This window comes from Lynx canadensis, chromosome F1, assembly GCF_007474595.2.
Source record: "Lynx canadensis isolate LIC74 chromosome F1, mLynCan4.pri.v2, whole genome shotgun sequence".
NCBI lineage: Eukaryota > Metazoa > Chordata > Mammalia > Carnivora > Felidae > Lynx > Lynx canadensis.
In genome coordinates this window covers 41,525,133-41,667,061 of record NC_044319.2, presented here as the reverse complement: position 1 = coordinate 41,667,061, position 141,929 = coordinate 41,525,133, and the positions used below count along the sequence as shown (strand labels likewise).

The following is a 141,929-nucleotide window of genomic DNA, read 5'->3' as shown; positions in this document are numbered from 1 at the left end:
GCTCTTTCCTACCTCTGGGCTCACTTGGCTCTTTGTACGTTTCCCAGGGTAGCTAGCTTACGCTGCTGAACATAGTCATTGCATATTTGTCTTAGCAACTTCAGTGTTTGACGGGCAAGGAGGGGGTCTTCCTCTCCCCGGGAACCCCCAGCAGCAGCACTGGCCTTCAGAGACGCCTGGTAAAGATTGTCCAACAGAATCAGTTGGTGCGGGACTCTCTTCCAGGCCTAGAGCACCACTGAGGGTTATTTTATGAGGACGCCACCGTGGGCCTCTTCACCAACTGCCCATACCCCCTGAGTATGTCCCTCAGCCTTTCCCCAGGCCAGGACTCCTCCAGGGCAGGAAGGCACAGGGGCCAGGGGGGTTCCCCCACTTTTAAGGGGCAGAAGTAGGAGAGCAGATGGCCTCCCAAGGGTCTCCACCGGGTGTACCTCCGCAAGACTGCTGTGTGTGAGGGGAGGACAGGTTCAGAGGCTTCCTTAGAGCTCCTGTCCCCACCGCAGACTCGCGGAGCACAAGAGGTCATCTGGTCCAGGCTCTGGCCTGGACAAAATTCTACAGCTTTCAGAGCAGAGAAGACTCAAGGTGTCTCTTCTGCCAAGACAGGAAGACACCAGCCTAGAGGAGGGGCCTGTGATTAAGACTGGTCGAGGTGGGCATGCTGCCCAATGTCATCGGGGGTCAAGTCAGATTCTGGCCTGGGGTCTAGAGGATGTCTCCCCGGAGGTACTTCGCCTCCTGCCGGACAAGTTCTACACGCTTGCCTCCCTACTAATCTGCAAGCTCCTTCAAGGCAGGGCATGTCTTCATCATTATTTGTTTCTGCCACCTAACAGCATGGTGCTTGGCCCCCAAAAAGACGCTCAATAAATACTGGTGGGAGGAAGGAAGGGCGGGAGGGAGGGATGCCTTGGGTGAAGTTGTCAGGCAAATGCAAGCCCCGCCCTTCTCCATCTCAGCCCGACCTTCCTCGGTGGCACTTCAGACGTTGCCCTGGTTCTTCCTTCGTTCTTACCTCCTCTCCCTGAGCTGCCCCTCATCGAAGCGGAACTGACCATCGGCACATTGGATACTCCCTTACAGCATCTAACCAACGGGACTGGCAGTCTCCACCCTTCTCTCTCCAGCAGTAGATGGAGTTGCCGGAGGGTGAGGATCAGGGGCTGTTCCTCAGAATGGCTGAGAGGGTCTCCAGGTCCCTCGGGTCAGAAGGTGACACGGCAGGGTAGCTGAGTTGAAGGTGGGGGTGAGACAGCTCCCTCCCGGGATGAGGAGGGAGTTTTGTGATGGTGGCCGCAGAAGACGGCCTTTGAGGCGGGCTGGCAGCAGCGGGGCAGAGGAAGTGCCCTCGGGCCAGCCGGACTGTGTCACTTGGATAGGCTTGTGTTAAGTAAAGGAAATGAAGTAGTTCCTGGCACTGGAAATTAGAACCCAGCCTGGGAGCAGGATGGAAAACGCAGCTCCTCTGGCCATGAAGGGGCATCATGGAGGACAGGATTGGACCTCAGTGATCTCCTAGCCCGTGGCTCTTACAGGGAATCCCTGCATCACTATGTCCTCAGAGATAATGTAAATGTCTTCATTTCTCCAAATCCTCCCAAGTGGGCCACCCCACAGAAGCCTCTGGGTGTTTCTGCCACGTCCTCCGCCTGTAGGGAGGTGGCGGGGAGTAGGGATAGTCATGACGGGATGGCCAGAGGATCCTGGACTGGACGATTCACCAAAACGCAGGAGCACCCTCTGGAAGTTTGTAGAAAACCTGAGATGGGCACTAGGCTTTGCCAAATCCAAGGGATTATGATGGTTCAGGTGACACTTGCCTTGATCTTCAGGGTCAGTGTGACTCTGGTTTCCATGACCCAGCCCGTGTGCGTTTCAGTTGCAGGAGGTGCGTAAGAAGTGTACGCTTTCGTCGTACAGTTGACGGCTGTGTTTGCGACCCTACTGACGGTGGGCAGGCTTATGCTGTTCTTTTGGATTTACGTACGGATACGATTGCATGTTGTATCTTTGTTGGAGACGCTGCTAAATCTCACGTGATCCTAGTTTTTTGCTTTTTGGTTTTTTTAATTTGAGTGTAATGGACACACAATGTTACGTTGATTTCAGGTGAGCAGCAGCATAGCGATTCGACAAGTTTATATGTGGCGCTATGCTCACTGCAGGTGTAACTACCGCGTCATGAGATCATTCTTTTCTTCCTCATTGACTCTTCACTCAGGGGAACCGAGGCCCCGCCCCCCCCCCCCCCCCAGGAGCAGAGGCCTTCCTAGGATCAATCCAGCTGTCTCTCTCTGAACCCAGCCAAGTAACGTGCACTCCCTGCCCCCATCTTCCCTTCTCCTGCCTCTGCCCCGTTTCCCTGACTTCTTTCTCCAGCCCGGAGCACATCCAAGGTCCTTAACCAAGAATAGGAAAACAAAAAACCAGGTCACCAGATGTGTCCCAGTCCATCCTCTCCCTCCCCATCCCTTCTCACTCCAGGGCAATGAATTCTGACTATATATACAACCAGCACCTGGCGTCTCCCAAACCAGTTGTGCCCTGCCTGGTGACAGACCCAACCGAGGCGGGGCCTGGGGGTGACCACACGAGCCTACCACACGGCCCACCCATGTCTCTGGCACCATGGTGCGGCTCATCTACTTTATTTAGACAGCCCAAACAGACCCCAGAACGATTTTTCCCGTCTGACCGAAGGGCGATACATTCGAGCCATCTGTGGCGCCAGATCTCCTCCTCCCTGTGTCGACGCTGCCCATCTGGGTGCAGGAGACTGAGGTCTCCCGGGCAAGATCCCTGTCTGGTTACTGGAGAGACGGGTCGCGCAGGAGAGCTTGTGCGCAGGGCTCCCTGGAGCTGGTCCCCACCTGGAGGCCAGCATGAGCGTCTGGGTCTCTGGAATGAAGCAGGCATCTGGGATTCTCATTGGAGACTGTTTACTTGTCTATTTGCATGGCCGGTTAACAGCCCGCAGCCGCGCACTTCCTGCCAGGGACTTTCAGGAACAATGTCTCCAAGCCAGCGTGGCCCAGCCTGGGCATGAACCCTCCCCATCTCTCCCTCCCTCCCCCCGCCTCCCTTCTCACATCAGCCACGTGGACGTGACTCACGCAGGCTCTCTGAGCCTCTGCCAAGAGCAGGCGGAGGACTGCCCTGGATAAAGTTGGACGGGTGGCTTCAGGAGCAGGGAACAGTGCCTTTGGACTCCCGTGGGCCTCCATACCCTCCTCCCAGTGCGGTTCCTCGGGTAGCCCACCACCCAGACAGATCCCCTTCCCCACCTGGTTCTCTCTTTCCTCCAACAGAATACAAGACAATCGGGGACTGCCATGGGGAAGGCTCCTGGCTTTTCAGCGCATATTACATAAAGGAAAAGCACTCATGGGCTGCCTCGTTTTGGCCTCACGATCTCCCCATGAGACAGTTCTCTCTCCCATCTCAAAGAAGAGGAAATTGAGGATAAGGAGATTCAGTGAAGGCAGAGCACAGAGGATTTAAACAATTCTGTATGTTACTATGATAGTGGATACAGGCCATCGTATATTTGACAAAACCTGTGAAGGTACAATGCCAGCAATGAGTCTGAAGGTTAACTATGGACTTGGGGCAGCAGTGACCTGTCGGTGTAGATTCACAGCGGACAGCACATGTCCCACACAGGTGCAGGGCGTTGATAGTGGGGGAGGCTGTGCATATGGAGGGGCGGGAGCGATGGGGGAGCTCTGTACTACCTGTTCAATTTGGCCGTGAACCTAAAACTGCTCTTTAAAAAGCCTACTTTGGTGCCTCTGGGTGGCCCCGCCGGTTAAGCGTCTGACTTTTGCTTTCGGCTCAGGTCCTGATCTCAGCATCATGGGATTCTCTCTCTCTCCCTCTCTCTCTGCCCCACCCCCTGCTAGCGCACAAGCCCTCTCTCGCTCAAAATAAATACAAAAGCATTTTAAAAGTCTATTTTAGAAATAACTGATAATAATAAGATTAAGTGACTCGTTAGGATCACACAAAAAGGGATAGACCTGGGATCGGAACAGGGGCGGCCTGCTCACGTGGTCCATGTTCTTTCCCACTGGGATGCTCCCCTCGATCAGGCAGGAGGGGGTAATGAGTCAGGCTGCACTGGAGGTTGTCTAAGGCTTGTCTCTTGGGTCCCAGGTTTCCTGTGTTCTAGACACACTGCCGGAGCCTCCGAAGGTACTTGGAGACTTACCAGTTAACTCTGCCAATTGTCACTCTCCACCCTGGCCTGTCATCTGTGTGCCACACCCACCATGAACCCTAGACTCTAAGAGCCTTGAGCCATGGGGCGCCTGGGTGGCTCAGTCACTTAAGCATCTGACTTCAGCTCAGGTCATGATCTCGGGGTTCACGAGCTGGAGGCCCACATCGGGCTCTGGGCTGACAGCTTGGAGCCTGGAGCCTGCTTTGGATTCTGGGTCTCCCTCTCTCTCTGGTCCTCTCCCGCTCGTGCTCTGTCTCTCTCTCTCTCTCAGAAATAAATAAACATTTACAAAAAGAAAATGAAAAAAAAAAAGAGCCTCGAGCCTTGGCTTTCTCTCTGTGCTCTCAGCTTGCAACACAGGGTCTGACAAATGGTACCTGTTAAAGCAGTGCCTGCTGAGAGAATGTGTGAATGAATGAATGCATGAAGGAAGGAGAAGAAGAGGGAAAGAAGATAAAAGGCAGGAAAGAGATGGAAGGGGTGGGGTGCAGGCAGGGGTCGGGAGGAGAAAAGCCTTGCTTCCCCGGTGTGATCTCATCCCCTCTGTCCTCCTGGGGGCTCGAGAGCCCTCTATGGAGTTTCCTCCTCGCTTCCCTCCCCACAGGAGAGGGGCTGCGGCCGAGCCCTGTTCATCCCCCACCCCCTCCAGATATTCCTCGTAAAATCTTTAACCCTTAGAAGGAGGACTGCCCCCTCCCCTCTCCACAGAATGAACATGTTATTTGGGCAGAAGGGGAAAGCAGGAAAATTGACGTGGAAAAATCGTTGATCTGGAAACTCAGCTGACTGCCCTCATTCGGAATAAAAGCTCCTTCAGTCTCTGGCCGCGTGGCAGGCAGGCAGAGCCAACAGTAACACCGGGCGCAGGGATCCTGGGAGGAGGCCTGGGGACGTTTCACAGGGGCCTCCAGAGTGGTATGAGCCCGGGGCCCAGGAAGACCGTGAAGGGGCTCCTCCCTGGAGGCTGCATCTCGACCCCCTGCCTCATAGCGACAGTGATCGGTCAGCCCGATGGGTCAGGGAGGATCGGAGCAGGGGCAGATCCTGCGCGAGGCCAGGGACTGGGTCTGTCTTACATCCTCAGTGCCTACCTCAGCTCCTGACGTATGGGAGTTGCCCAAAACACATCAGCTGGGGGTAAAAAAAAAGCGTAACCTTCGTCCAGGGGTTGACGGGAGACCCAGCCCATACCCTCAGGCTGCTCCCAGCCTAATGGTGGAGAAAGACCGGATATAAAGAAAACAGACGTGTGATCCAAAAGTGGAACACAAATACAAACCTAGGGGCGTATTTTCAGAGCAGCGCTGTGGGCTGGCTGGCTTGGTGCCAGGCAAGGTTAACTGAGAGAGCGTCGTCAGGGTCAGTCTTAAGTGGCCTTCGAAGGAGCAAATGGGAATTATTTGGCTGAAAGGAGTAGGAGAGGTATCAAAGTGGGAGGGACTCCGAAGAGGAAAACCGGGAGCAGGGGGAGCAGGGAGAGCGGGAGGCTGAGGGGGAGGAGTGGGGGGCAGGCATCTGACAGGAGTCTGCAGGGCTGCGTGCAGCCGGGCTGGAGTTTGCACCGGCTCGCTGGTAACCCGGGTAGCAGGGGACCCAGAGAAGGGAATTTACAAACCTTAACATAATCTTCCAGATTCTTCCATAATCTTCCAGCCTTGGTGGTGCTTAGAGGGGAGATGGATGGAGGCCTGGATGTGTAAAAGCCCAAACCGATTTCCACGGGAAGGGCACACAGAGGAATGAGGGAAAACTTGGAAACACGCAAGAGGAGGTTGGAGGGGTGAGGCCAGGCTGAGCTTGGTCTTTTTTTTTTTTTTTTTTTTGTCTTGTCCGTTTTGTTTTGCGAGGGAGAGGGAGTTTGTGGCAGCTGTTGAAAGGAGGCAGAGGGAAGTTTAAAGAGACTCGTAAAAAAGGTTGGCTGGGCAATGCGTGCTGTGATCCACCACACGTGTGCACACGCACTTCAGTAAAGACCCAAACTGACGGTCAGGCTTCTGGAGCTGGGCCAGTGGTTCCTTCCCGTGGGAGCCTGCCGAACTAGGCTTTAGAGGGGGAAGGAAGAAAAAAGGCTCAATTCTATTCGGGTTGCACCTTCCTGGCCGACGATGGTTTTCCACTCACCATCCGTTCCCTTCTTCCTTATCAATGAAACCACAATCTGTCGCCCAGACACAGGACGACATTTCCCGGCCTCTCTTGCGGCTAAGAGCAGTCATGTGACACAGCTCCTGACCCACAAGGCGTCTGTCGAAGCTGCTGGAGGATTGGTGGGAAAGTTTGGATTTCCTCCTATAGATCCAGCCTCCTCGTTTAGGTCGTTTTCTTTTTTCTTCTTCCTGCCTGGAGCACGTGATTCGCAGGCAATTGTGAGGCTGAAAGGCACGCGTGAAGGGTGACGGGGCAGACGGGCAGATGGGGGTGAAGGGGCCTGAGCTCTGCGAAATCAGAAACCATTCACAGCAACGTGGGTCCTTTAGCAGCCCTGGAGTGCAATCCTACCCGATCCAGGGGCTTCGCCACGGCGGCGTCTGCTTAGGAAATGAAGAGTAGTCCCTAGGACACAGCAGTAAAAAAAAATCAAGTTAGAAGGTTGGGGCGTTCATTATTCCACCTCTGGCCCCCGTGCTGGGGCAGGACCTCCGCCCAACAGACTCCGCCCAGAGGTGGCCCCACCCCTAAGCAGAGTGGAGGCAGGACAGGGACTCAGAGGGGGTCCTGAGTCTGGACCCAAGGCAGGAGGAAGGGTGCAAGGTGCATGGCTACTCCCCTAGTTCCTTCGCACTTGGGCACTCCTGTGCCCGTGCCCCCACCCCCAGGCTGTAACCTGCTCATTTTCGTCTTCTCCAGGGTTGAAGGACAGAGAAAGGAGAGCAGCGGTGGCTAGGCTTCCTGATTGCTCGTGCCCTGCCGAAGCGCGGGCTCCTGCCCCCGCTGGACTTGGACACTTGCCCCTGGGTTCCTGCCCCACCCCCCAGCCATTATACCACATTCGCTGTTTCTGCGCCACCTCCCTGGCTAGAAGGCTTGAGTTCTACTCCCGTCCCGCTCAGTCACTGACCACAGATCTTAGCTGGACAAGTCATGCCTGCTCCAGACTTCAGTTTTCCTCATCTGGGAGAGAAAAGGATTTGCTGTGTCGGTGGTTCCCAAGAACCAATTGACTAGGCTTCACTCGTCCGTGGCAGTATGGTCACAATGGCTGCCATTTACTGGCTGTTTCCCGCGCCCTGAGTGCTTTTCACATGCGAGCCCATTTCACCCCCATGACTACTTTGGGAGAGTATGTTCTGTGAGCGTTACCTTCACTTAATAATAAAGCCAAGGCTCAGAGAAGTGGAGTGACTTAGGTGACGTGCTTCAGATCGTAAGCGGTAGAGCCTGGATTTGAACTCAGGTATTGTGGTCCCGAGTCCACATACCGAGTCACTACACCACAGCTGCCTGGGTCATGGGGAAAAGCTGAGGAGGAGGAGGATAAACGCGTGTGCACGTTGACACGCATGTACGCACACGCGTACTTTAATATATTTATGTAATGTCGGTGTAAGTTTGACACTGACGTTCTGGGAAAGGACTGGGGTGTATTCTTTATGTTTCGGGTGATGGAATAAATCTTTCCTATTTTGTATGTAAAAGCGTCCTTTCCCCAAACGACAAAAGATGAGTATTTTGTTTGCTCAACTGGCAAAATGAAAAGCGACGGCCTGCTATTTTTTATGTTGTTTGCCCCCCGGCTGTGATGGACCATGAAATTAAAGTCTGGGAGTCCCTGGATGATAGGAACTCAAAGTCCTTTCTGGGTTAAATAGTTTAAGGTCTTCAACCTCCAGATGCGGTGACAGAGGCCCCATGCTCCCCCTAGATATTGGGCCATGCCACCCTGACGCCCTGGTCAGCCCAGCAGGAGGCCAGTCACCCAGAGGGGCCTGTTGGAGATTCAGCAAATACTTTGATCCATAAAGAAAGTTTCTTTTCCTGCGCCGGCTTCAGCTTTAGCTTGAGCCCCTCTGCACTTGTCCACCTCTCGGGATAGACTCCACAGAAAGAGTCTGAAATTCCTCTTTAAGTGGGTGGAAATATTTTTATTTGAGGTCGGACCCCAAATAGAACCTCCCCCCAACTAGATCCTCAACACCATGCACCACAGAAGACCTTGCTCTAACCGGAGTACTAAGGGAGGGGAAGCAAAAGGCAAAAAAATGGATTATCCTGAGACGGTCTGTTCAAACTAACTGTCTTCCACGTCCATGGATCCTGTCAAAGCCGGGAGTCGATCGGAAACAGAACAAGCAGTACTTGGGGGGCAGTCCACTGGTGCTTTCTTCCTTTTTTGTTTTATTATTTTTTTAATGCTCATTTTTATTTTTATTTTCTCGAGAGACAGCGCAAGCTGGGGAGGGGCAGAGAGAGAGGGAAACACAGAATCCGAAGCAGGCTCCAGGCTCCGAGCCGTCAGCATAGAGCCCGACGCGGGGCTTGAACCCACGAACTGTGAGATCATGACCTGAGCCGAAGTCGGACGCTTAACCGACTGAGCCACCCAGGCGCCCCTATTAGTGCTTTCTTGGAAACAAAGCTGGCATACTCTTATTTTGTAGCTAAAATAGAACAGCCGTTCAGGAAAAAGGGCGTTTGTGCGCCCTAGGGTGTCATTTTTTTTTTCTTACTAGAAGGCTTGCAGTCCCTTACGAAGGAGGGGAGACGTCTGCTGAGGTCCACACAGCGGCCAGGGACATGCTTCGGAAGAGCAGTGGAAGCCACAGGGCTGCCTCTGCTGTGGGGTCTAATGCCCCTAACTCAGCAAAGAATGAGACGTGGTGGGGTGGCCTCTGCCACAAAGAAACTAAAACAAAACAGATTTGGGGTATTTGTGGAAAGTGGCGGGGGCGGGGCAGACCTTTTTCTTTCTTTCTGCCACACACATGCACACACACACACACACACACACACACAGAATCGAAAGACTGACAAAGCCTACGAATCTGGCAGAAATCTAAGGAAATAGAGCAATGGGGCGTCCGTGTTCGAGTTTTCACGGCAGATGTGACCCGGCATTGGGGATGACGAGGAGGAGAAACAGTTGCTGACTCATCATCGGAACGGGCCTTGACAACGGCACCGCTCGCGGTGAGATTAAACATAGAGAAAGAGGGGCTTGATCACGAGGTGCCTCTGACTCGTTGGCTCTGCAAGACCCAGGCTTAGGGCCCCGAACTGGAATCCGGCTATTAAAGCTGGTTCTCTCTGGCGATGGGATTTGAGGAAATGTGGAAGTTGGCAAAGTGGGTTGCTCCATTTGGAAAAGTGTTTGCAGCTCTGGTGGTCCAGTAGAACACCAAGAGAAAGAACAAAAGGAAAGAAATGGCTGGCGGGAGCTCTTCCTGAATCCACGATCCCACAGAGCCAAAGTAGCAGCAATCGACTTGCGAATTAAAATTGGCAATTTGTGTTTTCTGAGCTTTTTGTGGGATGGAGGGTTGGGGAGGGACTGTCTGCTTTTTAAGGGTGGGTCCGAAGGAATGATTTCTGGGCTGGCGAGAGGCCCACAGTTTAAACAATCAATTCCTCCCCCCCGCCCTGTGCTCAGCCTCTGCCCCTGTGGGCTTTTCATCTGCAACCTACAAACTCGTCTGCTCTACTTGCTAGGGTGACCCCATCCTAGACACAACTTTCCATTGACCTTGGTCCCCTTCCAGCTATGGCTCTAGCACTCACCTTTTCTTCCCAGCCACGCGGCGTGAGAGACAAGTTCACACGCCGTTCTGTTAGGAGTGCCACATAAAATACAGGACCTCAAATTAAATTCGAATTGCAGACAAATCAATGAATAGATGGGACATACTGATTTAAAAATTATTTATCTGAAGCTCAAGTCTCTAATGAAGTCACATTTAACAAAGCATTTTTTAACCTTTTTTTATTTAAAAAAATAAATAATAAAAATAAAATCTAATTTTTAACTGACATCCACGTTAGTTGGCATATGGTGAAACAATGATTTCAGGAGTAGATTCCTTAATGCCCCTGACCCATTGGGCCCATCCCCCCCTCCCGCACCCCCTCCAGTAACCCTCTGTTTGTTCTCCATTTGTAAGAGTCTCTTATGTTTCGTCCCCCTCCCTGTTTTTATATGATTTTTGCTTCCCTTCCCTTATGTTCATCTGTTTTGTCTCTTAAAGTCCTCCTATGAGTGAAGTCATATATTTGTCTTTCTCTGACTGACTAATTTCGCTTCGCATGATACCCTCCAGTTCCATCCACAGAGTCGCAAATGGCAAGATTTCATTCTTTTTGATCACCGAGTAATACCCCATGGTATATATACACCGCATCTTCTTTATCCATTCATCCATCGGTGGACATTTGGGCTCTTTCCATACTTTGGCAATTGTTGATAGTAAAGCATCCTGTATTTTTCTTTGCTAAATCTGGCAATCCCACTGACCTCATACCTCCTTGCTCACTTTCCATTCGCAGCCCCGTTCATTGAAACCTGGTTTCTGCTTCCTACTCCCCACTGGTACTGATGCTTTCTCCCCAACTTCCCCAGGGATCCCCTAATGACCAAACCAAAGGAGATGTTTCGAGGCCTTACAGCGGGGACCTCCCCGGAGCAGTCAGCCCTCACTGTTGGTGCACCCTCTCTTACGGTGAAGGTATCCTCTCTCTTGGCTTCTTGGCTTCTATGTCCTTTGCTGACAGCCCTTCTCAGCGTTCTTCATGCATCCCTTGTTAAACCATCTCCTATGCGTTTGGTGCTCCCCAGGGCTCTGTCCTTGGCCTTCAGCACCCTCTACGCACAGGGCTGTGTTTGCTGCCATATTTCTCTCTCTGCTCAGGCTGCCTGGAACAGCCCCTGCCTGCTCATCCATCATCCCGGCTGCAGGGCCCCGAGTACATCTCGCAGAGAAACCTTCCTGCCCTAGGCCTCCAAGGAGATGGAATTAGCTGTCAGAGAAGAGAGGGGTTTCCGAGGGGTCAGCGCGCCGGGCCCTGCAGGATTGATCCATTATGAATTATGGATGGCACATCCCACTCAGTCCCAGGGCTCCACAGCCAGAGAGGGGGTCCCTGCCTTCCTTCCCCGAGTCGGCCCCTTCTCTCTGGCGTCCCTTTAGCGTGAACTAATTTGACAGTAGGTACATTCTTTCTTTGCTTTTTTATTTTGTTGTTGTTGTTGTTTTTAATGTTTATTTGTTTTTGAGAGAGACAGAGGTGGAACACAAGCGGGGAAGGGCAGAAGGAGAGAGGAGAAGACACAGAATCTGAAGCAGGACCCAGGCTCTGAGCTGTTAGCACAGAGCCCAACATGGGGCTCGAACTCAGTGCGAGATCGTGACCTGAGCCGAAGTCGGACGCTCAACAAACTGAGCCACCCAGGTGCCCCCATTTTGTTGTTTTTTAATAATTATTTTTACCGCCCCCCCCCACCTGACTGGGAGCTCCTTGAGTTGAGCCCTCCTCCATCAGACCGTGTCTTGCTGGAGAGCAGAGACTGATCATGCCCCATGGGGAATGGGTAGCATGTGGGTATGACTGTGTGATTATAAGGATTAAAAACTTAATCCCGGGAAGGGTGGGGCACCTGGGTGGTTCAGTCGGTTAAGCATCAGACTTTGGCTCGGGTCATGCATGATCTTACGGTTTGTGAGTTTGAGCCCCACGTCTGGTGCTGTGCTGACAGTTCAGAGCCTGGAGCCTACTTTAGATTCCGTGTTTCCCTCTCTCTCTGCCCCTCCCCAACTCATGCCCTCTCTCTCTCTCTCTCTCTCTCTCTCCCTCTCTCAAAACTAAACATTAAATATGGGAGGGGGGATGGGCTAAGTGGGTAAGGAGCATTAAGGAAACTACTCCTGAAATCATTGTTGCACTATATGCTAACTAACTTGGATGTGAATTTAAAAAAAAATTATAAAAAATACATAGAAAAAAGATAGGGAGAGATATGCCAAATATTAACAGTGGCTATCGCAATGGTAGATATTGGGTAATTTTCATTTTTTTCTTGATACAATTGTATAGTGTTCAAATTTTCTACAATGAGCATGCTTTACTTTGATTGTGATAATAAAGTTTATTATATAAAAATTTAAAAAAACATTAAAAAGAAAATTTAAAAAAGCTGGGAAGGGGGACAAAGAGTTTTTTGAGGGAAGAACCAGGCGATTATGAGGGAGAGGATGTACTCAACCGACTGCAGTCGGGCATCTCTGCCCAACAGCCTACTTGCTGGTCCCTTCAAGTGCCCGGTCCAATAGACCTTTTTTTAGTACTTACCATTTTGGATAGCTCTAATGCATTGCATCCTGTTGGTCACTTTCTTCCGCTACTATTTTTCCTTCTCCTTTTAAAAATAATTTTATTATATAACCAGGGTAAGTCATGCTGTCCTGGTGCCTTCTGGGGGAGGCGGTGAGACATGTGGATGAAATAATGAATGAATAACATGGTAAGTGGTTATAAGTGTTTAAGGATGAATAGAACAAGAAATGTGATAGAATCTCTTTCATAAGGTGACATTTATAAGGTGACTCGAATGAAGAGAGGGAGGAAATCATGGGGCGAGCTGGGGGAAGAGTGTTCCAGAAAGGAGAGACAGCAGGTGCAAGTGAAGGAGGAGGGAGTGGGCCAGGGGGCCAGGGCGGTAGAATCAGAGAGGGGGAGGGCGATGAGGAGATGAAACCGAAGAACCGGCAGGAGTGACTGATCATGAATGGCCCCGTGAGCCGTGGCAAAGACTTTTGAGTCCATCCGTGTGAGCTAAGAAGCTGCTGGGGAGTTCAGTGGTGGCTCAGACCGGAATATACCAGTAGAGATGGTGATAAATGGTTGGACTTGAAGGTACAGGTGATAGGATTTGCGGATGGGTCGCCTGTGAAATGTAACAGAAGGAAAGACTAACTCCAGAATTGTTTTACCTGAATGATTGGCAGGCAGGGAGGAGAGGCCATTGTGGAGAAGGAGAAGACTACAGCTACCCAGATTTGGGAGGAGAGACCAAGTGTAGTTTGAGACTTAAGTTTACAATACCCATTGAATTGCAGTGGAGATGTAGATTCGGAAGTCATCAACATATAAATGGAATTGAGAGCCACGGACTTGGTATATCATCTAAGGGAATAAGCGTAGATAGAAAAGAGATCAGGGAGAGGAGGAAGAACTAGGAAAAGAGGTGGAGAAGGAATTTCCAGAGAGGTAGGAGGAAAGGGGTGAGAGTGATTTCCCAGGGGCCAAGGGAAAAGAAGGTTTCCAGAAAGCGGGCATGATCAGTTATGTCATTCTGAGGAGCTATATGAGATAAGGAATGGCTGTTGGGTCCAATAGCATACAGGACACCGGGGCCTCTGACAAGAGCCATTTCAGTGGAACGGTGAGGTCAAAGCCCAACCAGACAGGAGTCATGAAGGAGATGACGAGAGAGCGAGGAGAAAGAAGGCAGCGATTTCTCCCTCACCATAGCTTATCCCTTGTGCTACAAACCTTATCTGGTCCTCCCCGCAGGACAGGCCATCCCCAGGAACGTAATCAGTTGAGTGGGTCATGGAAGTAGTAATATTCGTTTTTGTATTAATGTATTAGAATTTTGTCACATTTATTTCTGCAAATACGTATTGTGTTATTTTTTTATGTTTATTTTTGAGCGAGAGAGAGCCTGTGCGCGTGTGTGCACACGCGTATGCGAAAGAGTGGGAGGGGCAGAGAGAGAGGGAGAGAGAATCTCAGCAGGCTCCATGCTGTCAGTGCAGAACCCGTGGAGGGAACTCAAACCCACGAACTCTGAGATCATGACCTGAGCTGAAATCAAGAACCAGGTGTCTAACCGACTGAGCCACCCAGGCGCCCCTTGTGTTGTGTTTTCTTAAAATATTTTCTAAGTACTTGGAGTTGTAGACAAGCGGGCAAGAAAAGATAGTAAAGACTTCACTTCTGCTCATAATGGAGTAACAAAGACTAAATTTATCCTCCTGCCTTAAACAACTTAAAAAAAAAAAAAGAATATTTGAAATAACGGTTTCCAGACTCTGGACAACAGCAACATAGGATAATGATTTGTAAGAGAAGGAAACAAAGTGATCTCTGAATGAAGGACCAGAATTCAGAGTTTTGGAAGTCCAAGTTGGCCAGGCTTTGCAGGGCAGAGTGCTGGAGAGGAGAGAGCTACACCCACAGACAGCTTCAGAGACCTCACCTCAGGTCTCCACCTGAGACTGAGCGGTGTAGGCATGTGAGGAAACAACCACACAGAGGAGCAGGTGGAACCGAACCCACTGCTCACACAGCTTCAGGAAGTAGTTCTTGAACCCGCCAGGCAAAGGCAAAAGATCTCCTAACTCCTGGGGTACGGAGTTGTCCTCAGGGTGGGATCACCTCAGTAGTGGGGCCGTATCAGCCTTAGACTAAACGATGTTCTGGATTGGCTTGTGGCTTGAAAGCAAGTCAAAGAATCAAACTATTTCTGTGCAACCTAACGGTATCCTAGAACAAAGCTCAAAATTATGTAAATGCAATTAAAAAAAATCCAGCAACCAGCAGTATAAAATTAACAATGTCTGGCATCCAAACAAACCTTCCCAGGCATGCAAAGAGACAGGAAAATATGACCCTTAGTGCAAAGAAAAGAAACAGACTCAGAAATGACACAGATAATAGAATTAAGTGGACAAGAACCAGCCTGCCACAGGGCTACTCCAAATAAAGCTGCTATAAATGTTCTTGTTCAAGTCTTTGCGGGAGGGAGCTCTTTGGAGCCTCTTTTATCAGGGCACCAATGTCATTCATGAGGGTTCCACCCTCCTCACCTGATCACATCTCAAAGGTCCCACCTTCCAACACCATCACTTTGGGCATTAGGATTTCAACACGTGAATTTTGGGGGGACACAAACATTCAGACCATAGCAGGGGTACATGAGGGCATGGACAACAGGAGGCAGGGGCAATCAAGGGTCATCTTAGAGTTTGCCTGCTACAGGAAAATTACTTGGTTATGCTGTGGACTTTATGGGTATATACATAAGTTGAATCTCACCAAATCGCACGTGTTGAAAATGTGCAGTTCTTCTCCTTTTAATTTTTTTTTTTTACCTTTTATTTATTTTTGAGAGAGAGAGAAACAGAACATGAGTGGGGTGGGGCAGAGAGAGCGGGAGACACAGAATTCGAAGCAGGCTCCAGGCTCCGAGCTGTCAGCACAGAGCCCGACGCGGGGCTCGAACTCTCGGACCACGAGATCACGACCTGAGCTGAAGGCGGACGCCTAACTGATGGAGCCACCCAGGCGCCCCAAAATGTGCAGTTCTTGTACATTGACTATACCTTGATAAAGTTGCAACACGCTAACAACCAAGAAACTTGAGAAGCCAATTATAAAATTAATATGGAAAGGCAAAGGGCCAGGTTCAGCCACAACAGAAGGAGAGTCTTGTGCTAACGGATATGAGGATTTGTCGAAAGAAAAAATTACCATAATTAAGACAGTGTGGAAATCATATCAGGAGAGACGAACAGTCCAGCGGAACAGATTAGAGAACCCAGAAATAGACCCACACGTGTGGAAGCTTGATGAACAACAGAGATAGCATTCTAAATCAACGGGGACAAGGTGGACTTCTAAATAAATGATGCAGACAACTGGATATCCATATGGAAAAAAATAAAATTAGATATTTACTTCATAAACGTTCACAAAAATAAATTTCAGGTGGAGCAGATACCTAGATGTTTCAAGAGCAAAACTTTAGAACTTTGAAAAGAAAATATAGATATATCTTTATGCCTTTTGTGTGGGGAAGACATTTGTAAACAATGGAAAATGTAAACCATAAAGGAGCCGTCAATTTGATGGCCTGAAAATTATAATCTTCTGTACAACAAAAATACCATCTATTAAATGAAAAACAAGCCACATGATAGGAGAAGTGATTTACAGCACATAACTGAACAAAGCATTTGTACCCATCGTATATTTTTTAAAAAGCCTTAGAATCAGAGAGAAAATTATAAACCCAATAGACAAATGATCTGAACAGATAATTCACCAAAAAAAAAAAAAAAACCCACATTCTGTACATTCGTGAACATATTCTCAACCTCACTGGCAATCAGGGAATATAAATTAGAAGATTAATGGGAATATTTACACCCATCAGACTGGAAAAATTTTCAAGTATGACAACACCGGACACTGGCAAGGAGGTAAAAAAATATGAGTTTGTATTCTCCGAGATGGAATGCAAACTGGTAAAAGCATTTTGGAAAAATATTCTGGCAGAGTTGAAGGTGCACACAGCTTATTCCACTGCTATGTACATATTCTAAAGAAACTTACGCAATTGCATAAAAAAGAAATGTTTGTGTTAGCAATGTTTTTCCTCCCTGTGAAGCTTAGCTGTATGTGGTGAGTTGGTTTGCAGTACGCATGTGCTGTAACAGCACGGACTCTGGAAACTGGTTTGCCTGAGTCCCGGTTCCATTACTTATGAGCTGTGTGACCTTGGACAAATTACTAAGCCTTTCTGTGCCTCAATTTCCCCTGCTGTGAGCTAGAGATTATAATTCTACAACCTCCTATAGAAACTGTGAGGCTTACCTGGGTTCCGTGTACAGTGTTTAGAACAATGTCCAGCACTTAGTAAGCACCATGCACATTAGCTATTACTGTATCTTAAAAAAAAAAAAATCTGAGTAACTTTGTAAAGAGTTTTAAAAGCAACCTTACTCCTTCCCCTTTCTGCACAATTCAGTCCTGAAGCCGTTAGGTAAAGCAGAGCAAGGTGGGTCCATGAAGAGGGGTAGACTTAGCACGGGGCATTGGAGCCCAAACAGAGTGAGGAAGGGACACATCTGTGTTCAGTGAAGGCCCAGCACTGGGTGGCTGAGCTCAGACAGGGTAAGGAGGGCATCCACGTGGTGGAAGAGGACTGGCATGGGGTGTTGGAGCCCGAGCAGAGCAGGAAGGTGCCCCCATGGGCAGGAGGAACACTGGTATGGGGAGTCAGCACCCAAGCAGGGTAAGAAGGGTATGCATGTGAGAAGAGCCCAAAAAAGGTGTTGGGAGTCCAAGGGGAGGGGGCACGAAGAAGGCATTCATGAGTAGCAGGGCGGTGTCTATCATGGGCTGTCAGTCCAAACAGGGCAAGTAGAGGTTGCACGTAAAATGGCAGCTTGCCGTGGCAAGTCAGAGCCCATGCATGGTGACCAGATGTCCACAGACCAGGGTGGCCTAGAGAAGGACAACAGAGCCTGAGCAGGATGAAGAGGGAGTCAGTAAAGGGCAGGGTTGACCACAGGGATGGGAAATTGGCTACAGGGGTAATTGACCAAATGGGATAGTATTTTAACTAGAGTGAGAGCCAGATTTCTCTCTGTTGGAAAAAAGAGTTGCAAATATGGGAAGAGAGAAAGATGGAAACTATCCTGCAGTATTAGATTAGAATCAAGGGCATCGTAAACACACGCACGTGTTCTAGCTCTGTCCGCTGAGGGGGCTTGGGAAGAGCGACACATGGCACCCAGATCCCAGCTTCTGAAGATCACTGTCCACTGAGAGACCCCAGGGCTCTTGGAAGAGATGCCTGCTTTCAAGGCGGGAGCAGAGAAAGTACGAAGTGACGAAGTGAGCCCGGAACTTCTCGTGCCAAAGGGAAGGAAAGGGCTCAAAGAACGGTGGAGACGATACAAAATGGCACGGAGGCAAGCTTGAAGGGGCTTGTACAGTCAAACCAGAGACAATCTGAACACCCAAATACATGTTAGTAACAAATTACAACCCGCTGAGTAAAAGGCAAATCCAAGAGTCAGCAAACTACGGCCTGTGAACGAACTCCAACTCGCTGTCTGGTTCTGTATGGCCCACAAGAATGGCTTTGACAGGGGAATGTTTGCAATCAATTTGATTATAGGGAATATTAACTTCGAGCCCCAGTTAATTCTTTTTTTTTTTTTTTACATGAACAAGATAACTTTATTTTTTTATTTTTTTTTTATATATATGAAATTTATTGAGCCCCAGTTAATTCTAATCCTCCCCACCACTAGAAATCGAATTCCATCCTCAGTAGGAGACCTGCATCTCACACACATACACACACACACACACACACACACACACAAATGGAACTCAATAATTATATTTTTAATTTCATCAGTGAAAATCTGTGGGAATTGTTTCCCCTCTTGTTATAAAAGTACTTACATAATATCCTCAATTTTGCCTCTTGTCCTTGCAAAGCCTAAACTATTTACTATCTGGCCCTTTACAAAACAATCAATAAACTCCCGGTCGAAACTAATACAAAGACACGAACAAGTGGAATGTCCGATGAGAAATGGTGCATCTAAATAGTTTCAAAGTACTCTTAGTTACATACATATTTTTAGTACATAAAACACTTCCTAGTGACAAAGCGAAGTAACTTTTTTTGAGCTTGGACAAACAAAAACACACAAGCTAGACACGAGCAAGCAGTTTACATACAACAGAATACTCTCCCACCAAGAAGGAGAATTTAAGAAAACAAAACATTGGGGTGCCTGGGTGGCTCAGTTAAGCGTCAGACTCTTGATTTCAGCTCGGGGCATGATCTCACAGTCCCAAGATCGAGCCCTTTGTCAGGCTCTATGCTCCATGCTATTTTATAGAGGACTCTCATTGTGGGTTTATTTGATTCTCTCTCTCTCTCTCTCTCTCTTTCCCTCTCTCTCAAAAAGTTTTTTGTTGTTTTTTTTTTTTTTTTTTTTTTTTTTTTTAATGACAGAAATAGCTAAAGAACATGGAGTAGAGTCAGGGGCCCAAAGAGACGGAGAAAAAGAAGAAAATATAAAAAGTAGAAAAGGACCCACGGAATGAATGGCATTTTTCTGGCCTGCAAGGAGAAACTAAAGAAAGAACCTAATATCTCCTTTAACTCAGGAAGTGAAAATGCATCTGAAGCATGCCTCCTGGGAGGAGAGCCTGGGGAGACCATGTTCTTCTGGCATCACCATCCCCTGGAAGGTTCCTACCCTGCTCCTGGGTGTCATTTGAGAATTGGTTTCCCATCAAGTAATCAGGAAATATTAGGCAAAGAGGTTCCAGCTGTTCTTGCTTTCCATAATGCTACACCAAGTAGATTTATAGGTGGATGTGGATATGGGTAGCAAGATGCTGAAATGCAACTCTTTCTCTCAGTTTTGAATAGGAGCCCACAACAATAGATGCCAAGCAAGTCCACATTCCAGAGTGCGGTGCTAGGCCACCACGCAGGACTTGCAAAGGACATATATAAAAACCCATTTTGCAATCCTGAGCACATCAGTCACCTTGAGGGTATTGAAGGGTTGAGACTGAAGCTGGGAGAGGGGGAGTCAGAGACAGAGAGAAAAAAAGGGGATCTACGTTTTTGGAGAAAGTTGTAGGGGTGTTGGGGAGGAGGGGAAGAGAAGCTTGCCCCTCGAACCAAGTGATGAGGGCAGTAAGGGACCCTATGAAGAATATGACAGAATAATAGACTGGTGCAGGACCCCAGCCTAAAGGCAAGAGACCGTGGCTGGCTAGTGTCTTGGCATATAGTGGAGCAGAGAGAGCTGTGTTGGGAAGTCACCAATATCCTGATAGGAGGCTGGAATAGAGATGGTGGCCTGGGGCTGTCTACAAAGGGACCCTGCCCAAGAAGACTGCTTGAAGGACTTTTGGGGCCCCAGTGTGGACCCAAGGATACCCATGAACAGCTAAGGAAGGAAGGGTGAGTGGGCAGTGGCAGCAAAGGCATGGTCTGTATCAAGGAAACTGCCATCGGAGGGGCCCAGGAGGACCATCACCAAGAAACATACACATAAGATCCAAGAGAAGAATTCCAGCTTTAAATATCCACCAAGGCCAGAAAACACGAACACTATGCTACAACAGTCAAGTGAGACTTTTCCCATCTCTTACATCTTTCCCCTCTCTGGGCAATAGCCCTGGGGGACAAGGGGCAAGGGACAGCCTAGTGAGGGAGGGGAAGATGAGGAGATGAACAGAGCTGATCACCATCCCTCCTGCCCCTGCAGCTTCTGGCCTGAGACAGACAAGGACTAAGAGAGAGACGTTTTCATATTATATGAAATTTAGAGTTTTGACTCACTAGACAGGAAAGAACTGATGTGTCAGGAGAAAGAGAGGATCACTGCAGTAGCAAAGGTCTTGAGAAGGGATCGACCCAACGTCTCCCTCCTCAGCAGAACAGAGGCTGTTCATCCGGTAGCTGAGGATTTAGGGATGAATTGACTAGGGAAGTGTGGTTGGATTTCCTGGCAGGACAGAGCCTCATTAGAGATTAGTTGTCTGCATTTAGGAGAGGACCAGGCCATGGAGTGTTGGCTTTCTTCTGACCATGTCAGCTCGCTCAGAAACGGTACAGAACAGAGCGCTGGGTCTACCTAAGGTTTGGGTTTTACTGGGTAAATATGCTGGAGGAAGACAAGAACATGTGCAAAAGGATGAGTACACTGAAGGGCCATAATATCTACCCTGGGGGCAGGAAGGAAGTGAAAACAAGAGCGGGATGAGGAGCACTAAATCGCAGGGCCAACATCGCAAAGGTCCCAATGAGCAGGAAGAACTGTGGGGCTGATTGTATCTAAAGGCGGCCATCACAGACAACCCTAAGATAGAAGACACAAATCTGGGGGCGCCTGGGTGGCGCAGTCGGTTAAGCGTCCGACTTCAGCCAGGTCACGATCTCGCGGTCCGTGAGTTCGAGCCCCGCGTCGGGCTCTGGGCTGATGGCTCAGAGCCTGGAGCCTGTTTCCGATTCTGTGTCTCCCTCTCTCTCTGCCCCTCGCCCGTTCATGCTCTGTCTCTCTCTGTCCCAAAAATAAATAAACATTGAAAAAAAAAATTTTTTTTTTTTTTTTTAAAAAAAAGAAGACACAAATCTGTTAACACCGCTCACTCCCACCTCTCTACCCTTTAAACCCTCCCGAGGCTTCCCATTATCTATTGTCTGACCCTCTATCCCTGGCATGTTCTGTGTATCCTTCAGCAAAATGCAGGAGCTGTGAATCTAGCCCAGTGCTTGGCCCTTCAATGCCACTAAAATTATTTCCCCCCAGATTTCAGTCCCTGTCCTCAGTTTTTCTGCACACTGCCATTTCTGGATCTGTGTGCCTTGGGCAAAGCTCAGTCATTTTTCAGAAAATCAGAGCTGGGGTAGATGCATAGCTACCCCCCCCACCCGCCCCCGATCCCAGCTGTGTGAAATGTTTCCCATGGAAGAGCTTTGGTAGACAAATAGTATCCCAACTCCTTTAGGTGGCTTTCAGAAAATAATAGGGAGAGACCATAGGCATAGACCCTCTGGGACCCTCCAGCTAAAATGGCAAAGGCTTGAGACCCAGATAATGCCAGGGAACTCCAGTGAGAGAACTATCCTTAGAGCTCAAGGGTCTCAAGGGAATAAAACCAGAAGCTCTCATAATCTTGACTATGTAAGCTGAGGCACATACGGTTAGGAGCTGGCTAGGGAATGTAGAGCCTCCTGACCTGCACATTGAGCTGTTCTGGTCAAGTACACATGGTAGGTAGAACCCCCCCCCCAAAAAAAAAAAACCTGTTTTCCAATCTCTTTTCTCTCCCAGGCTGGTGACTGTCCGACCTTCTGGAGACAATCGCCTGAAGGAAATTGAGCCCACTTTAAGCCTCCCTTGGCCATGTGGCCGTGGCTTCTAATGGGAGCGGTTCTAACACCAATGCATTAATCCCCAGACTCGAAATAAAAGAGGAACTTCCACGCTGGCTCCCAAGAACGAAGTGTCCAATTTTCTAGAACCTTGTGAGCTGGTTGTTAAAGGCATACCTCATTTGAAATTAAGTTACATAAACTGACAATGTCACATTAAAAACCAAAGGTAACACATACTGAAAGCTCGTCACGTGCTACTTATTTCACCGCATTTTATTATCATCTGTGCTCGCGAGGTTACCTAAGTCTATTGTATCTGTACGGCAGACATGTTGTAAGATGGGGCCATACTGAGCATCTCTTCCTAAGTCTGCGTTCGCTGACTTTAGTTCTGGTAGTTCCAAATGGGCCGTGGAGATCACCACGCACACCCCTACTCCCCAGAGGGCTGGAGCACACCGCTGCGCCCCAGGGACCCGTCGGAGGGCAGTCAGGACTACAGCATCGCCCTGCCATTTTCTCTGCCCTGTCCCCACACCCTCCTCTCTGCGGGGAGGGGACAATGCGGCATTTACTTGAAGGGAGTCTTGGCCAGATGGTCTCCCTCAGACAGTGGTGCTGAGGAGCTGGCTAGGGAAATATTTTCCCAGCTCTGCCTGGTTTCCTTCTGAACGGGAACAAAACCAGTTCTAAGGAATGCAGCCGGTAGGTGAGTAAATAGGGCGGCTGTGATGTGAGTTCCAGCTGAAATAAAGCAAACTTAGGAGTCTGGTTTGTATAAAAAGTAAGCTTATAGATTCAGATTTTCCTCCCTTCCTGCCCTCCTATAACAGGACACAGTCTGTGCCCGCACTGCCCTCCCCCTTCCCTGGGGACGCAATCAGCACCTGGCCGTTCCTTGGCTCCAGGACAGGATAAACTTGCTGTTTTCTGGACACTTGTTTCCAGTGGCAGAGCTCTTGATTTCTCCTTTCACAGTGGGCATTGCTTAGACTCCATGGGGCTCTTTCAAGGCCCACAGTCAAGGATCCGCTGTTCTGAATTAGAATAACCCTCCATCCCCCATTCCGTTCAAAGCTCCGTCCTTTCACATGAGGGTCCAGTACGGGACAGGGAGGAGATGGGAAACCTAGCAGGTTTGGGAATTCAGCTAGACTTCTGATCCTCCCTGAACACATACAATTTTCTTTCCTACCCCGAAACCTGATGGTGAGTTAGCCACACTAAAGACGTACCGTGCACATGTACTCCGTGCTAATATATGCCATTGCCGCCGCAGAAAGGGCTGTATTTCTTAGCTTCTGCTTGTTCATAGGCATGTGTTAGGGTATAGTGGAATCATCTGTCATGAACCCGAATATCTACAGGCAGACATGGATATGTGTGTAGACAAGCATACATGAGCGCCATATTGTAGATGTCTGGTGTTTGAACGTGTGCTGAGTGACGTGTGCAGCAGTTTGTGTTTACCTGCGCCTTTGCTTGATAGCGTGTGTGCAGGAGGAAGCCCAGTGACTTCTACAAACCTGGTTCAAATGCTTGGAGAATGTCATCACCTTCTAAAAATAGAGCTACAAACATTTTGAAGAAAGGATTTCTTTAAAACACACACACACTCTCTCTCTCTCTCTCTCTCTCTCTCTCTCTGAAACATATTTCTTTTTAAAGACTCCTCGTGTATAATGGGAAAAGGTCAAATATTTGCATTTTTCTGTCGTAAGGATTGTTGATTTTATCCAGGGACAGGATTTCATCATTCAATTTCAGCTAAAAATTCTTTAGAGGGAAGGTCCTAAGGGGAAGGAGGAGAAGCCATGGACCCTGAAGGAACAGGTTTGGATGTATCCAGCTTCCTTGCTTCTTTCCAGCTGCTAATATCTGCCTCTTAGACTTCTCGTCCCTCCTCCCACTGTTTAAATGGAAGGAGCTTGTCTCTAGCTGTGGATCCATTTGGCACATGGGCAAGGGACCAGGGGGCCAAGCCCTTCTTCCTTTTTAGGACAAGGAGACACAAAGATGACATAACACTGTGTTGTGGTAGAATGAGGTTAGAACTCTGGGGAAATGTCCACTTCTTTATGGGCCATGAGATACTACAAGGACTTTCTGCAGTGTCTGTGGAGATTCCTCCAGAAGATTCTAAGAGGGGACTCCTGACGCTCTGAGGTGAATTAAAACTAGGATCATAGAGAGGCAGACAACCAGCAGGATGGCCTCTGGAAGTTTTAACAGTACAATAACTCATGTCTTTTGGGCCTTTGTTATGGTGGCATGGATTGAAGGCTTTGTGTGTATCAGCTCATTTACTCACCACAACGGTACATGGATGATCATCACCCCTATTTCATATCTGAGGAAAATGAGACACAAAGTTGTAAAGACACTTGGCCAAGGTCATAGAGCTAACAACGGATTACATGATGCATCCAAGGTCCGTACCCTGGTGGTCTGGCTCCAGAGTCCATGCTGTTAGCCCTTAGGCCACCCTAGTCCTGCCAACTCAGCTCCAGGGCTCTGTGTCACTTCAGAGAAGTCAATGCCTCTTCTTAATACTCGCATACAGAAGTTTAGGCTAAAACAGACAGACATCAAAGGTTCCCCACTACCAGGAGTACTTTTAGATGTGTGTGTTCATGCCATGAAAGCCCTAAGCTAGAAGGGAACCTCAGGAAGTCACCTGTCCTCCTAGGTTGAGGTTGGGAAGTTTCTGCAGGAAGGAAACTAACATTTATTGAGCCTGGTATCTGACAGGTCCTGAGCTCCTTGCCTGTCTCAGTCACCAGCGTTTCTCAATCACGAGGTCTTGACACAAACCCTGTGTAGCAAACCCTTTGCTCTCTCATTTCCCCTGCAGTTGTAAAGTATAGCTTAAGTAAAATCCTGCCACGCACACCGACTTCTTCTAAGGAAAACTGCCCTGCCTACAGGCCCCATAACCTTGTGACCCTGTCTCCCTGCATACAGTTGCCTGGGAAGCAAAAGCGACTCAATGGCAGCCAATTCACAGGCTGGCCAGCCCAGGCTATAACAAGATGACACAAGTGACACTCATGTATGGTTGCTTTCAGGAGCCCAAGCTGGGGACTAATGGAAAACAGAGGTAGGTAGCATGGAAGTTAAGGTGGAAACATGAGGGGAGATATAGAGATACGGCAATACAGGGAAGGGAAAGGCCTTGATGGCCATGTGCAACGTGAGCTTACAAGGGAGCAGAAACTAGGAGTGAACAGAGGTTACATGGAGAGAGAGAGAGAGATGGGGAGAGAGAGATAAAGAGACAGAGACAGAGACAGGGACAGACACAGACAGTGAGAACGTGGCTGAACCCCAATGGCCTTCTGGTTTCAGAACAACCACTAGCCCCTCTAGGCCCTAAAGCAGCTTGAGTGAGCTCCTTGCAACCAAAAGACCTACTTAGAATTCCAAAGTTTTCAAATTATTTATGTTTTTTTCTATTGTTAGAATTCAGAGTCACTGTTACCCCATAACAAGTCTTCTGTTCATTTGCGTTTTAAAATGCCATGTTGAGTGGGGGGAAATATTAGTAAAGGTAGGAAAATTTCATGTAACATGAGACACCTCTTATCTGTGCCTGCAGCAACCACATCTCACGTACATCAGTAGTTGCCACAAATTCAGATTATCGCAGCGCTCTACTTACCTGCAAAATTGATTTAGGTCTTATAAAAGTGCCATTCATGTGAATGCCATCCATCGCAGAGTGAAGCATAAGGCGGTGGGAAAACGGATGAGGACCACAGGCTATGCCATTTCAGGGTCCAACAGAGACTCAAAATGCTAAGCTCCCTCCCCGCTCTGCCCCCCAGCCAAAGATCTGCAGCTAGAACCTGTCAGAGACAGGATAAAAATCCAGGTCTTGACTTTATATTCCAGGAGTTTGATGGGCTAGAAGTTCTGAAGGCGCTTGCTACAAAACAGCTAATCCTGCATGAAACTTAATTGTCATTTCAATTCCAGGCTCATAGTAAATAATTCTATAAGGACCGAAAAAGGCCTTCAAAACCGTGAACTAAAACCAGCACTAGGAATGGTAAGTGTAAGGAAAAGGTGAAGGCTGCCCACAGGACATATGTTCATATCAGGGTGGCCCTTAGGAGACTAAGCCTTGGGCCATCAGCAAAGTTGGGGAGCCGGGCCCAAGACTGAAGTTAAGCCAGGGACCCAGGGGGATAAAGCAGTCCCTGGTCAGGAATGCCCCTTACCTCCTGCAGAAACAAATGCAAATTCTCACTGAGGAAAGTATCTTCATGTTAGTTTTCCAAGTTTTTCAGAAATTAGGCCAACCAAATCGATCACCATCAAAGATCACCAAACACACAAGAAATAAACCACTATAGGGGCGCCTGGGTGGCGCAGTCGGTTAAGTGTCCGACTTCAGCCAGGTCACGATCTCGCGGTCCGGGAGTTCGAGCCCCGCGTCAGGCTCTGGGCTGATGGCTCAGAGCCTGGAACCTGTTTCCGATTCTGTGTCTCCCTCTCTCTCTGCCCCTCCCCCGTTCATGCTCTGTCTCTCTCTGTCCCAAAAATAAATAAACGTTGAAAAAAAAAAAAAAAAGAAATAAACCACTATAGCAAATGTAGCCACCTGCCTCCCCAGCAGGGCTTCAGGTATTGAACTGATCAGTTACAGAATATAAAGTCATGACAATAAAAACGTTTTAAGAAATTTAAAAGAGGAATGACAAATATGAGCAGGGAACTACATATTACCAGAAGTGACCAGGCATATTTGAGAAAAGAACCAAAAAGACATCTCATAGGTGAAACACCACCGGGAGTTTAAACAGAAGAGGAGACATAGCTGAGGAGAGCCTAACCAAAATGTAAATACAGAACAGAAAGAGAACACATGAAAAGCATTAAGTAATAATGGAGGATAGAATGAAAAAAAAAATCTGAATAAACATCCAACGAGAATCCCAGGAGAGAAGAGACTGAATGGAGGAGAGAGAACATTTGAAGAGAATTTTCCAGAACTAGAGGAAGACACCATACACCATGCAGAATAAACACATGGAAATTCACACCAAGACAACGTTTGGAGGAATGTGAAGAATAATAAAGTCAGGGAGAGGATCTTACCCTCAGTAAAAGAGAAAAGAGAAATCACCAGCAAAGGCATGATGTGTAGACATATCTCAGACTTCCCAGCCGTGATAATGGAAGCCAGAGGTGATGGAATCACGTTGGGGGGGGGGGGGAACCTCTCACCCTGCAATTGCACAAACAGAAATGTTATTATTCCCAATAGAGGGCAAAATAAAGGCATTTTCATAACTCGGGCTCGTGCTTCTCCCTCGGCGGTAATGTACCTGCTGGCAGTTCTCAGCTACTTCTAGATCTGACATTGTTTTGCAAGAATTCCCTTCAAAGAAATTGTTCTCTTTTCTCTTTTCTTCCTGCCTCAGCTATTTCTCCTAAGGTCAGAGCATGTTTGTGAAGAAAACAGGCCTTTTTCTTGGTTTGGAGGGAGCTCCAGGCCTAAAGCCTGGGAAGTTCTCCATCAGGAAAGGCCCGGAGGAAGTCAAAGGTTCGCAGCTGTACCCTCGTGGCAGCTGAGACGGGGCTCAAGCTAAGCCGAGGGGGGCGGTCACGGAGCCTACCATGAAGGCCCCCGAGTCCTTCTAGAAACCTTCCAGGCTCCCTGGGAGGCCGCAGCTTGGTAAACACCGTACCTTTAAATACCATCTTACTGGAGTGAACAGAATCTGCAGGGACTTCAATAATCACCTCAGTGTTTCCCTCTAGGCCTGGGGCCTGGCTGGCTTTTGCCTTCTATTTCCCCAAGGTCAGAAATTACTTTGTAGTTCTCGTGGCTCAATTTCCTTTCGGATCAGCACTAGGCTTTTAACGAAAGGATTTTCCCCCTTGAAATGCTCCCAACTCTCAGCTAAAACTCCTGGCTTTAGATCACAAATCCCGCTCCTTCCCCTCCCCTCCACCTTTTCCTCCCCTGAGGAGCAGCCCCGAGGGTGATTGATTTGCTTAACATTTGTTGGTGCAAATATTTGAATCAGCTAACATTTGAATCCATTTATGTTATTGCTTTCTAGGGGCTGGCATTTTTGAAGGTCTTCTCTGGTCCTCCACGGAAGAGGCAAAGGCCTCTTCTCAGCAGAAAATGGGAGGAAACACAGGACCCAAAAAGGGAGGACAAATGGAGAGGTGGCAGAGGAAAAGGGACACCAGAGATGTCAGCAGAAGGGCTGTTGTGTCCCTCCCCGGAACCTGTATCTCAGCATCTCTCTCTCTCTCCCTTCTTCCCCCTCCCTCCCCTGCTCTGGGCTCGCCTATACCTCTACTCTGCTCCCACCCTAACACTCCTACTCATCTTCTTCTTCCACGACCCCTGGACAAGAAAGGACTTTCCCCCTGTAACCTAGACCTTGCTGCATCTTGCCTTTCACCCCTAGGCCCCTCAGGCTTGGGGTCCTGGAAGTCCTACCCTCACTCCCTGTATTGGGTCAGATAATACTAACTGCTATAACAAATAAACCTAAAAATATACGTGGCTCAAGTATGATGGAAATTTATTTCTTGCTCGTATAAAGTCCAAGTTGGGTCTTCTGGACTGGCAGGCGGCCCTCCTCTGAGCAGTGCTTGGCATCCAGTTTCCTTCCATCCTTCTGGCCCCACCACCTGCTCCCCCTGGCTCCCCACGTGCCGGGGGAGGCTCACACGGGCCTCGGCGCCAGAGACCCCGGCGCACCAGGCCTGGAACCAGCCCTTAGCTTCCCCTCGTTCCATTGGCCGGAGCCCCGTCACGTGGCCACGGGGCCTCACCAGGGAGGCTCGCGTAGGTAGGGTAGCTGTCCACCCACCTCTGCGTCTCTTGCTTTACTATCTTGCCTGCGACATCTTCGGACACCGGGTAAGGCAGGGTCTACTGTTCAGAGAAGCTGTGCTGCTTCGCTCATTTTTCCGGCCAGGGATGGTCGCTAGATGTCATGTCCACGTCACTTCCAAGTACGTGGGAGTGGCCCCTCGGCATTGTCTCCAGAAGCATTCTGAGCCCTCACTGACTCTTGAGTGCCGGGATTGACAGAGCAGGTGTGGTGGCACCGGTTCCATTTTTGGGCCGCCCCTGCCCCCGCAGCGTTATGTTGTGTCTATTTCCCTCGTGGCTGTGTGTTTCGATGGCCGGGTGCCGACACCCGCCCGCTGTTGTTCCCCCTTCCCGGCCTACTTTACCCCTCTGGGCTCAGCCTCTACCTACCTCGTTAATATCAGTTGACTTGCAGAGCAGAACCGTCCTGTGTAAGATCGGGGAGAAGGAGCGGACCATGAAAGGCTCTCAAAGGCAGCCCTGTGACCTAGGCAACGCTGAGCGGTGGAGGGGACGAGGGAGCCAGCTGTGGTTCAGGAAGCAGCCTGCTGTGGGGGGACTGTCATGGCAGCTGAGGACAAAAAGAACAGCCAGACGGTGTCTTATCAAAGTGATAAAGAAATCTCATCAGGGGCCCCTGATTGACCAGCCCCTTCTTTTTTTAAAATTTTTTTTTTCAACGTTTATTTATTTTTGGGACAGAGAGAGACAGAGCATGAACGGGGGAGGGGCAGAGAGAGAGGGAGACACAGAATCGGAAACAGGCTCCAGGCTCTGAGCCATCAGCCCAGAGCCCCACGCGGGGCTCGAACTCCCGGACCGCGAGATCGTGACCTGGCTGAAGTCGGACGCTTAACCGACTGCGCCACCCAGGCGCCCCTGACCAGCCCCTTCTAAAACCCAGCCACCGCCCCCCACACTGCCACATGTCCACCGTGGCTGGAGCACCGAAAGCTGAGGTTATGGTGTGACCCCCCCCCCCCCCCCCCCCATCACACCAAATTGGCTACATCCCTTCTGGATGCAAATACATGCAAGTCCCCGCCACAGGTATGCTTCTCTGAGGGAACAGAGTCCCACTTAACCCAGCCCTGAGTGGCAGGAGTGATAGACCGAAAACGTCAGGTTCCTGAGCCCGAAAGGGACCCACTTGGCCTCCATAAAGTTCCCCGTCCTTGAGGGCCATCAGAAACACCTGGCGAAGTTGTTACCATTACAAACTCCTGGACCTCAAGCCAGAACCCCTGAATTCGATGCTTCACATTTTATTGCCTTCTCGCCGGAACCCTATGAAGTAGGCACTCGCGTTTTCTCCGTTTTACAGATTGGGAAACTGAGGCATGGGGAGGGGTTTCCTCAGACCACATAGTTAGTAAGCGAGCTGCAAAGCCCAAATTTGATCTCAGAAAGTCGTGCCCCAAAGCCTCTGTGCTCAGCCATTACGCCCAACAATCGCCCCGTCCTAACTGGCCTTTTCTCCTTTCCCAGGAAGCGTGGGGGTTGGAAGGGGAGAAAGATTCGAGAGAAGAGCCGAGAGGACGAAGGGGGGAAGGACCACTGAGCTCCATCTTACCTGCCACCTGTCCCTGTCATGCCGGCAAGAGGTGGACAATGAAGGGATGGGGGGGGTGACAAGAGAGGCCCCCACTTGTATTTTGATCGGGCCACTCAGGTAATGACCTCCTGCTTCCGAGGAAGGGCAAAGTCTGCTTTCTCTGCCCACCCTGTCTTTTTCTTCATCGACACCTGACACGGTCCTCCTGATCCTTCAAGGTCCCCTGGGAAGCCTTAGGTAACTCTTCACCCCAACAGAGCCCACAATGACTCTCTTTAGAAATTAAAAAAAAAAAATTTTAATGTTTATTGATTTTTGAGAGAGAGACAGAGCATGAGTGTGGGAGGAGCAGAGAGAGAGAGAAAGGGAGACACGGAATCTGAAACAGGCTCCAGGTTCTGAGCTGTCCGCACAGAGCCCGACACGGGGCTCGAACTGGAGGAGGGCCAGATCATGACCTGCGCTGAAGTCTGACGCTTAACTGACTGAGCCATCCAGGCGCCCCCTCTCTTTTGCAATTTTATGTGTTCACATCTTTCTCTAGCCGTGTGCTCCTTGAAAGCGGGGACTCCAACAGTCCTCTATGTCACTGAGGTCCCCATGCTTGGCACATAAGAACACTCAACAAACGCCGTTGAGAAAAAGTGAATGAGGGAGTGAGACATTTTGTACTTAGCACCTACTGGGAGGCAGACACCAGCAGACCCCGTGGATCTGTCAGGACGTGCAGGTATTGCCTCTCATTGCAAGAAATGTCCGATCCGGTTCAGAGAAGGAGATGCGCCCCCAAGAAAAGTTAGAATCGGAGGCATCAAGGGCCTGCTGTGTCCTGTGAGTCAGCCACTGCCCGGCTTCTCTTTTCTTCCCGATTGAAAGGGCTTTAAAAACCTCTGGGAATATTCCCTGTGATTCTGTTGTTACCTGTCCATTTCCCCAGAGATGTCTTTATTTTATTTTATTTTATTTTATTTATTTTATTTTATTTTATTTTATTTTATTTTATTATTTTTTCTACTCTCATCCTTTATTCCTTTGAGGCGGAGGATGGACAATCTCGATTGTACAATTTTGTGTCAAATAAAGCCTGTATTTCCGATTTGGCTGATTGCCGCCTATTTTTTTTTTTTTCTTTTTAAATTTTAATGCCCATCCAGTTCGCAGGAAGCGTTCTATTCGTTTCCGGTGTACAAGGTAGTGATTCAACCATTCTCTCCATTGCTCAGTGCTCATCGGGACAAATGCACTCTAATCCCCTTCATCTGTTTCACCCACCCCTCCCCTCCCTCCTCCCCTCTGGTAACCATCAGCTTGTTCCAGAGAGACGTCTTGAAATAGAAAGACCTATGTCCTCGACGACGTTTGGAAGATGGGAGGAGCGAGGGAGGGGGACCTAGAACGGTCACTTCCCAGCTGCACTGAGGAGGAGAGAAAATTTGACAGGGGCCCTGGGCCCCTGGTGAAGAAATGAGGGGCTCCGCAGCGAACCAGCCTGGGAAGAGGCAGTGCCCCAGTGGGTGATTTTTATGCCTGGGTGCCAGTCCAAGGCTGCTCTCCATAGCTTTGCTCTTTGGGGGGGCAGGGGTTGGGGGGGGTGAATGGAAGGGGGAGCCTTGCTATTGCTGCTTCTACCCACTAGGCCTGCTCAGAGCCCAGGAGCCCGAGACCGGATGTGTCCCCCCAGGCTGCCGCACGCACGACGTTCATTTGGGCCTTCCATACTAACTGGCTCCACGCTGCGGCTCCAGGACTTAATTGTGAGCCCATCACGACCCCTTCTGTCCTCAGATAGGAATGTGCACAGGCTGGAAGCCGCAAACCGTGTTGCACGGGAACGGGAACGAGACACCGGCGAGTGTGGCCTGGGTGGGAGAAGTTGGTGTTAAGCCGTGCCTGAATGGATGCCGTCCTCTGATGGACGAAAGGAGGCAACGAGGTCAGGGGGCCCAGCCAGGGCCACAAAGGTCAAGAAGGAGGCAGAGGCATGTCACGAGTTTCCCCTATGGAAAAACTGGTGTCAGGACACAGGGTGGAAAAGTTAATGTATCTCCCAGATCCCGGCTGTTTTATTTTTTCTTCTGATCTCAGACGCTTCCCAAATGGCTCATCCAGGCCTGGCCGGTCCCTCGGCAGAGCCTAGGAGGATGAGGTCAGGGCTGAGAGGTCAGCACCACCGACAGGATTCAGGAGCCCTGAGGAAGCCATTTGTCTTCTTTCTGGAATGAGTCCGTCCAGGCTGGCCCAACAGGTGGCCTGGCCTGGTTCCCACTCCAGCAGAATGCCACGCCACGGTCTTGTGTCCCAGGCCTGGACCTGGGTGGGAGCCATTGTTAAAGCTGCTGGAACCCAGTGCCCTCGGTGCCTGCATCAAGCCCCTGCCTGTTCATCCACCTCTGACCTCAGGCTGTAATTGTGACAGCCAGCTTTCGGCCTTGCTCTTGAGACCCTGTTTCTTATACCCGGAGGACCGAGGCCTCCCCACCAGTCTTCTAGTGAATCTCTGCCTCTGGGAGTTGTCTGTTCTTGCCCAGGGATGGCAAATACCCCCTAGACGCCCACGGTAGCCGCTGTCAATCATACTGCTCTTTCTTCCTTTTTCTGCCGAAGCCAGACTTAAAATCCCCCTTGACCCAGACCTCCAGACGGTCACTACCAACCCATGAGACCTAGAATGGGAGTGGACACCAATTTACCCTCTCTGGGTAAATGCTTCTTCCATTTCTCCCTCAGAACCCAGAGTTCTGACAGCAGCTAAGGCCCCTCAACGGACTGGGCTGCCACAATTTCCACATCCGTCTGTATACCCCACGTCTCTTGTGCTGTGTCCTACCTGCGGGGACAACCCGGCCATTTTGCTTTGGGACCTCCAGCTCTAAGGTGGTCCTCCCTGGACCACCACCTGCTGTGTCCCCTCTCCCACACTATGTTCTGCCTGCCAGTCTAGATCCCCACCGGCCCCTGCAGCTGGCTCCCCTAGCAAGTGCCTGACCCAGCCCAGGGGCAGATTCCCAGCTCAGTTCTGTCTCCTCTGTCCTGTGGCAGTTCACCAGGCCAGACCCCAAATAGGATAAGAAGCTCAAAGCTGCTAATTAGGATTCCAGCTCCTTTTCCCTCCGAATCTCAGAGGGAAATTGACATTACCCATTTTAGGAAGAGGAGAATTGGGGGAAAAGGAAGATACGAGCATCTTACCTGGTTCCGAACTCAAAGGGGGAAACCCTCCCCCCCTTAGTCAGGCTGAGCAAAGTCCTGGAATGTAAGCAGGACGGCCAGCTTTATCTGATGTCACCCCTGTTAAAAAAGGAAGGTATTTGATCGCCATTTACCTGGGGGTGCCAGGTTTCATTCCGTAATAAACTCTCATTTCACAACTTTTTCCAGCTCTAGCTGCTAAGTACAGAGATGTCTCTAGGACACTGTCCTTGACCTAAGTGGGCTCAAAGCCCATCTCCTCAGCATCCCGTGAGTATGACTTTGGGGGCCCTAGGGCCCTGGCTTAACAATGCAGATCTAAGGCACTGGCTCCCTTTTTTAAAATTAAAAAAAAAATTATTTATTTACCTTGAGAGAGAGAGAGTGAGCGAGCACAAGCGGGGGAGGGGTGGAGAGAAGACAGAATCCCAAGCAGGCTCCGCACCATCAGCTCAGAGCCTGATGTGGAGCTCGAACTCATGAGCCATGAGATCATCACCTGAGTGGAGATCAAGGGTCAGACGCTTAACCAACTGCAACAACCCAGGCGCCCCTAAGGCATTGGTTTCCTAAACCTCGTGCTTCAGCGTCACCTGCAAGCTTGTTAAACACACAGATTCCTGCGCCCCACTCTATTCTGACCAAGAATCCCCTGGACTGGGGCTTGAGACTCTGGCCCTCGACCAGTGTCCTTAACATGTGGTCTGCAGACCACGTCATCAACACCTGGAAACTTGTTAATGCAAATTCTCCCTCTACCCCAGACTCGCCAAATTAGTGGCGCTCAAGATGGGGCCACGCAGTCCTGTTTTAACAATTCTCCTGGTGATCCGGCTGTGCACGGAAGTCGGAGCTCCCCTGCCCTAGGTGACTCTGAGACACATTTAAGTTGGGGAGCCATTGATCCAAGAGGCCCTCTGGAATTCCGACTCCAGCTGTGGTTCCCTTGGGCACACTCGGGGCAGCCCACGAAGTGGGGAGCAAAGACCAGGACATCTCTGGTTTTCTCTCTGTTGCAGGGGAAATGTTGCAGTGGACAACATCTCCGAGGCTGTTGATATACCTGGCAGCAGTTTCGGCTGCCAGCCAGCCAGCCGAAGGCCCTTCTGAAAGGTTCTATTCAGAGTTGTTAGAAGAGTAAACACCACCGCTTTTTTTCCTTTCCCCTGCACCTGGGGCTGTGACCAGAACTTTTGGCAGCTGCAGCGGTGGCCCCAGGAAAGGGTCAGGGCAAGAGAAGATCAATTCTCACCTGCTGAGGAGATGGACCCCAGGGAAGGAGCTGGCCAGCGGGCTTGGAAGAGGAAATGTCTCCCGGAAACAGGGCCAATTCCTTGGAGTGGGAAAACCAATCTCTCACTCATATCCCTAGCACAGTGCTTACATTTAGAAGGTGCCTGAGCAGTGGACTGTGATGAATGCTCACCAGATGGTCTCTGGGGGTCTCTCAGTCTGAGGGGGACACATAGTCAGGTTGACCACCCACAGATAACGCAGCAGCAGCATTAAAACCAAGACGGGAAGCTACGTCATAGCCCTCAAGGGTCAGAGCACTTTGGGTTGGCACTGGGGACCCCTATCGTTGCAGACAGAGCAGAGATTTGAATCTGTCCTATTCTTGGTGGTCCATGTCACCTGACCAGAGCAGGGCTCTGTGCTGAACTGGCCACGGCACAGAGGGAATCACATCGCTGTGAGTCCTGTCGCAGGGGTCCAGCACACTTAATCATTTCCACAAGGCCATATGAGTCCTGGTTTCTGGTTTCATCTGCAGTTGATGTTTTAAATCTTCTAACCTGTAATTCACTAGGGGACAAGAATCAACTCTCTGGTATTTTATGAAATCATAAATACAATTTTGACTATGTTGAACTTGAACCCAGAAGGGGTCAGTATGCATTCCATCACCTCGTATATTCCTGGAAACCATTCGTATTACGGTGGGATTGGGTAACCTTCATGTTTTTTCCCAGCCTCAATCTCCTTATCTGCAAAGTAGGGATGACACCATCAACCTCACCACGCCCTTTTATCACACTACAGGCATTCAACAAATTCCAATGTCCTACTTACTTTCTCCTTTAGACTGGAGAAGCCAACACTCAAGGCCACAAAATGGTGGAAGTGGGGCCAAGTCTGGATTCTCTGACTCTCCACCCAGATACCACCGTGGTGATTTGAATTGTGCTCCCCCAAGACATTTGTTGAAGTCCTAAGCCCTAGTACCCATGAACATGACCTTACTTGGAAATAAGATCTTTGTACATATAGCCAAGTTAAAATGAAGTCCTTGGACCAGAGCGGGTCCTAAAGCCAACGACTCGTGTCTTTATAAGGGAAGGAGGAGATTTGGAAACAGAGATACACAAAGGAGGCCATGGAAAGATGGAGGCAGAGATGGGAGTGACAAAGTACAAGCCAAGGGTGCCCTACAAGCTAGGGCCACCAGAAAGTAGGGAGAGGCAAGGAAGGATCCTTCCCTGGAGCCTTCAGAGGAAGTGTCATATACCTCTGTCAATACCTTGATTTTGGACTTCTGGTCTCTAGAACTGTGCAAGAATAAATCTCTGTTGTTTGAAGCCACCCAGTTTTTGGTAATTTGTTCCAGCAGTCTTAGGACACTAGTACTCCATCCTCCCCCCAGAGTATGGCCACTGAACTTTCCTTGGCCCCATTCTTATCAGCAGCCTCTGCTCTCCTAGGGATATCCACCTCTATCTGGCTCTCTCTGAAACAAAGAAGTATTTTACATGGAAATCATGCTTTATAGTTTAGAGGGCAGCAATGATGAAGTTTTGGGGCGATGGTGGGTGGTCTGGAGCTGACGGCCAAGAAAGAATTCTTGAAGACATCTTTGGTGCAAAAAGGTGATTTTATTAAAGCATGGGGACAGGACTCGTGGACAGGAAGAGCTGCACTGGGGTGGTGATGAGTAACTTATTCCATACCTTCAGGTTGGGAGGGGGTCAGGGATAGCATCAGTCTCTAAGGTATTTGGAAGCAAGGTTTCCAGGACGTTCCGGGACTAGCTGTTCCCATGGCCATTTATTGCCATTTAATAAAACCTCAGTCATGAGACCCTTTAGTTGTATATCGGGGGCCATAAGCTTGGAGTATGATTGCCACATAGATCTTGGGGGAGTTGAGATAAAGGAAGTAGACTTACAGGATCCTCAAGGTTGGGATGATGTTAAGCTAAGGTTCTTCTCTTTTGCCCGCAGCAAAATGTCATCATCGAGGCAGCTGAGCTCCTAGAGGGAGGTCACTCTGCGGTTTCAAGGACTTGTCAGTGGGCTACAGGCAGTAAGGGAATTTAATTTTTCATTTGCCTTAGTTTCCCACGTCACCATGGCAAGCACTTAAACCCCTTTCCTTTGTTCTTGGGTAGCCCGGAGTGTCCGAGGAATACCACACGTGTTCCATCTGGTTGTGGGGGCGGGGGTTGCCAGCCTGTATTTTGCCCTCAGCTTGCCCCACGCTCTCTCATCAGCCAACAATAGCCAAGTTTTCACTCCGTCCGCACAGCCTGCCTGAGAGTTTTGTTCTGTTGACCCCATTTTATAGACGTGGAGACCGAGGGCCAGAGAGATCGAACAGATCATCCTATGATGTCACGGCAAACAAGGGGAAGAGACAAGATTAAACCCAAATATCCCGCCTCTTCGGCCGGGATTCTTTATCCTTAAACTTTTTTATTGCAACGTATTACAAGACACATACATAAAAATGCACAAAACACAAATGTAAAGCTCGAGGAAAACAACCCCCACGTGACCAGCATCTAGGTCAAGGACTAGAACACTGTCCACCTCCCAGGTGTCCCCCACCAATCTCTCTTCCTTCCCTCCTCCCCCAGGTAACCGCTGTCCTTTGCCAGGCCCTGCGCTCTCTCTTCACGAGACCACACATTCCATTCTGACATTTGTGTCATTAAGAATCAATGGAGGCTATAGTAAAAGGTCAGAAGCCTCTGTCCTAGGAAAGTCCTCCAGACCTGAGGCTCAGCATTTCCCTGCAGCCATGCCTCTCTAGGGTTCTTCTCCGTCCTTCTCTTCAGAAGAAAGAAAAAAAAACACAACTCCTAACTGGTCTTGACATTTTCAGAACCATAAAACCTGGGAGTGGCAGCCACTTCTTTGAAGGAGTCAAACCACAGACTTTTAACAAGAGGGGAGGGAGGAGGGAGGGCAGAAGGATAGGCCCCGGGGCTGGGAGAGTGGATGGGTTAAAGAAACAAAACAATTACCAAGTCTCCCAGGACTGGCTGTCCGCAGCCACTTCTCCCTCCCTCCTCCTGACAGAGACGTCTCTGTTATAAAATGGCCGGAGTCACTCTGATCGTCAGGATTTGGGCCTAATCTTGCCCAGAGGCAGAGGTAAACCACGCTGCTCCTTGGCCTGAGTTTGTGACCTCTCTCTCTCTTCCGGGATCCTGGGCTCCGGCTCTCGGTATCCCAGAGCAGGGCAGGAACAGGGGAGAGCAAGAGACTAGGGGCCAGTCAGAAAGCGTCAGCCAGGAAACTGAGCTGTTATTCCCTTGCCTGACTTCTGGAAAGTCACTTAAGTCTTCTGGGCTGCAGGTCAAGCCCTCTGAAGCAAGGGCACCGGTTGAGGCCCTCCGGGGTTGGTAGTGAGTTAACAGCAGTGCAGACACGAGATGTCCAGTCGAGCTCCCAGATGAGAAGCGACAAGCAGTTGGATCTTTCTGCAGAGGACAAGCCTCTGGGTCACACATTCCCCCCGCTGGGCTGCCTGAGGGGGGGCTCAACGCAGGCAGCCATGAGGGGCTCCTAGAGACAACAGGAGCTCAGGGGAAGTGACTGCTCAGCCAGCTGTCGGTTACCATCAGTGCCACTCTCTATCTGCTGTCAGGCCTGGCACCAGGAGAAGGCAGGACGGTGCGGCGGGTTGGGAGAGCCGACTGGAAGGGCTCTCTCTGCTTGGGCCGGGGATGGGGGGTGTTGGGCCGGGGGGGGGGGCGGGCTCCGCGCCCATGGGGAAATTTATACCCACTGGAGTTGTTTTCTGGGCAAAACGGTGGCCTGGATTCTGAAATCTGCTCCAAGACATTGGCTCTATAGACTAGAAACTGGAAACGCCCGGTTTCATTCTGATCCTACTACTTAGAGCGTGCTTGAGCAAGTCACTTCCACTCTCTGAGCCTCAGTTTCCACATCTGGTCATCATAATAACATGTTTCAATTTACTGAGCCCATATTATGCGCAGGGTAATGAGCTAGATGCTTAATATGCATTCTCTCTAATATCTACCCTATCTAGCACACAGGGATGCTGTAAGGATCAAATAAAAATGTATTTCCTGGGGCGCCTGGGGGGCTTAGTCAGTTGAGCATCTGACTCCTGATTTTGGCTCAGGTCATGATTTCACAGTTCATGGGTTCAAGCCCCACATCTGTGCTATTAGCACAGAACCTGCTTGGGATTCTCTCTCTCTCTCTCTGCCCTCTCTCCCCCCCTCCCCTCAAAAATAAATAAGCATTCAAAAAACGTATTTCCTTAAAAACTGAAACATAGAATTACCATATGACCCAGCAATTCCACTCCTAGGGATATACTCCAAAGAATTGAAACCAAATACTTACCCACAAATGTTCACGGCACTTCGTGCTATTCACAACGAGCCAAAAGGTGGAAACAACCCAAACGTCCACCATTGGGTGGATGGGTAAACAGAATGTGGTACGTTCACACAATGCAATATTATTCAGCCATAAAAAGAAATGGAGACCAGATGCGTGCTACGACATGGATGTACCTGGAAGACATCATGCAAAGCAAAAGAGGCCAGACACAGAATCACATATTGTATTATTTCTTCTGTATGAAATACTCAGAATAGGCAAATCCTTAGAGATAGGAAGCAGATGCATGGTTGCCAGGGAACGGGAGATGGGGACAATGGGGAGTGATTTCTTCATGGGTAAAGGGTGTTCTTCTGCGGTGACAAAAATCTTTTGAGACCAGAGAGGGCTGGTGGCGGCACAGCTGGGAATGCGCCGAATGACGCTGAATTGTACGCTTAAAAATGGCTAATCGTGGGGGCGCCCGGGTGGCTCAGTCGGTTGAGAGTCCGACTTCGGCTCAGGTCATAATCTCACGGTTGGTGAGTTTGAGCCCCGTGTCGGGCTCTGTGCTGACAGCTCAGAGCCTGGAGCCTCCTTCAGATTCTGTGTCTCCCTCTCTCTCTGCCCCTCCCCCATTTTCTCTCTCTCTCTCTCTCTCTCTCAAAGATAAATAAATATTAAAAAAATTAAAATGGCTAATTGTGTATCATGTGACTTTCATCTACTAAGACATATCCATACATAAATACGGAAGTCACGGACGTGTGTGAAGTCGTTGGTGTACGTGACCTCTGGCTAGCTTTACTCCTCTAAAATGAGAAGGGATAAAGGCAGCTTGCCCTGGCTCTCCTCTAAAGCACAATGTAGCCACGCTTCTCTGCATGTGGTTGGATTCAACCTCCTGGGTCAGTGTGGTCGCCAAACTGCACAGGCGTATGTGATCCATGCACGCCCCGATCGGCTGTGGGCTGCGGTGCTCCACGGGGTACACAGTTCCCGCGTGGAGACGGCATTCCTTCCTCTGTAGGGAGGAGTGTGCCCACAGCTCCCCACGCACCCATCTCGGGTGGCGGGGAATTATCAGCAAATACAATGGGTTCCTATTAGCACCGAGCCCTCCCCAAACATAGCGGTGACCAAAAGCTGAGACAGAGACAATAGCGAGTGGCGGCAGGCCGGTGGGTCGTGGGAGGCTGCGGGGGTAGCAGCCATAATGCAATGCGCAGGCAGGACTTGCTTTTAGCTGATGAACAACGCCCCACACCCACCTAGTGCCTCTTTCCGGGCTGATCTCCAAGCACTAAAAGGGCTCTGCTCTCCTTGGGGATCATCTCCAGAGAGGCAGAGGCCAGAGGGCGTGGTGGGGCTAGATGTGCACCGTAGGCAAGGAGGGACTGCCCTCCGCGTCGGCACCCAGACCTCCTCTGCCGATCGTCCTGGGTTTATTATTTTGCGTGAAGATCCCAGAAGGGCTGGGTGGACAGAGCGGTATCGTGTGTGGTGGGGAGAGAACGGTCTCGGGTGCTGTGAGCTGACCGGGAAAAGGCTCCTTTCTTAGACTGTCAAGCAGGCGGGGCCCCCAGCTCTCCTCCATCCATCCCCCGCCCTGACCTCCAGAGGATGCGGAGGCCCAGCAGGCCCCGGGTCACCAACCTCTGGATGAGCTGCTGCCTGCTGCCCCGAGGCCACGTCCCTAATGACCCTACGGGACTGGAGCCAGGTGACCTCTCTGAATGTAGAGTGTAGAGTGGAAGTGAGTTCGTGCCGCTGGGCTCCTTGGCCCCCAGTCGGTGCTGCAGTTAGCATGGGCGCTTCCAGGGGCCCAGCCGGCGCCACTCAAAGCTCCCTGTTCGTGGTAGCCAAGCCCACTGAAATCCCGGATGCTGGAGGCCTTAGGTAATGGCTCCTTAGTGTTTCCTTGCATTTCCCCTGGGCCTGGGAGGTACTGGCACTTCAGGGGAAGCCAATGGCAACCCCGAGGACTGTGCCCAGCCTGAGAGCTTCCACATGTTTGGCCCTCCATCGGGGTGCAGACAGCAGCCTGAGTAAGGTTTTGTGGGAAGGGAGAGGGGGCCGGCACACGCCCATCAAACCGTTTGCACCCATCACCCTCCCCAGTGCATGCACGCACACCCACACCCATGACCGGCGAGAACCGACGCTCAACAAAGGCGGGAGAATAACGCAGAAGGGGGCCAGCGCTTTTTGGACAAAAAACAATAGAATCTGAATTTCCTTTACCTGCAACCAGCTGGCCTTCTACACACACACCGCTCCCCCCCCCCCCACCTCCTGCTGCGGTAAATCAGAAAAGACCGCCCCACAGCAGAGGAGAGCACGTTAATTAAAGCATCAACTTTGTGTCTGAGCCCCAGTCGCCTTTTCCACTCCCTAAAAATGCCGCCTGATGACCCCTCCGCACGGCTCTGAGCCTCCGACGGGCTCCCAGGCCGGGGGTCGCTGACACGGGGCTCTAGGAACAGCAGTATGACCAGGCGAGACCATCTCCCGGCTCCTAACCTTTCCAGTCTTCATTCCCTGCCAAAGAAAGGCACCTGCTCACGTCAAATCCCAGTAATTGGTGATGCCGGCGCCTCTCGGGCAACCAACCCACAGCAGCCACCTAAAGACCAAGCCTCCTACCTCGGCAGCCTCCTCCGGCTTCCCTCCTCCCCACCCCGCTTCCCTCCCCTTCCTCCTGTGGAGGCAAAGCTGCCCCGTCTGGCAGCTGTCAACTGAACGCAATTCAGCAAACTTTACCGAATACCCACAATGCCTCAAGCATGGGTGTGGGATTGTGGGGGAGCTGTTCCTTCAGCAATGTCAGTGCAAACCAGGGCCAAAGCCGGAGAAAACTAGGCAAGAGTACGGAGAAAGAAAGAAAGAATAAAAGAAGGCCCAGTCACCTCCGTACCCTTCAGGCTTGGTTCTCGTGGAAGCCTGGCTCGGGAGAAGGGCAGACGGGGTGAGTGAGTTGGGCCTGCTGCGGAAGGTCAGGTGACGTCCCATCCCCAACTCCGGGGCGGAGACCCCAGAAGTTGATCTTCCAGAGTTGGGGCCTTCTGAGAGCTTTTTTTCTAATACTCCCAGGTGGGTCCAGAAGACTGCTTTGGACAAACGTGGGTTGTAATACAGGTTTGGGGGGCAAATGCTGAGCTCCTTCACTGTCGCCCTTGTCTGCCTTCGGTGGGAGACCCTCCACAGCAAGAGAAACGAGGACGGTGAGGAGTTGGCATTGCCTGCGAGAAGCCCAGAGAATCTCCATCAGTATGTTTCTCCAAGGGGCGGGGTGTCTCTGACAACAGCAATTCCTGGTGACCCTTGGGCAGATGGCAGCCAGAAGATGTCAGATTTTGCTTCCCAGTTGCCTTGATCTCCTCACTCATCCGCTCACCCAGCCGACCTCTCATTCGCACAGTACGCCACAGGCTGCGCTTGTGTTCAAGTCTTAGTTTACCTCTTTGAGCCTCAGTCTGCCTTCTGTGTTCAATGGAAGTAATCGTAACTGTGCTTCAGGGTTTTACGAAGCTTAAATGATGTATGTAGAAGAGCCTAGCCTGGAACCCTAAAAAATATCAGTCCCTTCTCCTTTTCTCTGGTGCTCCGGAAAGAAGGCACTCTCTTCTAATCCGGTGCCCCATACCCCAGTTATCCCCTCAAAGTAAATAAAACACATTGGCTCGGGTAGAAGATGCTCCTTTGTTGAAACGGAGAGCTGGAGGAAGAGAGGGCAATGGATCAGGAGAGAGGGGCTGGTGGGAAGGAAACCTCGTGGGCCTGGCAGAAATGCCTCAGGGGGTGAAGTCAGAGAACCAGAGAACCGTGCTGCCTTGTGAGGATGGCTATTGGCAGGGAGGTGGGGGAGGAGCAAATTCTCCCACAAGGGGTGTGTTACTTAACGTGGTTGGGGATCAAAGAAGTGGGAGGTAGGGGGAGGGAGTGAATCTTTCTGTATCTTGATTGAAGATCAAAACAATTTCTATTCTTGCAAACTCCCTTAGAAAGATAGCCTCCTGGGGATGGGAAAGGGAATTTATTTCTTTGCAAAGCTTACCAAGACGCCTGGCCGGGACCCATTTGGCAGTTTCTCCAACAGCAAAAGTGGCGAAGAAGCGATAGTGTCCCCTCCTCATGATCCAGCCACAGACAGAGGGAGCGGGGCTATCTCTTCCTGCCCCTGGTGAATTCCACAGCCAGGGGGCATCTCCAGGATGCATAGGGGCAGCTCCCCCAGCTGTCCCTCCAGTGACCAGGGAGCTCGCCAGCCAAGGTGAATGGCTGTTCAATTTGCCATTGCCGGGGTCCACAGAGCCCCTGGAGATGCATGATGTATCTACAAGCACCGTCTTCACCCAAGGAGTTTTCATGGGGAGGAGGGGGATTGCTGTTGAAATAAACATGAACGTCTCATGGAACAAAATGCAAAATTTGCATGACTTTCTAACATCAAATGTGAGATTTCAGCTTGAGGGGCAACTTTGGATGATGCCCTCGGAGGATGATCACCGGAGGGCATGCTTTCATTCTTCTCTCCTTTTCTGGATACCTCATAAAGAAAAGTTTGGAAAGCCCCTCTTTTCAGAGACAGATGCTTCAGCGGCGGCCTCTATTTTAGAGGTCATCATGTCGATCTCCCTGCCTCCAGATAGCACTCTCAAACCTGTCTACACGAGAAAAACATCAATTAATCAATGAAAAGATGCTGGGCCCCGTCTGCACAGATCCTATTTCAGTCATCTGGAGTGGGGCCTCGGCCTGGGTGCTCTCCAAAGCGGCCCCACTGGCTCCCCCTGTGCAGCCAGGGTTAAGCACCAGTCCCCTCAAATGGAGAGCTGTACTGCCAGAATCCCAGACTCTGCGGGGCTGCTAACCTCCAGTTCTCTATTTTCCTTACAAGTGTCAGATATTTCGTCTGTTTTCTTTCCAAGCTGCCATCACCCAAATCCTACTAAAATCATCTTCTCTCCAACCTTGCCATAGATTAGGACATAAAGTCTTCCTTTCTATAACCCGACCCCAACCAGTTCCTGGACAAATGCCCAAGGTGAGGAAAGGAAGTGCCATTTTTCTAAGTGTCTCCCATGTGGCAGGTGCTTTCCTAGACCCTTACAATTGCTTTAACACCACCTAATGAGCTGGGTGTTAATCATTCCCATTCTAAAATTTTTTTTTTTCAACATTTATTTATTTTTGGGACAGAGAGAGAGAGACAGAGCATGAACGGGGGAGGGCCAGAGAGAGAGGGAGACACAGAATGGGAAACAGGCTCCAGGCTCTGAGCCATCAGCCCAGAGCCTGACGCGGGGCTCGAACTCACGGACCGCGAGATCGTGACCTGGCTGAAGTCGGACGCTTAACCGACTGCGCCACCCAGGCGCCAATCATTCCCATTCTATAGATAAGGAACCTGAAGACCAAGGAAATTAAGGAACACGCTCTAAATTTCTGAGATTCAAAGCCATTCCGTCTGACTCAAAATCCATGCCTCTTCCAAGACAATGACAAGACATTACCTTTCCTAAACTTCTTTTTGTTTTTAAGGAGTTTTCCTTATTTATTTTTTTATTTCATTGTTAAACTATTACTTTACTACAGGGACCACACAGAGGTAAGCAGACAATAGAATGGACCAGAGTTCAAGACATCGCACACATTACTAAGGATCATTATTCTCCATTATTCTCTGAACTCCAGTAGAAATAGATCTGAGTCCTTAAACCTTTGCATGGCCCCATGTCACTGGTTCTTGCTTTGAGGAATTAGACCTGTCCATCCTCAGGTAGGAACCGATCTCTTTCCTCAGCCCAAAGGGATTCAGAACGATGCTACTCCTTAGGTAGTATTCTTGTTCTACCCCCTCTCCACCCTAAATTTGACTCTTAAACTATGTCTGAGAAGGAGCCAGACATCTCCTCTTCTGGGCTGCTCTGTACTTGGCTCTTAAATCCTGACCTTCCACCCCCACCCTCCCCACTCCCACCAAAGATATTTCTCCAGATCTGCAGTTCTACACTGACCTTGCAGGCGCCTTTCTTGTTCTTCCTTGGCAGGGTGGGGGAGGAGGGATGAAAATGCCAGCCACCAAAAGTCCCACCTCTATCCTTGGCTAGCTTCTCTCTGATTGGTTTAAGTTATGAAAGTAGATTTACTACCTTTTGGCAAAATCGAGCTTTCACACCTTCCATTTATTCAACCAATGTTTAGAAAGGGCCTAATAAGTGCCAGGTACTTGGCCAAACATTATGCTAACTAATGACATTGCCTCCCTCCCCAGGGAACTTGCAATCTACTAAAATAACCAAAGGTGACTGCTATTTATTTTTTATGTTTATTTATTTGTTTTGAGAGAGAGAGAGAGAGAGAGAGAGAGAGCGAGTGCAAGCACAAGCAGGGGAGGGGCAGAGAGGGAGAGAGAGAATCCCAAGCAGGTTCTGTGCTGTCAGTGCAGAGCCTGACGTGAGGTTTGATCTCACGAACTGTGAGACATTCTGAACTTCCGTTTCCTTATCTGTAAACATAAAGTATGATAATACCTCTTGCATGGGGTTGTGGTGAGGATCTCAGAAATGGTAGCTGGTATTTTAGAGCTAATATCGAGTCCTGGTCTTACCAAAGTCAGGTAATTGTAGCAAGTGCCAGCATCCTTGGAACTGATCTGTCGTATATTGGTTCCCTTCCCCAGTACAGCCCGAGGAACATCATTAATTCTTAGCTCATTTGCAAAACAAGAAGTATGTCATACACTGAGTCACCTCCAGACTTCAGATTTTAGGTTATCTCGTCTGCCTCCTTCCTCACTTAGGTTTTTCTCCCTGAGCCAACCCTGATTTCCCAATTCAAATGCATTCATACTTTCTAGAAGGCGATCTTCTGAAATCCGTCATATCACCATCAGATTAACAACACCAAGCGTGCAATAAATACACGGTAAAAATAAGGGATGCTATCCATTAAAAGAGAAACGTTGTTCTCTGTCTTATTTTAAGGAGCTTATTAGAAGAAAATTCTGAAGCCCTCAACTCCATTTGAAAGAAAACGAGTCTTTCCGGCTCCAATATCTTTGTCTCATCCTTCTGGAAAGAGGAGACTATCCATGGTGAGGACTTCTAATGACCCCTCAATACTAAGGGAATAAAGAGAAACATCTGCACTGGAAACTTCGGGACACTCCTATTGGGTGCCAGTGTAGCCTAGACTTTCCATCAAAACATCAGACTAGTAAACAATCCCTCTCTGGCGTCAAGAGCTTTCAGGATGGGGCAGCAGTGGAGTCTGGATTGTACCACCATGATCATCTTTCTACTGACCTCTTTATATTCAACTCACTAATTCTGTTTGGGTGGATTTCCAGCCGTATCCCTCCATCCCCTGATTGTTGGGGATCAGTGGCTATGTTATAAAAACAGGGGGTACTGGGTCTTATGGAGGAAGAGGAAGGGGGTGGTGGCCACTGAAGCATCACGGTGTCTTTGCGGACAGGGATTTGAATCAGAACACATTTCATCCCTTCCAGACAGGGTGGGTCCAACATCAGAGACAATCAGCTTTGCCTAGCGGTTGTGGCTTAACCTGTACTTTTCTGGGTAGAGAGGAAATAGCAGTGGCTTGAACCCCTGGAAAGTCAAATAGGTCCGAAGGCCAAACGGTTTTCCTGGCCTTGTTGGTGCTGTTTATTCCACCCTGCGCTGGGTACTGAAGACAGGCAGACTGTAGGGAGCCAAAAATACAATTCATTCCATAACCCTTTGCTGATTACCTACTAAGCACCAGACGTTGTGTGCCCAGCTGGAGCTAGGGGTTACATAACTGAATAACAGAGCCTCTCTTTTTAGTTTGCTTGCAGTTTGGTGACTGGGTAGGGCTGGCTCGACGCCTCCCAGAGAGCACCAGTGTCCCAAATGAACCCTTTTCACATGTGGACTCCCTCGGCAATCTGGAGGACATCAGTATCCCCTACTTGGTTTCCCATATTGAAGCCAAGCTCCGAGGGCCTAGATCCAGGACCCAGGCAAACAGAGCAGAAGTAGTCCAAATGGAGATTAGAGCCCATTGACAAAGGAGCTTTTGAACAGTGGCTGGTCCCCTGGAACCTGCCTCCTGACCTGGTCCCAGTCATCCTCTCTTCTTTCTTCCTCCTAAGGAAGGACAGATAACTAAAGACTTGGTGCAAATCTCACAGCTTTAGAAATGGTCAGCACAACACATGGAGATACTGCCTTTTTTGGGTGGAGATTTGTTGGGAAGGATCCCAGTCAATGGTTGGTCCCCAGGCTCCCCTGACTTTCACTGTTAGCAAATGCAGTATTGTTCACCACGCTGCAGTTTAAAACAATAACCATCTGTACCCAGTGGGCGAATGTGCCCGGCTGTCTAGGCCCCTCTAAGAAGTGTCTCTTGGGCCCTGTTGTCAAAACCAGGGTCTGCTTTCTGGACTCAAAAATGATGAGAAGCTTATCCATGCATTATTGAAAACCATATTCATATTAAGGCCACTCTGCCTCACTCACGAGATCAGAGTTTGCCACACAGGCTCCTGCTTTCTTGTGAGTAGGCATTATATGGGAACCTTCTATGTGTGCCCAACATTTAAGACCACGCCGGCCGTGGAGTACATGCTCCTATTTGTTAAACTGAAATGAAACGTGTGTGGGCTCCAGAAGAGATGCTCTGTATCCCAGCCCCCTCTCGTTGTTATCCTCCCCTGTCTCCAGATTCCAGCAGATTGGGCCACTATAATTAGCTGGGCTCCATAGTCACTGAGTCCGACTGGGACAGTAGGGCAGTGATCACACCCTCCACTCCATCAGTCCTCTGGCCTTGTGATGTGGGAAAGTCTGTGGGCTTTAGAATCAGGCAGATCAAGGTTCAAATCCTTGTTTTACCACTCTCTAGCTAGGCACACCACATCCCTGCACCTCCTTTTCCAAAACAAAATACCTCCTGTGATCATTAAATGCAATAACAAAAGTAAACCACCTAGCTTAAAGCAGGTGGTCAGCAACCATTCGTTATGTTTAATCTTTAAAAAGACTCTTCATAAGTCTTGAGAAGAGTGGGTTCCTGACAAAGACCTTCCCGATGGCCTCCACAGTTCAGACCGATGGGAGCAACCAGAAGTCGCATCTGCCTTGACCCCCCTAAAGTCTTCTAATTCAAATCTGAGTCTTTCTCAATCGGTATGTATTTTTTTTTACATCAGGAGCGTCTCAAACTCGAACCCTTGCACACTGTTGGTGTTCTCATCTACTATGGGAAATAGTAGGGTGGCTTAAAAAATCAAAAGCAGAATTACCATGTGACCCAGCAATTCCATTTCTGAGCATCCGTCCAAAATAATCAAAAGCAGGGTCTCAAAAAGATATTTGTCCCCTCATGTTCATTGCAGTGTTAGTTACGAGAGCCAAGAGGCAGAAGCAACCCAAATGTCCATCGCTGGATAACCAAAATGCGGCGAATACGCACAGTCGAATGTGGTAGGAAGGAGACTCTGGCACACCCCACAACAGAGGAATTTTAAGAACACCGTGCTAAGCGAAACAAGCCAGCCACAAAAAGACGAACACCGTACGACTGCACCGATGTGAGGTTCTAGACTAGTCAAACTCACAGAGACGGCAAGCAGAACGGTTGCCAGGCAATTAAAGGACAGTGCGCGATGCTAGTGCACAATAAGTGATCAACCAACGTGAGATCCCCTTCCTTTCCGTTAATTCCGATGGAGGAGGGAAAACTTGCCGCCCAGACGAGTCTACACTGGTAAGGGATGGAACTAGAGCCAGAGCCAGCCGTCCTGTGTCATGCGCCGTTACGCCCTCATCTGACCACCTGCGTGGAAGGGGAGCCAAGAAGGCTAAGTAGTCCTGGCTCTCTGGGGGGACACATGGGTTGCTAAAAGCGTGAAGATGCCTCTTCCCAAATCCCTGCCCTCCCCAGCCCTGCATCTGGCCTGTGGGTTTAATGAGAAATCCAGGCACTTGGTAAGAGACTGTACAAATACCTTCTAAGGCGCCACTAACTCATTCAGCAGAAAGAGACTCAGAGCTGCCAATGCTTTAGGGAAGATAAGTGAGTGGAAAGAGGTGGTTTTTATAACGTCAGGCGGACAGAAGAATTTTGCCTGGTTGAGTGTGAGCTCCGCCCCTGCAGCAGAGCCGAAAAAGCCAGGATCCGGCCTCCTCAGTCCCTCTCTTCACAATATTTGATTAGGAATTTGGGGGCGGGACCCTGGCCTGGCACAGACCCGCACACTCTCAGTAGACATTCTGTCTTCTCCCTCTCTCTCTCTCACACGTTCTCCAACCCAAGGAGGCCAGACAGAGGGACGTGGTCACTCTCTGCAAGGTTCAACTGGAGGTAAGTTTAGTCATTTTACTTCAGTTTTTTGGTCCCTTGTGGTTCCATAACGGGAATCAAGGAAAGGGGCTGGCGTGTGGGGAGAGGGGCTGGCAGGGAGGAACCATTCCTCATTCTCCCATCTGGGCCATGACCCCAGGATGCCGAGAGGGGCAAAGGAGGAGGAGAGGGAACATGTTACTCTGTCCTACGGTTTCTTTCTGGTTGTTGGGGGGAGAGGGGGACTCCATTTCTCAGGCATGAAAAAGTAGAGGACCTAGGTATCTAGGGAAGCCAGCACTCATCATCCACCACTCAGCCCTCCAGTCTGTCCTGTAGGCAAGTTGTGGTACCTAAGTGCTGTTATAGGGGAAGGATGGAGGGAGTGTGAGTGTGAGTGTGAGTGTGTGTGTGTGTGTGTGTGTGTGTGTGTTGCTGGGGGGAAAGGGAGGGAATAAAGAGAAGAGTTGAGAATTGACCATGCTCAGGGAACTGTGAGGGAGGGTCCAACCCAGCTGAGGGGATGACTTCTGGTCTGACTTCCTGCATCCTGATAGGAGGGGAAGGCTGTAGAGGCATAAAAGAACAGCACGAACTCCTGAGTCAGCCTCCCACAACTCATGGAGCCCCAATCCCAGAAACTTTCCACCTCACAAATCTCTGAGCACAGGAGGGTCTCTACCATTAGGGTGGGCGGGGGGATTGAAAAGCATACGACCCTGGAGCAACACTGCTAAGACTCGGAAGAGAGGAGAGGCAGAAGTTTCCCATCCAGCCCTCTTAGCACTCATGGCTCCTAAGGAGAGGCCAACGTGGGTAGGATGCACAGCCCCTGGAAAGCTGGGTCTTGAGGAGGAAGGTGGCTCTTGTCTGCCAAGATGCCCGGTCTGGAAGGAGACATGGAGACAGAGGCTCACTGTGCCACCTTGGTCCTGCAGCAGCCCAGGGCTGTGCATGGAAAAATGCGCCGTTGGCAGTGGGCCACTCCATCCGTCTTCCCTCCTGGCCAGATCCAGGGCCCAGCCAGCGTGCCCAGGCAGTGGGCAGTTGGGTTGGCTTCTCAGAAACACTGTGGGCTCTTTGTCTGAGGCCTGAGGCCGCTTGAGGATGAGCCAGGTGCCTCTCCTCTGCAGCCCAGAGGCTAATGGAATGAAGAGGGCCTAAGGGAATCACTTTCAGGAAACAGAGAGCTCGGGGGCCCCGGGAGGAACGGTGGCAGAAGGTGACTAGACTGAGTGCCGCAGTCAGGGTCTTTTCCCATCAGTTCGTTGGATTTGATGCTGACTTTTAGATTCCTTTCTTTCTCCTGTCTGCAGTTGCCCGTCCCAGGAGGCCCAACAGCAATGTGAGGGACATATGTGACCCTTCCGGGACCAAGAAAGGTTCTAAGGTTCCTCGGAACAAGGGTGACACTCACAGCTCCGGAAGGTTCCCACTGCTTGCAAGGGCTAGCTGGTGCCTTGGCTATAGGCATTCAGAGCAGGGTGCCCAGGCCTGATATGCCAGCCCCTGGTCCCCCCATACCTTCGGCTTCCCTCCCAGCATGCACCAAACCCACCTTTCTCTCCAAGCCTGCCCTGTTCTCATCTCACTGGCTCACAGGCTCAAGGCAACAGGCTGCCTGGCACAGTGGGGGCCTAGGAGGAGGCTGGTGATCCGGATGGCATCACAGGTAGCTTAGGGTGGGAGAGGGGAGGCCAGAATCCCATTCCAAAGCCACGCTCTCTCGGGTACACTCGAGTGTCTTCAATTACGATTCCATTTTTCAGTGTTCCTCATTCATTTCTCTGGGCCTCACGTGGCTCTAGCATAATGCCCATGGTGGAGCGTGAGGGGGGGCTAACACTTTACCAGACAGCACAGACCACATCGGGCAGACAGACCCGGACCCCACACACCGGAAGACAAGTGCCATACCTGGTGTCAGGGTCCCCCGTCTGGAGGGGACTGTGGCTGTTGTGTTACATGAAGACCTGTGCCAGCCGGGCTGCGTGTGTAGCCACAAACTGCCCACCGGAGAGTTTTCTCACCCAGCAGACTGTTCCAGACACTGGCGCTTTGGAGGGTAGCCCAAACCTTGCGGTGACTGCAGGGGGGCCACACCCCTCCCCCAAGACTGGAAACCCGAAACCCCCAGCCTGCCCAAGAGACCAAAAGATCTTCCAGAAGTAATTCAGACCTTCCCCTTGGAGGTCTCAAGCTGCTTCTGGAGGTTTCCCAGAGACATGGAAGGAACCAGAGGGTTTTTTCCTTGGACTCTTGGAAAATATCATATCCCCGAGAAATGCAGACTGAATACGAATTCGCGCCTGAAGAGCACCCACCACCCCCACCCCCACCCCCACAGGGATGATTGCCGTGGGCTCTTCAGCTCCGCCACCAGAACCTTCAGGTGGCTAGAGGCTCCTAAGGACCTGCCCCTAGAAAAAAAAAATGCAGTGCCCCCCCCCCCATTCAAGTTCCTTCTAATCTTGAAGGCTCTGTTTCTGTGACTCCGTAAAACGGACCCAGCTCCCCCAGGTGGCCACGGTCGAGCCGGACGGCGTGTGCGGAGTCGGCACTGGGGGAGGGGCGGCACGCAGGAAGTGAGAACGGGGCTCCCCGTGAAATCTGCACCGCTCCCAGCCCGAGGCTCCCCAGCCCCCAGCCCCCTCCCGACCCGTCGTCCTGCCTCCCTACTGTCTCACTCATGCCTGCTCGCTCTGTTCTCTCTCCCCTCTTCCAGAGAGACGAAATGCAGTGGGCCTCCCTCCTGCTGCTGGCAGGGCTCTGCTCCCTCTCCCGGGCCCAGTACGACGAAGACCCCCACTGGTGGTTCCACTACCTCCGCAGCCAGCAGTCCACCTACTACGATCCCTATGACCCTTACCCTTACGAGCCCTATGAGCCCTACCCCTATGGGGTGGAGGAAGGTCCAGCCTATGCCTACGGCTCTCCACCCCCTCCAGAGCCCCGCGACTGCCCCCAGGAGTGCGACTGCCCCCCCAACTTCCCCACAGCCATGTACTGTGACAACCGCAACCTCAAGTACCTGCCGTTCGTCCCGTCCCGCATGAAGTACGTCTACTTCCAGAACAACCAGATCTCGTCCATCCAGGAAGGTGTCTTCGACAACGCCACGGGGCTGCTCTGGATTGCTCTCCATGGCAACCAGATCACCAGCGATAAGGTGGGCAGGAAGATCTTCTCCAAGCTGCGGCACCTGGAGAGGCTGTACCTGGACCACAACAATCTGACCCGGATGCCCGGCCCGCTGCCACGATCCCTGAGGGAGCTGCATCTCGACCACAACCAGATCTCCAGGGTCCCCAACAACGCTCTGGAGGGGCTGGAGAACCTCACGGCCTTGTACCTCCAGCACAACGAGATCCAGGAAGTGGGCAGTGCGATGAGGGGCCTCCGGTCACTGATCTTGCTGGACCTGAGTTACAACCACCTGCGGAAGGTGCCCGATGGACTGCCCTCAGCCCTCGAGCAACTGTACCTGGAGCACAACAACGTCTATTCCGTCCCTGACAGCTACTTCCGGGGGTCACCCAAGCTGCTCTATGTGCGGCTGTCCCATAACAGTCTCACCAACAATGGCCTGGCCTCGAACACCTTCAATTCCAGCAGCCTCCTTGAGCTTGACCTCTCCTACAACCAGCTGCAGAAGATCCCCCCGGTCAACACCAACCTGGAGAATCTCTACCTCCAAGGCAATAGGATCAATGGTGAGACGCTGACAAAGGGGGGGTGGGGAGCGGCTGTCCGTTCCGTTAGAAAACCCCTGTCCTGGGTGCCAGTAGCAACGCAAAAGACACAGAAGTAGGGGAGACAAAGGTCACGAATGAAGCTATACCCCCGTACAAGGGGGACAAAATGGCCCCTAGACTACACAGCAGTGCTGGAAAATTCCTTGGGGGCGTGGGTTGGCTTGGAGGAAGACTTCCCAGTAGGGGTAAGCTTCCGTCTAAGACTGGAGAGAGAGGTGAGCGTGGGCTGGAGGAACGGGACCAAGCCATTCTGGGAAGTGGAGTGCCACAAAGGGACCAGCCACTTAACAGGCCACCTGCAGGGGACAGCCAGGAAATCTGGGTGTCTGAGAGGAAGGGCTGGCATGTTGAGGGGCAGTGAGGGGTGAGCTTGCAGAGGTCGGGATGAAAGCAATTCATAGACAGGCGGATCTAAGTGGGGTTTCTAGGGTCCGTCTCGGGAGGAAGGTGGGCTGTTAAGAAACCATGGAGTTTGTACTTATTTCCTGAGCCAGAAGAGGATGAGCTCTCCGTTTCCACACGCTCTACTCCTGCCTCTATAGTCACTCTTGTGTTTTGGCTGTTTATTTATTTTTTAAACCTAACAGCTGTTGGACAAGAATGTGCAGCCTCTCAGAGCTGAATGCGGTACTTGTTCTGGTCCCTTCTCCCTGGAGTACAAGGAGCCCCTGGTGGTAGGGCAGAGGTCCCCGGGGTAATGGGAGCCCTATCACCACAAGGCCCCGGGGTGGTGGGCAAGGACACGGGCCTCTTGTTTTCCAAGCACTTCCCAGCGGATGCCTCGAGGAATCGAAAAGCCTGCCTCTTTGCCTCTCAGGACTAAAATATTCATTTCGGAGAGAATCATCTAGTTGCTTTTCAGCTCCGTCTCAGGATCTTGTGTTCCGAATGTGCTTACGTTACCCGGGGGGCCTCTGATGTTTTAATCCCAGCTGGAAGGTACTGAGCCAGCATTTAACCTCCCTTCCTCAGGCAGCAAGGTCCCCCCGTCTCTGGGAAAGGACTCATTAATGACCACTGGCAAAGGGCTCTGAAGCGGAGCCTGCTGCGAGCACATGGCACCATCAAAACACTGACGAGGACGGAGCCTTCAAATCTTCCCTCCCGTCCTTTCTCTCGCTGTGCTCAGGGAACAGATCAGTCATTTGGCAAGACGTTCGCGCACTGCACAGCCCTCTGAGCGAGACAGGCACCTGGCCCCAGAGGCCGACAGTGGGGCGGGCAAGGTGAGAGGTGTCTGATCCTCTGGTCTGAAGGGCAAGACACCATCACGGGCTCCCAAACTGTTTTATTATGTAAAGTCTTTCTTTGGGGGGACGTCTTCTCCTTCCCAAGCGGGGCAGTCCTCGGAGACGTCTCTGAGATGTCGCGTGCCGCAAAGGGTCTGCCATTTACTCGTGGCTGTCCGTCATCCCACCCAGAAGTCACCTGCCACCCTACTCCACATCCAGGAGGATTGTCACACCAGAACTGTCACATTACGTGCTGTGTTTGACCCTGAAATTGTGACAGCAAAGAGCAGCTGTCACGGGAGGGAACCCATTAGCTATTGCCTGACTATATACAGTCAGAAAAAGCTGGGGAGGGCAGGGCTCTATCACAACATCCTGTCGCCCTCCGCCTTCGTGCGGAGCACATCTGCCACTCAAATACAGGGTGGTCCGCCCCTTCCAGAAGCTCTGCAGAAGATAGAATCACTTCCGTTAAGCGTCCCAAGGCTTTGCCAGAAAGTTCTCCGTTAAGCCAAACAACCTAAAAATGTTCAGTGTCTCTCCCAAATCCCTTCTCATGTCATTTTTTTAATGTTTATTTTTGAGAGAGGGAGGGAGAGAGAGAGACAGAGACAGAGGGTAAGTGGGGGAGGGGCAGAGAGAGAGAGGGAGACAGAATTCAAAGCAGGCTCCAAGCTCTGAGCGGCCAGCACAGATCCTGATGCGGGGCTAGACTGCATGAACCGTGAGATCGTGACCTGACCCAATGTCGGATGTTCAACCGACTCGGCCACCCAGGCGCCCCCCCACCTTCTCATGTAATTTAAGCCAAATTCCCTTATCTAGTTATCATTTTGGTCTCTCTTCCAGTCTCCTTTTAAGGCAAAGTAACACCAACTCCTGCATTTAATTTTTCTTAGTGAATTAATACATGTGAAGTGCTTGTCCAGGGCCTGGCACGTAACCGAGAGGCAACACACGGGAACTATTCCTACCTTTTTCCTCTCGTTGCCACTTTGAAGTTGACAGGCAGAGTTTTTGTTTCGTTTTACTTGAAAAAAAAAAAGTATTTATTTATTTTGAGAGAGAGAGCACACACAAGCCACAGAGGGGCAGAGACAGAGGGAGAGGGGTGAGAACCCCAAGCAGGCTCCTCACTGTCAGCGTGGAGAGCCCGAGGTGGCGCTCGAACCCACAAACCGTGAGATCGTGACCTGAGCTGAAATCAAGAGTCAGAGGCTTAACCGACTGAGCCCCCGCCCCGGGCGACTCCGTTTGTTTCACTTTTTGCATTGCAAAGATGGGGACACGGAGGTCTTTTCAGAGAAGGAGTAGCCATCTCTTGGGGTCACCCAGATGACGTAGTGGTCACCCTGAGTGCCGGCCTTCAGCATCCAAGGACCTAGAGTCAGGTGTCTCTGGCTGAGAATGTGAGGAGTGTCTCTCAGATTCAGACCACCAGCAGGAAGGCCCAGTCCCCCAGCTGGGGCCCCTCTCCCAGGGCCAACGCGCCACCTGGTGGGGGGGTGGTGAAGGTGGGGTGGAAGCCACCCTCTGGGGGAGGAGCTAAAAGAAGGGCAGGAACTAAAGGGTGTGCAGGGGAATCAGGCCAGTCCCCTCCCTCCCCTTCCCTCCTCCATTAGCAACCCCCTCAGTTTTTCCAGCCTGGCAACCGTCAGGGAACACAGCTCGGAATGTTATTCGGGAGCTGTGGGATCTGTGGAGCTGGGCGGGTACCCCAGGAGGAATTTGGAAAGACTTATGTCAGTATTTAATCTGGCCTGGAAAATGTCCTCCAGAGTCTCCAGGCAGAAGCCCTGTCCTATTCCTGAGCTTGGGGAAGACAAACGGGGGGGCACAGGGCGTCCGCTGCGTGGACAGAATCGATGCGCATGGTGTGCCTGGAAGCCCCTAAGTACCCCCCTATTTTTTTTTTTAATTTTTTTAGTGTTTATTTATTTTTGAGAGAGACAGAGACAGGATGCGAGTGGGTTAGGGGCAGAGAGAGAGGGAGACACAGAAGTTGAAGCAGGCTCCAGGCTCTGAGCTGTCAGCACAGAGCCTGACATGGGGTTCGAACTCACGAGCTGTGAGATCATGACCTGAGCGGAAGTCGGACGCTCAACCGACTGAGCCACCCAGGCGCCCCAGTATCCCCCCTATGTATACACATGCTCAGGGAGCCAGGGTTTTAGCAGATGGTCGGAGGGCCCAAGGCTGGGATAGAGACCCCATCTAGTGCAGTGGAGTTGGAAGTGATCCATAAGCCGACCCACCTGACTTCCCCGCAGCCCACCCCACTCTACCCTTCTCTGTGGCCACCACAGATGCAGCCCCTGGCCGAGGCTCTGCCCCCAACCTGCCCCCTCAGAGGCCATGTAATCTACTTCCCGGGACCAGAATGGAGACATCCAAAAGCATCCAAAAGATCTCCATCATCCCCACGCTCCCTCCCCACCCCGCCCCACGGAATGCTGTCCATAGAAGGACACTTCCTATCCTCCCCCCTCCTTCTAGTCCAGAGCTCCACTATTCTTTGGGGCTGGATTTCCTGTCTTATATTTGCTGAACAAGTTAATGGGCTGCAGCCTCGCCCCATCTCCTCTTGGTCAGTTCTTAAGAGAGACTGGAAACAACTGTTCGCGCTCATTGAAAAACACTTTGCTCACCAGCCTATGTAAGCTCCCCACGCTGTCTTCCCTGCAACCTTCCCTTTCCTACCCGTGATCACACCCTCCCTGAGGCCCTCCATGGTCGCCCCCAGGAAGAGAGTCAGAAAAGCCTCCTCCCAGCTCCTCCAGCCGCCCCACGAGCTGAGGAATCCCTCTGGCAGAAGCAAAAGCAAGCCCTGGGTCCCAATGTCACAGCCCTCGAGATAGATCCTACTGGGATCCGACAGGCGACTTCACCAGGACCCCCTGCGACAGGAGCCGCCTCCAGAGGCCCTCAGACAACACGCTGCCACCAGTGGAGGCTCCAGCAGCTCTTTGTGGTGACTTTGCCACCCCTGCTGGAGATTCAGTCGAGTTCCTGGCTTTCTCCCTTCAAGATCCTAACTCGGTAGACTTGAGACAGAGGTGGCTGATTTGTCCAAAAGGACAACCAGAGGCAAAACAGACGGATTTACGTTAAAACCAAAGAGAACTATTGTATCTGTTAAGATTGTGTGGGGATTTTTTTTTGGGGGGGGGAGGATATCTTCAAAACAGGGGGACTTCTTCTGAGATTAAAAGAAGGGGCGGGGGTGAGCCATATATTAACTGCAGGAGGCAAGGGAATTGTTTATTTGACTTTTGAGGTCCATGGCAGCCGTATTCGTCTATGGATTTCCGCCTTCCTAGACCTCAGGGCCTTGCTCATCATTCCTTTGGCAGTCCCGGGAAGGAAGAGGTGCACCCCCTCAAAGCTCCGGCACGCGAAGACAGTTGTCTCCCTGCCCGGGCTTTCTCTCTTTAATTTCCTGCCACTCTATCTGCAAAGTGTCAGGAGATGTTCCAGATTTAGGTCCCTCCATTTCCCCAGTTTTCCTTCTCAGCAATTCAGCAAAGCCCTCCCTCTCCAAAGGCAATCAAGTCCTTCAAAACCGCTAAAGCTGATCTTTGACTACCTTCTGGTTCCCCCTACCGCTTACAGGCGGGAAAAGATCGCGTCCTCGCTGGAAGGACACTCCAGGACGTTCCGGGGTCTGCAAAGTGATGCGAGGATCAGGGGTGGTTGGGTGACAGACACAGGCGGAGACCCCCACTGTGGCCCCGGCGCTGCCCCCTAGCGGTCCCAGTCGGTATGACTTCGATCGCGGAAGACGCTGCCCCACCCAGCCAAGTCCCATCCTCCCCTCGGAAGGGTTGCAGCAGCTTCACCGGGGCCGACCCGCTTCCCTGTGGATCCTGGTCCCTGATCCCGGCTTCTCCCGCCCCCCACCCCCCGCCCCTCTTGTCCCCGCAGAGTTCTCCATCAGCAGCTTCTGCACCGTGGTGGACGTCATGAACTTCTCCAAGCTGCAGGTGCTTCGCCTGGACGGAAACGAGATCAAGCGCAGCGCGATGCCCGTGGACGCGCCCCTCTGCCTGCGCCTTGCCAGCCTCATCGAGATCTGAGTGGCCCTTGCACGGGGCACGGGGCCGAAGCCCCCCGCGCCCCACTGCATTTGGCTTGATGGTTTGGTTTGGCTTTTGCTGGAAGGTCTGGGACAGACCATGTGACAGAACTCCATGGGCTCCCTCTGTAGTCTTCTTCCCTGTAGGCAGGGTCAGGTGGGATCAGGGGACAGGCAGCCTTTTACTGAGGGACACGGCCGCAGCTCTCTTTTCCAGGACAGATGTGGTGGCAGAGGAAGTAATCCGTGGAAGTCCCAACCCCAGAAACCTCACTATTCTAAGTTCTTCCCAATGATCTGGTGTCATGAACTCTAAAAGTCACTCGGGCAATGGCACAGAGCGTGCTTTCCCCACAATCCCTGGCTCTCTCTGTGAGCAACGCTTGACCACTCTCCTGCATGCCAGGCTGACGGTGTGGTTACTCCGGGCTCCCACTCAGTGCTCCTCGGAATATACCTCTTTGCCCAACTGCCTCCTCCCTTGTCCTCCTCATCCACTCAGCCTTGCTCCAAAGACACCTGTTCTGTGCCTTAGGCAGAGGCATGCGAGCCCAAGGTGTGCGGGCATCTGCCTGGTGGCCTATGCAGAGAATTCACACTAGTGTCTGGAGGTGGCAGGAAACTGGGAGTCACCTCTACACCGTCCCTAACTCCGCTCCTTGAAAGCCACCAGATTGGAGGTCACCAGCATGATGACAACATTCAGGGACTGATGCGGGAGGAGACAAGCAACCTTAGGCTTTGATAAATGGGTGGGGCTATATTTTAGCAGCGGGGCAGTTCTTTGAAGGTGGATCAGACTTCCGAACAGGAAAGGACAGCCTTTGCTTACATCGGCATCCATAATGGGGGCAAACGTCCCGAATCGGCCGAACTAAGGAAGCAGCCCCCTGGGGTTTCGCCCTTGCCCAGAACCCTCTATATTCCCAGCAGCTCCCAACTTGGGTCTTCGTCCTCAAAGGCATATGGTTCTCAAGGCACGAGAAAGGTAGTTTCTCCCTCTCTTGTCCAGGCAGAAAGGTCTACACCCTGATGGGAGAAACAGAGTCCAGGCAGCCCTGAACTTGCCTGGCTAGCCCACAGGTGGAGGCTGTGGTTCAGCTGTACGCATTGATTTGTCCTGAGACCACAGCTCGTAGTGGAAGCTCCGGCTGGAGATGCTCGTTGGGTCTGTGAAGCCCGGGCCAGGCAGCCAAATCTGGCTTGTGCTGAGGATGAAACCCTCTGCTGTCACATCTCTGAGCTACACCCTCATTCCTGAAGATGGCTGTTGCTTTATAGCTTGGCTGGAGAGCAATTCATTCTCCCCATGTCTGAAAGGTGATGTTGCCTGGGGCCGAACCGGCCTGTTCCTTTGGGCGCCATTGGGATGGAGTGGCCGGGGGCAGGGGCTGGCCTGAGAAGAGCTAGTCCTCGCCTGGCCCCTGTCCAGATGCCATTACATCCCTGATACTGTGTGTGCTTTGAAGCAGCTTCCCTGAGAAGTGAAGGGGAGGAGCCCTGGATTCTGTTCTTGGCTCCAGACTCCAAAATCCACAAAAGCCAAACCAGCTCATTTCAACAAAGGAGCTCTGATGTGAGGGGGCAAGGCTGCCCCTGCCCCCAGGCCCTTCAGAAAGCGTCTGCATGTGAACACCATCATGCCTCTATAAAGGATCCTTATTACAGGAAACGCATGAGTGGTGGTTAACCTGACCAATAAAGTTATTTTATGATTGCATCTGCCGGAATGGAGTCATTTAAGGCACACACACAGAAGGGTTACTTTAAGGGAGCCTACTGGGTCACATAGGCCTTGGACTGGAAGAGCCCACTGTCCCCTCTATTCTGCTTCCACAGATGTAGCGAAGGGGTTAAAAAAAAAAAAAGTCACCTGTAAAAAATTTCTCGTTAGCAAACTTGGTGTTCTGGAAGTCCTTCTTTGAGTCGAACTTCAACCCCGCTAGGTACCCGTTTCCTTCCATTTGGTCCCCAAGAGAGAAAGAACACCTGGGTTTGTTTTCAGTCATCCTTGTTAACATTTTTTTCTTGCTTTCACCATCTTCCCTCCTTGCTGGGGGATTAATTCTGGGTCTGGCGGATCCTGAGTGTAGTTGTCTTGGCTGCTGCCGCCCTCTAGTGGCAACTTCCAGAACTGAGGGTACTCAAACCCGCACAGCCCAGTTGGTCCTGGAAGAGGAAGATAAACCTTCGGCCGCCAGATGCTTAGCAGATGTTACATAAGTAAGGACGGCCAACTAGCCTGGCGCTTTGGGGACAACCCACTGATTTATAATAGGGAAATAACCGCAACTGATATCTCTTGAGCTGAATATGTTACTCACCGAACATGCTCATTAATCTATTCTGTGAAACTCTATGCCAAGACTGTTTCAAATGTCACACCTCCACTTACGCCAGAGTAAACGAACTTGATTAGTCATCTCTGAAGTAAGAGTTAGGCAGGAATGGGAGGGTGGGAAAGATCGGGAGCAAATCCTAACGTCAACCACAGGCCTCTCTCCAGGAGCAGCAAGTTGGGCGCACCTGCCTTAGTGCCGGACAGATATGCCGTGTGAAACAGACACACGGCCAGAGATCCAGCCAAGCTACAAGGAAGAATCTTCTGCCTCTCTGTTTTCCTTCCTAAGCAGGCTCCGTGAACATCCCACCCAAGACAGAGCAGGGGGAAGAATCAGGAGCCAGGCCCTGCCCTGCTGCAAGTTGCCCCTGGTTTCTAAATCCAGCGCTTCTCAAGAGGGTGGCAAGAGGGGGCAATCCATCAGGCTCATGTGGCTTTCCTTTGGGTTGGTACCATTTGGTGGGTACTTATTATGTGCTCAGTTCTTTACTTACGTTACCTCATTAGCATTCCTAACCATTCTGTGCCATAGGTGCTATTATTTTTGCTATTTTACAGTTGGGGAAACTGAGGCACCCAGAAGCTGAGCTCAACCCCAGAAGGAAGTATGGAGGCCAGGATCTGATCTTTGGCCCGTCAGTTTTGCTATACTGTTTCTACTGTGGTGGACCTGACGTCTCCATGTCACTGGTGTAAGCAGGTCTGCTAGGAATGTAGAGGGCCCTTGGTGGTCCACAGGGTGCCATAGACAGAGGAAAGCCATCTGACTAGAGTTTTTTACTTACCTAAATCCATTCTGCTAGCTTTCACCGTCCCTTTATGACTTTTCCAATTAAAATGTACTCTTCATCAATAAATGAGTATCCCTGGGCAGGCGCCGAGGGTACAAAAGCGGGCAGCCCCTGCCTCGGGGTCTTTACCCTCTAATTCCATGATCAACATGGCACACAAAAAAAATTGCAGGGGGACTATGTAGTTACAAACTGAGAAAGGGCTGTGAAGGGCATGAGCACAGGTTTAAATGGAGATTATCGTGGAGGCTGACCCAGACTGGCAGTTCAGGGCCAGATAGTAGACACGGAGGGAGAGCGCGGTTATCTAGATGACGAGGTGGGAGGGGCCGTGCAGCGGAGGGAACAGCAGGTGCCAACTTCCTAAGCCGGAGGAAGCTTCTGAGTCACTGAAAGACGGCGAAGGTGGCTGGAGCAGAGAACGAGGGCGAGGGTTTCAAGAGACAGGGATATAAGGGAGGGAGCAAAATCATCCGCTGCCTCTCTTCTCTTATTTCACCCCCAAGTACTGTACCAGGAAGCTTATCCACAACCCCACACCCCCTAAGGTCCTGCGTTATATTCCGTCTCGCAGTTCCGACTTCCGGCCACTAGTGGGCAGCATCTCACTTTGCACCATCAGAGCATTTTCTAAAACCTTTAAAGGTTTAGTCCGCTCCACTTTCTGGCCACCTGCTCTGATCCACCAGCCCTCTGGACACTGACGAAAAATCAAGGCACAGAAGGCACTGTGTAACCAACAAGTCTCGACCTTCGTGTACTGTGGAACCCTTTGGCGGGCTGGTGAAACTATGGACCTCTTCCTTAAAGACTTAAAATAGGTAGGATTCCAAAGGAAACCAGTTGCATTTTTAAATAGTTATCAAAGTGTAAAATATGTACGTCTTTACATAGTATGTATGTTTGTTTTCAATGTGGCAAATGACAGGATCCAGCAATAAGTCTAATCACGGTCCTAGGGAAGGACTAATGGGCACAGATAGCATTGTGAAGTATTTTCAATCATTATAATATGATATAAAAATTTCTGGGGCGCCTGGGTGGCGCAGTCGGTTAAGCGTCCGACTTCAGCCAGGTCACGATCTCGCCGTCCGTGAGTTCGAGCCCCGCGTCGGGCTCTGGGCTGATGGCTCGGAGCCTGGAGCCTGTTTCCGATTCTGTGTCTCCCTCTCTCTCTGCCCCTCCCCCGTTCATGCTCTGTCTCTCTCTATCCCAAAAATAAATAAACGTTGAAAAAAAAAAAAATTTCTGTGATTTCAGTTGGCGACGGAACTTCAGGTACCATAAATACTGCATTGTTTTGTTACCTTTGTCATTGGAGAGAATGCTAAATTTCAGTTACCTGTGTGAAAAATCAAGATACAACCCCGATGTTTATAGCAGCACTCTCAACAATAGCCAAATTGTGGAAAGAGCCTAAATGTCCATCAACTGATGAATGGATAAAGAAATTGTGGTTTATATACACAATGGAGTACTACATGGCAATGAGAAAGAACGAAATATGGCCCTTTGTAGCAACGTGGATGGAACTGGAGAGTGTGATGCTAAGTGAAATAAGTCCTACAGAGAGACAGATACCATATGTTTTCACTCTTATGTGGATCCTGAGAAACTTAACAGAAACCCATGGGGGAGGGGAAGGAAAAAAAAAAAGAGGTTAGAGTGGAAGACAGCCAAAGCATAAGAGACTCAAAAACTGAGAACAAACTGAGGGTTGATGGGGGGTGGGAGGGAGGGGAGGGTGGGTGATGGGTATTGAGGAGGGCACCTTTTGGGATGAGCACTGGGTGTTGTATGGAAACCAATTTCACAATAAACTTCATATATTGAAAAAATAAATAAATAAAAATAAAAAATAAAAAAAATCATTCACCACGAAAAAAAAAATCAAGATACAGTATTTTCTCATCCAAGATCCCAGACTAAGTTAAGCCATGGAAAGAGGCAAAAAGGTGGATGATAGAAGAAACACAAGAAAAGAAGGCAAATCGTGGTCTTTTCTCTCCAGGAGGACAGCTCCATCACTCGACAAATGTTTATTGTATGCAAAACATACAGCAAAAGTGAGTAGTGTATTTCGCATATAAAACTATGAGTATAAAGCTCTCCTGATACTTGCTGAGGAGTTTGGTGAAGATAGTAATAACTGACCTGTGTTTCACCTTAGCCATTTTTTAATAATTTTGCTTAACATTTTTGTTTATTTTTGAGAGGGAGAGAGGGAGACAGAACATGAGCTGGGGAGGGGCAGAGAGAGAGGCAGGCACAGAATCGGAAGCAGGCTCCAGGCTCCGAGCTGTCAGCACAGAGCCGGATGTGGGGCTCGAACTCATGAGCGGTGAGATCATGACCTGAGCTGAAGTCGGACACTCAACCGGCTGAGCCACCCAGGTGCCCCTGCCTTGGCCACTTAAAAGACAGCTAATTTGACAACGCTTGAAGCAGTTGGCTGTAAGTGCCGAAAGAGGTATATGGACAAAATGTCTCTTCGTTTTTTTTAAAAAAAGAGGAGGAAATGATGAGGGCTGAGTGGCCAGGAAAGCCGGGGGAGGAGCCCCAAACACCCTCTCCCCCCAGGGGGGCCTGGAAGCTCTCCTTTCTTCACCAGCCCCGCCATCTCCTGCGCGAGCAGTCTGCTGGAGGGTCCACAGCTGAACGTGTGTCATCAGGGGATTCGGCGTCTTGGGTAGAGCTTCTCAGACTCTCCCAGAAAGTCCTCTGCCTCAAACAGACAAACGGAAGCCAGCAGACACGGCTCCCACCACTGGCTGAGCCTCGGGGTGCCCCGGGCCACCATGAGGCGCCCAAAGAAAGCAAACGCACTGATCGATCCCGTGGCAGCCTGAGTTTCCAGGGAAGCAATCCTTCCTGGAAACTAGACAACCCCCTGGGGGACAGGCCACGGGTGGTTTGAGAAGGACTGACATGGGAGACTGAAGGCGGGTCCTTCCTTGGTTGCCTGTGGCCCCACGTGGCCCAGAAAGGCCGAAATGGACAAAAGGACCCCAGTCATGCCGGGGTCTGGCAGGAACTGCGGATGCTAACGTTAATGAGCAGGCCCACCTGTGTGTTCGGTCACCAGCTATGCTCCAAGGAGAAAGAACAGAATTACACTTGACCCGGTTGTGGAAATAATAACAGGAAACGGGCCAGACTCCCAGGAGGAGGTAAGAGGACCTACCTACATGAGCAAAAGCATCAGAAAGCAGGTGGGGTTAGTGTCGATCGCTCTTAGAAAGCCCACCAGCAGGAAACACTCTAGTCCAATAGTCCCCACACCTCCTCCACTTGTGTCCTACGGGGCCGTCGGGCTGGGACAGTAACAGATGCCCGCCAGGCTTTGTCAGGCAGTTCTGGGGCAGACCCGAGTCAGATACGAGGGCCAACAAGGGCAGTTTGTATAGGAAGGTGTGGGGAAAGCGATCCCAAGGAAGGAGCCACAAAACCCAAGTCCCAAAACAGAACGAGCTTTATGCGGTCAGGGTGACAGGGACACCAGCAGCCCAGGAGTAAAAGTGACTCAGGAAGACAGGGAGATGACATGGTGGCAAATGGGAGAGGGCTCAGCACAGCCCTGGTGGCTTCAGCCTGGTTTCAGGGTGTCAGGGGGTGTTTCCTGGCCCAGCCTCACACGCAGAGGCTCTCAGCCTACAGACACCTTGGGCATATGAGAAAGCAATCCTCACTGGCTTCAAGGATCACATTTTCTGAACCCAAAACTAACACATTCCACTAAATATGTATGTCTTTGTGGGACCATAAAACAGGATATTTTAGAACATTTGTGTCCAGGGAAGTTTAAGGCATGCAATCAACAAGAACCACGTAAGGGTCAGATCCTAAGACAGACTGCCTGACGGCCTGGGTGTCTCAGTCCCAATTCTTAGCTTGTGCCCGAGAGCAATTGAATTGAGCTAGTTAAGCAGGAAAGGAACTCATTTATTCACATGTTCGCTTGCTTGCTTGTCTGTTTAAAGAGGGTGGCACATCAGGTAGCTGATAGACGATTCTAGAAGCAGGCTTGAAGGGCATGCAGCCAGAAACAAGGCCCAAGGTCAGGCCCATGAAGGCGCCACAGCCACCACCACCACCACCCACCCCCCCCAGGGCACAGACCCTGGAGCTCGCTCCACCAAGGCCATCCAAAGTAGATGACGGATGCTTCAGGGGAGCCATTGTCGCTCCTGCGTGTGGAAAATGGCAGGGGCTGCCACCACTCTGTCACCCTCCACGAGGCCCCGGCTTTTGCATGCCACTAACTCTCAACTCAAGGCTAAACTGGCAGAACCATTATGTGCTGGTGCCCTACCAGTACTCGAGACCGGGCAAGAGACCGGGCAACATGGGCACCTCATGTTCGACAGCCGGAGGCAGGCTGTCTCACGTGGGGGAGAGTGACCCATAAGAAATGACGGGCTCACATGCTGAGGGGCCAAATGGCACAGTCACCTTTTGGGAAATCTGGGGGAGGAGCTTTGTGAGGTGCCCCGGTCCCCACACCTGCCTCCACGCCTCCGTGGAGCTGGGGAACAGACACCAACACGCGAGTAGGGTATTCTCATACACCGTGGGACCCCTGCATGCCAACACCTCCTTCCTCTTACTCTGGAAATATTTCCTTCTGGCCAGCACTGCTTTGAGTCTGTTTCCCAATCTGCAGAACCCATCGAATTAGTCTCCCAGGGCCGCCGTAACAAGTTCTACAAACTAGGTGGTGTGAAACAAATTTTTTTAAAAAATTATTCATCCTTTTGCATTTCTGGAGGCCAGAAGTCCAAAATCAAGGTGCCACGAGGGCCAGGCTTCCTCTGAAGGCTTTAGGGGAGCATCCTTCCTGGCCTCTTCCAGCTTCTGGCGGCTCCTGTGTTCTTGGCTTGTGACCACGTCACTCCAGTCTCTGCCTCCCTCTGTCCTCACATGTCCCTCTCTGTATCTCTGTGTCTTCTCCTCTCCTTATAAGGATAGAGGTCACCGGACTTCATTCATAATGATCTCATCCCGATCCTTAACTAATTTCATGTTCCCAAATAAGGTCATTTTCTAAGGGTCTGAACAGATATGAGTTTGGAGGTACACTATTCAATCCATAATTTCATCTACAGGGGACTTCCCTAAAAGCTTCCCAGAGGATGTCAGACAGATGTTTCCAGGGGCTTGGGGATGGAATACCAGACAGGCACTGAGACCCAGGCACCACAGACCCAAGGCCTGCCCACAGACCACGTCCTGTGGATGACATCCTGACCACAGCAAAAATAGTCCCAGGTAAGCATCGCAGATGCACCGAACAACAGAGGAAAAGAAGGGGGAACATATTTCTGGGTTGGTATAAATAGAAAACAAAGCAATTTAAGATGTCTCCAGATATTCCCGGGGGGGGGCGGGGCAAAAAGCACCACCAACGAAGAACCACTGGTACATATGCCCAGGAGGGAACTGCTGAGCTGTGACATATGAGCAGTTTACCTCTGCTAGATGTCGTCAACCTGCTCTCCCCAGTGGCACCGAGGGGGCCTGACACCCCCCCGGTCCCCACACTGCCAAATATTGCTTCAGACATGAGTAATTTTGACAGTCCGATGGGTGAGACTTGGTAGTGATTTTTATTTTAATTAGCATTTCCCTTTTTTTTTATTTTTTATTTTCAAAGCTGATAGCAATCACACCAACCTATTCCTTCTCAGAAGTTATGCTGAGCCTTTTTTTGGCAATCCCCAAAAAAGAAAAGGAGCTAAATCTGCTGGCCCAGCACTGGAGAATCTGGAGCCGGGATCTGCAGGCTAAGCATGACCAATGAAACTGGTCCTTTACCCCCATTGCAAATTGGCTCCCCCACCCAAGGCCGGGGGCAGTCCCCGAAGGGGACACAGCGCTCCGTGCTGGGGGGAAGGGGGAGCCCCTCGCGTCTTTTCTAATCCACCTGGGGCAAATGCAGAAATTAGAAGGGATACGCTAGCGCCCTTCTTCCTCCTGTGGAAGGGGCAAGGGAGGTGGCCTCTCTCGGCCAGCACAGACGGGATGGGGACGACAGCACCGCAGTGACCCACCCAGGGCCACCCTAGAGCATCTGCTGCAGTTACTGTAGTCGTGATGGCATTTGTAGCCAGCGGCGGGGGAAAGGGTACGGGGTGGAGGTGTCAGTGACTGTAGGTGAAGGGCACCGTGGAAAGGGATGAGGAGAGGAGACCCCCGGGGAAGGCACTGGCATCTCCTCAAGCCCAAGTCACAAGGCATCAGGCCATGACTCATGAGCCCTGGTGAAGACAGCGGTGAGGATGGTTGGGAAGACCCCCGTGCCCCAGCAAGGACAGAAAGGCAACAGTAGGAGGCCGGCGGTTGTGCTGGTCCAAGAGGGGCACACCCGTCTATTGGCTCCATTGTCACATCACCAGATAATCCTTTCCTCATCGCCTTGAATAGGATGGTTGTGAAACATCGTTACAAACCCACAGTCAGTGCACCGCGCCTCGTCAATGTTTTGTGTGTGTTAGCTGAGCAACCTGGTTAGATTGTAAATTCTTTAAAGGTAGAGACCATGTCATATGATTCCTCCAAATAGCTCACAAGAGTTAGCACAGAGCTGGCTTCAATTTTTTTTTTAATTTTTTTAACTTTTTATTTATTTTTGAGACCGAGAGAGACAGAGCATGAACGGGGGGAGGGTCAGAGAGAGAGGGAGACACAGAATCGGAAGCAGGCTCCAGGCTCTGAGCTGGCAGCACAGAGCCCGACGCGGGGCTCGAACTCGTGAACCGCGAGATCGTGACCTGAGCTGAAGTCGGACGCCTAACCGACTGAGCCACCCAGGCGCCCCTCAAAATTTTTAAATAACACCTGTTGGATTATATTCTTTTGGGGGTGAAAACAGTGGCATGAAATGGATTTAATTGCCCATTACCCACCCACCCACCTACACACACACACACCTGTTTTTCTTTGCTAAAAATATAAAGTGCTTTCAATTGTATGACTTCAGTTCTTTTCCTAAAATATCTCCCCGGTAAGGAGACACGTATGATTCACTCCATTTTACAGACAGGGTAATTGAGACCTACCCCCTTTGATTGCTTTGCCCCTGGTGGCATAGACCCAACACTGAAACCCAGGTCTATTACCTTCCATTGAACTGTCAGGTGCTGTGTGCCCCTTGCCCTCCTCCTGTCCCCATCACCCTGCGCCACTGAGGTGCCTCCCACACACCATTGCTTTTCTTTTTAACAATACAAAGCATCAACAAAGGCCCACTTCAGATATCAACAGGGCCCAGCAGGTGATAGAACTAGATGGTTGCCAGGGTCTGTGAGCACTGAATCCTAGTCTCTGTGTTCACTGAAGAAAATCCATATGCCAGTGTGTAATATTGGGGGGGGGGGGAGGCCAAGTCTGAGGAAGAGCTGGGTCTCTGGGTGGCTCCAGGAGAGAGGTGTGAGAAAAACAATCACGATTTGGTGCTAAGGTAGGTATATGGAGAGATGAGGTAGGTCACTCCATGAGTCCATGCAAAAAAAAAAAAAAAAAAGACAGTGTCAAATCCTATTAAAATGACATTGTAGGGGCGCCTGGGTGGCGCAGTCGGTTAAGCGTCCGACTTCAGCCAGGTCACGATCTCGCGGTCCGTGAGTTCGAGCCCCGCGTCAGGCTCCGGGCTGATGGCTCGGAGCCTGGAGCCTGTTTCCGATTCTGTGTCTCCCTCTCTCTCTGCCCCTCCCCCGTTCATGCTCTGTCTCTCTCTGTCCCAAAAATAAATAAACGTTGAAAAAAAATTTATTAAAATGACATTGTAAATCCTAAGATGCTGGTTTTGTAAACATTTTTTGGGAGAGGGGACTTGGAAGAAAAATCCTTGAGGAAAAGAGGAATCCCATCTTCCCAAAACATCTCTCCCTTGGTAAAAATCCACGAGCTAAAAGCAGGACCCATGCTAGGTTGGGGGCTTTGAGCCTATACTAAGTTTTAGTCTGTGTCTTATATTGCTTGATGGATAGGAATCTTAAATTTCTCTAGAATCTGGAGTTCTCCATAGCAGCCAAACAAATAATGGAGGGCTGAGATTCAATGTGGGAAAGGAAAACTCATTCCTTTGTTATCAATACCTGATATAGCATCATTTAGTAAGCATTTATGTCCCAGGTATTGTGTCACAATAATGCTAGGAGGCAGGTGCTTTTATTAGTAGTATTTTTCATAGAAGGAACTGAGATTCAGAGAGGTTGAGTAATTGCTCAAGATCACCCAGCCAGTAAGTGGAAGAGGCTGAAGTCGAACCCTGGTCCACCAGTCTTTAGCCTTAATCTCTATGCTACCTACCACGCTAGGTCCCTTGCGTCTATATATCTGTGTATGTTGGCGTGTGTTGGGGTGTGGGAACCGTTATTCAAAGATACTTTTCTCTTACAAAACTTGCAATGTGTCCTCAGAAAATATATGTTGGATCAGAGAATCTGAGGCTGGTGCCAATAGGTACAGTATAATAAAGTGATGGTCAACTTAGTTTTAGAGGGTAGGCGATTAGTAATGCAGAAGAAGGTGTGAGCGTGCGCATACAGGAAGAAAACGAAGAGGACCCGAGTAACAAAGTTGGGGAAATAAATGCCCAAATCCACAGGGCCTTTGGAAAGAGAACCGGGAAGGACTAGAGGTTCCGAAACCCAGAATCTCTAGACTTGCTCAAGAATGGCTGGGCCGGCCCCGCAGACAGGCTGCGAAATGGGGACATCACCCAACCTTTAGGGACCCGAGGCACTCGGTCAGCAGGTGGCGGGCGGGAGGGGCTCCCGGCACAGCAGCCGCCACACCAGGGCTCCGCCCTCTGCCTCCTCCACACCCCCCCCCCCCCCCCCCCCCCCGCTTTCTGAATGGCCTCATTCTCCGCAGCCAACCTGCTGAGCAACTGCGCTCCGCAACTACCTAGCGCCCCCGCCCCTACCCCCACTTTAAAAAAAAATTCTCGGCCGCACCTCTAGCGTCAGGGAGGACTTTGATTGGCCCGCTCTGCTCCCAGGCCAGCCAATCAGCAGCTTGTTGCCAAGGTGGGGCTTCCCCGAGCGGGAGGAGGCTGCGGCGCCCCAGCCGAGAGGAGAGAGCAGAAGTGAGCGCGTTTGGTCGAGCTTCAAGGTCTCAGCCAGCTGCTCCGTGGGGATTGAGGGACGTGGGTGGGTGGCCCAGGGCTCCTCCCTCGACCCACATCGAGAAGGGAGGGAGCCAGACACCTGCCTGCCCTCACACCCGAGGCCTGCCCTCTCTCCCTCCTCCTGGCGTCTCCACCCTCGCTGGGCAGGTCCGATTCCAGGCCGCCCGGGGTGGAATCCTCCGCTGTCCCCGGCTTGAAGGGCATCTCCACTGCCCCCCAAAGGAGTTGAGGACGAGAGAACTGCCTCCGCTGGAAGATGCGGAAAACAAACCCCACCTGACACGGTTAGGGCCAGACTGAGACCTGAAGACGGGCTAACAAAGATATTGTCTTGCAATCTGTGCCCCACAGTGACCAAGTGACCACCTCATGCCTGGTGACCTTGCGGCCTGTGAGGGGCTAAGGAGAGACACGGGCGGGGGGGGGGGGGACCCAGGAGGCAGAAGTGCCCTAACCTTTTGGATTGGTTATTCCACGGGTAAAATGAGGCTACCAATAATGCCTAAACTGGCACACAGCGAGGGTCTGGACCCGAGGGTCTCAGAGCCTGAGGACCCGAACTGTTGGCTCAGCCTGGTGAAGGTGGAAGAGGGGTGCAGGTGGGAAAGAGGGTTACCTGAGCAGCTCTATGATCTTAGGAACAGTGAAGACCACATTTCCAACCATAGCTCATTACTAATGGGAGAAAAGGTGGAAGCAAATTGATGCCCACGCCAAATTCTCCTTTGGCCTCGTACCCAACTCCCAGACTCCCCATTCGTCTCGGTTCCCAACGTGCAGCCTGTGTAAATGCGTCCTGGGCTGGTGAGGGTGCTAATAATACTTAATAACACTGTGTACTTACTAAGCCAGACCCTCGTCTAAGCCCTTCACACCTGTGAATTCCCTCAACAACACTCAATGCGAACTGTATTTTATGTTCATCTCAAAGGTGAGAAAACCGAGGCATTGAGACGTTGCGTACCTTGCCTGTGGTCACAGAGCTAATAAATGGCAGAGCCAGATTTGAACCTAGCTGGTATGTTTCCACCGAGGGGCCCCATCTGAACTTGCTCCTTCACCACGCTGCCCTTGCTGCAATGTGGTCAGAGAAAAAGGCCAGAACGGGTTGCCTTCTGAAGCAGCACGTGCCCCCGGGGGGAAGGAACTCCAAACATCTGCCTTCTCAATACTTCCACAGACTCGTGGTATGGCCTCGCCATAGAAAATGAAACCAGGTAAGCTGGCGAATTGTATGCTATAGGAGTTTTACCACAAAACAAAGAAAGAGAGACAGAGAGAAATCCTCCCACCCACCTGCCCAGTCCTGATCACCACCGTTGGGTCAATCTGAAGCATCCCTAAGTGCCAAAAGAGAGGTGAAGGGGTGATCCCCCACACTTCACAGTTTTGTTGTATGCTTCCAGAAGGGACCCCGCTTAGGGCAGACATGAACTCTGAGGCTGGGGAGTGGCGGGCAAGAGTTCAGGGAGGAGAGGCTGAGCCCCTGCTCCCACCTGGTGTAGGGAAAGGCTACTTGCTGGGCACTACTTGTGTCTGGAGAGCGATCCCCGACCCCCTTCTGTCCCTCCTTCTCTTTACTCCCTTAGCCCTGACCTCTTGCTCAGCACTCCGCACCTCCCCCACCCCCACCTTCACCCACCCCGCACCCGCTTCCCAGCTCCTTGGGCACACCATCTGCCTAGCCTCCCCCTTCCCCAGGGACTTAACTCCTTTTATTGAGACCTTTAAATAATTAAATGCCCCAAAGCCTCCCCCACTCGGATCCCAGCCCCTGGCCTGGGGTGTTATTCAAAGACCAGGAGCTGGGCTGGAGGGCTGCCAACCCCACCGCCTCTATTCAGCTCCTTTCTTGTCCTGCTCTCAGCTGCCGGGCAGCTAATGGGCCTTTTCTCCTGCTTTGGCCCCTCCGCCTGCCAGGCCCAGGCCACAGGAACCAAACAAAAAGCGAGGAGCTCTAAGGGATCCGTTGGGGGTGGGGAAGGAGGAAGACACCAGACCCACATTGAACTGGGAAAGGGTTGGGGACAGAGAGTGGAGAGAGAGGACCCCAATGGCTTTTCAAGCTCCTCATCCTTGCAGAGGAGCTGGGGCCACTCCCTCCCACCCTGGGGAACTGTAGGCAGAAAATGGGGGGGGGGGAGGGGTGTGGCAGGGGGAGCAGGCTGGAGGCTGTCGGTCACTTGAGTGGTTTGGGGCTTGGGCATAGTCCTCATGCAAATTATCTTAGTGAGTCACTGAAAGTTTGGTCCAGACACAAAGAAGCTGCTTCTCTTCACTGCCCCCGCTGCCTCCCTTCACTGCCCAGCAGAAGCCCCCCCACCGCCAGCCAACCAAACAAAAGGCCCAAGCCCAGTGGTGCGTGAAGGAGTGAATGGGCGAGAACCTCCCTGGTGACGTCCCCACAAGACAGATGGCAACAGTTGCCAGCCTTCTTTCATCGGCTCCCAGTCATAAAGAACAGCCCTCCTCCCTCCAGAGCACATCAGCTCCAGCCCAAATACACAAGTTGGTGGGGGGGGGGGGGGGGGGGGGCGGGGGCTGCCAGGGGAGCGGGAGGTGGGGGGGACTGAGACTGGATGTTTGGCTGGAAAACAAAAAGGTTGTTCAAAGCCCTGGCGCTGGGGCCAGCCTGCCCATCTGTCCTCCTTTGGGGAGGCTCTGCCCCCACGCTCCTCCTCAGCTTCTGGCCCATTCTGTGCGGAACCAGGGGCCCTGGGAAGGGAGACGTCACTTTGGGGCAGCAGTGCTATGCCATGGTAGTTTGGGGCTCTGCACTTTGAGGCTTTCATTAGGCCAAATCCCCCGCCTGGCATTGTTTCGACTCTTCAGAAACAGAGTTAAAAGGAAAATCCAAGGCTTTGGAGAGAGGTGGAGAACAGGGGGATCTGGGTCCTCTGCCATTGATGATCAAGTTTGAGTTGTTCTAGAATGGGATCCCATCAAAATAATCCACACGTGCCTTCAAACGTCAGAGGCTAGTGGAGAGGAGTGGACCAGGAATCAGGGGACCCGGCTCTGGTCTCAGCTCACCCTCTGGTTGGTGGGTAATTCTGGGCTGACGGAATCCCAGTTTCCTCTCTGTCAACTGGGGGTAAAGGGACTGGCCCGGCTGCCCCTGCCTCCAACACTGTGGAGAATAAGCAGATATGCAAGCCCACGTTCTACAAACAGAAGAGGCTGGGCATATATGAGGATTTACTCTGCATTTCCCCACACCCATGCCCCGCAAGAGGTAGAGTGGGCTTGGCACTTTGAACATTTTTGAAGTACTTCATATCTATTCTTCTGTGAGGCAACTGAAAGCAGAAAGGTCTAAGGCAGGGAAAGATCTTTTTTTATGCAATAAGGTTGGAGGTTCCCCCTGCTTCCCCTCCCCTCTCCCCCCACCAGTCTCCTGAATCTCCGATTATCGTCTCCCTTCTCTCTCTGCCTTCCAATTTCAGCCCAGCCTGATTGGGAACTCTAGGTTAAGGGGCTAAGAGATCTCAATAAATACAGAATAAAAGGGAAGATCCCCTGTGTCTTTTTTTTTTTTAACTTTTTTTAATGTTTATTTATTTTTGACAGAGAGAGATAGAGCATGAGTGGGGGAGGGGCAGAGAGAGAGGGAGACACAGAATCCGAAGCGGGCTCCAGGCTCTGCGCAGTCAGCACAGAGCCCGATGCAGAGCTCGAACTCACGGACCTCAAGATCATTACCTGAGCTGAAGTTGGACACTTAACTGACTGAGCCACCCAGGTGCCCCTCCCCTGTGTCTTAAAACAATGAAAAAGGTGTAGCATATGCAAAGTTATGATTCCAAGGCCATAGGCTTGCCTCTGGGCTAACCTCACGCCCGCCCCCCCCCCCAAGTTGCATTTTCTGCAGAAAGGCTGAGCTGGTGGTGCTAGGGGGCTGGGTTGGGGGGCAGGAGGTAGAGAGCAGAGCTCTGGACTCCCCTCCTACCTGGCTTCATGCCCTCTCTTCCATCCACCCACCTGACCTGCTGTTGTTTGTGTTGGCCAAGGTGACTCTGCTCAGCTGGTTTGGGTTTTTTCTCTCTGGCATAAGATAGTAAAGGCATTTCTCAAAACATCTCTCTTTCCCAACCCTTGCTCAAACTAACCTCACCTATCTTTGATCACTTCCATTTGTCTAACAACCATCTGGGCACTAACTTATGTGTAATGTATCCTTCTGTGTAATTTCCATTTGTTTGCATTTAATCCATGCCGTCAGTATTTTCTGTTCTCTCAGGTGCAATTATCCCATCACCTCCTTTGGACTGGCAACGCCCTGAGGCCAAAAACCCTATATCCTCATCTCTGCCTTCCCCCAACCCGGTGCTCCTCACAAGGACCCATCTCCAGGCATAAAAGGGCAGACAGAAAACTGGACCAGAAAAAGGTCTTGCAAGGTGTCGTGTGCAGCTGGCCCTGTGCTAGACTTCAGACCCTGGACTCCAAGGCCACGAATGATCCACTTTAACCCCCCACATTCAGATAGCACTACAATTCTAACAAGCGCTCCTACATCCTGTTCCGCCCTTGTGTCTTTGAATCTCACCCCACAACACCATCAGTGTTCCGTTCCCCTCCACCCCCGGGAGGTGACATGGGAGAAGTCTGTTGGTCAAGCAGTGACGATGACAGGTAGATGATTTTCCTTTTGTGCAAACAAGAGAAGCCACTGGGGCCCGGGGCCTCCGCCCTGACAGGGCCGGGTGAGAGAGGAAGTGGGTCACAATGGATACAAGGAGTTCCTGTGTTTTGCAGCAGGGGTGAAGCAATGCATTTGGCTGGTCTGTCTCTACTGGATCGAGAGCTCTCCAACGGGAAAGACACAAAAGGCAGAGGAGGGGTTGGTCACTGGCGCGTCTAGCCTACACTACCTGGTCCCCCAGCTCTCTTGCTGTCAAATTCATACCCAGGCACCTCCAGATGCTCTGGGAGATGGTGAGCAATATCACAGGTGATCTCTAGGGCCTTATATTCCATTTGAAATGCGATACATAAACATGGGGCGCCTGGGAGCTCTGCCGGTTAAGCGTCCCCCTTCTGCTCAGGTCATGATCTCATGGGTTCGAGCCTCACGTCGGGCTCTGTGCTGATGGCTCGGAGCCTGCAGCCTGCTTTGGATTCTGTGTCTTCCTCTCTCTCCGCCCCTCCCCTGCTCATGCTCTCTCTCTCAAAAATGAATAAACATTAAAAAAAAATGTGTAAGAGTGAGATTACACTCCAAAAAATATAAGAATATTTTTTGACTATCTGCACTGTGAACCGGGGCTTGGTGTAGAAGTCCCTCGAATCCAGAAGACCAGAACACTGGTGACCTGGGTGTCACTGGGTGACAGGAAGAATTAGAAGTCCTGGGTCCAGTTTTGCCTTCATTTTTCTTGTTGTTTCTCCTCGGTTTATTCAGCCAGTCCTGGGTTTGAGCTCAACTCTGCCCCTTACCTGTAGGAATTAGAGTCCAGGGCAACGGGGCCTTTGCCCTGAGGTTCCTGGGGTGACCCACATTGTAGGCCTTGACCCGTCCTCTGGGGTGGAGAGCTTCTGGACATTTCATTTGTGCAATGACCCCCTTTGTTCTGACCCAACAGAAGTCCCTGCCCTGCTCTGCCGAGGAAGCCTTCCTGGGCCTGTCGCTGTTTACAGACTCTCAGAAAGGCAGGTGTTGGGAGGAAGCTGCCGCTTGCGGTCAGTTCTCCCCAGATACAGGAGCGCCCGGCCCCCCCTAGGCCGGCTGCCATTGGCCAACAGGAGGCCAAAACAGACTCCTCTCCCGCCTGCAGCCACCCAGCCAGCAAACAAAGAGCGCACAGGAAACACCTGGAGGAGAGGGCAGCTGGCAAGGGGACCTCCGCAGGAAAGAAGAAAGGGTTTGCAGGAGGAATTAGGCTGGTGAGGAGCTGTGGGTGGGCGCCCGGGGCTTAATCGCATTTCTCTTGGCCCCCCGCCAGCTGCTGAGACCTAGTCGCTGAGTTGCTCAAATGCACCATCCCTGGCACCCTCCCTCCGGGCCTCCAGTAAAGGGATCATCCCTTCCTGTGCCAGCTTTCCTAGCACAAGGGCACAAATACCCGTAAAGAAAAGACTGCTCAGAGGGCTTTCCCTCTGCCCCTCTCCTCCCTTCTGTGGCCCTCCTCATTCTCAGCCAGAGAGTCTGATCCTCTTTGGAGCAAGTAAACTGACTAATTTATTTACTTATTTAAGTTTATTTATTTTGAGAGAGAGCAAGAGAGAGAGCTTGCACCTGTGAGCGGGGCGGGGGCAGACAGAGAGAGGGAGAGACAGAATCCCAAGCAGGCTCTGCGCCGTCAGATCTCACGGCGATCTCACAAACCAGGAGATCATGACCTGAGCCAAGATCAAGAACCCGATGCTTAACCGACTGAGCCGCCCAGGCGCCCCTAGACGATGTAAATTTAAACCCAATGTCCAGGAGTGAAGACAGAATCCTTAACCAAGGTAGCCGCCCATGTTATGTCAAAGTCTATTCCGAAGAGAAGTCTCCATTTATTTCCAAGCTTATTTATCTAGATCTACATCCACATCTGCTTACTTGTCGTTTAGTACTTCAAGTGGTTGTGGTTCGGGGTGGAACAGACTTGACTGAGGAGAGTCAATGACACCCTACCAACAGCATCCGCCCAAGAGCATGTCTGGGGGTGCATAAACCATGTGCTGGAAACTTTGTATGTATGTAGCAGCAGCAGCCCACAGGGCTCCCTCACCCCCTCTTAGGAAACCCCCCGATAGGGCACTTTCCTTTCTGGGTCTGGAGTGGGAAGATTGGAAGGGGGCCACAGCCTCCTGCAGGTACACCACAGTTTACTCAACCACAGCTTTTCATTCAACAGCCAGCGTACTCGCATCAGACTGTCGCACGCCAAGTCGTGGGCAGCACACGAGGGTGTAAAAAACAGAAGGCAAGGGATCCTTCTGTGGAGGCGTGTGTGGTAATCGTGGGAGAGGGGACGCAAGCTTGCAGAGCCATCGACCAAAAGTGACAACGTGAAGATGTGCTGACTGTGTTTGTTATGAACACGTAAACAGTGATAAATGATGTGTATACATCATTTAAGAGGCGCTGGAATAAGGCATGTCGTATGAGGGGGTAAGCGGTTTTAAACCATGTGTACAGACATTGAAAAGCCTTGAGGTCAGAATGTTTTTAAAGAACGCAAGTGGAATTATCCAGGGAAGGCATCCTGAGGAGGCAACAGGGGAAGGAAAAAGCGTGGACTCTGGAGACAGACATGTCCAGATTTTAAATCTGTTTCCACCACCTCCCCCTCCAGTCACTGGTGCTTTGCTCCCTTCATCTACGAGCTTGAGGCGGCCATCTCTCAGAGTGTGCTCATGGAGGTTGTGCGAGAGAGGCTGTGTGTAAGGCAGCAGGCAGAGTGCCTGGCCACATTGGTGTTCGGCACCCAGTAGGTGCTCGTGTCCTAGAAGAAAGCACGTCAAAATACTTTGACAAGGGGTTTGGGGCCATGATAATTGGCAGAGTAGGGAGTCTTGCAGATGTGGTCATGGCGGCAAGGAAAAGCGAACAGGAGAGAGTTGTGAAGGTGGGGTATCCCGGCACGGTTAGGCCATTGCACAGGGAGTCTGGGGTTGGAAAGTTCGGGAGCGCCTTGTATTCCCATCTTAGACATTCAGAATGGCCAGGAGAGGCAGCAGGAAAGGAATGGCCTGATGAAAACGAAGTTTGTGGTTGCCCAGGCTGCTGGCCAGCCTGGGTAGGGAGGCAGATAGAAGGCTGTTGTGTGTTATTTCCATACGATGGAGCAGGACCAGGGCTATGCACTGGCCTAAATGGAAAAGAAGAATCAGGGATTTCCCCTGTCCTGTATGGAAATGGAAATAGAATGGTGAGAGGTGATTTAGCACAAGTGATTCATTTTACGGATGAGAAAACTGAGGCTCAGGAGGGAGGAGGGACTAGTCTAAGATGTCAGAGACGAAGCTGGTACTAGTTATTGTCAGACCCGAAGCTAGGGCTCCTACTTCCCAACTCCTAAGCCCGTGGGTGTTTCTACCACCAGGCCGCTGACCTCCAGAGTAGACATTGGGGAGGATTTCTGTGGACAGGATCACAGAGAGTCTATTTTCTCTCTCCAGCTACCTTGGTCAGAATTCCTTCCGCACACGTAGCCCAGCCTTCTCTCCAGGTGTGATTACCGTCTGGGTAAACCCATTTAGGGAGTTAATTGATAACTAAGGTTCCCCCACATTATGATTTAAAATGTGTCCACCCCTCTGTAAGTAACATTTACGTTTCAATAGCAGGTGCTTAAAGACCTAAGAGCCTGTAAGATTCAAAGGACTGTTTTCTTAAGAAGGTGCAATCACAGGGGCACCTGGGTGGCTCAGTCAGTTAAACGTCAGACTCTTGATTTTGGCTGAGGTCATGATCTCATGGGTCATGATCTCACGGGTTGTGGGTTCGAGTCCGTGTCGGGCTCCGTCAGGCTCCGCACCGACAGCTCCCTTTCTCTCTGCCCTTCCCCTGCTTGTTCTCTCTCTCTCTCTCTCTCTCAAAATAAATAAGTAGCTTTAAAAAGAAAAAAAAAAAGGTGCAGTCACAGGTTAGCTCTTCGGAGCTGGGACCCCTCACTGGCAAACCCTGAATGAACTTGATTTTTTTTTTCTTCTACTCCTTACCTAAACTCCTTTCATCTATTAGCCTCTACTCTTGGCACCTTTGAGACCCATCTGTTCGGCCAATATTCACTAACACCTATTCAACACCAAACACTGCTCAGGTAAAGTCCCTGGCTTACATTCTACTGTAAATTCAGCGTTATAAGGGGGTGCCTGGGCGGCTCAGTTAGTTGAGCATCTGACTCTTGATTTCAGCTCCCATCATGATCTCATGGTTTGTGGGTTTGAGCCCTGCGTCGGGCTCTGTGCTGACAGTGCAGAGCCTGATTGGGATTCTCTCCCTGCCCTCACTCTCAAAATAAACTTAAAAACAAAATCCTTGTTTAAAAAAAAAAAATCGGGGTTATAAGGACTAGGACAGAAGAAAAGACTGAGTAACATGGGAAGGAACAGTGTCACTGCAAAGCTGGAAGAGAAGGTCTGAATCTTGAGAGACCAGAGTTAACCAGACAAAAGTGGGTAGGCAGGTGGGGGCAGAGCATTGAGCAAAGGCCCAGAGGCTGCAGTCCCAGGCATGAGTTAATGGGCACCAGTTGAGGGTGGGCAAGTTGCCTCTAGTATAATCCTTGGAGGGGAAGCACAGGCCCCAAGCGTGCTCGCTGTCCTGTCGGGAACATACTGGGATGTGCCTTCGAGAGATCCCAGCCGTGGTGACAGTGTGCCATTGATGTCCTCAATGCAGAGCCTCACTCCGAGTATGGGGGTGGGGTCAGAAAACCCTACACCCCCATTTCCAGGTGGTCCAAGGCACATCATAAGTCACAAACTGGAAGCCTATGCAAATAAGTACTTAAAAGCAGTTTACCCCTTAAAAAAAAATTAGTGGCCGTCGTTAGAATTTAGGGAGATGTGAGATAAAAGTCTATATTTCAGGTTTCTCTTGAAAAAAATCACAGTATCTGATATCACTGGTCTCCCAGGAGGACAGTGGACTGGCGCTAAGGAACAGGGTCTTTTTCAGACAAAGCCTGAGCTCACTCCCCAAGTTCACCACAGCCTCTGTGTGGCTGTCCTTCTTCACTGACAGCCTGGCCCTACCTTGGCTCCTCTGGTGCTCACCGAACTCTAAACGGCCCCTCCCTGCTGGTGCTGGTAAATAAAGGAGCCCCAACCTGCCTGGCTATAACCTCCTCTTATCTGATGTGCCCCGGGAAGCCTGTTGGGTCTGCTGGACAAGGGGTGAATAAGGCCTGCCCTTGCTTATGGGAACAGGGGTGGGGACTAGTAGACCCACTTCAGCTGGGAGCAAAATGACTTGGAGCCGGTGGGCGCCCAGGGAACAGGGCCCCCTCAAAGCCGGGGAAAGGACAGGCAACACATCTGGGCAAGGCTTGTTTGTACAAGATCATTATCCAGGGCCCTGGTAGCCTCTTAAACTGAGTTCAAATGTTTTTCATACCAGCTCTGCAAAGAAGTGGTACAGAGACAAAGCCAGAACTCTCCAGAACTCACCAGGCTTGCCCTTCCCAGCTTCCCCGTTTCTCTCTCTTCCTGGAAGGGAGAACGTGATTCCGCATGATTCCGCAGGTGGGCAGGAAGGAGATAAGCAAGGTTGGTATTGGAAAATCCGTTCCCCACCCACTCTGCCTGTGAATGGGCACATAGCCCAGTTTGGTATTAATTTATAAGCAGACCATGGAGCCAAGAGGTCAAAGCTCCCCTCCAGCCAATGAGATCGGATGTCTGGCGGGCACATGGTACATTTCAGCCAGAACGGCCAAGATCAGACATGAGTGCATTCATTCATTCTGCAGGTACCTACAGAGTACCTACTACAGGCTAGGTGATGCCAGGAAGGGCTCTTTGAACTGTGAAGAATTTTTCTTGGTTTTGATTTGATTTTGAGTAGGCTCCACACCCAACACGGGGCTTGAACTCATGACTCTGAGATCAAGAGTCACATGCTCTACTGACTGAGCCAGCCAGGTGCCCCTGGACTGTAAAGACTTTCAAGCAAAGGATTGAAAATCATCTTTCAATGGGGAGGCCGAAGGCTGCTTGGATGTTCTTCGCTGGGGCCATTCTCGGAGGCACTAGTGGGACTAATACTTAAATAATGGTTTCCTCCCAGTTACCAGAATGTCAGTGTCCTTATTCAGCTCAGGACCAATTCAGATTAACTTCTACTTAAAACTACAATTTTCATTTGTTGCATACTTAAATATGCAAAGCGCTATGCCAAGTGGTTTAGATCTCATTTCAACCTCCTTAACATTTTCAGATGGGTTCTATTCTTTTTTTTTTTTTAATTAATTTATTTATTGTGAGAGAGAGAGAGAGAGAGAGAGAGAGAGAGAGAGAGAATGAATCCCGAGCAGGCTCCATGCTGTCAGCTGCAGAGCCCAATTCGGGGCGTGATTTCACAAACCATGAGATCCTGACCTGAGCTGAAATCAAGAGTCAGAGCTTAACTGAGTGCACCACGCAGGTGCTCCAAGATGGGTTGTATTCTTAGTCCCATTTTACAAATGGGGAAATGAGGCCTGGTTGAAGTAACTTGTTCCAGAGTGCACACAGGAAGTAGGTGGGAGAGAGGAGATCAGACCCCCGGGCAGCCTAACTCCGGGGCCTGCCTGATTTGCAGCCCTGCCCCACTGGGCTTGGAAATGGAAACTTTACCCAGCAGCAGTCGGACTCAAGCAAGGGAAGACTATTTACTTCACTTCCCAACCCAAATGACCTTCCAGTTCAACTAATTGAAGATAATGATAATAATTGTCCTAATTTGCCCTCCAGTGACTGCCAGGATAATGGAGATGATTTAGAATCAAAAGCTGAAGAAAGGAACAGAGGTCATTTCATCCAACTCCCTCATTTCTGAGACAGGAAAATTGAGGGGCTTGGCCAAATTCCCACAGCTGGTTAGGAAGGACCTGGGCTACAACCCATATATTCTCCCTCCCAGCCCAGAACTTCTTCTACTGCATCCTGCTCTGCTGGGCCTCAGTGCCAGTACTGGCCTGGAAGCCAGGAGTCCTCGCTATCTGTGCTCCCGGAAGGCCACTATGGGGCCGATGTCAGACTCACAGAGGAGCGTTTCTTCCCCCTGGGCTTGCTGGTTGAAACATCAAGGTCTCCCCCACCCAAACCTCCTTATCAGGAACTGGGATGGGCTCTTAATCTGTAGCTCCCAGGCCACATCTACACTCTCTGGACAGCGTGTTATCATCCAGAAATAGCTGACGGAGCCCAGGTCTCCTCGGCTGGCACAGTGTACCAAGTGGGGAAGCTGGGAGCAGGATGGACCAACCACCCAATGCCCGGTCCCGGGACATGTGAAAACCACCAGCTGCTACTCAAACTGTTCCTGCCTACAGCCCCTGTACCCCCAGCTGGCCAAGGGGTAGTCCCCACCACTACTGAAATTGGCCAGATCTAAAGTAAGCAACACAGAACGCTCCCATGTAAATTGAGGGAGTGTTTTTCTACCAGGAGCCGAGAACAATCCCCAAATCAATCTGCTATGCGGCCGTCTCCCCCGCTCGGAGACAGAGGTGGGTGATGATGGCCCCTTGGCCTCCGAAAACCCTCCCTTTCAGGCTTTTTACTAAACAATATGAAAACCAATGAGTGGAGCCTCTTAGGAAAGAAGAAGGTAGGTGCTGGTAAGAATAGCACACCAGGAAGGGCAAAAATTCAACCCTAACTCCATCCTTACATCCCAAAAGGCGGGTCCTTACAAATGAGTGCCTAGGACATTTGTGCTAGAAGCTACGAATGAAAACGGAGCCATTCCTTCAAATGACCTCTTGACACAAGTGTCCCTGTAACTAATTCTGTTTGTGATACAGATGAGCCGGCTTCCCGCAGCCCCATTTCCGGCCTCCGCTACCCTCCCAAACGCACCACACACAGCCTCTCTGGCCTACTTACCACCTAGGACGCCCAGGTCAAACCGCATGTTTGTTCATGAGGGTCATGGAGGCATGAAATGAAGCGTGTACATTGGTGAGGGGTGGTTCTGTTCACGAATCAATGTGTTTAGAATGTGGTTTAAGTGCAGCCCACCTCTGGCCAAGAAGAAAACTAGCCCAGGTCAGTGATGTACTTGTGACCTCAGCGGAAATTGCTGAGACAGCAGGTGGGGGGTGGGGTGCGGAAGCCTGTGTCAAAACCTCATGGACCAAACCCAAGAGTCGGGGATGATAAAGACTGTTCTTATTTCCTCACATATATCCTATCCATACAAAGGGAGTAATAAATTGGTAACCTTTGGCTCTCAAATCTTTGCCGTTGGGAGTAGCTGCTCTTTAGCTGACTGGTAGCCTTGGCTGTCCATTACACATTCAGTTCAGGGCCCAGATCCTGAGGCCCAACTGCTCTTGTCTAATAAGAATGTGGGTCCTGGGGCACCTGGGTGGCTTCGTCAAATGTCCGATTTCTTGATTTGGGCTCAAGTCATGATCTCGTGGCTGGTGAGGTGGAGCCCCGCGTCGGGCTCTGGGCTGACAGCTCAGAGTCTGGAGCCTGCTTCGGATTCTGTGTCTCCCTCTCTCTACCCCTCCCCTGCTCGCACTCTGTCTCTCTCTCAAAAATAAACTTAAAAAAAAAAAAATGGTGGGTACCAAATGGCAGTCCCAGAGATGACAAGAGAGCCTGTGCCGGGAACTTTCCAACAATTCTGCCCCGGCCTGGCAAGGGGTTCCGTGCCCCCTTCTCACCATTTCAGTCTGAGACTCAGGCTGTGAGCCTTAATCATTGGTCATGTGTTCAATGCCTCGCACTGACTGACGGTACATGCTTGCTGAACAAACAAGGGAACACAGCTGAGGCCTAGGGAGGGCAGGATGCGTGAGACCTGGCTAAAGAGTGCTCAGTCTAGAACCCCGTCCCGTCCAGCATTTTCACGGGGAAGTGAGAACGCGCACTAAGGAATGAGGTAAGGGATACTTCTTGGCTCTCTGTCACATAACGAGATTTTTCTTTTACACCAGCCACCTGCTATAGGTCTTCTGAGTGTAACTGAAGAGAAACACCATGAGACACCAAGAAAAGGATTTGCATCTGAAGAAAACGCTTAGTGAGTTGAGGATGTTGGCTTCTCTACACCACACGGCTTCATCTGCTACGTTTTTATTAAAGTAACCAAAAAAGAAAACGAAAAAAGCACGTACATTTGTCCATAAAGCTGTACATCCTTCCATATAAAAACACTATTATACAATTAGTAACCTTTGTCTTTTCTGTCAGAATAGCTTACCAACGTGCTACTATTATTTCTTTTTACTTAATAGGAGAGACAGGCCTGCTCAACAGTCCAGCTCTGGGTGTTTTGCTGTTTTTTAAAGTGAACATTAAAAAAAAAAAAAAGAAAGAAAGAGAGAGAGAGAGAGAGAAGAGAGAAAAGATTAAGCAGGAGACCATGAGGCTGCTTCTTTTTTAAAAAGGCAGGGATCTGTTTGCAGACAGGATGCAACAATGCCACGTCCAGTGATTCACAGCTTTGTCTCAACCCACAGGCCAGAAAATGAGCTCTTGGGTCTGTGAGTCTGAAGTTAGCTTTAAAGCAATAAAGGCTGGAAGCAGGGCCTGGGAAGGCAGCTTGGAGTCTAGAGTTGAAAAGGAGGCAGGACTGGCAGGACTGGGTAGGGACAGTGTTTGGTAAATAGCACCTTTGAATCAGAAGTGAGTGGTTAAGAAATTCAGGGAAGGGGACTGGCTGTGGAGTGGGGGACCCTCGGGCAGGGAAGAAAGTTTCCTCACTAAGGGGCGACAGCCTGGTGGGCCGGACAGGAGGGTAGCCAGGTAGACTGGACGCTCTAGCTACGTCCTTCTAAAGTGATTTTGAGGTTAGGAAAATCAGAGCCTTCGGAGGACCCCCTCACTAATGTCACTGAAAAACTGAAGGAAGGCGATTTCTTCCCAGTATAGATTTCCACTGGCTCCGACCCAGCACGGTAAATATTGCACAAGTCTACAGACAAATCTGGGTTGTACTGAGAGACAGCAACTTCCCCACAGGTGCTCTGAGCACCAGGGAGAAAATAATGCCCAGGATTTTGGCTTTTAGTGTCAGCCCTACAAGAATACCAAGTAGTCCTGCAGAACTCGGGGAGTTCTCCCATTCAGCCAAGGAATACCTGCGAGGCCGACCAGCCAGCCAGAGTCCCGAGGACGGAGGGATAGTTCCCGAAGCCCTCCAGGGCACCAGGAGGTTCTGAGAGCTGGGTCTCCTTCAGACTCTCCTGGGACCCAGGAGGCCATATTGCACAATGAGTCGAGAGCTCTTGTTCTGGAAAACTGGGTAGCTCCATGACCCAACCAGAAGGGGAGAAGAACGGGAGAGTCAGGGAGGAGTGTTGTGCTTTTAAAAAGAAGGCAGTAGTAAAGAACCTAGAGTTCCCTGTAGCTTTTGAGCCAACTCTTGAAGGGATAGTGGCAGCAGCAGCAGCATCAGGACGTTCCTGTGATTCCAGAAAGAAGGGTTTTGGCCAAAAAACCCCAAAAAACAAACAAACAAAAACAAAACAAAAAAACACATCCCCAGTGGATACTCTTTGGGTCCCAAAATTCCATTGCAAGTCACCCCCAACTTAATCACCACGTATACTCACACACAGAGCAGCACACAGCAAAGCAAAGGTTCCGTGCAGAGTTCCCTTCAGCCCCAACCCCGATCACCTCTAACTCCTGCCTTACTCCCCCGACCCCCACAAAACAAAAAGCTTTTGTTTCCTGGCTGGGAAGCAACATCTACCAGGCCCCTGAGCATAGAATCAGAAACAAGTCATGATTTCAAGAAAAGCTGCTTAGGGCAGAAGCAATCAGGAGAGGACTTTTCACTTTCTGCCCTGGATCTCATCAGAAACATGAAAGACGATTAGGCAACATAGTATAACTTAAGTCCAGGCTTGAATGCCCCTGAGTAAGAGAGGGGCCAGGGGATACAGGTGTCCCGTTCCGGAGAGGGAGAGGTTTGAGCTCAGCCCCTCTTTCTCCCCGCAAGGCAGATCCTGACCTCTCTTTCACAGTTGCTAACCTTGCTTGCTCCCTCCCCCATCTTCTTGGGGTGCCAGCCAAGCTTCTCCCACCTCACCTCAAGCCAGCGCCCCCCCCCCTTCCGTACTCCCCCCTCCCGTAGGCAGACACGCTGGTTCCCGGACTCAAGCGCACAACAGTTCTCTCCGAAGGCACCTGGGGAGGCCACTTCCAAGCAGCTCCCTTTAAGGATTTTTCTTTAAAAAAAATCTTTTGGTTTTTTTTTTCTCCCCTTTTCTTAAAAAAAATAATATATATATATATATATATATATATAAATAGCTCTTCATTTAAAATACAGTTCCCCAGGTTGAGGTATGCAGCGGCCTGTTGTCACGACAGAATGAGTACAGTAGAGTGCCTGGTGGGGCTGGCGGGGGATCTAACTGGAGACCGCCATCACGTAGTTCTTCGAGGGGCTGCTCCGGCCCAGCATCATTTGGTTCTTGCAGGTGAGGAGCCCATAGGAGGCTGCCACCGGGGCCTCCTCGTACAGGACGCAGATGGAGCCATCCTCCCCAATGCGGTAGGACACCTCGTAGGGGTCCACCCACAGGGTCAGCTCACTGGGCAGCAGCTGGTGCAGCTGGGGCTGGCTGAGTCCGATCTGGCTGGCCACCTTGCTGATGATGGGGTCCATCTTGTGGTTGATTCGGATGCAGCGGTAGCCGGAGCCCTTGGACGGCTTCTCAGGAAACCAGTGGTGTTTGTAGTGCTCTGTGGAGACGGAACAAGAGGGAGATGTCCTGGTTAGAGCAGCTGGGCTGTGGGGGAAGGGGATGAAGGGACAGGAGGAGAGGCAGGAACGCAGAGATTTTAAGTAAGCAAGGTAGTTTCTCATGAGTTCCAGGACCTTCCTGAGACCCTCCTGTCGCTGTAGCAGAGATAATTGTATGGAATCTGGAACCCCCCCCCCCACTAGGAGGAGGATGTGTGTGTGTTGGGAGGGAGTCCCATAGCTCTGAGGCAGTCCCAAGTAGCCAGTGCTTTTGGCACACCCCAGTTTAAGGAGGAGGGGTGAGACTGGGGAGGGCATGTCCAGACAGGGCCTCTGGAGACCTACTGGCTGAAGTGGGAGGCCAGGAAGGCTGCCACCATTGTCAGATCCACAGCGACTCATTGTGTCCCCCACTCCGGGCCCTAGAGGCTCCCTCTGCCTCCTTCAAAAGCCAGAGCCCCTGAGCAGCGGCTAAGGGAGTCGAAATCGGGTTGGTTTTGATGAAACATATGTTGCTCCACAGAAGGCAGGATCTGTGTGGGCACGTTTGGAGATGGCTATCGCTGCCCAACACGGTCGGCCAACCGGCTGGAAAACAGCTGGGAGATAAGTCTGGCAGCGGCTGCTTATCTCTTGTCCACCTCCCGTTTCACACCGCCCCCGCCCCCAACACACAAGCCAGCAGAGCGCAGTTACGACCTACAAGGCTTTCTCGGGACCATAATGGGTGGCAGATGGCTAAGGGGGGCCAAGCATACAAAGGGGGCCGGGATTCCAACTTCGAACGAATCAACGATCGGCCCGGGCACAGCGCAGCCCCGCACTGCCGGAAGAACCACGGCCGAGACTCCCAAGTTGTTAAGAAGGCTCAGTTGCGCCTTCTTCTCCCATAATGACCCCTTGGCTGGCCAGGCTGGGTCGTCCGTGGCGCCCTGGAGAGTCTCAGTAAGGGCAACGAGCTCGCGCTCAGGCCCGCAGGTGCCTCCTCTCCCGGGGCAAAAGCCACGACTCGGCTCACACTCCAGGGCCAGGGTCTGCGCCTTCGAACGCGCCCGACCGGAGCGGACACGGACCGAGACCCGAGCGCAGACCCAGGGGACTGCGGGGACTGCGGGTTGCCCCGGGGGCTGGAGGAAACCGAGTCCCGGAGCTGCTCGTGAGCGGAGCCCTGCTCTGGGAGCAGAGGAAAACGACCAAGGCAGGAAGGGGAGCCGAGCCCCAGCGGCAGGGGTCGACGGACGCCAGGATCCTCGGCGTGTGCTCACCTGTTAGTGCCTCCTGGAGAGCGCCGCTGAAAACCTTTAGTCTCTGCTCGCTCACGCAGCCCCGGGTCCTCAGGAGGCTGGAGAGGAAGCCCACGGCGGCGGCGATCTCCGGAAGCATGTCTGTTCTCTTCCCGGTCCAGCGGGCCTGGCTCATGTCTTGCTCGGCTCAGGAGGCGGTGGCAGCGGCGGGGAGCAGCGAGAGGGAAGTGTCCGGTGGGACGTGCCGCTCCTCAAGCTTCCTCTGTGCGCTCGGCCGCTGCTCGGGCTCTGCGGGGACTTTACCCGGGACGCGCCTTTCATACTATTCCGAGAGGCGGGGGAGCCCGCGCCGGCGCCCATTGGCTACTGCCAGCGGATGGGGGCGTGGCCTGACGCCCGCCTGGCCCCGCCCCGCGCGCTCCCGGGGCCGCGAGGCCGCTAGCCCCTGCCCCCGCCCCCGCCTCCGCCCCCGCCACCTCCCCTGCGCTGAGGTCATCGCCCGCTGACGTCAGTGCTGGGAACCTGAGCCGGGCTTGCGGGCCGAGGGAGGCGCCGGGAGAAAAGGGGAGCCGGGGAGGGGCCGAAGCCTCTGGGCGGAGGAGTGCTGCGTCCAGTTCGCGGCCAGAATGCCTGGACCTCCTCTCCTCTCCGCCGGTCCTTCCAGATTTAGGTCACCGGCCACCTCCTCCAAGAAGCCTCCGCTGATAACACCTCTCTCTCCCACGCGGCCCCTTCTCTGGCTCCCACATTTTCCAACGCCCACGGTCAGAACCAATCACTCGGACGCTTTGTCACCTTTTAACCGCTTTGCCCTGTTTGTTAAATAGGTTTCTCTGGGCTCTTCGGAAATGTGGACCAAGTCTTGTATTTACTTAGGCAATAATCCCGTCTCCCCCAAACATGTTCTGCCCTTCCTCTGCACCGATGCCTTTTCTCTTGCCTGCTAGCATCCAAGTCTTACCTGTTTGAGGGGGAAGGGTGGGAGCAGTGTTGCAAGACTTTTCTGTCCCCGCAAGTTATTTTTCTAGTCTCGCCTTCCTTTGAATGCCAAAATTTTTGAATAAGTGGTCTGCTCTCAACTGCACACATTTTCCTGGCCACTCCCTTTTCCTCCTCCTCCCCTCTTCCCCCAGCCCTCCCTCATGTCCTTCCTCCTTGTGGATTGAAGCTTTTGTAAACATGGGCTCTTGCGGGAAAGAACCCAGCCTCAGTGTCCGAGATCCACATGCAGGACCGTCAGGACCTGGTCCGGTCACAGGCACTGGGCAGATGTCCACTGGATGGGCAGAGAACTTCGAACCCACATCCCGGAGTCTGGCATACGTGGGTGCCCCATATATATTTGTTAAATGAGTCAAACCCAGTGGCCTCTGTAAATTCTCACTTTCCTTGGACTCTGGGCCCTGCTGACCACCTCAGGAAGCAGTTTCTCCTCCTTTTCAGGGGCACCTGGCACCAGGCTTCTCAGCCTCCTTCCCCTGCTGTGTCCGCCTGGACCCCTTCTTGCCCCTGTTCCCTCTCTGTGGCCCTTCCCTCCTCTCCCTGTTCTCTCCACTTGCCTTCCTCACAGAAACCCTATTCATGTCGTCCACTCTGCTTACTTTTTCACAACTGACTTTCCAATCTGCATAGTCTGTCCTGGTGTCCTTTCATCCTGCTGCTCCCCCCACCTGCTCTCTCCTGCCCCGTGGGTGTCCAGCCACCAGCTCAGTGTCAGTCTAAGCCCACGGTCTTTTCCAGCTCCCTTCCTGATGCCCATGGCTGTCAGAGATGCCTTCCCTTCCCCAGGCACTCCGCCCTGAAAACTCACACTCACCTCTGACTTCTTGTACTTGGCTCCTCAGATCTGGCCCCAAGACCAGTTGCTTCTTCATATCTAGATGACTGCAGTAGACTTGTCAAACGCCATCCCCAAATGACCCTTCCTGCTGTTGGTAGAGCTGCATTCCAACAGGTCTGCATTCACTTGCTCTTTAGCTCAGATCATTCTGAGGCACCCTCCACCCCCATTCATCTGGACTCCTTTGCCTAATATTAAGATCTTTCGGGATTTGGCCCCATCCACCTTTTTAGGTTTCTGCCACTTTGTGCTCTAGGCTCATCCTCCTTGCTGTTCTCTAAGCATCAGGCTCTGCAGCCCAGAGCCCCCAGCATTTTGCCCGTGATCCCCAGCCCTGCCCTGTAACATAGCCCCCGTTCCAGGTGTGCCTGAATGTGCCGGGCTCTGCTGCACTGTGGCTCATGCCATTCTGCCCTGGACACCTCGCTGCCTCCTTCTCACCTCTCCCAAACCCCCACACTCCCGAAGGCCCAGTTGAAGCTTGGTCTTCCACTCTCAAAACCCGCACCGACCATTCTCCCACTACAGAATTAATGTTATCCATACCATTTATGTGGCACTCATAGTCTGTGGTTTGGTGTTATTAGGGGTATTTTTAGAGGTTGACATCTTATCTCAACAACCGTCTGCAGGCTGCTTGAAAACAGGTTACTATACTCATTTGTCCTACATTTGTCCAGGGCAGTTTAGATTTCAAATATTCTACTCCAATGCTTCATATGGCCCATGAAGACACACTGGAACACATCTCTTTAGATGGCCCCCTCGCCAGCTCCTCCCTGAACCTGGATGGGGCCCAATGAAACCCTCACCTCTGCTCGCTGAGAGGAAAACGCTGTGTTACAGAAAACAGGGCTGGGAATGGAAACAGGATCACCTCTGCTGCAACATCTAGACAGACCAGGTGTTGCCCAGGCCAGAACTGTCCAAGGTCCACCGCCAAGGAAGGCAGGGGAACGGGTCAAAGTATAGACAGGGTGGTTCGGCACCTGAATCTGAAAATACTTAACATCTTCCTGGGTGTGTCTTCGACAGGGGCTGGGTGTTCTGGGCCTTGCTTTTATCTAGAACTGGTGCAAAAAAAAAAAAAAAAAGTATTTTGACAGACTGCCTGTTTTTGTTTTGTTTTGTTGTTTTGGGTTTTTTTTTTTTGTTTTTTTTTTTTTGCCTTAGGAAGTAGAACTCTGTCCTTGTGTAGATTTTTGTATCACTCACCAAGTCACACAGCTAGTTCTCAACAGAGCCAGGAGAGATCTGTTGACTTCAAATATGGTGCGCTTTTCATTGGCCCATGGAGTCCCTGGGCGGTTGTTACAGGGGAATGGTCCCCAGTTCCGTGGTCAGTTCCCCTGACTTCCCTGCCCCGTTCCCCTGACTTCCTTGGTGGTGGACCTTGGACAGTTCTGGCCTGGGCGACACCTGATCTCTCTAGTGCTGTCATTCCAGAGGACGGTGAGACAACATGAGGCGAACTGTTCTGCATTGCTCAGGATGGGTCTTCGCCTCCTCGTTGGTGATGACGTACCTCGTGTAGGGCATCGGTAAGAACCAGAAGACGCTCCCCTGACTTTCCTAGTCTCTTTTCTTTCTACTCACAAGCCTAGGGAGAGGAGGCTGAGGTATCCCACATTCAAAGTTTCCGAGTCACTGTGCAGTGTAGTTGTGACCAACTGAGGATTTGGATTCTCACTCAGTTTCCTTTTTTTTCCCAGTGTATTTATTTATTTTCAGAGAGAGGGGGTAAGAGGGAGAGAGAGAGAGAGAGAGAGAGAGAGAGAGAGAGAATCCCAAGAAGGCTTCACGCTCAGCGAGGAACCCGAGGAGGGGTTTGCTCCCACAAACCATGGGATCATGACCTGAGCCGAAACCAAGAGTTGGATGCTTAACAACTGAGCCACTCAACCACCGAGGCACCCCCTCGATCAGCTTCTTATCAGGGCAAATACATTACAGTAGTCCAATTTTTTTTTTGAAATTTCCAAAGCTGCCCTTCAGTTGCTAGGACCAGGATCCTTACGAGCTCAAAAGTCCAGATTTCACTTCTTCCCTTTGCATGTTGCCTGCTGCCTCTCTTTCCTTGGCATGGTCCAGGTGTAATTTGAGCAACAGGATAAAGGCAACGGGTCCCTCCCTCCCCCCTCTCCTCTTCTTCCTCCTCTTCATCTTCATTCATTTCTTTCCTCTCCGCCCAAGGGCCTCGGGTTGAATTTTGAACATGAAATGTCCTGATACACTGTGCTAACCTGTGACGCCACCCATTGCCAAGTGGGCAGGTAGTGGTGGGGGTGGGGGCGGACCTCAGTCTGTGCCTCATCTGGACCAGAAACTTCGGTGCCATGTGATCCCGACCCACTGACTCCCCTGGTCCTGGATGCCTACTTGCACGGGGCACCTATGTGACTTACTGTAGAGTGACACACAGCATCCCACCCCGCCCTGCTCAGATTAAATCCCACCCTCCCCCCCTCCCTCCAGGACGGGGTCCCTCTCCTCAGGCCTCAGCTTGTCTGGGGGGGGGTCCTGACACAGGCCTTGCTCTCCGCTCATTCCCCAGTCAGGAACAGCCAGATCGTTGTTGAGGACTCTTGTCTTTCCCAGTGTCCTGTTAGGCCTTCAAGGCCTTGGCTTGATTGCCAAGGTTACCTCTCAGTTTCCTGACCCCACGTAGAACCCTGAGGTTGAGCAAGCCGATCTGCTGGCAGAGGCTGGGCTGAGGTATTCTAGGGGGATGACATCAGCTCACTCCCACCCCGTGCAGCGTGTAGTTCTTATAGGTGTGTGTGTGTGTGTGTGTGTGTGTGTGTGTGTGTGTGTGTCAGTGCGGATAGGGAGGGCAGCATAACTATTTGAATGAGTATATACTTCAGTGTGTCGTGTGCTCTGATGCTTGAGGGTAGGAGGGAATACAGATATGTGTTCGTAGATGTTCAAACGCACTTATGATAATATATATATTGAGCAACGTCACTTCGTGCAGTGTGGATGTTTTGGTGGAGTGTGTGTTTTGGCGGGGAGAGTATATTTGGCGGGGTAGGTCTGAGCGTGGCTGGCACAGATGCTAATTTGATCTTCCCTCTTTTCAGGCTTCATTGGTGACAGCCCCGCTCTGCTGCCCAGAGCCGATAAGAAACACCACCCAGGGAGGACGAGACGCCTCTTCCTCACTTCCTAATCAGGGCGCAAATACTGCCAAACATATTCACAACCGTCTGCAATGTCTCTGGGTAATGTCCAGACGTCTTTTAGGGTCCCCTGCCATCTTCTCACAAAGTTATCTCTCAAGAGCAGCTCGAGGCCGGCCAGTCTGGGGGTTATTCTTTGCAATGAGAAGCGGGCGACAAAGACAGAAGAAAATGACACTGTCCTTCAAACCTGTTAACAAAGCCTGCGTGAAAGCGAGGGTGTCAGCCCTTTTCAAATGGTCTGCCTTGAAACCCCTTCCCCCAGCCCAAAGTGAACCGAGAACAGGAACAGAAATAGATAATGCAAAGGTGATCAGGGTTGAGGGTTAAGTGGAAAACTACCCACCTGGACTGAAGGAAGTCTTGGTAAGATATAAGTATGCGAAGGGCTTCCTAATCTCCAGGCCTGGACAATTTCCAAGTCCCTGAGGACAGTTTCTGAGAACCCCTGGAGGGATGGAGAAGAGTCGGAAAGCTAAAAAAGTAACCCTTCCTCCACTTGCTCTGAAGCTCCGAGCAAAAAGATTTGGTTGTACAAAAGGCACCCACCTAAATTAGGCAACCGAGTAACTTCCTGATAGGAAGGTAAGCATCTAGGACGTGCCAACAAGATGCCTGCTCCGGTCAGGACTCAGACGCTCTGAGGTGCGGGGGACATCTTTACAAGGAGGGTGGAGCTGGCCACCGGAGGTGGTGGGGTGAAGGCCGCAGGCTCCTTCCCCAAGTGGCATCTGGAAAGTATCAGAACCTCAGCGGCTGCTTCATGACTTCCAGGTGATGAACAGAAATAGCCATGGCAGGTGCGGGTTCCATTTGCTGCCACGAAGCTGGGAGCCCACTAGACTTGCAGTGGCAAAAACACCCAGGGCCTCTCTAAGCCCTGAGCACACCCACAGGTGAGCTGGGGGGCTGGGGAGGCTCATGTTCCCCACAGCACAGTTTCTTGCCCATTTGCTCAACTCTCTCTCCCAAATGCCACCTGTATAGCTTAAAAGCCACAACCTGGAAGCCCCTGAGGTGGAGCTGACCACAGATATATTGTCTGGCCTGCATAGCGTTTAAGTATTTTAAAAATTAGGTGTTGGGGCACCTGGGGGGCTCAGGCGGTTAAGCTTCGACTTCAGCTCAGGTCGCGATCTCGAGGTCCGCGGGTTCGAGCCCCGCGTCGGGCTCTGTGCTGACAGCTCAGAGCCTGGAGCCTGCTTCGGATTCTGTGTCTCCCCCTCTCTCTCTCTGCCCCTCCCTCCCTCGTGCTCCATCTCTCTCTGTCTCTCAGAAATAAGTAAAAATGTTTTAAAAAGTTAAAAAAATTAGTTGTCAACATTTAACTGGTCGGAAGCGTCCTATTTTTTAAAACCCTCAAATTATGATTTCTCTTTAAAAACCTGAATATGTGAACACTGGTCCCACGTTCCTGCTCAGCGCCGACTTGGCATCTAAGCTAGGGAGCGTGTCCCCCGGGTTCCCAGGGCCCCTACCGCTCTGTGCCGCGTCCCTGCAGAGGCCGCACGGTGGTGACCGTTTATCGAGGAGATACAGTTTTAAAAATTATACCGCCTCCTGATACAGAAGAAATCCCAAACCGTCATCTCTAACCCCAACTTTACAACGGAACTCCCAACAACTGTTTTTTCCGGTTGAGAACCCGGCATCTTTGAAATATTTTTCTGGTATTTTAATCTCAACATGTAACAAATCAAGAAACTTCTCTCTTTTCTCCTCCCCCCCTTCTTTTTTTCTCTCAATGGCATTACTATTTCTCCCTAGTCAGCAGACCTCTTTACCCCTACCCCTGAGAATCAGTTGCCAAGGCTTAGAAAGTCTCCATCAGCAATGTCTTTCCTGTTTTCACCCCTTGCTGTGGGCATTGCCCTCCCTCCCCCAGTCCTTCTGTCCCCCCCAGACCATTGCCATAGCTTAGTGCTGGTATTTTGCCTGCCTTCCAGGCTCCCCTCACTTCAACCCTTGCTGAAGACTGCTTGCCAAACTAATTTTCCTTGAATAATATCATGTCATTTGGGGGCTTTAAAAACCTTCGATGGTTTCCCAATCCCTACAGAATTAATTAAAAACCTCTCATCAGGCATTCAAGTCCCTAGACCATGAGACTTCCTAGGACCGTCATTCAAATCACCTGGGGAACTTGGTAAAAATTCAGATGAAGCAGCCTCTCCCTCAGATTCCGATTCAGTGGTTCGATGAGGGGTCCGGGCATGTGGTCACGAGAACTCAGTGGCAATGATGCAGCGGCTTGTGGCCCTGTCGCAGAGCACAAGCCCACACTTATCCGATGTATCTGCTCAGACATCAAGAGCTGCTTTATCCCTGTGTATCCCCGGCAATGACCCCCTCCCCAACCAGCCTCCCCAGCACCTGCATCACAATTGTTGGCTGAGCTGAATGGGTGGGGAGCAGGCCCCTCGAAAAGGCTGAAAGCCAGGCCTTTATCCCCAGCCAGATTTCTGAAGGCCGCCCCCTGCCACCTCAGAGAGACTTCAATAACCAGAGGCCTTGCTTAGAGACACAAACAGTGGTCCCTTCTGAACATGAGACTTCTTTGATCTCAAGATATGAAACTCATTGGGACGTACTTGGTTTTTTCGTTTTGTTTTGTTTTTGCTTTTGTTTTTAAGTAAGCTCTATGCTCCGCATGGGGCTTGAACTCACGACCCTGAGATCAAGAGTGGCATACACCAACTGAGCCAGCCAGGCGCCCTTAGACATACTCGCTTTTGTTGGCCAGCCTGCACTCTAATCCCGTATCTGCCACCCACTAGCTTATGACAAGGCAAATATTTGATCTCTCTTATCCCCAACTTTCTCATCTTTAAAATGGGGACATAGTTCTTCACGGAGTTATTGGGCGCTTCGCCCCGTGCCTACATATCCCAGATACTCAGGAAACTGTAGTTCCTGTTATGGTCAGAAGCAGGGTTTTCAAAAAATCATCTACACAAAATATTTCATCCTTCAGATGAAGAAAAGGAGGCCACAAGATGGGGAAAGATGCCCAAAGTCTCGAAGTAACTTCATGGACCAGCCCCTGAATGTCCCACGCAGTATGTGCTCTTTCCACTTTCCAGACTCCCGTCTTGTGACACACGCTTCCTTCATTCAGGCATTCATTTATTCACTCACTCAGGGAGTATTCGTCAGGTACCCCCTGGGCGCTAGTCTCTGGAGATTCAGGGGAGTGTTGGAGGCTGACAGCAGGACACGGTCACTAGGCAACATGGAGTTTGGAGAGTGAGAGCCCAGGCCCAGAGTGAGTTCAGCTGCTCAAGCAGATGCTGAAGCTTCCTGGGGGGGGGGGGGGGCATAGCAGGGGTTTGGGGTAAAGAGAAAAGCTGGGAGGCTTGCAGGGGCAAGATCTTAGGTCAATGAGGCATGAGCAGGAAGGCAAAGTTGATGTTCCAGGGGGACAGAGCAGACCTCAGAGAAGGGCATGGGGAGCAGTGGCCCCGAGTGGGGAGGACTCTGCCCCATTGCATGAGCCTGAGGGGTGTGGGGTATGACGCAGAGATAAACTCCCCCGAGGGGGCCTTCGAGGTATAGCTGGCTTCGGTTAAGGTCAGGAGGTAGGGAAAGTGCTCGGAGGGGTTGAGGCTATGGGGGACATGGAAGAGGGCCTGATGAAGGGGTCTGGAGGGGAGGCTGCGGGAGGCAGATTGTCGGAGAGGGAGAGCACGTACGTAGCGGGGTGTGGATGACAGTGTCTGCCTTCCGGACAGCGACCGGTGCAAGGAGAAGGAGTGAAAATGTAATCCTGACAGGGCCTTGGGAGAAAAGCGAACCGAGGGCCCCAGGAGAGCCAGGCTCAGCCAGGAGGCCGGAGACCCAGAGTGCTGGGCAGGGCAGGGAACTGCCACTTCTGCTCTGGGCGTGGGGTGGGGGTGGGGTCAACTGGGAGACTGCAGGGTGACCTCTGGGTGAAGCCTCAGGTCCTTGGACCCGGGCCCCTAGGACCCGCTTTGCGCTCCCCAAACTCACCTCTTCCCCACCCCTCCATCATTCTGCATCATGCTGGCTCTTGCAGACTCGCTCTCACTCTCCTCCCTCCGGGAGAGAGCTGGAAAGCGTGATTAATTCATCAGACTCGCAACTGATGTGACGGTATGCCAGGCCCCGTGGAGGGAGGGAATCTGCTCCCCCAAAGACAGCTATCCCCTTGAGGGTTGCTTCCCAGCTGCTGCGCCCTACTGACCCACTAACATCCATGGGCAAAGGGATGCTCTGGTTTCCTTCCCTCCTTTGCCAGCCTGGCCTGTGGTAGGGGAAAGGCAAGGCAAGGCAGGATGGCTGAGGGTGTATGAGAGCGAAGGAGCAAAGAAGAGGTGAGGCAGGAGCTGGGGAGGGGTGGGTGGGTGGGGGTGAATGAGAGCTGTGGACAGATGGCCAGACCAGTATTTGCCTGGAAAGTCCCCAGTGGTGTGTGTTTGCTTCTGTGACTCCCTAAGCGTATCACCAGAGCAAAAGGATGGAAACTATCTGTTAAAAGTCTATTATCCTGGAGCCTCCCCCCCGCCCAAGAATGTGACCTCCCACACCTCCACCCTCTGGGTCTTCTCCAATGGTACTAGAAGGTGTGACTGAAAGTGCCGGAAACTCATCAGGGGAACACACGGACTTGGAGGCAGCCGCAGATCTGAAGCTGAATTTATTGCCTCTTTCCCAAACTTAGAGGGCAGACACGTTGTAAACCCTCCTCATCCTCACTCCTGGGGGCCCGGGATCAACCTCCTTCATCTCCAGACAGCAAACAAGAGGAGAGGCCCCGAGACTGCTAGAGCTTTCGCAGATGTTGTTTGGGCAGAACCATAATGGGGCTGGGCCTCCCGGGGCTGCCGAGTGTCTGGGGCAGGCAGGAAGCTGGCATCACAGCTGGGACAGCCAGAGACAGCCCCCCACCCTCCCTGGGGTGGGGCCTCAAGTGTGGAGAAAGACAGACTCCGGAAAGAGGGACACACGGAAGAATCTGAAGGAGAGCTTCCCTCCTCCAGCCCCCTGGCTCCAGGCCCAAGGTGTTTGTGAAGCGCTCTGTGGCTCAGATCCAGGGGAGGCTGAGCGTTTGATCCATATGGTTCAGGGGAAGAGGGCTGATGGCCAGACTGGGAGTCGGGGCCCTGAGCCTTAGTTTGCATATCTGTAACAGGAGAGTGTGGCCCAGAGATCCACCCTCTCTCTTCCCTAATCTGTGATCTATGCTCGGCATTGACGACTCCTGGGGGCCCCGGAGATTATGTGATCACCAGCCACATTGCAGATCTCCTGATTCGATGGCAGATATCCAGGAGGCCTCCTTCCTGAGCTGATGCCCTACATCCAGTTAGGGGCCAAGCCCTGCCAATCATCCTTTTGAAATACCTTCTACTCAGCACCACTAACGCTCCCTGCCATCGGATCTCACCTAAACAATCACCATTTCCTACGCGGTCTCTCTTGCCTGGAGTACGCCCCTTCACGCCCTTTCCTCAGTCTATCCTCTGTTGTAAGAGCTCCTTCTAACCACAGGTTTATCTTCTCTCTCTCCTGCTTGGAAACCTTCGAAGGCTCTTTACAGGAAGTTCAAATTCATTGTTGGGCCTTCAAGGCCTTTATAATCTGGGCCAGTCTCTAAGCTCAACTAACCTGATTCTCTGTTTCTTAAACATACACTTGTCCTTGGAAACCACTGTGTCTTTGTTCATATTATGCGCTCAGCCTAGAATTCTCTTTGTCCACTTCTTTGCCCATCAAAAAGGCTACTCACTCCTTCAAGGCCTGGTTTCTATGTTACCTCCTTTGTGAAGCTTTCCTGGATTCACCACAACCTCCAACTCTCCATTGCAATTAGTCACTTCCTTCTCTGTCTATGACTCCATAGCTCATATGCTGGTGTTGAGGTTCATTGCGTAGCCCTGTGCCACTGGGGCCCCTTGAAGGCGGGGTCTGGCTTCTACCTTTGTACTTCAGCGCCTGGCACACACCTTGGTCCTCAGCACATAGTAGGGACTCAGTGAATCTGGTTGAATTCATATCTCCATGCAAGTGATGTAGAAAGAGAGAAAACGTTATTCTTCCCATATTAGTGAAGGAAAACGTAAGCACAGATAGAGTGATGGACATGTCAGAAAAGGCACTAAAAGGCGGAGGTGGGCCTGGGGAAGGATGGGAAAGGATTCTAAATCTTACTGTATCCACTCCCAACACTAAGAATAAATTGGTGGGGAGGAGTCTCTCTGCAGATTAAGAACGGGTGGTCTTAGCTGCTTAGTAGATCAATCAGCCTTGTTCTGATGACTGACCCCAATGTTCATAATTAAACTTCTGAACTAGCTTGTAATTTATTTATTCAAGTGTGGTGGTTAGAGCACGTACCTTGGATCCACACTTCCCGGACTCAAATTCTAGCTGTGCAATCTTAAGCAAGTTATTAAACCTCTCTGTGCTTAGTTGTTTCTTCTTCTCCTCCTCCTCCTCCTCCCCCTCCTCCTCCTTCTTCTTATTTAATTTCTTTATCTATAATATGAGGCTAACAGTGGTTCTTACTTCATAGAGCTGTTGCATTAAAGAGTTTACAGTACTTAGATTAGTGCCTGGCACATAATAGTGGCCAGTACATATTAACTATTATCACTTATAATTTATATTTTGCTTCCTTCCAAGAAGAATTTGAGACAGCTTAAAATATTGAACCACATATAAAAGAAGACAATTATATGTATATACTTATATTATGTTAAAGATCAGAAACCAATTGGTAGTATGAGGGAGAGAGATAACGTTAGGTATTTGCTCATGTGTTTGAATTAGTTCCTTTATTGACCCCTTAATTATCTTTGAGATTCCAGGAAACCAAGGCAAAAAAGGAATACATGCATTATATAGTTTCCATTGTGAAATGTAAGAAAGCATTCAAGTTAGCCTGTTAAATTAACGCCCCCCAACACACACACACACACACACACACACACACACATACACACACACACACACACACACGTGTGCATGCGCACGCTGAACTCAAGAAGAAATTTATGGTGTGAATCCCTATGCTGGAATATTGGAGCCAAGGGATCTGAAGTTATTCTCAGTTGGCTGTTAGTACCATCCCCAATTGGGCTTTAATGAGAGCCCACGATGACAGTGGGAGTAATCAGAGTCAGGGATAAATGGCTGGGAAAATAGCAAGCAACATCCTTCCCATCTTTCCTTCTGTGCTCAGCTGACAGTTTCCTACCCTCCCTCCCTCTTGGCTCAAACAACTCCCTTGGGGTCAGGGGTTGAGTCCTCTGAGTCATACAAATGGCTGCAGGTGGTTTTTGCTGCCTCCCTCCAGCGCTGGAGTTGTAGGCAGGGAGGCGGGTCCCCTGGCAGAAGCTCCTGAGGTGAGTGGAGAGAGGAATGCTAGGAGATAGGACTAAGAGGGTTTTGAGAAGGGGGAGCCCCCAGATTTGAGCAGGATGACGATCTCAGTGGGAATGGGTAAGCTCCTAGCCAGATAACAACTCCCTGCCCCCCACGTTCTGAATTCAAAGAAGAATCTATAGTAAGTAAGCATCCTTATGTAAAAATACGTAGAAGTACAGGAAGGCCACCACCCCTGTCCAGCCTGGCCCGGCTTAGGAGGAAGGGCTCTGCTTAAGAACTGAAATACACAAAGGCTTTTCACTATTTCACTGAATTCATAAGGAGGCTCAGAAGTGTGGGTGGGGAGTAGAAAACGCTGACTTACTCTGCGAAAGAAGCAGGAGGAATCACCAAGGAAAAGGACTGAAATTCACAGCTCACAATAGCGAGAACACCCAGGGATCGGCAAGACGATTCCCAATCTGGTCCGCCTGGAGAAAAACAGGAGCTCAAAGCCAGAGACAGTGATGAGAAGGAAAATCTTCCCCGCTCTCCAGCCCCACTCCTGGAGGAATCTGGAAAAGTGTGAGGAAAAGCATCGGATCTCCCATACATCTTGGAATGCATCTTTGAACAACTCTTAGCCAGCACCTAAAGTGCAGCTGACCTCGGCTAACGCAGTTCACCCATCGGGACCATGGCTGTGGGTGTTGGCCCCCAGTGCCTTGACCTTAATGAGGACAACCACCTCCAAAGGAGGGTTCCTCCCTGCACGCCATGCAATCTACTTGGCAGTGAGGCTGTTCCATGGGGATCACTGAAGTCAGGGGCTGGGGAGGAACAGTGGGAGAGTAAGCCCTATAGAGATTCATTCGCCCTGTCTGGTTCTCACCATGACTCACTGCCATTTACATATGGCTCATAAATCAACCACTTGACCCCCGGATCTGAACACCTTTTGTCCTTTTTGTCTTAGAGCCAGCGATCAAAGGAAGGAGACTTGGTGCCCAGTCTCAGGGCTGGAGAGTGGGGGCTCTTCGGTCTGGCTTGGGGAGAAATGGCCCCTGCCCTCAGGGAACTTCAAGTTGCCAAGGAGGAGGAAGCGTGCCCACGGAAGGCACCGTATGCCAAGCAGCCAGTGGACAGAGAAATGTGGGCCGATGAGCATTGCGCAAACACAGTCTGAAATTAACGGAAGGGGCTGGAGCGGAGTTGCTAGCAGTCGGCCGGTGTCCAGCAGGAAACAGCGTGTTGAGCCTGGGAATCCTGCACCCGAGCCGTATTTGGAGGTCAGACAGGCCCATCCAGTACCGTGCGAGGCATTCACACAAGGACGGCTGGCCTGCTGGCTTTTGGCAATTCTGGTTTCCCTCCCCGGTTTAACCGGAAGGGTCATCTCAAGCAAGCTCACTCACCACTCGCTTACTAACCAGAGACCCCAAACAGCCGTTCACAGCCTCGGGATCCAGGGAAAACACAGGTGACTCTGTTTACAAAACTTAGACTTTTCAACAGGGTCAAAGGGCCTTCCCAGAGCAGCTGGGTGAGGCCCCAGAGAGGCAGGTTCTAGAGGTTGAGTCAGCATGTGGACCTCCCTCTGCTCCTGCCTTCTTCAGAAGGGGCATCTGAACAGGTTCTTCCAGGGCACAAAGTGACCACCATTTTGCACAAGGCTTCACAGTTTACAAAGCTGTTTTGCACCAACAAGTGGAAGGCTCATCTGATCCATAAGGCAACTATCCTCTATACTTTATGAGCAAGGAAACTGAGCCTGGAGGCATCAGGAGGCTGAAGGTCAGCCAGCGGAGGCAAGGAGGTCCTTCCCACTACACACACTGGCCTCCACATCACAGCCTTGGACTTCAGGGACACGGGGAATTCAGGAACTGAGTGCATCCATTAAAGGCCAATTCCTCCTCTGCATTTCAACCTAGCTGTGCCCCTTTCATCTGGAGAAGCCCAAAGAGGGACGATGCAGGGAGCTAACGTCTGGGTGACAAGACTGCCCGCCTGGGCGCTCCTGCTCCGGCTCTGGCTCTAGCTCTCGAAGGAAATAGAAATGCCACGTCCTCTCCCCAAATTGGCTCACCTTTGCCCCAGCCTGGGAGCTGTTTGGAAGCGGAGCGCCTGGCTGGGGATGGGGGCAGCTGTCGCCCGGCCCCTCCGGAGTCTACACCCATATAAGGGCAGAGCTTCCAGTCGGCAGGGGCTGTGACGCGCCAGCGGCCACGTCAGCGGGCGGCTGGGAGGAGCGGGCGCCTCGGCACGAAAACAAGTGACGCTGAGCAGACTGACGAGGGGCAGGGAGGGGAGGGGGGGCGGTGGAGGGGGAGCGGGGACAGGTTAACCCCTCTAACCCCTGCGGGGCGTCCAACCCCGAGCATCCAGCATCGGTCCTTGGGTGTCGGTGTAAATGTGGGAGCGTGGGTACTTTCTGTCCCTGGGTGGCGCGGGTCCTGGGCCGACCAAGTGCGTTTGCTGATTGTTTTGTCTCCAAGTGTATTTCACTTAGGATGTGTATTTCACTTACGATGGTGGTGCCTATTCTTACTCTGGAGACAGAAGAGGAGCCTTGCCGTGTGTTGGGAGACCATCGCATCTCTTTTTTCTCTTAAACAAACAACACGGCTCACACCCCTTGTGCTCCCCGAGACCCCCCCCAAAAGCCTCAGGAGGGGCGCTGCTGTAAGGGACTGGTTTCCCTTTTTACCAAGCCGCCTCCCTCCCACCCTCGCCAGAGCCAAGTCAAATAAAAAGAGGTCTGGCCTACGGGCTGACGGAGGATAAGCCTTAAAAAGGAAGTTTTCGGGATGCCTAGTGCTAGGCAGAGGCCTGGAAACCACAAGGAGAGACACTCAGGCCTGGCATTTCCACCAGGAGGTGCTCCCGTCTGCGTCCGGCTGTGCTCAGGTGAAGCCTGCTGGCGCGTGGCTCTTAGAGACCTGCCTGTGTCACACGAATTTGTGAGGGAGAGGGTGAGGGCAGTGAGGAGTAAGGGTCCCAAGAAGGAGGGGAGGGGCTGGGAGGCAGAGAGGGTGTGAGAGAAGTTGGACACAGAGGAGAGAGCCAGAAACTCAGGCAGAGGCTGAGCTGCGGTTGGGTAACTTGGCTGGCCCTTCTGGGGGAGGATCTCCACCCAGGGGAAAGTCCCCAGGGCTTCCCAGACTGTCCCTTCCCGCCCACAGTGCTCACCCACCCACCCTCCCGGCCCTGTCTAAGGCCCACTTCCGCTCTTTACTTCCCTCGTGGAGGATTGCTGGTGGAGAAGTGCCCAAGCTGCAGGCGTAGAGAGAGAGAACGGGGGGCAGGGGCAGAGATAGCGGCCGTCCTTTGCGGGGGATCTGCCCAGGATTCGGCCAGTTTGCCTTGACTGTGGACACCATCCTCGATGCCCAGGCTCAGGGTGGTTAGTCAAAAACGGCTTTGAGGCTGGGAATTGAAGACAGTGCAAGAGGCCTTGCTTCCTTCAAGGGCCAGCATCCTGGGGCTGGATAAAAGCGTCCTGCATAGTGGTTATGAAGGTGGACTTTCTTGGCTCTGCCGAACCTCTCTGAACCTCAATCTCCTTGTCTGAAAAATAAGAATACGGGTGTCGAGGGGCGCCTGGGTGGCTCAGTCGGTGGAGCCTCCGACTTCAGCTCAGGTCATGATCTCGCGATTTGTGAGTTCGGGCCCCGCGTCCGGCTCTGTGCTGACAGCTCAGAGCCTGGAGCCCGCTTCAGATTCTGTGTCTCGCCTTCTCTCTGCCCCTCCCCTGCTCATACTCTGCCTCTCTCTGTCTCTCAAAAATAAATAAATGTTAAGAAAAAAAATTTTTTTTAAAAATACGGGTGTCGGGGTGCCTGGGCGGCTCAGTTGGCTGAGCGTCTGACTTCGGCTCAGGTCACGATCTCCCGGTTCGTGGGTTCAAGCCCCGCGTGGGGCTCTGTGCTGACAGCTCGGAGCCTGCTTCGGACTCTGTGTCTCCCTCTCTGTCCCCCTCCCCTGCTTGTGCTCTGTCTCTCTCTCTCTCAAAAATAAGTAATCATTTAAAAAAAAAATTTTTTTTTAAAGAATACGAGTGTCTATCTTACTGGTTCTTCGGAGGATTCAAAGTGATTGTGCTTATAAAATATTCATCTCTTGCACAATATATGTGCAACTGACACGTAGAAGCAACAAGTCGTAGCTGTTACTACCTTTCGTAGCAGTAGCGGTGACTGAACAAGCCCTCTCTAGGACGCCACGGGGAAAGTTAGCCAGAAATGCCAGGTGTTCGGGGTCCCCCCCGCCCCTAGGCTCTCTTGTTCCCCTAGCGCCTCATCACCTCGGCCCCCCCTTCCTCCACCCAGGGCCCAGCCTGGCCTTGATGAAGGGGCAGTGAGTGTGGAAACACCACAGGTGTTCATGTCCCAGCTGTGCCTCAGTTTCCTTACCCCTGAGACGGGGAGTATACTTTCTGGCTGGTTTCTCTTCTCGTAAGAGGCAGGGGAATAAACATGTGTCAAAAGACGCTGGGTGGCTTGGTCGGCCGAGCGTCCGATTTCGGCCCAGCTCATGATTTCACGGTATGAGTCCGAGCCCCACATTGGGCTCTGCGTTGATCGTGCAGAACCTGCTTGGGATTCTCTCTGTCTCTCTGTCTCTCTCTGTCTCTTTCTCTGCCCCTCCACCACTCATGGTGCACATGCTCGCTCTCTCTCAAAAGGAGTAAATAAACTCAAGGCCCCCAGCTACCAATTCTCTACTTGGTGACTTCTCCCTCCTGTTCCCGTTCTCCTGGACCTGAGTCTGTCTCTTTTCACAGTTGTGGGCATTTTGTGCACGGCTCCGTCGATGGCTTTCCCTTCAGACCTCAGGATTCACGGCTGTTTAATTCTGGCTTCCCTGGTGGACAGCTCCATAGGGCGGGAAATCTGTCTGCCTCATTTCCCCAAACAGTGTCCAGGGCAGGGCGCCTAGTAGGGGCTCAGTAAAAGCTAGTTTCCTTTTCGTCTATCAGCAAATCCTAGGGACGGAGGCCAAGGCAGGTGGCCTCAACAGAATTTGGGGAGGCGGACTTCTGTCCCCTGGGAGGGAGGGGGTGGGGAAGAGAGGAGGGCAGAGGAGGGAAGGCACCCTTGGGCCTCAGGGACCCCTGCCCTTCCCAAAGCCCAGGATCACCCCCAGCGGTTGTGCCGAGTGGTGTTGCTCTAGGTTCCCAAGGCTGGGAGAAGCCTCCAGCCTCCGTGCTCCCCTCCTCTTCGGGAAGAGGGCAAACATAAAAGAATAAAAGGGAAGTGCTCGGGCCACAAGTTCTGCTTCCTCCCAGCTGCAGCACTAACCCAAGCCCTCCCGGACCCACACAAGGCCAGGCCACCTGTTCAAGAGGCACAAGGGGTGCTGGCTCGGGAAACAGAAAACAGCTGTCCTCCTGCCGATCGGTTTAAAATGAGGCAGGCTGTATCGTGCCCTCACCTCTGGTGACTGAAGACCTTGGCACAGCCCGGCTTCTGTCTGGCTAGCCCCTGCCCCTGGGCTGGCTGGAGCCCCACCCGTCTCCCTGGGGTGCCCCGCCGGCCACTGGGCCAGACCTGTCCTCACCCTCCCTGGGCGATCAGCTCCCGGCTGCTCACAGCTGCCTCTGTGCTGTCTGGACACCAGCCCTCATCAGTGTGGCCCTCTACACACTCACTTCTTACCACCATGACTTTGGTCTGCGGCGGGCCTTGCCCGAGGCCGGGAGGAAGCTGCTTCTGCAGAAGCCAGGCGTTCACCCTCCGGGAGGGCCGACTTTCCACGTAGGGGAAAGGATGTGAGTCAGCAGCCCTGCCTTCACTGACACTCAGCAACCTCTCTGAGCCTCAGTTTCCTCCTCTGAGGGTGGTGAAGCCTGCTTACAGAGTGGCCGTCAGGACTGAGATGAGATGTGGCTGCGAAGGCGCGTTATGAACGGTGCCAGCTCACGCGTTATTTCCACCTGCCAGCCCCACCGAGCCCAGGTCACTACGACCTGAACTGCCGACTCTACAAGGGGCCGTCCTTTCCTCAAACCCAAGTAGTCTTCCCTCCTTGGGTAGCTGAGTGCATCTCACTCAGGGCCCATTTACTCAGGCTGTGCCACAGAGAGGTACACCTGTTTCTTGTGGGGTAGGGCACGTATCCTCAAGTGTTTTCCGTGGTTTGTGCGCCTGCCTTAACTGCTCCTGCCTGCTCCTAGTGTCATGAGAATAAAAGCTTGCTCCTTGTTGATCCACGGCCGGCCGGTGCCTCTTTGTTGCCCCGCAGCACAGGACAACAATAAGTGTAGGGAATCAAAGTGTGCAGTTTGGAGAGGACACACAGCCAGACAGCTCCTTGGGGCAAAACTTTATCTCTACCGCTTAGGACTTGATGGACAAATCCCGCTCTGGCTATAGAAGGGTTTTGTGTATCTTCGTCATGAATCGAGCGAATCTGGGATTCACGGGGCTTTCGAGAGGGCAGCTGCCTGCCCGAGGAGCCCAGAAAACCAAGCAGAGCCGGGCCCTCAGGAGAGGGGCTGCGGAAATCTCTCCTTTTAGAGAAGGACAAGGGTCTCAGGTTTTCAGCTCTCAGTGGCTGTCCCGCCCAGCTGGTCTCTTCTCTCGGAGGTGTGGCAAAGGGCAAGCAGCCCAGCACCCGGTGGCTCCCTGTCTGAAAGCTGTCACTGCTGTATCAGTGCGCTCCCCTTGTTGCTGGGGCAGATGAGCCCTTGAGGCGGGAAGCCCTATTCCAATAAACACCCTAACCGCCCCGGGGAGCAGAAGGTTCTAGAAGACACGACATATCTCTATGCCTAGCTTATTAAGCAGACCCGGAACTGGATGGGAGAGAGATTTGAATCTCCCTCCAAAGGTCCAGAGAAGTTTCCTCGGGACTGATCATTGTAACAAGAGCTCCCCCTCAGGCAGCGGGCTCCCCAGAGTAGTCAAATGGAGACAGCATTGTGTAAGGAGGAGTCAGGGCTTTGGGCTGCTGAGTCAACCTGCCTGGGTTCAAATCTTAGCTTGAACAAGTTCCCTAATAGTCTCTGCGCCTCCGTTTCCTCATCTGTAAGGCGGGAATTACACATATCACACACGATTGTTTGTGACTGAGGCCACGGGTCTCAACAACACTTCGGGCTCAGTAAATAGTGTCATTATAGGACCTCACTCAAGAGGCCTTCTAATCTATTTCTCTGCTATTATGAAATGAGGCTCTCTCCCTGATTCTGATGCCACTGAAATCAGGCCAGCATGTATACAGGTATTTCTTCTGGCCTCTGAACTCCAGGTCTAGCAAGAGGAGAAGGCTCGTCCCCTGTGGACAGGGAAGGCCGCAGGAGGGTCCACCACCAACAAGGGGGTGATAACAGCTAGTCTGGGGGCCCGGAAGGTGGAAGGTCTGAGAATTTCTTCAGTGTGAGAAACCTGCCTGGCCAAGTGTCTCTGACCTGACTCATTCAGTCCCTTACCAGCCAAATATGTTTTATACTGATAGTGTTTATCTCCCAGAACTTTCGCATTTAACTTTCATGATATGTGATTTAATCTTCACGATGATCCCACAGAATAGGCTGGACTCCTCAGAAAGGCTGGCTGGGCCTGGATCTCCCACTCCTGACCCCTGCTCTGGCAGGCCACTCAGGGCAGAGGAGGGGCCCATCCGGCTTGGCCCCTGGGTCACCCCACTGCTACCAGGTGGCTCCATGGAGGTAGAGGTCAAGGTCCCACAGTGACAGGGCGACTTAATAACAGATTGATTCAGTGGGTGATTTGGGGCAGCGTGTAGGGAAAGGGCTCATCCTCTACCTTCTTCAAAGACTCCCTCCTAACGCCTGACCTCCCAGAGTTCAGAAGTCCCGGGTGCAATTTCTAGAACCAAGACTGAAAACGAGCTGAGGACCTTTTTATCCTGCAAACAGGAAACTCTGGGTGCCCCGGGGAGGGGGCACAGAGGGCACAGTGCTGGCCTGGACATCCAGAGAGAGCTACCTGGCTCCAGGATCACACTCAGCTGACTCTGTGTGACTCTGTGAGGTCAGTCATATCACCCCTCCAGGCACTGGGGCAAGGAAGAGAGTCCTGCCCTATTCACAGGCGAGGGCTGAGTGCCTCCTGGTCCCAGCCCCAGCTCTCCAGACCGGAGCCAGGAGTCGGGGGCCCAGTGAAACGTTGGGCTCCACGGCTGACTCGCGGGGCCTCAGTCCCCTCCATTATGAAGTAGGGGTGTCGGACCATCCGTGAACTTGGGCAGCCTGTGATGACCTTCCCTGTGCCATAGGATCTCCGTTCCTTCCGTCTTTGGACATTTTGTCAACAAACCTTCAGTTTGTTGGCCTGATTTGAGTCCTTTTAAAGGCTTTTTTTTTTTTTCTTTCAATTTTTTTCAGTTTCATTCAATTTAACATTCTTCAAGCAATTAGTCTATGCCAGACATTACTGGGAAATCAGCAGTGGTCGAGATAGCTGTTTTTCAAGGTTCTTCCTGTTCGGTGGGGGAGATAGACAAGCACACCTGTAATGAGACCAGGGTCTCTGGAAGGTCCCACCCACTCCGAGAGCGGCTCCCTGAAGACACTTCAGCCTGGGGAGAAAGTCAGCCCCTTCCCGGAGAAAGGAGAGAGGGGGCTCACCTTCAGTAATCATCTCTGTTGGCCAAACACTGTGCCAGATAACTCATATATGCCACTGCAGTCCATCCTTATAAAGACCTTTAGATAAGAAGTAGGCCCATTTTACAGATGAACAAAGTAAGATTCAGGGTGCTGAAAGCCATGCTATGGGGTCAAACTAAGACCCAAACAAGGATGCCTGATGCCAGAGCCAACGCTCTTTCCACCCAACTAATAGAACGGGAAGGGTAGGAGCAGCGAGCCTTGGATCTGGGTCCTGCTGGCCTCTCTGGGTCTTCCTGGTCCCTCTGTCTCGGCCAACTGGAGAACTGCCACTTTAAGAGACACAGCCCCTTTGCAAGGGGCTGGTTTCCATCCATTTTTAATGGCCCAGCTGCTGTGGTCTCTCTGCCTCCCTGTGGACTGACCCGGGAGTTTCTCTGCAACCGAGCACCACGCTCAGGCCTGTCAATGTTTAATTGCAGCAAGACTCTTATCTTGGTTACCCAAGTCGTTTAGATTACCCCGGCAGGGCCCTGGGCACCGGGGGAGGCGGCAGATGGCAGATTCTGCCCTGCAGAGGGAGGAGGAGGGATTATTGGAGAGAGAAGGGCAGGAAGGCAGGAGGTGTGGAGGATGGTGGGGGAGATACTGTAATGGGAACAGAACATTCGGCTGCACTTGTACGTGGCCCTGGCCGTGTCTTCCTCCACCCTGCCTCTTCTCAGCCACCCCCAGCAGCGAGCACTCGGGGTCTGCCCACTGAACTCTCTCAGAGCCTTCCTGGAAGGCCCAGAACCCAGGGGCAAGAGTGAATGAATATCTGTAGGGCTTACACAGGGACTTCCTTTGGGACCACTGTAGTGACCCCTGAGCACCTGGATCCGGTCCTTTTCAGGGGGAAAACACAACTGTATTTGTCACTCTTACGAACTGTTGAAAACAGGACTTTGAGGGCTCCAGGGACACAGGCATGTTGCAGAGGTCGCTCTTACCATACCTTTGGCAGAACCCTGCCATAAACCCACGAGCTGGGGGTCCCCATGCCCCCAAGCCCTCTAAAGTACCCTGAGGGGGAGGAACAGGTTCCAGTGCTTCCCCCCAGGGCCCACGGAATGCCTGGAGCACACAGTCAAGGTCTATTTGGGGAGTAGAACGTCATGGTTCAGACATCGCACCACAGGCCACTCAGATGTTATTTACAGACCCTGTCTAATGACCCGGCCTCCAGGCTGGGAGGGAGGGCATGGCCTTGCTGCCATCTCCGATTTCTCCCGCTCTCTGATTTTCTCACACCCTGTCACAATCCCTCACCTTCCCACCTTCTTTTGTAGCCAGGAGCACCCGGTGCCCCTGTATCTGATGTGTCACTCACAGCTGGGAGCCTGGAGAGAGTGGTCTCAGGACAGAGGCAGAGGTCTGGGAGCAGAGCAAAGGCCAGAGGCCCAAGAGAGGTTCCTAGTCTTGGGGTTGGCACCGCAGGGAGGGTGGAGAGGTCTCCCAGAGTGAAATTGACCTGGCCCTGCCCTCTAGGGGAGACCTCTGCGGGAGGCCGTGGGGAACAGGGACAGGGAAGGGAGATTGCATTATTATTTTGCTTCTAATTCAAGCGAGAAGCGAGTGGTTGAACGGACCAAGAATGGCCAGTGTACCATGTGAATATTCACAAGCCTAGATCCTTGCTTCCCAGGTTCCATGTTTGAAGGTTGAGCTTATAGAGCCTGGACAATCTCAAAGGACGCTCCAGAGACCCCGTGGTATCAGGATCGGAGGCATGAGAGACATGGATTAGGTCTCTCTGCTCGGAAAAACTCATGGGACTTCGTGTGAACCGGGGGTTTCCCTGCTGGTGGAGTCCCCTCCCCTCCCCCCATCTCTTCCTTTGCCCCCTCGGCATCCATGCTGGGGCTTCCCCCAACCCCACCAACCACTTCATACCCTCCATCCCCACCATGGCTCAGGCCCTGACTGGCGTGTGATGTGTATAATAATAGTCGCTGCCCCAAAATGGTATGAGAATTAAATGAGATAATCCTTATGGAATGCTTAGAATAGCACTTAGCCCACGGTCAACACTCAATAAATGTTGGCTATTATTGCCAGAGGTAGTGGTCAGAGGAAATAGGCAGGTGCCTTAGCCCCAACATCAAGGCACGTCGCTGTGACTCCCTTGCTTCACAGTTAACCCCCTGTACGATAGACAGAGCTGCTGTTGGTGGAGGAAACCCCTCTGGTGGGTGCCCGCTGGGCCCTAGCATACACAAAGCCCTGGACATGACTGTGTTCCATGGGCTTTTTTTTTCCCCCAGAGCCACAGACTCGTGACTTACTGGGAACCTTCTGGGTTGTAGGTTCTGGCCAGCGAAGGTGAATAAGATAAGGTCTGTGCTGTTGGCAAACCCGAAGTCTATTCAGGGAGGCAGGAAGGATCCTGGGAGGGGCCCAGCGACGATACTGCAGCCCCACTGGCCCCCGACCGTCGAGTGCTGGCCGCTGGTGCTCCTTAGAGCCAGGGGAAGGGGGAGAGTAACCCCGGGGAGGTCTGCTGGCTGGAAGAGGGCCTAAGGAGGGGCGGGAGTGGTAAAGGCAAAAGGGAGGGAGTCTTGGGAGGCGAAAAGCGTGCAGCTCGTCCCCGCCTCCATTATCCCTACTCTGTGCAAGGTGGCTCAATATTCAGGTGGCAGGTGGAAGCTGACTCAACCCGAGCTCATGTGAGATTGTTGGGTCTTGCTCTGCCTGGGGCCTCGGAGAATCCCGGGAGGGCAGGGACAATCTTACTGATCTTCAAAGGATCGCTGTCTCCCTCCCTGCGCTCCCCCTCCTTCGCCACGAGATCTCATCAAGGAGGGCTTTGTTCATTCAACAACTATTTGCTAAAGCACTTACTGTGTGTTGGGCATTGTGGTAGGCACTGGAGATACAACAGTGACTAAAACAGACAAAACAGCCATTCCCAGCGTGAGGGGTGGGGGTGGGCGGGGGAAGGTCAGATACTACACAGGATAAGTAAGGGAATACACACATACTGTATCAGATTGCATTGTGAGAAGTGCTGAGGAGGAAAATGAAGCAGGGGAGGGGGTGAGATGCGAGATAGGGTGGCTGGAATGTGAGAAGGTCACCGTCTGGGCTCCAGGAGGTCACCTTCGTGGCTCGTTTGAACCTCCAGGGGGAGCTATAGAAGGCAGATGCGGGAGTGGGGGGCTGGGGGGAGTGTCACCTCCGGGACTCTCATTTAGCAGGCCTGGGGTTGGGGTTGGGCCCAGACATGTGAAGCCATGAGTGTGGTGCTTTCTTAGGAAACCGAGTCTAAGAAAGATGGCACTGGTTTTTCCCCTAGGAAGGCCCTGTGGGAACCCCAGGAAAACTGGACAGGGGTGGCTATGGCAGCGCCCCCAGGTTTCGAGCTGTGGGGGATCTTCACATGCCATTTCCTCTTCCTGGGGCCCAGGCCCAATGCCCAGCCTCTCCAGGGAAAAGGATGAGTTTGGAGTTCCCGGCCAGAGCCTCTACCAGATGCAACTGGGTTGGGCTGGAAGAAGGGGAAAATCCAGTTTGAGGACAGAAGCCTCGTTTGGGGTTCTGCCTCCTGAGTCAGTTGTGCCGCCCAGGGGCAGTGAGGAGGGGCCCCGGCCCAGCCCAGATGCCGCTGTCCCAGTATTTTACAGCAATACCAGCCCTCACCGGGGGCAGTCTGGGGGCCCCAAGCGACAGAGGGGGAAACTTCCCCTCTAACGAAACTTCCTGGGATGACCTATTTATTCCAGAGAGCACTTTCTGAATACTGACTTTGTGCCAGATCCGGTTCTAGGGGCTGAGCACATAGCGGAGCGCAAAACAGGCAGAGTCCCTGCTCTCTTCGAGCTTACATTCCATTGAGGAAGACAGACCCTGAAGAAGATGATAAATGAAATCTAGATTTCCGGGCATGATAAAGGCTAACAAAGAGAGAAGGGAGTTAGAAGGTGTTGGTAGCAAGTATATGATTGAGAGGTTCAAGGGAATGGGGTGACAGTGTCCCCCCTCCCCTCCCCCCACCCCACCCCAACCAGGGCTGCACGGGGAAGGTGATTTGAGTGAAGACTCCAAGTAAGCAAGGGAGTCGCAGGAGTAGAATTCCAGGTCGACGAAATGACAAGTTCAAAGGCACTGGGGCGAGCTGTGTGTGGCAGGGTTGAGTTACAGCACGTTGGCCAGTGTGACCGGAGCGAGCAGCACAAGAGGGAAGGCAAGGAGATGGAATCAGAGATCGCATTGACTAATCACAGAGGGCCCCACAGGCCCTATCAAGGACTTGGGTTTTTACTCCCAGTGAGGTAGGAAGACCAAAGGAGAATTTTGGCAGAAGAGTGACCAGATGTGACTTACATATTTAAGGAATCTCCTCTGGCAGCTGTGTTGAAAACAGATGATGTGGGACAAGAGTGGAGGCAAGACCAAGGAGGAGGCCATCATGTCCGTGAGAAATGATGCTAGCTTGGAATGGGCTGTTAGCAATCGGAAGATAAGAAGTGGCTGGATATTTTAAGGGAAGGGCCTACCGGATTTGCTGACAGACAAAACGAGGGTTGTAAGAAAAATTCTACGTTCACACATACCAGGTGCTACATGAAATCCTTCATGTGCCAATCATTCAGATTTTGCAATGATCGTCTAAGTGAAGTTTGTTATATGCACTTTACAGATCAGGAAACCGACAGAGAGGCTCAGTACCTTGAAAACCCTCAAGTCCTGTTGCTGGTCTTTAAGCCCCATCCTCCCCCGAAAGCAAACCCTGAGCCCTTAGCAGCTCTCTGTGACCGTCTTATCCATTCGTCCCCCTGCAACTCTCTGCTGCACCTCTACCCTGCGTCGGGCAGCGGACTCGATGTCGGGGATGCAAAGATGAGGAAGAGACAGTGCTTGACCTTGGAGAATGCATGGTTTGGAGGAAGAGACAGATAGGAGTGGAAATAACTAGAGTTATAAGAGATGCGTGATGCAGAGTCCTAAGCCCTCAGAGGACCGGGCTGCCATATGGGGGGGGGTAAGACACCTCGAAGGGGAAGGTGTGGGGCCGGGGCTGGAGTAGGGGGAGAAGAGGGGACCAGAAGAATCGGGGATGGAAAAGCATTCCTGGCTGAGGGCCCTGTGTGTGCCAAGGCACAGAGGTAGAAAGTGGTCTGGCACACCCAGAGAAGGGCACGAAAGGTGCTTTGGTTTGGGAAGAGTGTAGAGAGGCCCGGGAGGCTGGAGTGGAGCCGTGGCACTTTGCCGGGCCCCAGGCCTGCCCAAGAAAGAGCTCCTCCTGAGAACCAGGGGAAATCACTGCAGGGTTCCCAGGGGCAGAGATTCGGTCAGATCTGTTTTCCAAAGATGGCTCTCCATGGTGGGGGTGGGGGGGGGTGGGGGGGGTTGGCGTTGGATGCCCGGGGCAGGAGGACGTGGTTTTCCCTGCTTCGGGATGACGCTGCTCGCCATATCTGGTAAGACCATGAGAACCAGTACGTGTTTCCAGGAAACAAACAGTACTCTCCCGTGCATGTGTATCTCCGCGTGTGGTGCCTATAAATAGACTCCGACACGGTGCTTGGCTCGAGTCTCACGCAGGGCCATGGCAGCGTCTTGCCACCCTCCCCGAGCTGCCTCTGCTGCTTCCTCCCCTCCCCTGGCAAGGCTCAGCCCCATCAAGCACCACCTTTCATCACCCAGAGGGCAGGGCCAGGATCTGACCTGTCTTACCATGTTCCCCCTAGGACTCCAAGGCCAGTGTCTGAACTGCCGAGTAAAGGATGTGAGTTTGGCCAAAGGGGGAGATATGGAGACTGTGTGACTCCCCCGTGACAAGGGTGAAAAGGAGAAGTGGGTTTGAAAACCTAACCCCCCCCCCCTCCAGTGGTTCAGGGACCATCCTGGTCAGAGGTAGTGAGTGGATACGATGACCCTCGTCCCATCCATGGGAAGCTCTATGACCTTTACGTTAGATTAATGAGGAGAGAGGAAACAGAGGCAGAGAAAGACAATATATATGTATATGTATATGCATATCTAGAGATACACACGTGAATATGTAGATACAGTATATACAAGTATATGTATATAAATATATACATGTATACCCACATATATGTATATATGGAGAGAAAGACAAAGAAGGCACAGGAAACAGGGACAGAGACAGACAGACAGACAGCTAGAGACAGAGAGATGGGGCAACCAACCGTGGGTTTTAACCATGGCGATCTTCAAAGCCCCAGCTAGAGCAGACCTGCTAAAATAGGGCAGAATCGATGCTGAGGTGCCACGGAGTCCAGCCTAGTTCCCCTTCCACATCCCCAGCTCAGAAATTCACATCGGTTTCTCCCTCTCTTGTCAACTCTGGGGGAAAAAAAGCAAAAAGCAGGGGGACGGCAAAACAGAGAAAACCCAGACTCACAGGGATTCGCGGAGTGAAGCCTCCCGCCCCCCCAAGGGCTTACTAACCCCTTCTGCTCCAGGCTGAGGGGGAGCCCACGTTCTTGGCAGTTCTTTGTGAGGCTGAGCCCTGTCCCAGAGGTCAGGGCCTGGATCGGGGAGGGCACTGGGCACCCGCCTCTCCTCTGGAGCACCGGGACCTGGCATGTCTCACCAGGCAGCCAAGTGGAGCCCAGTGTCAGCCAGGCCGCCCTCCTGGGCCACCCAATTCATCAGGAGCTGCAGGGACCTTGGGAGACTCCCTCACCTTGGGAGACAGCAGAGTCCTGGTCTTCACATGACTTCCGGGTGAGAGATATAGTCTTTTCCCTCTTGGGCCTCAGTCTCCTCATCTGGAAAATGGGAATAAAACACCTGCTACCGTGTGATCTCCCTTATACGTGGAACAACAACAAAACACCAAGCCTGTAAATACAGAGAACAGACTGGTGGTCGCCAGAGGGGAAGAAGGGGGCCGGGGGGAGTGGGCAAAATGGGTGAAGGGAGCCAAAAGGTACTTCCAGTTATAAAAGAGATAAGTTATGGGGATGTGATGTACAGTATGGGGCTGCAGTTAATGCTACTGCATTGTATATTTGAAAGCCGCTAGGAGAGTGGATTTAAGAGCCCTCATTCTAAGAACAATAATTTTATTGCAACTACATACGGTGACGATGTTAACCACTCTTATCGTGGTGATCATTTTGGGATATAGACAATTATCAAAATCATTACGTTGTACACCTGAAACTAATATATTGGATGTCAATTGCACCTCGATAAAATTTATTCTTATTTATTTTTGAGAGAGAGCACAAGCAGGGGAGGGGCAGAGAGAGAGGGGGACAGAGAGAGAAGTGAGCTCCGCGCTGACAGCGGTGAGCCTGATGCGGGGCTCAAACTCACAAGCCACGAGATCATGACCTGAGCCGAAGTCCAACACTCAACCGAGTGAGCCACCCTGGCGTCCCCATAAAACATTTTTAATCAAAAAAAAAAAAAAAAAAATCTGCTCTCCCATTTTACAGATGATGCAGCTGAGACACAAAGAGGTTGGGTAACGGGCCCATGGCACTATCTTCCCCAGGATTTGGACCAGGCAGTCTGGCTTTAGATCCTGTGCCCTTCGCCACATGTCTTTGCTGCCTGTCTGCGTCACCAGCATCGCGGGAGGCCCGCCGCAGCGCGGTGAGAGATATTTGTTCAAGCGTGTGAGGCTACGATATCTGCATAAGATCATCCACTTTGACTCTAAGCTTGAATCCCAATTCCTACATCCGCACTGACTTCGGGTTGAACGACGGTGGTGGCCTCTGTGTCGAGGCTGGTGTGGGGCAAACCTTCAGGTTGCAGGGTCTATACCACGGTACGAACTCCCCTTCCCCGCACCTGAGAAAACGAAGAAGGCAGTAAAACTCCCAGCCTTAGCAAAGTGAGATGGTTGAATACGATCTAGAACGTGGCAGGATTTTAACGAAATGCTCAAGAGCTGAATCACTACGCATTGAGCACTTTTCAAAAAACCCCCTGATTCTCGAGGTTTAGGGACTACTCATAAAAGTTGCTGAAATGCCCAACACAAACGAACAAACAAACAAAACCCCAAACCAAGCATCTGCTCTGCTTTCCCCGAAGGCCTGCTGTGAGCAGGGATTAAGGTGGTAGCATTGTGGGGATTTTGTAAACTGCACATGACTGGCCCGTGTGCTCCAGGCTGATGCATGCTTCCAAGCCCCCCCCCCCCCCCCCGGGGCTCCTAACCGCAGCAGGATGGAGACCCAGCCTGAGTGTGCTTTCTTAGAGGGTGTGTCTGAATCGGGGCTCCCCAGGAAGACCTGTTTGGGGACTGCCTGTCTCCCTCAGGGGTTTGTGTACAGAATGTGGGGTAGGGATCACCGTCGAGAGGGGGCCATCAGAGGACAAGAAAAGACCTTTTTCTTTTCGTGCTCAACCAAACTACCCACAGCCTCTTTCCTACCCAGCTACCCCAAATCTCCAGACTCCTCAGGGGCCCTCAGATCTTCCGGGAAGGAGCACTCCGGGAAGGAGCACTCTCCAGGCAAGAAGCACTCCGGGGAGTGTCGGGGAGCAGACCACTCTGCGTTGCCCAGCTCCCATACCCGGAGTGCCCAGAGTGGACCCTTGGAAAAGCTCTGTGCACTCAAGCTGGAAAGGGGGACCAGCGGGATTTGAGGGAGGACCCGGGAGGGCAGAGGCACGCGAGGACCTGTTTCCAGCGTCTGTGGGAAGCCTCCCGCCTCGGCCTCTTTGTGAAGTTGGTCTTTGCCGCCCCTGGGCTATAACAGCCATCCATTTATGAGGTCTCGTCATCCTACACCCTCGCTGCGCCGTAGTTACATGAATGAGGCCCCTGAATTTGACACTTCTAAAATCCACATCACTATGATAACAAAACAGTTACCATTTACGGAGTCCCGCCTGCACGCCGGGCAAGGCGTCAGTCACCTAAGACAGCTCAAGTCTAATCCTCCACACAGCCTCAACTGAGTTGGGGCCCCAACTGAGAGGTCGGGAAGCCGGGTCCCACAAGGAGAAGTCACGTGGCCGAGGTCACGCCCAGTAGCATCATCCAAGTCCCAGCCTCGGAAGCCTGCGTTCTTGGGTAATGACCTCTCCAGGGAGGGCATATGATTGGCCTCTCCACCTCCTGTGTGTTTGCTGCTGTAAGCCAGGCCCCCCAGAAGTTAACCGACTCTGGTGCCTGAAAAATCAAACGACAACGAGTTCTAGGCCTGTCAAGCTAAGTCAGGCCCTTTTGTTCCCACCCAGGTTCTGCCTCGGGCGGTTGGGGCGGTGGCAGGGGCAGAAGCTATCGAAAGAACCAGTCAAGGCTTCGGACGTGCAGTCAGAGCTCCTTGCTGTGTGTCCTGAGGTAAGTTAGTTAACTTATCTGAGCTCCACTTTCCGATCTACCTCACAGAATAAAGGTAGGTGTGCCTGGTCGCCAGCGCCACCAGATGTGCCTGCCTGACCCACTGGTCCTAAGTCCCTCCAGGACAGGAATCGCAGTTGGGCCTCGTTCCTGTCACCGGCCTCGACAATTTCTCTGCTTCCTTCAGGTGTCCTTGTAGCTGGCCCTCCCTGGTACCTTTCCCATCAAGGGGCTTCCTCAGGGCCTGTCACTCTGTGGTGATTGTCCAGCGCCAGCCCTGTTCTGCAAGCTCTTTGTGTCCCCAACTTGGGAAGGATGGTCACACAGTGGCTTTTCAGGAAGTGTTTAAAAGGGGGCACTCTGAGGAGTCGGGAAAGCAAGAAGAGAGCCGGCCGCTGACTGGGCGGTGGAAAGGCCCTGAACACTTCGTCTACCTGGCAGGCCGAGTTCGCCTTCTCTGCCCCCGTGGGGCCTCAGGCCTTTCTCGAAACAGTCTGACTCGTCTTTGGTAGAATTGCATCCTGCAATTCTCTCCTGCATTTCCTCTCCTGCATTTCCTGTGGAGCGGACAGCATTTCCCCCTCAGGACAGAGCCCCCTCAGGCCAGGCTCAGGGGCCCAGGCCATGCTTCTGAACCTGTCCCCGTCAGAGGGGCCCACACAGGCCGGGTCCATTCCCAGGGCTCACCGCTGACAGAGCCCAGGCTGGCTGATTTGACTTGAGCAATTTCTGGCCTCGGGGCAAGACCGTGATCTCGCTAAGCTTTTCGTTTTGTGTTTTGTATTGTTTTGTTTTGCTTTGTTTTGTTCTGCCTTCTTGTCCAAGAACCTGAGAGCTCTTTTGCAACCTTTAGTCCCTTTCCTCCGGCAAGAGAAGGAAGGGAGACTTCTTCCATCCTGGGCCCATTTACACTGACTGGGGAGCGGGAGCGAAGGGGTGTGTGTGTGTGTGTGTGTGTGCCACAGGGGTCACCCGCCGGGCTGCCTCCAGGGGCTTTCTCTACAGGACACCCGAGCTGGTCCTTCCCATCGTAGGACCTACAGAGTGACTCCTTTCTGGACTGAACACAGAGGCAAGGTGTTCCAGACCCTTGCCCAGCACCGGGGACCCCCTCTCCAAGCCCAGGAAACAGGCTGCCTGGCCACTGCTTGGAACCCGGGACATGGGCTGACGGGAGAAGCCCCTTCCCTCCACTCAGGACAAACCCAGGGCCACACGGAGCCACTGCCCCCGCATTCAGCTTGTCGCACGCTCTGTGCACTCAAGTACTTCCATCTACGCACACACCCAGGGGAGTCAGCCGGTGAGATATGGTGACTGGCTTTAAATAAACACCGTCAGCTATTTTAGGCCCCTGGGACCGGGTGCGTTTTCCTGGCCTGACACGACTTCCAGGAGCAACACCTGCGGAGACGTGCCCAGCTCCCAGCCGGGCGGCGTAGACCAACACGGAGGCCTGGCTCCCCCTGCTGGTGAGTCTGCAGTGTCTTCTCGTCTCCATTGACCAAGGCCTCCCCCTTGCCATGTTCTCCCTGGCTGCACAGTGGCCAACGCCACACCACTGACACCATGGGGCTCCACGTGACCTGCCTGAACAGCAGCTCCTCGTACTCAGTGGTGTGAACACGCCTGAGGTGGCTGTGTGACACGGAAAGCTTCTTTGAAGGAGGCTGAGGAGCCATTTCTACATCCTAGGCCCACTCGTGAGCATCTAGGCCAAAGGAATTACTGCTGTTCAACAGGTACGTGGTCAGACAGGGGCAGTGGGACAAGGCGGGCACCCATCGCTGTGGAATAAGTGCCTAGAAGGTAGAGGGTCCTGTGGTAGGAACCAGGGGTCCAGGAGAAGGAGCCTGCCATGGCCGTCCTAAGGGGGGAGCTCTCAATCATGGGAAAAGCAGGCCAGATGGACCTACCAAGAGATTGCATCCTCAGGCAGGGAGCCACATTGAATTTACACGCGAAGGTGAAATGGCCCCAAAGGTGAAGGTTGGGGGACTCCTGAGGCTGAGGCCAGGATGGTGTCTCTGGTGGAGAGCCAGGCCTGGATCGTTCCCTCCATGTCAGGAGTCTCCTGTATCATCCTCTCCTCGACACCCAGCCTCTCCGGGATTACAAGGGGCACTTACTAGTCCTTCTAGCGAGGGGCCCCTCTTCTGTCTTCTAGAGAACCTACAGGTTGAGACAGCGTCCATGTTCTTTCTGCTTTTCTTGGGCCGGGACCACCTTGGTGTCCCTTCTCCTGGACACCCCCGGATTTCAGGCTGAAATAAATTCCTCATGACTGACTGCAGCTCCCAAAGAAGCTTTTCCTTTTCAGAGGTTCTGCCTAGGGATCCAGGGCGCTCTCACTTCTCCCTGGTCCTGGCTCTCTGCCCTTGAGGCCAGGGTGATATGAAGAGTGTATGGGTGAGCCCCAAGCTGATCCCATGTTATTAGTCATAGCACCTCTCCAGCCTCCGGACTTCTTGCTTGGTTGATTTGGTGGTAACCACTGGGGTCGATGACCCCACAGTCCCCCAAGCTCAATCTCCTCACCTGCGCCCGAGAGGACTTCCTTCACGGCACACCCTACTTACCCATTCTGCTGTGTGGCCGAGATCCCTTAGCAACAAGTTCCAGTATGGGCCATGGGTTACCCCTGTTTACTGTAGCATGATAATTACAGGACCAAGATTTGGAACCAGATAGACTGGGATCTGAATCCCAGTTCAACCTGTTACTCTCTGTGTTACCTTGGGCAATCTGCGTAACCTCTCAGAATCTCAGTTTCCAAATCTGGCAGCGAGGATAACACAGTTGACTGGACAGCATGGGGGGGACGATTAGGCGCCAACCCTCCACACAGTCAAAAATTCGAGGGTAACGTTTGACTCCCCAAAACTTAATTACTAAGAGCCTACTGTTGGCCAAAAGTCTTACCGAGAACATAAACACTCGACTAGCCATTATTCTGTATCCTATATGTGTTACATACCGGATTCTTACAAGAAAGCTAGGAAAAAGAAAATATTATTACGCAGGTCATAAGGAGGAGAAGCTACATTTACAGCTCTAGAGTGTATTTGTCAAAAGAAATCTGTATAGAGGCGGACCGGTGCAATGCAAAACCCATGTTGTTCAAAGACCAAGACGCCATGGTTGTATGGCATGAGGCTGTGCAGGAAGGGAAGGGGATAATTCAGCGACTCCAAGAAATATGTACACTGGGCCAAGACCAGATGAATCTGAAGGAAAAACATGGTATATCTTGCTGGAGAGTTAATTTAACCGGAAAAAATTTAGGGAAATATATTCTGAAGGAAACCAGCAAAATGTACGCCTCGAATGCATTTCAAAGAAGCAAGAGGAGGCTGGAAGAAATGCTTTTACTTATGGCCACTTGCTTTGGGTTACGCTCTAAACTTGGGGGTCAGGGGAGCATCTGGTTAAGGGTCATGCTCTCAGCCTTTGGGAGTCTTTTGATAGAAGAGTCTGACGCGTGTGAGGAGAGGGTCCCTGCTTGTGCACAGCGAGACCTCGTCAGGGGAGCTGCCCCAGACTTTGTACGGGCTTTTGCACCTCTGAGATCTTTCCTTGAATAATCCTGACTCTCCCGGGTTTCAGCCACCAGCACCAGGACACGAATCTGAGGCTCCGGTGAAGGAGCTGCGACCAGTGTTCTCTTGCGCAAAATCGCTAGCTGATTAAGAAAGGTGGGTGGGGAGAATCTCTTTTCACAGATTCCAGGGGGGTAGGCGTGAGGATGAGGCAAGTCACTATTGGCTTATTCTAGTACTCTGAGGCCCAACCTCAGAAGCCCTGGGAAATTTTTGGGCTGACCCTGGGAGTCGGGTTGGGGATAACACTCAGAAACTGGCTACAGGAGCCCTGGCCACATTTGAGAGGAATTCCAGAAACCACACATTCCAGAACCCTGGAATCAGAGAGGAGAAAAAAGGGAGGTTGTGCGCAGCATGCTCTGGGCTCTGGGCTGGATGGTTTGCACGTGAGGTTTCAGTTACTAACAACAGCTTGTATGAGGTAAGGTAGCATTATCTCCGTGCCCAGAGAGGTCGTGAGACTTGTCCAAGGTCACACACCTTCCGTGGTAGAAGCTATCAGCAGTTCCCCAACAATTGTCTACTACTTGTCTAGGCAGTTAGAGCTGCCTAGAAAGGAGACTACATTTCCCAGCCTCCTGTGCGGTTAGGCGTGGTCATGTGACTGAGTTCTGACCAGTGAGAAGTAAAAGTCTTGCGGCAGTTTCTGGGAACCTTCCTTAAAGCACAGTTTGTTTTGTGCCCTCGGCCCCTTCCTCTTGGTTCCTACTTCTATTTTGCTGTTTGGCAGCTAGGTGCCACCTTGAACCGTGAGGACAAGGGCCACCCACTAAGAACAGCAGAACAGTGATCTGGAAGAAGACTACCTCTAGGCTTTTACGCGGGAGAAACATAAACCACCTTGTTAAGGCCACGTTGGTGCAGGTTTTCTGTTACTTTCATTTGTACCTCACCCTGACTGAGATACCTAGTAAGTGATGGAGTGGGAGTTTGGACCTGAGTCAATGAGATCTTAAACCCACATTCTTCTACCACAATATGATGTTTCTGGGGCCCCCATGTGTGTTCCAGCTGTACTGCTATAAGGTCTTGGGTGTGAAGCATTCCTTGGAACCATGATGGCACGGGAGGAGGTGGAGGGGGAAGCTTATCTAATGCAACTCTTCACGCTCATTTATTCGAGGCAGCCCAGGGGTCTTTGACGGATCCAGAGGCACCTTGAGGCCAAAGTCCACGCCCCTGAGAGGGTCATGGAGGCAATATTCCCCCTAAGATCCAGGAAACTCCATCTTTCTGCCATGGGACTTGCTACATGGCCAACCTCTTGGGGTAGGTGAAGGCTGCATTCAGGTAGCCCCCCAACCCCACCCCAGTCTCCTCTGACAGACTGTGGCCACTTGGGACGCCTCTAAGGAAACTTTGCTAAGGAAGCCATGCTCTTTCCATTGAGTGTTGTAGGAGTTTTGTGAGCCCAGAACAATCTCACGTAGGCAAGGCATGGCCCCGTTTGGGGAAGGAAGTATGTTTTCTCTTACCCAATCTCAGAAGGGGTGGTTGGCAGCTTCATTAGAACTTAGTCTGAGTTAAAAGGGCTTTACGATCCTACTGTTAGACCACTAGAACCTTCACATCACCGAGGAGAATCTGAAGTAGGAGCCACAACGGCTGGCTCTATATCTGAGAAGATGCTATTCACAAACAGAGAAGACAGTTATCTGGCTGGGTGATCTGGAGGAACTCTCCTACTTTGTCCCTTCCCTGGTTCCTATAAGGGGCATTATAATCACTACCTCTCAAGGTTACTGCAACATTGAAGGAGATGAAATTGAATTGATGAAAACACGCTAAATTCTGCAAAGCACTTACCGATGTGAAAGATTACGATTCCACATTTGCATAGCAGAAATAAAAACACTGTTGCTGACATTTTGTGCCCAGCCAGATCCTCTTTCCTGGGCTAGTTGACCCGCAGTTGTGTGAAGACTGGTGCTAACAGTTCACAGGTCTTCCTTTCCAGAGAGTTCCCTTGGCTGAATGGAAGCTGCCTTGCCTGGGGGCCTGCAGCCAGTGACTGGCTGACTCAGGGGCAGGAAAGGCCAGCCCCCTTACCTTAAGATGGGATTATCTCTGGTACAATCCCTGCTCTGGAGCACAGCCTCACTTAGCTCCATCCCCTGCCCTATCCTGCTTCTTTTTCTTTCTCCTGAAAGTTCTTCTTCAGTAGACCACATGTGCTGAAATCTGCTTTTAGGGAACCTGACCCAAGTGTTTACCTCATGAAACTGCTCTGAAGATACAATGATGCAATATAAAGAAGTTAGTCCCATACCTGATGTACAGCAAGTGTTCAAAAAAATGTTAGACATTGTTACCCAGGAGACCAGAGCATCAGAAACCTTCCAGTGTCATAGTAAGGGATAGAAATCCGGTGGGTTGGTCAGTGGAGTGAATTTCACCTGCTAAGGCAATGGGATGAGCGGAGAGGGGTGGCTGAATTTTTCTTGGCTATCACTGGTTCTCTCTGCTTTGGGCAGTCAACAAAGATCATCCAGCAGCTGATGAAAAAAATTTCAGTCATTATATACATTTACCAAAAGAGGGCGCCATTTCCACACAAATAAGTGCATTTCCTGGGCTGATCTGAACTAGGTTTCAAGGCAGCTCAGGTTGGTAGGGATGACCAGTTACATGGCAAAGCAGATTTAGGAAAATGTCTTTAAGACGAGCACAGATCATTGGAGAGGAAAGAACAGGGAGAAACAATGGGTGAAGCTGGTGGGGAAGCTTCCCAGGAGGTGAAGCTTAAGCTGGGCACTCAGGAACAAATGGGGTGATGGGACATCACATCCCCAGAGGAAGCCACCAGCCTAGGCTAGGTGATCAGGGCCTGGGCAGGGCAATGGCAGGGAGGATGGCTAAGGGCAGGTGTGAAGGACCTCAAAGAGGGAAACAGGACTATGATTCCAACCAACAGATTATAAGAGAACAATAGGATCAGTGACCCAGGAGCAGACGTCAGGAAGGACTGTTTTTATGGAACACTGACAGCGCTTTCTCCAACTGGTTTGACTGCCTTGTTATGGTGTGTACAGTGACCTCACCCTACATAGCACCTTTCCAGCAAGCCATAATTCTGCAGGATTCCTGCTCTGTGAAGATTCTAGAAACCAGTGCAACATTCAGAGATGTTAATAGCATTAGGATTCCATTGGTTCTTTCTATTCAGAGTAGAGAAGGCAAAAAATGACCCACAGTTTTCCCTAGCTTCTGCTCTAGGAGAAAGGAATCATACAGTAATTTGAACAGGGAAGGTTTGATAGAAGAAATATCAACTATTTTCAGGGAATTAACTACACAGTGGGAATAGAAGGGAAGATTAAAGAATCTCCCAGGACTGACGGAGAACACACAAAGAAGAAACACACTTGGAAGGGGAGGGAGCACCCAAGGCTGGGGTTCAGCTCTTGCTGGAGAAAGCATGGTTACAGCTCCCTGGGTGGCAGAGAAATTGTCTGGGTTGTTTCTGGACAAAGCTGGTCCATACTCAGAGAGCCAAGATTGATGAGCAGAGAATGGCAGGTTGGGGCTGTTGGCTGGAAGCCTTCTGTTGGGTGCCCAAGTAATTTCCCCAGGAAGTTGCTTTTGGGGGATGCTGATGAACTCATGGCAAAGCCACCTAGGGCTCACTCAGAAACCTTTGGGAAGCTGCTCCTGGGAGAGCACTGAGTGCTGCACTTTACCGGAAACTGGCCCAGTCACCTCTCCTTTGGGAATCACCCTTGTGAAGGTGCAGCAGAATCTTGGAAAACAGGTGGGGCACCCACAGAACTGGCCACAAAGATGCCAGCAAGGAGTGATGCCGAAACTTGCTGGGTATGAACGCCCCCAGGGTTCCCCCCTGGGGTCCTGGAACCCTGAACAGAAATTTCCTCTCCCCACTACCTTGTTCCTCTAGTGCCCTCTACCGACAAAGTTTAACATGTACCAACTGGCAAGGGAGAACTGTTCCAGGCTTATTTGAAGGGTGGGTTTAGAGCTGAAAGGCAATAAATTGTTAATTGCTACAGATGTTAGTGGGTTCCTTTGGGGGCAAGGGCATAGTGGGAGGGCTCTTCCATAAAACCTTTTTGAAAAATACTACATTAGGAAATATCCCTGCCAGCTAAGAAGTGAATCAAAATGAAGAACTCAAAAAATGAAGTTCTAAAACAAAAGACAAAGAACAATTAAATCAGTAGAACCAAATAAAACTACACAAACTAAATAATTGTGATTCACATGATGCAAAAGTCCAGGAAAAAAATGAGATAAAGATAATTCTTACAATTATATACTATATAATAAAGATTTCATCATTATGAACTGGGGTTTTAGATAACAATTCACTTCGACAAAAACTGGGAAGTAGCAAAGTTAAATTTTTCATCTAGCAAAGGAGACATCAATAGGTATGGGAGCATGTGAACTTGAAGACAGGTCAAAAGAAGTCACCCAGCAGAGAACAGAGTTCTGAAATAGACCCACACACATATGGTCAAGTGATGTCCTAGACAGAATTAAAAAAAAAAAAAAGCTAACCATAAAAGAAATACTTCTTTTATGAAGTCTTAGAATATGATTCACTCAAAATTAAAGACCGCTGTTCATCAAAAGACTCAACTGAGAAAAGAAATAAACAAAACCAAAGATTGGTAGAAGACAGTCACAATACATGTATCTGAACATGCACTCCTGTCCAGAATATATTTAAAAAACTCGCATAACACAGTAACAAAACCAAACAACTCAAGAAAAATATGGATGACAGACTCAAACAGACACTTTACATAAGAAGACATACAAATGGACAGTAAACACAGGAAAGAGTGCTCAACATCATTAGTCAGCAGGAAAAAATAAAAACCACAGTGAGCTGTCACTACACGCCCACCAGAATATTTAAAATTTCTGAAACCGGCAACAGCACATGTTGGCAAGTATTTGGCATAACTGGAACTCTCACACATTGCTTTTGGATGTGTCAAATGGTACAACTACTTTGCAGAGCTGCTTGGAGGTTCTTATAAAGTTAAACACACATCTACTCAATGATCCTGTAATTCCACACCTATATATTTATCCAGATGTTACGGACTGAATGTGTGTGTCTTCTCCCCCCCAATTCATGAAAACCTCACCTCCAATATGATGGAGACTTTGGGGAGTAATTAATGAAGCCTTTGGGAAGGAGAGTGGAGCCCTCATGAATAGGATTAGTATCTTTATAAAAGGAGACAAGAGAGACATCAGTCTCTCTGCCATGTTAGGGTACCATGAGAAGATGGTCAGATGTAAGCCAGGAAAAGTGCTGTCACCAAAAACCCAACCATGCTGGCATCCTGAGCTTGGACTTCCAGCGTCCAGAATTGTGAGAAGTAAATGCTAATTGTCTTAGCCAGCCAGTCTATGGTATTTTGTTACAGCAGCCCGAACTGATGAACGCACCAAAGAAAATAAAAACATATGTCCACAAAGAGACTTATACATGAATATTCATAGAAGATTTACATTCATAACAACCCCAAAATAGAAACAACCCAAAGTCAATTAACAGGAGGAATGTATACACAAACTGTAGTATAATTATACAATGAAATCCTTCTCAGCAATTGAAGGAAACAAATATTGATAAACACAGTACTATGGATGAGTCTCAAAACGTTATGCTGACTGAAATATGCCAGATGCTAAAGGGTATATACTTTGTGATTCTATTTATATGACATTCTTACACAGACAAAACTAAATCTATGACCATAGAATAAAATCAGTGGTTTTGGTGTGAGGGGTTACAGATTGACTGGGAAAGACACAAGAGAACTTTCTGGAGTGATAAAGTTGTTCTCCACCATAATAGAAATATAGGTTATACAGGTGTGCACATTATAATAATTCATTTAACTGTACATGTAAGATGTATACATTGTAGTGTACATACGTTATACTTCAACACAAAGGAAAAGTAAAGAAGATAAATAGGTATAAAATTTAACTGGGCAAAGGAGAAGGCAAAGCTACATGAATGAAAACCAGTAGAAACAACTAAGAAATAGACACAGACCCAAAAGGGATGTTGGAGTTATCGGACACATACTTTAAAATAACTGTGCTTACTATGTTCAAGGAGATAAAAAATAGATGAATATTTGCAGAGAACTGGAAACTAAATAATGTGACATAACCGACTTGAAAAAGATCCAAATATAAATTATAAAACTGAAAAAAATTTCAAACTGAACATAAGAACTCAAAAAAGGAATTTTACAGCAGACTAGATGCAGTTAAAGAGAGAATTAGTAAACTGTATGATAGATCCAAAGGAAATATCCAGAACAAAGCATCACACAAATCTTGGTGTTGTATTTTCACTTTCATCTGGCTTGAAGTATTTTTTCATTTCTCTTGAGACTTTTTTGACCCGTGTATTACTTAGAAGTGTGTTGTTTAACCTTCAAATATCTTATGATTTTCCAGCCATCTTCCTGCTACTGATTTCTAGTTTAAGTCCATTGTGACCTAAGAGCATACTTTGCATGACTATTATTCTTTTAAATAGGTTAAGATATGTTTTATGGCCCAGAATGTGTTCCATCTTGGTGACTGTTCCATGTAAGCTTGTGGGGAATGTGGATTATGCTGTTGTTGGGTGAAGTGTTCTATAAATGTCAATTAGATCCAGCTGATTAATAGTGTTGCTCAGTTCAATTATATTCTAACTGATCTTATACCCACTGGATCTGTTAGTTCCTGGATGGGTGTTGAAGTCTCCAAATATAATAGTAGGTTTGTCTGTTTCTCCTTGAAGTTCTCAGCTTTTTCCTCAATATTTTGATGTCCTATTGTATACACACATTAAGAATTACCATGTATTCTTGGAGCATTAACACTTTTATGTTTATGTAATGTCCCTCTTTATCTCTGATCATTTTTCTTGTTCTTGTTTTCTTGTCCTGAAGTCTGCTTTGTCTGAAGTTAACATCTGCTTCAGATTCATTTTGATTAGTATCAGCATAGGATATCTTTCTCCATCCTTTTACTTTTTCTTTTTTAAAGTTTATGTATTTATTTTGAGAGAGAGAGAGACTCTTCCCCCCCCTCCAACAGCCTTAATGGGTTTAATAAGTTTATCCCTTCAGGGCCTCCTGGGTGGCTAAGTCGGTTAAGTATCCAACTTCAGCTCAGGTCATGATCTCATGGTTCCTGGGTTCAAGCCCTGTGTTGGCCTCTGTGCTGACAGCTCAGAGCCTGGAGCTTGCTTCAGATTCTGTGGCTCCCTCTCTCTCTGACCCTCCCCTGCTCGCTCGCTCTCTCTCTTCTCTCTCTCTCTCTCTCTCTCTCTCAAATAAACATTAAAAAAATAAGTTTACCCCTTCAGGTCCTATTTGCAGCAACCAATATTTCTTTGAAATGCCAGACAGACCCAGCAGTAGCCAACAGTACACTTCACATCTCCAGGGTTAAAAGTTCAGGTTCTCTGAGCATTTGGTGTTGCAGTGGCACTTGCCCAAAACTGGTACCTCCCTACAGCCGGATAACTTTAAATGTACCAGTGAAAAAAGGCTTTTTTCCCCATCAAGGGGAAGAAGGAAAATCACTCAAAACCTGCAGACCTGGCTGTGAGGTCTTTCCTCCTGTCCCATCTCTTCGAGTTTGCGTTTTGCAGTGGAGCAAGAGAGACTAAAATCTAACCTGACTTACAAGAAACAAGACAGTGATGGCTATAAAGGGAGTGACCAGGAGCAAATGAGATATTCCTTCACCTCCCACATCCAATATATGTGCCTCGCAGAAAAACAACAAAAAATAACAGGTCCACAAAATACAACAGCTAAAATTACAAAATCCATTCATCCAAGGATGGTGGAAGGCAGGAAGGGGAGTTGCAAGGATAAATAGCACAGGGAGAAAAAAGAAAAAAGTATTCAAATCGCTCCAGGCACGGGGGCCGACAAGTGCTAGAAAAGAGCTGCAGAAAAACCTGTGGTCCATTCAGAATCACCGGTGTTAAAAATCCACATCCTGGCGTCGGGAAGATTCTGCCTTATGTGCACCAGTGACAAAGGTCCCAATGCCTCAGAGAGAAGGGAATATGCAGCGGGCCCTTGGCAGAGTGGGTCCTGCCTTCCCAGGTGGAGGAAGGGACAAGGAAAAGAGATCCTACAGCCTCCTTCCGATCCCACCCATCCCCTTTGGATGGCAGGTGACTCAGTGGCCGGCAGCAGCCTTCAGTTTGGCAGGAGAGCGACGGCGGCGAAGGGAATTTCTCTGCAGAGATCGAGCTACTCAGGGCAGACTATAGGTAGACCGTCTTGTGGAAAAGTCTGTTGCTTAAGAAAACCACCAAGAAAAGGCGCAACTGGAAAAGGCATGCTGTGCCAGGGGTCTTTGCTTCATTGCTGCCCATAATGAACAGAGGAACAAGGATGGGGAAGAGGCATCAACTGAGAATATACCAGGACGGCGTTGCTGTGAGGAAAGCCAAGGGCAACCCAAATCCAAAGTGGTGAGGCCAGTTCCTTTCTATGCTTGACAACTGTTGGTGCCTTTCAATTCCTCTATTGAACCAATGATATTCAAAGCAGTACAGTGAGTAGAGGAGGGACATACGCAGATGACTAATGAGCTGACCAGCAAGGTGGTTGAGAAGGAGACTCACAAACATCCCCCGGATGAGAAAAAGAGCCTGCCGCAAAAGGTTGAAGAGTATGTCAGTAATTATTTGGCCGAGACTAGGGAATGGGTGACGCTTCCTCCCTGATACCTCAGATGCTAGATCAGCTATGTCTTGAAAACAAGTGGCGTTGACAACTTTGCTAAGCACAGACAGAGGAAGCACGCAAAGAGCACTGAAAATGGACGGAAGGAAGAAACATCTCCACGTAGCGATGGATCCCTGACAATTTGGGCTGTTACGGAGTGGAGTACAGAAATGAACACCTGATAAAACAAGAGGAGACTCAACCAGAATGCTCCGCCACCCCAAGTGCAGCACTGGAAAATTCCACTAAGGCTATGCGGCTCAGTCTCCCGCTTCCTTTCTGTACGTTGGGCTGTCCTCGGCATCAGCACTCCTGCTTGCCCTTCTTTGACGCTGCTCCTCTCTCTTTTGCTGAATCTGAGCATGTAGCTTTGAGATGGCACAAATTCCCTACAGGGAGTCTTTGATTTCCCTGGCAAAGTCCTAGAAAAAGCTTTGACACCTGTCAGCCATCTCTTCACCACCCAAAACTTACCAACTACGCAGAGGAGACAGAAGCATGTCAAAATCTCTCATCATGAAGGACCTTCTCTTCAAGAAAGAGGATACTCCGAGTGGAAACTAACAAGATCAGAGAAAGGAACGAAGCATTCAGAATGGAAGCCTGAGAGAGAAACAATCTTAAGCAGTCTCCATGCTCGGTGTGGAGTTAACATGGGGCTCAATCACATGATCCTGGGATCATGGCCTGAGCCGAAATCAAGAGTTGGACGCTCAAACAACTGAGCCACCCGGGTGCCCCTCCGTCCTTTTACTTTTAATCTGTCTGTGTCTTTATATTTATTATTTTTTTTTAAGTTTATTTATTTATTTTGAGAGAAAGAGAACGGGGGGAGGGCAGAGACAGAGGGAGAGAGAGAATCCCAGGCAGGACCTGCACTGTCAACAGGGCTCAAACTCACAAACCATGAGATCATGACCCGAGCCAAAGTCAGACGTTTAAAAAAAATTTTTTTAACGTTTATTTATTTTTGAGACAGGGAGAGACAGAGCATGAACTGGGGAGGGTCAGAGAGAGGGAGACACAGAATCTGAAACAGGCTCCAGGCTCTGAGCTGTCAGCACAGAGCCCGACGCGGGGCTTGAACTCACGGACCGCGAGATCGTGACCTGAGCTGAAGTCGGACGCTCAACCGACTGAGCCACCCAGGCGCCCCGAAGTCAGACGTTTAATTGACTGAGCCACCCAGAGCACCCCTGTGTCTTTAAAGTCGACTTACTATAAACAACATAATTGGGCCTTGTTCTTTAATCCATTCTGATAGTCTATATCTTTTGATTTGTGTTAATTAGTCCATTCACATTTAAAAGCGATTATTGATATAATTGGATTACTATCTACCATGTTGGTAACTGTTTTCTTTTTTTTTTTTTTTTTTAATTTTTTTTCAACGTTTATTTATTTTGGGACAGAGAGAGACAGAGCATGAACGGGGGAGGGGCAGAGAGAGAGGGAGACACAGAATCGGAAGCAGGCTCCAGGCTCTGAGCCATCAGCCCAGAGCCTGACGCGGGGCTCGAACTCACGGAGCGCAAGATCGTGACCTGGCTGAAGTCGGACGCTTAACCGACTACGCCACCCAGGCGCCCCGGTAACTGTTTTCTATTAGTCATTCTTGTTTTTTGTTTTAATCTTCCCCCCTTTTTCCTCCTTCTCTAGTTTTATTTTATTTTATTTTTAAAGTTTACCTATTGTAGAGAGAGAGAGTGTGTGAGCAGGGAAGGGACAGCGAGGGGGACAAAGTATCCAAAGCAGGCTCTGTGCTGAGAGCAGCCTCAAACTCATAAACCCTGAGGTCATGACCTGAGTGGAACTCAGGCGCTCAACCTCCTGAGCCACTCAGGTGCTCCTGCCTTCTCTAGTTTTAATTCAACATTTCACAAGATTGCACTTTCTCTTTTCTTTCAGCATATCGGCATACCGTGTACTTCTTTTAAACCGTTCTTAGTGGTTGTCCTAGTATTTGCAATATACATTTACAACTAACATTACTCCAGCTTCTATACCATTTCACGAGTGTGCAGCTACCTTACAACAGAATATTCCCGATTCCTCCCTCTGTCCCTCATAACATTGCTGTCGTTCATTTCACTTATCCATATGCTATAATCCCCTAACACGGTTGTTGCTATTATTACTTTGAAGACTTATCTATCAGATCCATTAAGAATAAGAAACATGGGGGCGCCTGGGTGGCGCAGCCGGTTAAGCGTCCGACTTCAGCCAGGTCACGATCTCACGGTCCATGAGTTCGAGCCCCGCATCGGGCTCTGGGCTGATGGCTCAGAGCCTGGAGCCTGCTTCCAATTCTGTGTCTCCCTCTCTCTCTCTGCCCCTCCCCCGTTCATGCTCTGTCTCTCTCTGTCCCAAAAATAAAATAAACGTTGAAAAAAAAATTTAAAAAAAAAAAAAAAGAATAAGAAACATGGAAGATTTTATTGTATCTTTATTTATTCCTTCTCTGGTGCTCTTTGTTATACAGATCTGAGTTTGTGACCTGTGTCATGTTCCTTCTCTCTGAAGAATTTCTTTAACACTTTTTTAAAGTTTATTTACTTATTTTGAGAGAGAGAGAGAGAGAGAGAGCACAGAAGCAGGGAGAGGGGCAGGGAGGGAGGGAGAGAGGGAGTCCCGAACAGGCTCCCCACTGTCGGTGCAGAGCCCGGTGCAGGGCTTGATCTCACAAACCGCGAGGTCATGCAAGTGGGGGTGGGGTGGAGAGAGAGGAAGAGAGAGAGAGAGAGAGAGAAAATCCCAAACTCGACTTGGGGGTCGATCCCACGAGCTGTGAGATCATGACCTGAGCCGAAGGCAAGACTCGGACACTTAACCGACTGAACCACCCAGGCGCCCCTGAAGAGATCTTTCTCTAAACTGTAATGTGAGGAGGAAGTGGGGCTTCTGGAGGGAAGATCTATAAAGCCTGACACCACTCCTCAGACTGGACCCCCAGCGGCTAATTCTCAAGCTAGCCGGCCCTCAGCCTCCAGACATTCATCACAATCACTATTTTAAATTTTTTTTTTTTCAACGTTTATTTATTTTTGGGACAGAGAGAGACAGAGCGTGAACGGGGGAGGGGCAGAGAGAGAGGGAGACACAGAATCGGAAACAGGCTCCAGGCTCTGAGCCATCAGCCCAGAGCCTGACGCGGGGCTCGAACTCACGGACCGCGAGATCGTGACCTGGCTGAAGTCGGACGCTTAACCGACTGCGCCACCCAGGCGCCCCATCACAATCACTATTTAAGGGTTCCTCCCAGCTTATTAAACTTGTAGAATCAATGAGTAAACATATGAGAGTGTTTTCCTTCAAAAGATGAGTGAAATACACAAAGCTTGGGCACGCTAGTTTTTTTTTAAAAAAAGGAAAAACTCAAAGGCCCAGAATTGAGAGTGAGAATCATAAACGAGTGTACGAGGGCACGATGTATGACGCGTCCCGCCGGGCCCTGCCCGGGCCCAGCCCAGGGCATGTGACAAAGCACCCCATGATGGCCTTGGGGGGCCCACAGGAGAGGAAGCACGTCCTCGGAGTCACTCAGCAGGCGGGGAGTGTGGATGGAAGTGCCTGAAATAGAAGCCTGTGCACAACCTCTGAGTGGGAGCTGAGGGAACCCTTCTAGGGCTGAGATGTTCCCACAAGGAGCGGGGTTTTGTGTGTGTGTGTGTGTGTGTGTGTGTGTGTGTGTGTTTTGGCCGATCCTGTCTGCCTGGCTCCCCAGAGGCTGAGTGCAACCCATCTCAGGGGGAGTCCCGGTCCAAGGTCCCGAGCTAAAGGCCACCACCGCTGCACGCGTTTAAAACCTTGAGTGATAAGGAGTCTCAGCTTCAAGTTTGGGGGAAGATAAGAAAAGCTTCAAAGCCTGTGGTTGGGACCAAAAGTGCTCCCTCCAAGGGGCCGAAGCGTGAGTTACTCAGAAGGCTGCGCCTCCCCGAGGGGTTTGCGTTGAGTAATGACCTCAGCCCAGAGCAGTGCTAACCCTGCAGGCTATTAGCTCCACAGAGACAGCGGCTGTGAGTGGATCTCGGGGTGCCCAACGCCTGGCACAGTAGTTGCGAGCTAGAAGATATACAGCCAACAGGCACATCAGCCATTTTTTTGTGTGTAAATAATGAAAGCGATGTTTGCTCATTGTGAATAGTCAGAACGTAATTGCCCGAGGTTGAAAATCCGAAGCCCTGCCTGACACCTGCTCTGGTTTCTTGAAGTTCCTTTTTTTTTCTGTTTGTTTTGGTCCATCCTTCACGTGGGCACTCTTTCATCAAGCATCTGGTGATCCTGGCTTTTCTTCCGCATGCAATCGTGAATCATCACCATCGGAAGCTCTGGGGCTTGGGCGGTTTCTCATCTGAGGCCCCATCTTGGGGTGATGGGACCAGGACACGGGTATTCCTCTGGGGGCCCCCACACGGCATTTGAGTGTTGGTGGTCAGAGCTTCAGTCACTTTCCCTTGGCAGTTTTCCCTGAGAATAACTTTTCAATGCCTGGCTTGGGGCTCTAGTGGAGCGAAGGGCTGGGGTCTGAACGCCCCACATGCAGACTGTCACGTAATTCTCCAGTCATCTGTCTCTGTCTTCAGTCTGGTGTCCACACCCCCATCCTCACTCCCCTCTGTGCTGAGCAAGGTGCTCCCAAGTCTACAGTCGCTCTGGTCCTTCCCTGCATTTTCTGGCTGGCTCCCGAGACGCTGGGCAGAACCCATTTGGACAGGCAAGGCCACTGGAAAAAGTGCATCTGGGGGTGTAACAGTTCACCCAGACCTATAATTGTCAGCCTCGCCCCACTTCATGACATTCTGCCAACTCCTGCGGCTTTCCAGGGTACCTTGGCATGAGTCCCCTGCTTCCTGTGGGCTCGTCACCTGCCGTCTGAGGTCTCGGCTTCTCCAGGTCTGCTGAGTTAGGTCCACTTGTTCATTCTGTGTTCATCATCAAAGGTGAATATTTGAACACATGGTCGAACATTTGTTGACCTCGCTCATCTATTTTCGTCCCCTCTCCCATTTGCTTCGTCTTATGTCATTTTATTCCTTTAACTGCTATTTTGGGGGAGCTTCAGAAGACTGGAGATAAATACCTTAGTTCAATCTGTCAGGTGCTATGGGTACACCTTGCTTTCCCCCTTTAACAATGTATTAAGGAAGGTCTTTCTTTCTTTCTTTCTTTCTTTCTTTCTTTCTTTCTTCTTTTTTAAAGTTTATTTATTTTGAGAGAGACGGAGAGCAGGGGAGGGGCAGAGAGAGGGTGAGAGAGAGAGGATCTCAAGCGGGCTCTGCAATGTCAGCCTGAAGTCTGATTCAGGGCTCAAATTCACGAACATGAGATCATGACCTGAGCCAAAATCAACAGTCAAATGCTTAACTGACTGAGCCACCCAGGCGACCCCCCCCCCCCCGCCCTTTATTTCTTTTGTGGAAGATTTTATTTTTAAGTAATCTCTACACCCAACATAGGGCTCAAGAGTCAAGAGTCACTTATACCACCAACTGAGCAAGACAACCATTCCCTGTATTCTTTTTTTTTTTAATGTTTATTTATTTATTTTGAGAGAGAGAGAGAGGGCAAGAGAGCTCTGCACCATCAGCACAGAGCCCAACGTGGGGCCTGAACTCACAAACTGTGAGATCATGACCTGAACTGAAATCAGGAGTTGGATGCCCAACCGACTGAGCCACCCAGGATCCGCCCCCCCACACTTTATTCCTTTTTAATGGGATATAGAATTCCAGTCTCAAGAGGGAACACCTAAGCCTGTTTTAGGTTTATGTTACATTCTTGAATGTTGCAAGGAGCGTAATGGACATTGTTGTACATCAATAATTATGTGTAGAAATATATAAGGGAGGGAAGGAGAGAGGGAGAGAGAGAAAGAAAGAGAAAAGGAAAGAGGAGGAAAGGAGTCTGTGTGGAATGTCAGGCTTCTGAACCAGACAGGTGGGGGGAGAGCCTTGGGGGGGTGAGTACGCTGTGTTTCCCATCCTGACCCACTCTGCCCGGACCGCATCCTTCCCTCTCGGTTCTGGTACCCATGGCCTGCCCACCGCCTCAGGCTCAAACCTGTTACTGGTAAGAGAAGCAACTTCCCCTTGGGTTATGGTCCACCAGGATCTGGAAACAAGCTGACGCTTGGACAGGCAAGGCCACAATCTTCATGGTCAGAGTGGACTCTGTGTGGCCTTTGTCCCCAAAGGATGCCCTGACTCCCAGACCTGAGTTTCAGCATGACTGAAGGAACATCAGCCAGCCATCATGAGCTCTACCCTCGCCTGAGACTCAGGCTCATCAGAAGGTGCCTGGATAGGAAAGGGAAGAGCCCAGGAGTCTCCAACTCGGCTCTGGCTCCTCTCGTATCCGGCCTTGGTCAAGTTTGCAAATTCTCTGGCTTCTCCTTCCCCACCTACTCTTGGGGGAGAATGGCTTCTGCTAATATATTAAGGAGATTTGACTTGTATATTTAGATCATACAAGTATGTTTGTATATTTAGGGGAGGTTTTCATGTCTCACATCAAGCAGCTACTTCCTGAGCACTTGACATTGATTGAGTACTGAAGGATACTGAGGAATAACGTCCAACAATCAGCTCACTCAACACATATTAACTGAGGCCTCCTGTTGAATGTACCAGCCCCTGGGGCTGTCGGTGCATAGTGGCAGGCAAACAGACACGGTCCCTTCTCTTATTCTGAGTTCAGAGGGGTCTTAGCAGGAGGATCTGATCTAAGTTTCTCAAAGATCGGCCGGGCTGCTGTGGGGAGAATGACGAGCAGGGGGCAAGAGAAGGATGAAGGAAGGACAGTTATGAGGCTCCCTCAGTGGATGGGGCGAGAGCTAATGGTGGTTGCTGGTGGCGGAGGAGGTGGAAGAGGAGGGAGGACTTCTTGTAGCATCTGGGCACGTGAGGGTGGGGGAAAGCGTCATGTGAATGCAGGAACAGGGTGGACGGTGATGCCTTTTACCGTGATGGGGAAGAACTGGCTGGAATGTGGGAAGGAGCAGTTAACGGACGCATCTGAAGGCTCGGCACAGGCTCAGCACTGGGAGGCGTGGAGAGGCGTGTGGGGAGAGGCCCAGGCAGCTCCAGGGATGTGGTGCCTGTGTGCAGCAAGGGAAGAGGAGCGTCACGCCAGCCACTGTGATCGTGGTCTCCTCATAAGACCTGGTTGGTGCTCTGTCACTTTTAAGCCCTTTCACACACTATCTACTCGATCCACGTCGCAAGTAAGATAGGTAGTGTTATCTCCATTCTGCAGATGAGGAAACTGAGACTTGGAGAGGTTGTCACTAACCCCAGCTCGGACAACCGGGATGGATGTGACCCGGAGGAGGCTCTAAAACGTCTGTATAAGAGTCTGCTCTGGGGTGGGCTGGGCTGGGGCTTTATCTTGAAGTTTCATTGTATATCAGTCGCACCAGTCTTACTTGAATTTGTGTTTTTGGGTGGGGGGCACTGGGAGAGGGTGGGAGAAACCAATGGGCATGGAACGAAGGGTATAAAGCCCCTCAGGTCATTGGTTGGGAGATCCACTGAGGCACACCCAGCTCTGTCTTGGGCACACCCAAGCAGGGAGTGCTTTCCTGTTCTGGATGGAAGGAATTGTTCCCAGATCACAGGAGATGGTGTGGACCAGCATGGCTGGGGAGGAGGCAAAGCCTGACTCAGATGGATCCCTGTAAGATTTGAGGGGCCGGGAAGGCTGCCCCAGGAGGGAGGGGGTCAAGGAGCAAAGGGCTGGTGTGCTATCAATTAGAAGATACCAGGACCTTTCAGCTCTAGACATGGGCCACCTGCACTGGGGGGCTGAGACTTTCGTACTTGAGTTAGAAATTGGGGCGCCGGTGTTCTGGGTCGGTGCCCGCGAAAGGTTCAACCCTAGCTTCACAGGACATGGGCCTGCCTTCTCCTCCTCAGGCCCCCACCTCCAGGCAGCAGCTTTGTATTCCTTGATATTTTGCAGTTTTGATCTGCCTATCAGGTCAGCCTCGAATGCGCCCTACCTGGCCTGAGACATAATTGTAGAAGTCCAAGTTGGTAAAGCAACGCACCCCTCTCCTCTCCTGCCGGCATGTCCAATGCCCTCCCACCCAGACCCCCTTAGCAGACGTCACCCCACCCTGCTGTCCTCAATCAGTGGTTCTCAACCGATGGGATGCATGCAGGGTTTTTAACCATCTCGCTGTCCCTGCAGTCTGATGGGAGGTTTTGTCTGAGACGATCCGTGAGTGAATATCTGGCCAGAACCATCCTGCCGTTCTCCCTCTGTCTCCTCAAGCACCACCTCCCCCATCTTCTCCCCCACTCGGACTGGGTTCTGGCCACCCCCCCCCTTTACTCCCAGGGCACCCCTTCATCCTGCCCCTTGTCTTTGCTACTATATACGGTGCAAATGGTACAACCTTGATTTTTTTCCCATTTCGGTAGACAATTAAGTCATTGACATTGATGAAACATCCTTTTCCTACTCAGTTGAAACATTGCTTTTGTCGAACATGTTTTCCACATATGCTCAAATCTACCTCTGTCTGTCTGTCCTGGTGCCTGCTCCATGCTTTGATCTCAACGAGTTTATAGTAAGTTTTGAATAGTATGCCCGTGATCATTGCTATCTTTTTGTTTCAACTCGAGGAGAACTGACATGTTTTATGATATTGCTTCCGTATGCAGGAACATGTTCGGATCTTGTTTATGTCCTGCACTAGGTTTTGTAGATTTTACTACCTAATTTATTGTGATTAAATTTAGTCCTAAGTATTTTATAGCTTTTGACACTCCTGTGGATTCATTTGCCCCTGTTTCTATTTCTAATTAGTTTCTGCTAACGTAGAGAAAAGCTATTAATTTTTGTATATTCACCTTAAATCCAGCAAATTCTATTTTATTCCTGGTCTATTTTTTTTTTAGAGTCTAGAAAACTGAAGGCTTTTGTAGATATCCAAACATATCTACAACTATTGGCAGTTATATCATAATCATATATATATATATATATATACACACACACACACACATATGTATTTTTCCCCTTTTCTTAGTATAATAGCCAAAATTTTTAAGACAATGCCGAGCAACATGGTGGTACCCTTCATGCTTTTTTTTTATTACTTATTTTAATGGCAACACCTTTAGCATTTCAAAGTTTATGGTGTTTATGGTTGGTTTTTAGGAAATAGGGCATATATGTGCGTTTGCCAGTGTACCCGGCTGAAATCTCTCCCCCACAGGGGTGCCCATGGGAGCTGATGTTGACGAGGTGTTGATTTTAGCATCGAAAAGACAAGTCAGAGCTCCTGACCATCACAAGATTTTTTAGCAGAGCAACTTAGAGGATCTTATTTCATATGTTAGGTTTCTACTTATTTTCCTTTGGAGAAATGGTCTGGGACAAAAATTAAAAGAAAACAATATAAGAATAATCAAAAGGAGAAGGAGGAGAAGAAAAGAAAAAGAAAGAGAAGGAGGAGGAGGAGGGGGAGGAGGAGGAGGAAGGGGAGGGGGAAGGAGAGGAGAATCAGCTGCATTAATCAAGGTAGTGATGTTAATGTTGGGCTATTGGGTGCTCTAGAGATCCCAGATGAGTCGGGACAGGTCAGTATTTGGAGCAACTCAGAACCCTGGGCCCCTGCAGTGCAGGGTCCTCTTGGGGACAGGAAGCTGAGTCAGAAAAGCTCAAAGCTGACAAGTATACGTGTATGGGGGTGGCAGGCAAGTGAAGGAGGCAACCAGCCTCTCTGATGAAGCAATCTTTACTCCCACATTCCCCCTCCCCTTCTCGTTCACATCCCCGGAGCTGAGGCACCTCTGTAGATCTCAGGTGACCCTGAGCAGACTCCTTTGCAGGACCCCCATATGAAGGGAACAGAAATGACCAAAACAAGGGGCCGGGGCTGCCACAGAGGAAGCAAGGACACAGGGCCCGGGGGCAATGGGCATGGGGGTCCCACCCTCAGATCTCTGACACACACAGAGACTGGGCAGAACCAGGAATAATAACTACCAACATGTAGCGCCTTTACAACAATTCTCTGGGCATTTCATTTTACAGATGAAGAAACTGGAACTCAGAGAAGTTAAGGAACTTGCTCGACGTTGCACAGATAGTAAATGGCAGAGCTGGGATTCAAATCCAGGCAAACTGACCCCAGAGCCTGTTGCCCCAGAATGTTCGCACTCAGCCATCCAGGCCACTCGTGCTAAGGTCAAGGACCAAAGATCAGATCATCTAAAAGCTGCCAAGTTTTGCCTGGGACCCTGGAGTTCGTGCACACACCGGACTTTGTCTGCAGACAGAATAAGTAACGTGAACATGGTTAGGTCCCAGAGTGGGTTGTATGGTACTCCTCCCCACCCTGCTCCCCAAAGATATCTCCACCAGAATCTCAGAATGTGACCTTATTTGGCATAAGGGTCTTTGCAGATGTAACTGAGGTAAGAATCTCAAGATGAGATCATCCTGGATTAAGGTGGGCCCTAAATCCAGTAACAAGTGTCTTACTAAGAGGCAACAGAAAACACACTGAGACACAGGGGAAAGACCATGAGACAGAGATTGACTTAATGTCACCACGAGCCAAAGAATACCAGGAGCCTTCAGAGGCTGGAAGGCACAAGGAAAGATTCTTCCTTAGAAACTTCAGAGGACAGATGGCCTTGGCAACACCTTGATTTCAGACTTTTGGCCTCCAGAACTGAGAGAGAATGAATTTCTGTCATTTTAAGCCCCCCAGTTTGTGGGAATATGTTGCAGCAGGCGTAGGAAACTAATACAGCTCCCTATGACTTGTAAGAAACAGGGCATTTAAGGGGCACCCGTCTGACTCAGTTGGTGGAGCGTATGACTCTTGATCTCCAGGTCATGTGTTCAAGCCCCAGGTTGGGCGTGGAACTTAGTTAAAAAAAAAAAAAAAAAGCAAAAAACCAAAGGCATTTAAAACTACTACTAAGCTCATCCTTGCGATTTGCCATTATGTACTTTTCTCAATCAATGGATATAAAATATGTCCATTGTGTCCATATGCGTCATGTGGATAGTGATGAAATTTG

At 51.0% G+C, this 141,929-nt stretch overlaps 2 protein-coding genes, 2 long non-coding RNA genes and 1 pseudogene across 4 annotated transcripts; 2 read left to right on the top strand and 3 right to left on the bottom strand.

Moving 5' to 3' along the window:
* The first annotated feature begins 49,233 nt into the window (after nt 1-49,233).
* On the top strand, nt 49,234-60,156 carry FMOD (fibromodulin). Its single transcript, XM_030303110.2, has 3 exons — nt 49,234-49,395; nt 52,100-53,087; nt 58,286-60,156. Exons 2-3 carry the CDS (start codon nt 52,109-52,111, stop codon nt 58,435-58,437), a joined length of 1,131 nt encoding a protein of 376 aa, XP_030158970.1. The 5' UTR covers nt 49,234-49,395; nt 52,100-52,108; the 3' UTR covers nt 58,438-60,156.
* Nucleotides 60,157-84,413: 24,257 nt separating this feature from the next.
* BTG2 (BTG anti-proliferation factor 2) lies at nt 84,414-88,593 on the bottom strand. Its single transcript, XM_030302558.1, has 2 exons — nt 88,318-88,593; nt 84,414-87,051 (listed from the first exon to the last, which is right to left on the bottom strand). The coding sequence occupies exons 1-2, from the start codon at nt 88,469-88,471 to the stop codon at nt 86,717-86,719; spliced, it is 489 nt and encodes a 162-aa protein (XP_030158418.1). The 5' UTR covers nt 88,472-88,593; the 3' UTR covers nt 84,414-86,716.
* A 3,026-nt stretch (nt 88,594-91,619) lies between these two features.
* Nucleotides 91,620-93,274, top strand: LOC115505129. Its single transcript, XR_003965925.1, has 3 exons — nt 91,620-91,677; nt 92,330-92,401; nt 93,220-93,274. It is a non-coding gene; the product is annotated as an uncharacterized LOC115505129 (long non-coding RNA).
* Nucleotides 93,275-93,463: 189 nt separating this feature from the next.
* Nucleotides 93,464-103,757, bottom strand: LOC116737827. Its single transcript, XR_004343083.1, has 3 exons — nt 102,737-103,757; nt 101,033-101,138; nt 93,464-94,049 (listed from the first exon to the last, which is right to left on the bottom strand). It is a non-coding gene; the product is annotated as an uncharacterized LOC116737827 (long non-coding RNA).
* Nucleotides 103,758-130,431: 26,674 nt separating this feature from the next.
* On the bottom strand, nt 130,432-131,339 carry LOC115505124 (annotated as a pseudogene).
* Nucleotides 131,340-141,929: the final 10,590 nt, after the last annotated feature.

What these genes read in the sequence shown, in the direction of transcription:
- FMOD (XM_030303110.2), top strand. Translation starts at nt 52,109, where the DNA reads ATGCAGTGGGCCTCCCTCCTGCTGCTGGCAGGGCTCTGCTCCCTCTCC. An exon ending in CCAAGGCAATAGGATCAATG is followed by an intron (nt 53,088 to 58,285) that starts GTGAGACGCTGA and finishes TTGTCCCCGCAG; the next exon opens with AGTTCTCCATCAGCAGCTTC.
- BTG2 (XM_030302558.1), bottom strand. Translation starts at nt 88,471, where the DNA reads ATGAGCCAGGCCCGCTGGACCGGGAAGAGAACAGACATGCTTCCGGAG. An exon ending in TCTCCAGGAGGCACTAACAG is followed by an intron (nt 87,052 to 88,317) that starts GTGAGCACACGC and finishes CCGTCTCCACAG; the next exon opens with AGCACTACAAACACCACTGG.